The 144179-nt window shown below is 39.3% G+C and overlaps 2 protein-coding genes and 1 long non-coding RNA gene across 5 annotated transcripts in view; all 3 read right to left on the reverse strand.

Annotated features, from left to right (window-relative positions):
* Positions 1-13408: 13408 nt before the first annotated feature.
* LOC122497061 lies at positions 13409-18359 on the reverse strand. The gene is made up of 4 exons (XR_006301022.1): positions 18303-18359; positions 17298-17351; positions 16331-16384; positions 13409-13773 (listed from the first exon to the last, which is right to left on the reverse strand). It is a non-coding gene; the product is annotated as an uncharacterized LOC122497061 (long non-coding RNA).
* A 6476-nt stretch (positions 18360-24835) lies between these two features.
* On the reverse strand, positions 24836-68465 carry LOC122481818 (homeobox protein 2-like). Of its 2 annotated transcripts, XM_043577952.1 has the most exons (7): positions 68055-68465; positions 67132-67227; positions 63629-63667; positions 62673-62726; positions 34256-34312; positions 25908-25961; positions 24836-24907 (listed from the first exon to the last, which is right to left on the reverse strand). In XM_043577952.1, the coding sequence occupies exons 2-7, from the start codon at positions 67188-67190 to the stop codon at positions 24850-24852; spliced, it is 321 nt and encodes a 106-aa protein (XP_043433887.1). In that variant the 5' UTR covers positions 67191-67227; positions 68055-68465; the 3' UTR covers positions 24836-24849. The 2 variants fall into 2 exon arrangements, with proteins under 2 accessions (XP_043433887.1, XP_043433895.1); XM_043577960.1 differs by lacking the exon at positions 62673-62726.
* Positions 68466-143776: 75311 nt separating this feature from the next.
* Positions 143777-144179, reverse strand: part of THSD1 (thrombospondin type 1 domain containing 1) — a 28317-nt gene continuing 27914 nt past the window's right edge. For both annotated transcript variants that reach the window (XM_043577980.1, XM_043577971.1), the window contains one exon: positions 143777-144179. This exon is cut by the window's right edge and continues 1224 nt beyond it. In XM_043577980.1, the coding sequence (XP_043433915.1) occupies positions 144034-144179 (146 nt within the window). In that variant the 3' untranslated portion in view covers positions 143777-144033.

Consider the following 144179-nt stretch of genomic DNA (forward strand, 5'->3'; position numbering starts at 1 on the left):
TAAACAAAGAGACAAAGAGACATAATGATAAAGGGAACAAACTAATAAGAAAATATAATTGTATGCACCCAAATATAAATTATGCACTCAACTTGGGAGAACATAAATCCATAAAGCAACTATTAACATATATAAAGCAAGAAATTGAGAGTAATAGCATGATAGTAGGGGACTTTAATACCCCCATTTACATCAATGGACAGATTATCCAGACAGAAAATTAACAAGGAAACTGTGGTTTTTGAATGACTCATTGGATCAGATGGACCTAACACATATATTCAGAACACTCCATCCTAAAACAGCAGAATATACATTCTTTTTGAGTGCACATGGAACATTCTCCAGAATAGATAACATGTTAGGCCACAAATCAAATCTCAACAAATTCAAAAGGATTGAAATCATATCATACATCTTTTCCAACCACAATAAATTTTGGATGCAACAAAAGTTGTTCTGAGAGGAAAGATTATAACAATACAGGCCCACCTCAACTACCACAAAATATCTCAAATGAACAACCTAACCTTACACCTAAAGGAACTGGAAAAAGGACAAAGCCCAAAGCCAGTAGAAGGAAAGAAATAATAAAGATTAGAGCAGAAATAAGTGAAATGGAGACTAAAACAAAAACAAAAACAGTAGAACAGATAAATGAAAGCAGAAGCTGGTTCTTTGAAAAGATCAACAAAATTGGTAAACCTTTAGTCAGACTGAGAGAGAGAGAGGGAGGGAGAGGGAGAGAGGGAAAGCAAGAGCAAGAGAGCACACACAAGGGCGAGTGCATGCAAATAAATTCAGAAATGAAGGAGGGAAGAGAATGAACAACACACAAAAATACCATTATAAGAGAATATCATAAAAAATTATATGCAAACAAACTGGACAACCTACAAGAACTGGATAATTACTAGAAACATAACATCCCAAAACTGAATCAGGAAGACATCAAAAATTTGAACAGACCAATTACTAGCATGAAATTGATTCAGTAATCGAAACTACTCCTGATAAACAAAAGCCCAGGACCAGATGGATTTACAGGGGAATTCTATTAAACACTTTTTTTAAAAAAATTTAAATGTTTATTTATTTTTGAGACAGACAGAGACAGAATGTGAGCTGGTTAGGGGCAGAGAGAGAGGGAGACAGAATCTGAAGCAGGCTTCAGGCTCCAAGCTGTCAGCACAGAGCCCGACGTGTGACTCGAACTCACGAGCTGTGAGATCAAGACCTGAGCCGAAGTCAGTTGCTCAACCAACTGAGCCACTCAGGCGTCCCTCTGTTAAACATTTAAAGAAGAGTTAACACCTATTCTTCTCAAATTATTCTAAAAATAGAAGAGGAAGGAAAGCTTCCAAATTCATTCTATAAGGTCAGCATTATCCTGATACCAAAACCTGATAAATACACTACAAAAAAAAGAATTAGAGGCCAATATCTTGATGAACACAGATGCAAAATTCCTCAACAAAATGGTAACAAATCAAATCCAACAATGCATTAAAATTTTTTTCACCACAATCAAGTGGGATTTATTCCAGGGATGCAAGAGTGGGCCAATATTCACAAATCAATGTGATACAACATATCAACCAGAGAAAGGATCAAACATATATGGCTATTTCAATTGATGCAGAAAAAGCACCTGATAAAATACAACATACATTTATGATAAAAACTCAATAAAAGTAGCTTTAGAGGGAACATACCTCAATAAAATAGAGGCCATATATGACAAACCCACAATAACATCATAATCAGTGGTGAAAACTGAGAGCTTTTCCTCTAAGATATAGAACAAGACAAGGATGTCCACTCTCGCCATTTTTATTCAACATGGTACTGAAAGTCCTAGCCACAGCAATCAGACAAGAAAAAAGAAACAAAAGGAATTTAAATTGGTAAAGAGAATATTAGAGTCTCTGCTTACAGATGACCTAAAACTATATACAGAAAACCCTAAAGACTCCACCAAAACTACTATAACTGATAAAGTCAGTAAAGTCCCACAATACCAAATTAATATACAGAAATCTGTTGCACTTCTATACACTAATAAAGAAGTAGCAGAAAGACAAATTAAGAAAACAATCGCATTTGTAACTGCACCAAAAAGAGTAAACTACCTAGAAATAAACTTACCCAAGGAGATGGAAGACCTGTACTCTGAATACTATCAAACATCAATGAAAAAAGGAAAGCAAACAAATGGAAGCCATTCCATGGTCATGGACTGGGAAAACAAATATTGTTAAAATAGCCATACTACCCAAAGCAATCTACATATTTAATGTAATCCCTATCAGAGCACCAAAAGCACTTTTCACAGAACTAGAACAAATAATCCTAAAAATTTGTTTGGGACCACAAGAGACATCAAATAGCCTAATCAGTCTTGACAAACAACAACAAAGTTGGAAGTGTCATAATCCCAGATATCAAGATACACTACAAAGTTGTAGCAATCACAACAGTATAGTATTGGCACAAAAACAGACAGGCAAAGGGAACAGAACAGAGAGCCCAGAAATAAACCCATGCTTTTATGGTAAATTAATCTACAACAAAGGAGGCAAGCATATACAATGGGGAAAAGATTGTCTCTTTAACAAATGGTGTCAGGAAAACTGGACAGCTACATATAAAGGAGTGAAACTGGACCACTTTCTTACACCACACACATGAACAAACTCACAACAGATTAAGGGCCTAAATATGAGACCTCAAATTATAAAGTTCAATGAAGAAAACATAGGCAGTAATTTCTTTGAGATCAGCCATAGCAACATTTTTCTATATATGTCACCTAACATGAGGAAAACCAAAGCAAAATGAAACAACTTGGACAACATCAAAATTAAGAGCTCTTGTAGAGTCAAGGAAACAATCAACCAAATGAAAAGAAAACTGTCTGAATGTGAAAGGATATCTGCAAATTACATACATGAAAAACAGGGTTAGTATCCAAAATATATAAAGAACTTATACAATTCAACACCAAAAAACCCCAAACAATCCAATTAAAAAATGGGCAGAAGACATTTCTCCAACAAGACATACAGATAGCCAACAGATACATGAAAAGATGCTCAACATCACTTATTATTAGGGAAATGCAAATCAAAACCACAATGACCTATCTCCTCACACCTGTCAGAATTGCTAAAATCAAGCACACAAGAAACAGGTGTTGGTGAGGCTGTGGAGAAAAAGGAACCCTCAAGCACTGTAGGTGGCAATACCATCTGGTGCAGCCACTGTGGAAAACAGATGGATGTTCCTCAAAAAGCTAAAAATAGAATTACCATATGATCCATTAATTCTACAACTGAGTATTTACCCAAAAAATATGAATTTGAATGTTTACTGCAACATTATTCACAATAGCCAAATTGTGAAAGCAAGCCAAATTTCCATTGATAGATGAATGCCTAAAGAAGAGGTGGAATATATACAAAATGGAATATCATTCAGCCATAAAAAATGAAATTTTGCCATTTGCAACAACCTGGACAGATCTAGAGAGTATAATGCTAAGTAAAATAAGCCAGAGAAAAACAAATACCAAATGTGGAATTTAAGAAGCAAAACAAACAAACAGAGACAAGGGGTCCCTGGGTGGCTCAATCGGTTAAGCGTCTGACTTGGTTTTGGCTCAGGTCATGATCTCACAGTTTGTGGGTTCAAGCCCTGTACTGGGCTCTGCACTGGCAGTGCAGAGCCTGCTTGGGATTCTTTCTCTCTTTCCCTCTTCCTCTGCCTCTCCCTAGCTCGCTGTCTCTCTCTCTCTCTCTCTCTCTCTCTCTCTCTCAAAATAAATAAACCTAAAAAAATTTTTTTAAAGAAATAAAGAGACAAAAAAATCAGACACTTAAATATAGAGAACAAACTGATGGTATAGATGAGAGGTAGGTGGAGGATGGGTCAAATAGGTGAAGGGGATTAAAAAGTACATTTATCATAACGAGAGCTGAGGAATGTATAGACTTGTTGAATCACTATATTGTACACCTGAAACTAATATGACACTGTATGTTAATTATACTGGAATTAAAAAAAAAACTTGTTCCTGCAGCAGTTATTAGTAAAATATCCATGTCCCACCACCTCAAAACAGTTGCAAACTTCCCTAGGTTTCTTAGGGTATTCGTGTCCATTTATCCCTCACTTGGCTCAAGTGCTTCAGCCCCTTCACAGATTGGTAAAAACGGAATCCCAGTGGGACTGGTCCTCAAAGGAAAGAGAAGCATTCAAGCCAAGGTGGCTGTTAAACAGGTCCAAGCCTTAGGTGTTTGTGTATAGGGACAACCATTTGAATGGATGCAGCCGGTCACCCAGAAGGGGTTTAGATGGAACTTGTAGCGATGGCAAGGGCACAAATGCATACTGTTAGGTTTCCGGTCACAGTTACGGAAAGAAGCCGCAATGTGGTATTGCATTTTAGAACACCTGTGTGCTACTTACCAGGCCTTACAGCAAGTAGAAGACATGACTAAAAGAATCCCGGTGACCATTCGCACTCAGTACCCTATAGCAGGATGGCTAAAGGATACATTTCAAGAGTCCAAGTCAGGCATTGCCCCAAAATCCAGACTGTAGCCAAATGGCATGTCTTCTTGCAACAACATAGTACCTTGATAAACATCCCTCTTATTGTAGATCTGTACTCCATTCTTGGCCTTGTGACTCATGTCACCTCTGAAGGACAGCCATTAGCTAGCTGAGGCAGCAAAGCCGCCTCAGCTGCCACTCTTTATGCAGAAAGGAGGTGGACCGATCCCTGAGCATGCCTGTACACTGAAGAGTCAACAAGAGGTGACCCCTGCACCTTGACAGCTATTGCCATCCAACCCTCAACTGAAAGTATCTGGAAAGATTCTGGCACTGGACACAGTAGCCCACTGCAGTGGGCTGAATTGCAAACAGCATAGATGGTATTGTTCCATGAGCCTGATTCCACTGTTCTATGAATAGATAGCTGGGAAATCTACAAGGGACCAGCCATTGGCTTCTCCAATGGGAGGCACAGGACTAGATGGTGGCAGGGTGACCACTTTGGGAAACAACATGTAGAACTCCAATGCACATGAGGTCAACATTACTGTTTACCACGTAAATGCACACACGCCACCTGGTAACCGACAGGCTGATGAATTGGGCTGCATCCACCTCCTAGAAGACATTCCAATGGAAGACACTGCCACCTGGCTACACAATATGGGAAATCGAGGACAACAGACGTTGTGGGCCATTGCTAAGAACTGGGGCTTGCCGCTGCATGACAAAGACATTGCAACCATCTGCCAAGAAGGCCCAACCTGTGCCCAGGATTGACTATGACCTTTACTGAGAGACACCAGACAGATAGTGGAGAGGGGGGAACCCCATTCAGAGATGGCAGATTGACTATATTGGTCCCCTGCCTCTCTCTGATGGCTGCTGTTATGTTTTGACATGTGTGACACTTATTCAGGCACCTGCAAGCCAACCCCAGTAAATGTACCACACAGAGGGCCACCATCTGTGGCCTGGAACAGCTGTGTGCTGCATACAGGGTACCCACTGACCCTGACAGCAATCAAGGCTCCCACTTCAGAGGACATGAAGTGCAAGTGTGGGCAAAAGCTCAAGACGTCCATTGGCATTTCCATCTACCATACAATCCCACCCCAGCTGGGTTGATAGAATGCAGGAGTGGCCTGTTGAAACAACTAACTAGAAACCCATTCACTGGCCTTTTGGACACATCACCTGTCAATAGCTATATGGACATTAAACAAACATGTACATTCCAGTCGACCCAGTGCCTATACTCACGCAAGGGCCTGATGTCACCCTTAGAAATATAAGTAGACAGCATGCAGGAAAGATGTTCTATGCTGCAGGTAGGAACACAAGGGAACCTTTTACTGCCCTTGCCACAAGATCTATTTACAGGGGAACATGTAATTGCCTGTCCCTGGAAATGGCAAACAAGTCCACAGTGTTTTGGGTTTTTGGCCCTATAGGGATAGGGATAGAACAGGTCCTAACCATCACCCCATTTCTTCACCCCACTCCACTGAAAACAATGAAAACATCCCTAGGCCTCTCATAAAAAAGGGACACTATCATAATTGCCTTGTGGAGCATTGTTTTACCCCCATAACCTTTTCAGATTTGACCCACCTTGTAGCAGAAGGGGAACAAACAATTTGGTACTGCAAACCTGGAGCTAAACTGCAGCCAAGGGTGGGGTTATCTCAGAACACCACCACTTCCTGCATTCTATTAGACAACTGGGACTTTCCTTTTCTGGTGCCTACTCAACAGCTTACTTTTTGCCCTTAGATTCTGCATAAGAAACCAGTTTACCGAGTGGGCCCTGACTATAGCTTCTCTACAGAATAAGACCAACTGTTGGGTGTATAGTGAACTCCCCCTATCAGCGACCATGGGCCTCCTCTGGGGAATCCAAGCCGCCAACCTCAGCATTTGGGAAGGCTTCTACCCTTGGTGTAACACCTTTAGGGCCCCTACCCGGACTGACCCATATTCGCTAAGTGTTCAGGCTTCCCACCCAGGAAGACACAAAGGACAAAATTTTCCAATCGATATGGGAATAAATAAGACTCTGCCAATGGAATATGCCATTGGGATGGCTTGGGATGATTAACTGCAACCCAGGTGCAAATTATGGGAGTGGCCCCATGGTGCATAGTGAGGTGCAACAGGACCACAAATGCTATAGGTCATAACGTAGGATGGACATGCACACAACAATGCAATTAACACTGTACTCATCACTGCTGATACTTGGCTGTGGAAACAACATGCATCTGTTCCTGTGGGTGCCTTCCTCTCTCTGTGGGAATGGCTCTGGACATGTGGTACTCATGGCTGTCCCTACTTAACCTATAACTAGACTAGGTGCTGCACCTAGGGGTGGCCCTACCTGCCAGGCTGTATACTCACCCAGTTACAGGAGAAGCCTACCAACTGGGAGGTGGTCAGGGCCCGATATAGAACCAACAGATCATCTTGATGGTTCCATCCCCTGTCCACTCTCTCCCCTCTGTGGCCACAACTGACATAAAATGGTGGGTACAGACCTTAGCCAAATGCATGGTTGCCACCTTTAATTCCATGCATAAGGTAATCATCCTCCTTACCGGGGACGGTTTCCAAATGAGAAAAGTAGTTCTGCAAAGTAGGATGGTTTCTGACATATGTCATCATCAAGGCAGATTGCAGCACGTATATACCTGACTATTCCACATTTCTCAAGCCATGGCTAGTTTAAACACACATATTAAAGCTATTGATTCTCTGGACACTGATCTTGCTAGTGCTTGTTTAAATAAAGCACTTGCCTTCTTCCTGGAAAAATGTTTTTTGTAGTTTCTTAGCTATTTGTGTTCTATTATTTGGATGTTGTGGCTTATACTGTTACTGTGGGATTTGATTGCAGCGCACCTCAGCATACCTGTCCCAGGAACATCATGGAAGAGGAGCACGTAAAGAATGTACAGGCCATTCAGGGTGTGCTGGGATGGAGTATATGGTACATGCTGGATAGCTAGTTCATGCAAACATAACCCAAATGCCTGTTAATCACTATCTTGAGAATGTAGAGATCCCATCCTCCCTCCATATTCCTATCAAGCAGAATATGCAGAAAAAATGCTGTTCAGTGTTCAAAGTCAGGGGCTCTGGGGCACCTCCCTTGTAATGAAGGGTATCCTGGTGGCAGGCCTTGATCTCCTCAAAAACACTGGCCATGCAAGGAAGGGAAGGGCCACTGGTGGCTGCGGATACTTAACTGACTGACCCACCCAGGTGGTGATGCCCCAAGATTCAGCAATTCTATTCCTCAGTATTCACCAAAGATAAATGAAACTTATGTCTACACAAAGCTTTGCTCACAAATGTTCATACCACATTATTCGTAACAGGCCCAAACTGGAAATAATACAAATGGCCATTAATGACTGAATGGATAAGAAAATATGGTTATGTTCAAATAGTGGAATACAAGTCAGGAACAAAAAGAAACAGACTACTGACACATGTATTAATATGGTTAAATCTCCAATACATTATGCTACATGTAAGAGGCTACAATTCTGCTCAAATCCATTAAATAACATTCTGGAAAAGGTAACACTATAAGGACAGAAAACAGCAGTGATTGCCACAGGCTGGGTTGTAGGAGGAGCTGAACACAAAGGGACTTGAGAAATTTTAAGGGCATGTTAGAATCATTCTTATCATGATTATGGTGGTGGTTACATGAATGTATTAGTCAAAACTCACAGAATTGCCACAAAATGCATGAAATTCATCACATATAAGTTGTGTCTTAAGTTAAAAAAATGTCTTAGTGTGCTGTAAATTATACTTTAATGTGTGAAAACTGTAATGTTTTCAACAAGCTAGTAAAATCATGGAATAAAATAGATTCTGGAAGCAACAAGTATGCAAAGATTCATAATATAATAGAAAGGGACTTAAAAATCATTGAAAGAGATAAATTTTTTCAATAAAGGGTTAATTGATTCAACCAAACTCATTGAACGCCTACTATGTGCCATGGAACTGCTTTAGACACTATACAGATAGCAATTAAAATAGAAAAAATTTTATTCCTTTATTGTGCTTGCATTCTTGTTGTGAAGATAGACCATAAATACAGTAAATAAGCAAGTATCATCGTAAGTTATAGGGTGATAAGCACAGTAAAGATAATTAAAATGGGGCAAAGAAAATGGAGAGTGATGCAATTTTGACGTGGGAAAACTAGTAGTCACGTGGGAGAAAAATAGATTCCTACACTTTATACCTTAATGCAAAATAAATTCTGGGAAGATGTTTCATTTAAATGTAGAAAATAATTTCAAAATACAGTAGAAATTTTGGTGTATATATGAAAATCTTGAGTAGATACTTTCTAAGTATGACCCTAAAGGCATGAATCATAAAGTATAGATATATTCTATTGCATGAAAATTATAAGTTTCTGTATAGTGAAAAGCTAGAGAAACTGGGAAAAATTACTTGCCCTATATAGGATATAATAAAGATCGGTATATTTAAGTTTTCAACCCAACAACAGAGATACAAAACACAATTTTAAATGGGCAAAGGTATTTTGCCAATAAAGAAATTCAACTCTATGAAAAAAGTATGTCAAAGAGATGTACATTAGAACAAACATATTTACTAATATTGATAAGATCAAAGATGACTAGTGTGGGTAGGGAGGAAATGCATAGCTCTGTATCTTGGTGTAGGAGAGCTTATCAATATCAATAGCCTCATAAGCATTTCTTCTGACACAGAATTCCACTTCTAAGAACTTATCATAAGGAAATGATAACACACAGAGATTTGGTCTCAAATATTTGTCACTTTTTGCAACAGTAAAAGTTGTAAACCATGTCCAGCAATATCTATTTAAATAAATTATGGCACATCTATGCCATGACAAATTTATTACACAGCTGTTAAAAATGTTAAAGTAAATCAACTCAGCTATTGGCAGAACCTCAGTAAAAATTTTGAAATGTTAAAAATATATAATCAAATGTATATGTGTATTTTATTAACCTGGAAATATATTCATAATACATCACTAAGGAACAAATGTATTTTTAAACACATATAAGCATGGCAAAAATAAACTATTGGGACTACATGAAAATAAAAAGCCCTGCATAGCAAAGGAAACAATCAACAAAACTAAAAGGCAACCTATGGAATGGGAGAAGATGTTTGCAAGTGACATAGCTGATAAAGGGTTAGTATCCAAAATATGCAAAGAACTTCTACAACTCAACACTAAAAAAAACAAGTAATCCAATTTAAAATGGGCAGGAGATATGAACAGACATCTCTCAAAAGACGACACACAGATGGCCAACAGACACTTGAAAACATGTTCAACATCCCAAGGCATCAGGGAGATGCAAATCAATGAGATAATACCTCCCCACTGTCAGAATGGCTGGAATCAATAACACAAACAACAAGTGTTGGTGAGGATGTGGAGAAAAAGGAATGCTTATGCACTATTAATGGGAATGCAAACTGTACAACCACTCTGGAAAACAGTATGGAGTTTCCTCAAAATATTAAAAAAAAAGAACTACACTGTGATCCGGTAATCGCACTATGGGGTATTAGCCCAAAGAATATGGAACACCAATTTGAAAAGATATGTGCACCCCTATGTTTACTGCAGCATTATTTACAATAGCCAAGATATGGAAGCAGCCCAAGGGTCCACTGATAGATGAATGGATAAAGAAGATGTGTATATACATACAACAGAATATTATTCAGCCATAAAAAGAAATGAAATCTTCCCTTTTGCAATGACATGGATGGAGCTAGAGAGTATAATGCTAAGTGAAGTAAGTCACAGAAAGACAAATACCATATGATTTCACTCCTATGTGGAATTTAAGAAACAAACAAAGGGGAACAAAGAGACCAACCAAAAAACAGACTCTTAACTGGATTACCAGAGGACAGGTTGGTGGGAAAATGAATGACCTAGGTGAAGGGGATTAAGAATACACTTATCATGATGAGCACTGAGTAATATATAGAACTGTTCAATCACTATATTGTACACCCGAAATATAACACTGTATGTTAAGTACATTGAAATTAAAAAACTTAATAAAAAACGAATGTAAGCATGATACCTTATCCATAAACAAAACATGTATAAAGAACCTAAAATAACAGGTTTCAGAAATTAAGAATTACTATTTATGGGTAGATTTATTGCTTGCCTGTATTTTCTGATTTTCCTAATAGAACTTTTGTTGTGTTATTTTTGGCTTTTAGCATACAACTTATTCATGGTGCTTTAGTTTTAAAAACACTTTTACACCTATTATTTACTTTTATTATTAGTTTTTAATTATGTAACACCCAGTAGATAGGTACTGTAAATAAAAATGTACCAGTTTACAGATGGATGATCTAAAGTTTAAAGAGATTTAGTGAGTCCCCAAGTGCCAGGTGCATCTTAGATGCCAAAGCCGAGCATTAATTTCAGCTCCTACTCCAAATCTAATAACACCTCCCTGGCTGAAAACACCAGTGTATCTCACAGGGATTAATGCAAATACCAGTATCTATGCAATAAGTGTTTGCAATTTAAAAAACAAAACAAACAAAACCCCACTTTATTTTGTTTGGAGGAGGTAAGAAGGAAATGCTTGCCTTGCTCAGTCTATTCAAAATTTGCCCCTCTCTTTTTTTCCCCTTTGCGTGTTTTGTTTCTTAAATCCCACAAAGGAGTGAAATTGTATGGTATTTGTCTTTCTCTAACTGACTTACATTGCTTAGCATTATATTCTAGCTCCATCATTCAAATGGGAAGATTTCATTCAAATGGGAATGTCAAGATGTCATTCAAATGGGAAGATTTCATTCTTTTTTATGGCTGAATAATATGAATAATAATAATATGAATAATATTCATATTAGGTAGGGGTGTGTGTGTGTGTGTGTGTGTGTTTGTGTGTATCTTCCACATCTTCCTTATCTATTCATCAATCAATAGACACTTTGGTTACTTCCATAATTTGGCTATTGTAAATAACACTACTATAAACACAAGGGTGCATGTATCCATTTGAATGAGTGTTTTTGTATTCTTTGGGTAAATACCCAGTAGCGCAATTGCTGGGTCATAGGGTAATTCTATTTTTAACTTTTTGAGAAACTTCCATACTGTTTTCCACAGTGGCTGCAAACAGACTTTTAACTGAGGGGAGATGGGTTACCAGAGGGGAGGTGGGTAGGAGGATGAATTAAATAGGTGATGGGGATTAGGGGTGCATTTGTCATAATGAGCATAGAGAAATGTATGGAATTGATGGATCATTGTATTGTACACCTGAAACTAATATAACACCATATGTTAACTACAGTGGAATTAAAAACTTAAAAAACTTTGCCTCAGTCCTGGGCAGTCTTATTGCAGAAAATGTATAGCTAATATCAAGACCTAAAATTTAATTAAATAGCAGAGTTTACTCTTCAGTAATGGCCCATGATAAAAAGTCGTAGAAAATGGAAATGAATTCATGGGTAGCCTGGACTACTATTTGGATTCATTAGTTTCCCCCTTATTTTCCATGTAATCTTTGTCTAGATAGCAAACAAATTCCAGCAGTGACCAGTTAATTTCCTCTTCAGCACTACTCACTCTCCAACATATTGGCACAAGCTGCTAAATGGTCAAATAAGTGGCCAAGAGGAAAGCAGAAGAAAAATCTCATGAATATTTCTGCAGTTCCAACACATGTGATTCTAAGAACGTATTGTTACCTTGCCATGGGTACATAGTAAAAATGCCTTCAGGTCAAGTGCAATAGGAAGTACTTACTCTCAGGGAGATTACTCAGAAACAAGTCAAAATTAACAAAATTCCAGTGAGCATGAAGAGGCCTTTAATCAGAAAAATGTGTTCACTTGTGTTCTGGGTCCCATTTGCTCATAGACAAAATTAACAAAACTGGGAACCAGAATATATCCAGAAAAAAAATTAAGAAAGGAACACAACTAAGGAATAAGTAGAATTCTGCAATCCTCTGTTAAGAAGAAACTTTATAATAAAATTAGTGTCTATTCAGAATATTTTCACATTTTTTAACTAGATGAACATTTATTTGTGAATGTGTGAAAATAATTCTTTCAAGCATGGTACTTACCTGCAAACTGAAGTTGAGTCATTGTTGTGTACTTTCCCTCTCAAACATTTTGATACCTTTCCACAGTTCTTCTCTTTTGCCTCAACACAAGCTCTACCTTTGCAAAGATAAGAGATCCACTGATGACCCCCCTCCTCCAAACTTCAAACTGACTTACTCATATGAATTGAGAAAGCCAATGTCTTCATCATCATCATCATGGAACCTGGAGAGTCGTTCCATTATACTTTAACCACCAACAAATGCAAAAACATGTCATTAGAATTTTGCTACATGGACAAGCGATGTGAAAATGTATTTGAACAAGAATTCCTTGAATCTAAAGGATATAGCAAACATGACTTAGCTCACTGGATGGCCTAAATTTTTAGGAAGAATTTTAGACTTATTGTCCAGAAAACTGTATTCTCATGGATACTTCCAAATCTCTCTAGTTTTCTCTTCCCCTCCCCCATCCCGTCTCTCCCTCATCCCTACCCTCTACCCCTCTCCTTCCCCTTCCCTCCCCACCCCCCACTTTGTCTCCTTTCTGTCTTCTGCCTCTTTCACCCTCTTTGTCTGTCTTTCTTGGGTGTGCGCTCTCTCTCTCTCTCTCTATATATATATATATCACTGATCCAAATAAATGACATCAGTAGCCTTTAATGCACCATCGTTGAGAGGTAAAATATATCAAAGTAGTCAAATACTTCCGATGCCACTTTATTCAAGTCAGTGTGAAGGATTAAAAATGTACATAGAGCTAAGTGAGTTTATAGACTTACTTTTTTTGGTTGAAATTGATACATTTGCTATGGAATATATAAACTAATTGAACTCTTAAAAATATGTCAATTAGTTATTTGGAATCTGAGTCCCTCCCACCACCTTCTACTCTTCACATATCATGGATAACTTGGATAGGATGTACATAATTGTTAGAAACAAGGACTTCATAACTAATTTGACCTCATAGACTTTAGTATCCCCCTTCCTCTCTCTGTATATATTTATATCTCACCTTTCCTTGGGCGCTTTAACACAGGTTACTCTTTTCAACTCACTTGAGTCATAGCTAAGGGATTTAAAATGCACATTGTAAGACTCCATGTCTTTCTAGACTTATTTTTAAATGCAAATTAGTGTCAATGACTCTAGATTTATAATCTGGCTGACCTAAGAATATAACATCCTAATCAGTTCATTGAAACCAGGTATATAATATTTCCCTAGAAACTAACTTTACATGTTTGTAATGAAAATCTTAGTCCTGTAGAAAAAATTAATAAAATCAAGTTTATGTATACTTCTTTTAATCCCCAAATATAATACCATTTTGTGGTTAAATTTGCTTCAAATTCAACCTCAGTTTGTAGATACTAATCTTGCTTGCCCTTGTAATTTTCTGTCTTAATTCCCTACACCACCTATTAACCCTTCAAGAATCATAGAGGTCTTTCCTGCACCTCAGAAAGGATCAAATACCTCCTGACCTGAGTTAGGGGCTCCCTCCAGTGTGATAGTGGGTTTGGGGTACCACCCTCACATGGTGGCAGCACTCTGGAGGGTAAGAGGCATATCCAGGGTCTACAAGCTCCATTTTTTTCTGCTGAGGGTTCCTCTGCTCCCTGTCCACTGCTGATTCCTCCTTGCTCCAAATTCAATTCTGTCCTCTCTTGGCCCCATACACTCAGGGGGTATGTCATCTCATACCTGGGCAATTTCATAGTTTCCTAAGTGTTTTGGCTGCTACAAAAAGTAACAGACTATTTCCTTTTATGACCTGGTCTCCTTGCCCCAAATAGACCCAGAAAAGAAAGTTACATTCTGAAGCTTGCAAAGACTTGAGATAGTGTCAAAGAAACTGTGTATTGTCATTAGAGCACTTTCCTGAATGAACTTCACAAATCTCAGTATCTCCCTTCCTCTATCTCCATGTATTTATATCTCACCTTTCATCAAAGGGTCAACACCAGTTACTTTTTTCCCCTGACTTGGGTCATTGCTAAAGGATTAAAAATGCACATTTTAAGACTTCACGTGTCTCTCTAGATTTGTTTAATTTTTATATGAAAATTAGGTACAATTTGGCTACAATTTGTACTCAAGTGGATTAAAAACAATTTAATCAGCCTTTGATACCTGGCATTCAATGTTTCCCTACAAATGAGGCTTTATATGCTTAAAATGAGACTCTTACTCCTGTGGACAAAAACTTAATAAATCAAGTTTGTGTACATTTTCTTGACTCCTGAATCTTCTCCTTGCTCCAAAATGGGTTTATCTCCTCTCTTGTTCTGCTTTATTTTTTTAAGCTTATTTATTTATTTTGATAAAGAGAGCACGAGAGAGCATGAACAGGGGAGGAGAAGAGAGAAAGAGAGAAAGACAGAGAATCCCAAGCAAACTTCATGCTGTCAGTGCAGAGCCCAACACGGGGCTTAATCCCAGGAACCATGAGATCATGATCTGAGCAGAAATCAAGAGTCAGATGCTTAACTGACTGAGCCACCCAGGTGCCCCTTTGTTCCGCTTCCGTTAGAGTCTCATACATGGGGCATTTTGACAATTTCCTAGGGGTTTGGGTGGCCACTAGCTAAGGCTGACAAACAGGAGAGGAATAAGATGCATCCCCTCATGACCTGTTTCTCTTTTATCCAACTCTGTCTAAACTGGAGACAAAGTCACTTTCGTATGCCACAGTAATTTGGAAATGGTGTCAAAGACTCTCAGTGTCTTCTGGAAAATAGTATGGAGGTTCCTCAAGAAAATAAAAATAGAACTACCCTACAACCCAGTAGTTGTACTACTAGGTATTTATCCAAAGGATACAAACATGCTGATTCGTAGGGGCACATGTACCCTAATGTTTATAGCAGCACTATCAACAATAGCTAAAGCATGGAAAGAGCCCAAATGTCCACTGTTTGATGAATGGATAAAGAAGATGTGGTATATATATATATATATATATATATATATATATACACACACACACACACACACACACACACACACACACATATATGTATGTATGTGTATATATATATATATATTTTTTTTTTTTAATATTACTCAGTGACCAAAAAGAATGAAATCTTGCCATTTGCAACAACGTGGATGGAACTAGGGTGTATTATGCTCATTGAAATAAGTCAGAGAAAGACACGTATTATATGGTTTCACTCATGTGGAATTTAAGAAACAAAACGGATAAACATAGGGGAAGGGAAGCAAAAATTAGATAAAAACAGAGAGAGAGACACAAACCACAAAAGACTTAAATGCAGAGAACAAACTGAGGGTTGCTGGTGGGGTGTTGGGTGGGGGATGGGCTAAATGGATGATGAGCATTAAGGAGGGCACTTGTTGGAATGAGCACCGGATGTTATGTGTAAGTGATGAATCACTAAATTCTACTCTTGAAATCATTATTATACTATATGTTAACTAGGATTTAAATTTAAAAAAAGAAAAAACAAGGAAGACACAGAAGGAAAAAAAAAAGACACTGTAATGTCTTGAATGCTCCTGAAAATGAACCTCCAAATCTCAGACTCTCTCCCTCCCACCGTCTCCATATGTGTCTTTATACATGTATAGTTCTGTTTACATCTCTATTTATATCTCACATTTCGTTGATGATTTCACCAGAAGTTACTGTTGTCAGTTCACTCAAGGCAATGCTAGGGGATAAAAATAGGACAGAGTCAGACACTACATGATATTCTACATTAAATACTACAGGTCAGTTAGTTAAAATTACTCTCCAAATTACAAGATAGTTAACTCTTTTAAAATTTACATATAAATCAGTTATTTGAAACCTGGTATGTCGTTTCCCCCTAGAAATGAGGCTTTTTGTCTTTGTAATGAATACCTTGCACCTGTCAAAAAAATTAATGACTCAAGATTTAGGTATAGTTCTTTACTACTGAATCTGACTCAATGTGTAACATTCTTTTTGGGTGGGATTTATTTATTTACCTCAGCGTAGGAATACACCTCTCTTGACCAATCTAATTTCCTCATTTGCAAGTCTTTCCAACCCATCTGTGCTTTTTAGGAATCATGGATGTCTTTCCTGCCCCTCAGCTAATATCAGATCACTACAGGTCTGAGTCAATGGCTCTATCCAATATGATGGTAGGTCTGGGCTTGGGGCACCCCCCAGCTGCAAATGGTGGCAAACATACACAGATCCAAGTCTATAGGCTCAATTATTTTCTGCTGAGGCACCCTCTGCATCCTGTCCCCCCATATGTTTGCTGTTTATAATTTACTAGTATTCTCTTTCCTACCCTAGTACAGACTCAGACACAGGCAATCTGAAAATTTCCTATCAGTTTGGCTGCTCATAACCGAGGGTGAAGACTGGGGGTGAGAGAACTCCTTCTATGACCCGTTCATCTTTCTTCTACCTTGATTCAAAAACCCTTGATTCTATATTACATATAGAAGCTTACCATGAGAAGACTTTACAAACAATATCAAGAGAACTGTGTATCCCCACGGGGAGTGAACATCCCAAATCCCATCCCAAATCCCAATATGTGTGCGTACAGACACATATTTATGTATGTATTCATCATAGCTCACTTTGCATTGGAGAGTCCATTGGAGGATACTGCTGTCCATTCACTCATGGCAGTTCTAAAGGATTAAAAGTAGACATAGTTAGATACCACATGACTTCTAGACTTACTGATTTAGTTCAAATTGGTTACAATTACTCTTGAACTTATAAACTGGTTGATACTTAGAAAATTTGCCTGCAAATTAGTTATTTGAAACCCAATATCTCCTTTTTCCTAGAAATGAAGTTTGATATGTTTGCAATATGTATTTTAGACCTAGCAAAAACATGAGTGATTCAAGAGTTAAGTACAGATCTTTTCTACTGATGCTGGCTCAGTGTGTACCAGCCTTTCATGGTGGAAATTATTTCAATTCAACCTCAATTTGCAAGTATACATCCTTCTTCCCTCCCAAATGTTCTGTTTCTCAAGTCCCTCCTTCATCTCCTTTTACCACTCTTGCCTTCTCTGCCCTCAGATAGTGTCAAGTAACTGCAGGCCTGAGGCAGGGGCTCCCTCCATGTGACTGTAGGTTTGGATCTGGGACAGCAGCCTCATATGGTGGCAGAACTCTTGGAGGGCGAACGATCCAGGTTCAATTAGCACCTTTCTTTCTGCTGACGGCTCCTCTGTCCCCTGGCTACTGGCACCTCCTCTTTTGTCTTAGTAGGATTCTGTTCCCTCTTTACCCAGCCTAGTAAGACTCATACATAGGCACGCTGGAAATTTTCAAAGGTTTTGGCTTCTAGACACTACGAGGAGGAAGGATTCCTCTTAGGACCTGCTCCTCTTTGATCCAAACAGATCCAAAAAGATAGGAAGTTACCTACAGGTGCGACAGTGAGAAGATTCAGAAACAAAGACACCGTATTGTCATGGATGATCCTGAGAATGCATTTGGAAACCTTATCCCTTTCGCTCATAGTATTTGTTTTTGAACGTGTCTTTGTGTGTCTGTGTGCATATAAATGTATACATACATATGTGCATATAAATATATATTTATCTTTATTCATTTATATCTCACATTTCACTGGTGAATTCCTCATAGCCATCTGATTTCGATTCAGTCAGCGCCGTGCTAAAGGATTAAAGAGGTACATAATCAGACACCATGTGTAATACCAGACTGACTTTCCTTCATTTAAATAACTATAATTGCTCTATACTTATGAAATGGTCAGTCTTTAAAAATTCATGTATTTACCACCTAATTGAACCTGGTAGGTCATTTTTTTTAGTAGAAATGAGGCTTGGGTGCCCCTGGGTGACTCAGCTGGTTGAGCGTCTGACTTTGGCTCAGATCATGATCCCATGATTCCGTGAGTTCAAGCCCAGCAATGGGCTCTGTGCTGACAGCTCAGAGCGTGAAGCCTGCTTTGGATTCTGTGTCTCCCCCTCTCTCTCTGCCCCTCCCCTGCTCATCTCTATCTGTCTCTCAAAAATAAACATTAAAAAGATTTTAAAAAAGAAAGAAAGAAATGAGGCTTTATATGAGATGTTAATGACTACCTTAGGCCTATAAATAATGCATCAATCTGTAAGTTCTTTACTGCCACTCTAAACTGAGTGTGTAACAGCCTTTTGTAGTAGAATTTATTTCAAATTCAACTTCAGTTTGGAGGCAGTCATCCCTCTTATCCATTTAAATTCCTGGTTCTGAGGCCCTTCCCTCTTCTCCTGACTTTCATCTAAGGTTTGGCTGCTAGAAAGGGAAACAAATCCACTCAGGGTAAGAAGTACCCCTCTTATGTCTTCCCCTTTTATTCAACTAAATCTAAAAAAAAAAAAAAGATAGAAAATTACCTACATATACTACAGTGAGAGAACTTAGAAGCCGTATTGAAGACACTCCAGGGAGGAGTTAAGATGGGGAATGATTAGGGAGACCCCAAGCTTGTCTAGTCCCTTGAACACAGCTAGATATTTATCAAATCATTCTGAAATGAAAGAAATCAAACAGAGGTTTGAGAGAACAAAAATCGCGAGACTACAAGTGGAAAAGTGACCACCCTTTAGGAGGTAGGAGTCGTGGAGAATTTAATGGGGGAGCTGTTGTTCTGGGTACAGCTTGGGGAGGGATCCTGCTTGGAGAGGCTACTGCAAAGTAGTATAAGTAGCAGAACACAAAATCTCAACTTTTAGCAGTCTGCTACCATGGAGGAAGTGCCCGGCTTAAAGGTGCTCAAGTGGTGAAGTGGAGCAGAATCCCAGGAGTGACAGTGCGGTCTGAGAATCCCTTGGGGCACAAGAAAGACACGCCATGCCAACATACTGTGCTGTTTCCAGGCATAAGAGAGGGGACTCGCTCTGGCAGAGGGCAGCAAACAGGAGTGCTAGCTGTCTGCTCTGACATAAGCTCTGAAGAGCGGTATATTCATGCCACTGCTTTTTTGGCACAGGCTGGCAAAAACCTGGCGAGGCCCTCCCCCGGAGGAACACTGTGGGTCTGCCCCCACAGGGATCCCTAAAATTTGGGAGTTTTAAACTCAGTTGTAAGCCTGAATAAAAAAGCTTGGACATAGGTAGGGTGAATGCAGGGTTCTGATGAAAACCGGGGACACAAGAAGGGTGATTAATTGCTCTTCTGTGAGGTTTCCCTGAAGAGTAAGTGGCGCAAGCATTTAGCTCCAGAGCTATAGAGCAGGGAGCTGCCATTTTCAATCCACTTTTCAGAGCCAAAAGGCTTCAGGGAGCAAAACAGCACCACCTAGTGGAGGTCAGAGCCACTTACACCAAGCCCCTCCCCCTCGCACCCTAGAGGCGAATTTCCGCTCAAACAAGTCAGCCTGAGAATTAGTGCAGCAGGCTCCTCCTCCAGAAGACCAGCACCAACGACTCACTTGCACCAAGTCTACCGGGCAAACAGATCTAGGAAACATAGGATCTAAATTCCATTTTACTTTTATTCTTTATGTTTTTATTATTGCTTTTTTCATTCATTTTCTTATTTTTTTTTAATTCATCTTAAAATTTTTACTTTTTTTGGGTTGCCTGGGTGGCTCAGTAGGTTGAGCCTCCGACTTCAGCTCAGGTCAGGATCTCTCAGCTTGTGAGTTCTAGCCTCATGTCAGGCTCTCTGCTGACAGCTCAGAGCCTGGAGCCCGCTTCGGATTCTGTGTCTCCCTCTCTCTCTGCCCCTAACCCACTCACACTCCATCTCTGTCTCTCTCAAAAATAAATAAACATTAAAAAAAGAAAATTAAAAAAAAATCTGTTTTTTTTTACATTTTTATGTATACATTTTTATATATACATATCCTCTTACTTTTTATTTTATCGTTTGTTTTCATTTCATTTCATTTCATTATATTATGTTTTAATTTGGGTCTAGACTCCTAACAAGCCACCCAAAACACACCCAGGATCTAGGGTGGTTGTTGTTTTTAATTTTTTTTGTTTGTTTTCTTTATTTTTTCTTTTCTTTTATGGACAAAATGACAAGATGGAGAAACTCACCCCAAAAGAAGGAACAGGCAGTAGAACTCATGGTCAGAGATTTAATCAAAGCAGATATTAAGTAAGATGTCTCAACTAGAATTTAAAACCACAATTAAAAGGATGCCAGCTGGGGTTGAAGAAAGCATAGAAGACAGCAGAGAATTCCTAAACTAAAATCTTGTCAGCCCCAAATTAAAAATGCTGTAACCAAGGTGCAATTTCAAATGGATGCCATGATAACGAGGCTGGATAGAGCAGAGCAGCGAATCAGTGATATAGGAGATAAAATTATGGAAAATAATGAAGCTGAAAAGAAGAGGGAAACAAAGACAAAAGATCATAATACAAGACTTAGAGAACTCAGTGACTTATTAAAGAGGAATACCATTTGTATCATAAGAATCTCAGAAATGAAGAAAGAGAAAAGGGGGCAGAAGGTTTATGTGAGCAAATTATAGCTGAAAACTTCCCCAATATGGAGGACATACATCTAAATCCAAGAAGCACAGAGAATCCCCATTAAATTCAGCAAAAGCCAACCATCGCCAAGGAATACCATAGACAAATTCACAAAATACACAGACAAGGAAGGAATTATGAAAGCAGCAAAGGAAGAAAAGTCCTTAACCTACACGGGAAGACAAATCAGGTTTGCAGCATATCTGCCCACAGAAACTTGGCAGGTCAGAAAAGAGTGGCAGGATACATTAAACATGCTAAATGGGAAAAATATGCAGCCAAGAATACTTTATCCAGCAAGGCTGTCATTCAGAATAAAAGGAGAGATAAAGAGTTTCCCAAACAAACAAAATCTAAAGGAGTTCATGACCCCCAATCCAGCCCTACAAGAAATTTGAATGGGAACTCTTTGAGTGGAGAAAAACAAAACAAAACACCAAAAGCAACAAAGACTAAAAATGACCAGAAACACCAACTCCACAGGCAACACAATGGCACTAAATTCATATCTTTCAATAGTCACTCTGAATGTAAATGGACTAAATGCTCCAATAAACAGACATAGAGTATCAGAATGGATTAAAAAAAAAAAACCAGATACATCTCTATGCTGCCTACAAGACACCCATTTTAGATCTAAAGGCATCTTTAGGTCTAAAAGTGCCTTTTAAAAGTGAAAGTGAGGGGATGGAGAACCATAGATCAGGCTAATTGAGGTCAAAAGAAAGCTGGAGTAGCCCTACTTATATCAGACAAACTATATTTGAAACCAAAGGCTAAAATGAAATGAAGAATAGGTCTACCTTAATCATAATTAAGGGGTCTATCCATCAAGAAGATCTAACAATTATAAATATTTATGTCCCTAACTTGAAAGAACCCAAATATATAAATCAATTAATAACAAACATAAAGAAACTCATTGATAATAATACAATATTATTAGGGGACTTTAACACCCCACTTACAACAATGGACAGGTCATCTAAGCAGAAAATCAACAAGGAAACTACATCTTTGAATGACACACTGGAACAGATGGACTTAACAGATATATTCAGAATATTTCAACTTAAAGCAGGAGAATACACATTCTTTTCAAGAAAACATGGAACATTCTCCAGAATATATCATGTATTGGGTCACAAATCAGCTCTCAAAAAGTACAAAAAGATCAAGCCCATACCACACATTTTCAGACCACAGTGGTACAGAATTTGAAATCAACCACAAGAAAAAATATGGAAACAACATGAGTACTTGGAGATTAAAGAACATCCTATTAAAAAATGAATGGGCTAACTAAGAAATTAAAGAGGAAATTAAAAAGTACATGGAAGCCAATGAAAATGAAAATACGACAGTCCAAAATCTTTGTGGTGCAGGAAAGGCAGTCAGAAGAGGGAAGTATATAGCAATCTAGGCCTTCCTAAAGAAGAAATGAATGTCTCAAATACACAACCTAACATTACACCTAAAAGGGCTGGAAAAAGAAAAGCAAATAAAGCCCTAAATCAGCACAAGAAAGGAAATAAGGAAGATTAGAACAGAACTCAATGATATCGGAAAAAAACAAAAAATGTAGACCATAACAGTGAAACTAGGAGCTGGTTCTTTTAAAGAATTAACAAAATTGGTAAACCCCTAGCCAGATGTCTCAAGAAGAAAAAAGAAAAAAACAAAATAGATAAAAAATAAGAATTAAAGAGGAGAGACCACAACTAACACCACAGAAATACAAACAACTATAAGAGAATATTATGAGCAAGATATGCCAACAAATTGGGCAATGAGCAAGAAATGGATAAATTCCTAGAAACATATAAACTATCAAAACTGAAATAGGAAGAAATAGAAAACTTGAATAGATCCGTAAGTAGTAAAGAAATTGAATCGGTAATCAAAAATCTCCCAACAAACAGGGTCAGATAGCTTCCCAGGAGAATTTTACCAAACATTTAAAGAAGAATTAATACCTAATCTTCTCAAACTATTGAAAAAAATAGAAATAGAAGGAAAACTTCCAAGCTTATTCTACGAGGCCAGCATTACCTTGATTCCAAACTAGACAAAGACCCCACTAAAAAGGAGAATTACAGACCAATATCCCTGATGAACACTGATGCAACAATTCCCAACAAGACACTAACGAGATACTGGCACAAAAACAATCAATGGAATAGAATAGAGAACCCAGAAATGGACCCTCAAATGTCTGGTCAACTAATCTCAAAGCAGGAAAGAATATCCAATGGAAAAAAAGATGGTCTCTTCAACAAATAGTTGAAGAATGGGAAAACTGGACAGCAACAGGCAGAAGAATGAAAACGGACCACTTTCTTACACCACACAAAAATAAACTCAAAATGGATGAAATACCTAAAGGTAAGACCATAAAAAGTCCTAGAAGAGATAGCAGGCAGCAACCTCTTTGACCTCAGTGGCAGCAATTTCTTAGACATGTCTCCCGAGGCAATGGAAACAAAAGCAAAATGAACTATTAGAACCTCATCCAGATGAAAAGCTTCTGCACAATGGAAGGAAACAATTAACAAAACTATAAGGCAATTGATGGAATAGGAGAAGATTTTTGTAAATCTTCTGATAAAGTGTTAGTATCCACAATCTATAAAGAATATATCAAACTCAACATGAAAAAAACAAACAACCCAGTTCAGACGTAGGCATAAGACATGAGCAGACACTTTTCCAAAGAAGACATCCAGATGGCTAACAGACACATGATGCTCAACATCACTCATCATCAGGGAAATACAAATCAAAACCACAATGAGGTACCACCTTGCACCTGTCAGAATGCCTAAAATTAACGACTCAGGAAACAACAAATGTGGGCAAGGATGCAGAGAAAGGGGAAGACTTTTGGACTCCCGGTGGGAATGTAAACTGGTGCGGCCACTCTGGAAAACAGTATGGATGTTCCCCCCAAAATTAAAAATAGACTACCCTACAACCCAATAATTGTACTACTCAATATTTATTCAAGGATACAAAAATGCTGATTTGAAGGGGCACATGCACCCCAATGTTTATAGCAGCACTATCAACAATAGCCAAAGTATGGAAAGAGCCCAAATGTCTGATGAATGGCTAAAGAAGATGCGGTATACACACACACACACACTGGAATATTACTTAGTCACCAAAAAGAATGAAAGCTTCCATTTGCAATGACGTGGATGGAACTAGAGTGCACTATGCTAAGCGAAAGAAGTCAGTCAGCGAAAGACAAAAATCATATGATTTTACTCATATGTGGAATTTAAGAAACAAAACAGATGAACATAGGGGAAGGAGAGGCAAAATAAAATAAGATAAAAACAGAGAGGCAAACCTTAAGAGACAACTAAATATAGAGAAAAAAACAGGGTTGCTGGAGTGGAGCTGGTGGGGGGATGGATTAAATGGGTGACAGGCATTAAGGAGGACATTTGTTGGGATGAGTGCAAGGTGTTATATGTAAGGGATGAAGCACTAAATTCTACCCCTAAAACAAACACTACACTATATATTAACTAAATTGAATTTAAATAAATAAAAAAGACACCCCGTGGACGCACCTGTCATTTTAAAAATCTCATATCTCTCTTTGTTGTTTTATGTGTGTATGTGTCTAGATTATACATACAATTTTAAATTTACACATTCATATCTCACATTTCATTGGTGGATTCCTCATAGTTTTCTAATGTCAGTTCATTCTGGGCATGGCTAAAGAATCAAAAAGGTACATAGTCAGACACAATGTGTAATTCTAGATTTCCTTTTTTCCATTCAAATAGCTACAATTATTCTACAGTATGAGTTGGTTGAGTTTTAACAGTCCAAGTGCAAATCAATAATCTGGAACTTGGTGTGTCATTTCATATTAGAAATGAGGGTTTATATGGTGGCAATGATTATCTTAGGCCCATGAATAGTGAACACATCAAGACTTAGGTAAAGTGTTCTTAGTCATTACCCTAACACAATATGTAACTACCTTTGGTGGTAGAATTTATTTCCATTTGACCTCAGTTTATAGGTTTATAAGTACATATCCCTTTGACTCCAACTAATGGCATGATTGGCAATTTCCTCCATCCCCTGCTTACTCTTCATGCTTCATGGCTGTCTTTCCAGACCCCCAGACAGGGCTAAGTAACTAAACACTTGAGGTAGAGGCTTCCCCCCAGTATAACAGTAGGTTTAGGATGGAGTCTCAGCCTAATACAGTAGCAGAACTCTTGAGAGTCATGGACACATCAGTCTATTATCTCCATTGTTTCCTCCTGGCTTCAATGTGCCGCCCACTGTAGACTCTTCCTTGTTCCAAATACCAATCTATCCTCTCTTGGCTCACCCTAGTAGAGTCTCATATACAGGCCATCTGGTAATTTCCTCAGGGTTTGGCTGCTACCCACTAAGGCTAACAAACATGCTTAGAGGAAGAAGCATCCCTTTCATGACCTGCTCCTATTTTAAGTGAATCTGAAAATAATAGTTATCTACAATGTTAATATGAGAAGACTTAGAAAAAGTGTCAGACACTCTGTATTGCTTTGGATGTTTCTCAGGGTGAATTTCACAAATTCTATTTCTTTGTGTTACATATCTGTGTGTGTGCAGGTGTATGAGTGTTGTGTGTTCGTGTTGACAGGAGCATGTATGTGTGTGTGCATATATTATATACTTATATATATACACATATCTTTATGCCTTTTAAGCTCACATTTCATTGTCGTCTTCCTCATAGGTTTCTGATGTCAATTCATTAGGGTTTGGGCTAAAGGATTGAAAAGGTACATGATCAGATACCACATATAATTCTACACTTATTTTTTTTTGTTCAAATAACTGTAATTATTCTATTTTTATGAACTGTTTGATCTTTAAACATTCATGTAGATATCAGTAAATTGAACCTGGTATATAATTTTTTATTAGAAATAAGGTGTTAGACTTCTGCGCAAGATGGTGGAAAACAAGGATCCTGAGCTCACCTCATTCCATAGATACACCTAGATAACACCCATATCAGTATAAATAGCCCAAAAAATAACCCAAGACTGACAGAGGAGACTCTTCATTCATAAATGTAGGGAATAGGCCACATCAAAGAGGGTAAGAAGGGCAGAGACACAGTCAGGAGCTAAATGGACCCACAGGACTCCTCATGGGAGGGAGGGATGCTGTGGGCACATAGAAGGTAGAGAAGACTTCACACCATGCATCCAGGCATGGGAAACATGTACAGGAAAGTCAAATCACCAGAACATTAGGCTTTAAAAACCTGGTGGTGGGGGGGGGGGGCGGTGTATCAACCTTACTAGTTCTTAGAATCAGTAGGACTTAACACCTGGAACTTTAAAAATCAGTGGGCTTGGCTCTGGGAGAGCTGGAAGGCAATATGAAATAAGTACCTGCCCTTAAAGAGACAGCACAACCAACAGCTTCCCAAGGTAGAGTGCAAACATAGCAGTTTGTAAAACACTTGTGGTATACAGGAAGATTTACTTACTCATCTCAGAGCATGTGCTCAAGGGAGAGGGACCTTTGGGAAACTTGTCCAGGAACAAAAGTGCTGGCAGGTGCCATTTCCCTTCCCCACCTCTCAGCCAAGTTACATGGATACCTGCAGGAACCAGTACAGCACAAACACTCTCCACCTAGCTTGCTAACTGTGCCATGCACCATATTCTCCTGCTGATGCTCCCCCACCATCTCAGACTGGACAAGAGTTTTCTAGGAGCGGCTGCAGGTCCCTTCCCACACTGGACCATTGTGGACCCAGTACCCCTCTCCCGCATTCTCCTGCAGACCTATCCTCAGCAGGAGTCCCTCCAAAGCTGTGTCACAAGCAGTATGCAAGCAGCCCTGACACTGACCAGCACCACTACAAAGTGACTCCTGCCCTGGGGAGAGGGAAAGATAACCACACACACCAGTTCAAGTGCAGTGGCAGGGCAGGCCCTGCCCACCAACAAAAGCTTCTCGGGGAACAACAAGGCAGAGTGCTCTGCAGTTTGGTGCTACAGCAACTCTGGCAAATGCCTGGTCTGATCCCCTGAAGCCCATGGTGGCCACAGACTGGCCTACTAACAACACAAGTAATACACCCTGCCCACAATAGGCAAATAGAGCCATTGCAAATGACTAGGCTGAAGGCAAACACAGCTCAGTCACAACAGTAGGGCACATGTAACACACAGAAGACACCCCTGAAGTGCCAGGTTCTGGTGAACAGGGGACACCACTGCAGCACATGACAGGACCTCTTTTTTCAAGAGCAAGAGATGTAGCTACTTTCTCAACACATAGAAACAGACTCGGAGAGTTAAACAAATGAGGAGAGAGAAGAATATGTCCCAAATGAAAAAAAAAAAGGACAAAAATCACTGCAATAGAGCTAAATAAAATAGAGATAAGTCACATGCCTAAGAGGATTTAAAGTAATGGTAATAAAGATACTCATTGAACTTGAGAAAAGAGGTAGGACTTCAGAGAGACCTTCAAGAAAGAGAAAGAAACCATAAAAAGGAACCAATCAGGGGCATCTGGGTGGCTCAGTTGGTTAAGTGTCTGACTTCAGCTCAGGTCACAATCTCATGGTTTGTGAGTTTGAGCCCCGCATTGGGCTCACTGCTGTCAGCACAGAGCCCACTTGGGATCCCCTGTTCCCTCTCTCTCTGTCCCTCCCGTGCTCATTCTCTTTCTCTCAAAATAAATAAATTTTAAAAAAGAACCAATCGGAATGAAAAATTCAATAACTGAAGTTAAAAGTACACTAGAGGGAGGGGCACCTGAGTGGCTCAGTCAGTTAAGCATCTGATTCTTTATTTCAGCTCAGGTCATGATCCCAAGGTCATGGGATTGGGCCCTGCATTAGACTCCACACTGAGCATGGAGTCTGCTTGGGATTCTCTTTCTCTCTCCCTCTCTCCCCCACTCACACACTCACTAAAAAAAAAAAACAAAAACCAAAAAAAAAAAAAAAAAAACCCAAAAAACAAAAACAAAAAACCACTAGAGGAAATAAGTACTAGAAGAAGAAGAGTGGATCAGCAACCTGGATGAGAGAGTAATACAAAGCAATCAAGCTGAACATGAGAGAGGAAAAACAAACAATAAAAAAAGGAGAATATATTAAGGGAACCAGTGCCATCATCAAGCATAATAACATTTGCATTATAGGAATCCCAAAAGTAGAAGAGAGACAAAAGGGGGCAGAAAATCTATTTGAATAAATAATAGTAGGAAAATTTCCTAACCTGGAGAAGGAAACTAAAATCCAGATCCAGGAGGCAGAGAGAACCCCCAACCAAATCAACCCAAGGAGGTCCACACCAAGACACATAGTAATTAAAATGCCAAAAAGTAGTGATAAGGGAGAATTTATAAAGAAGCAAAAGAAAAATCAAACAGTTATATACGAAAGAAACCCCATAAGGCTATTAACTGATTTTTCAACAGAAATTTTGTAGGTTAGAAGGCGATGACTGATATATTAGTTCTGAAAGAAAAAAACTTGCAAGCAAAAATACTCTATCCGTTAAGGCCATCATTCAGAATGGAAGGAGAAATCAAGAGTCTCCCAAACCAAAGGTTAAACAAATTCTACATCACTAAACCAACCCTACAAGAAATTTAAAGGGGACTCTGAGTGAAAAAAAAAAGAGATCATAAGCAGGAATAAGACAAGTAGGAAGCACAAACGCAGTAAAATTAAGTACATCTATAAAAATCAGCTAAGGGATTCACAAAATAAAAGATGAAAAGTATGACACCATATACCTACAATGTGGGGGAAGAGTAAAAATTTAGTGCTTTTAGAATGGGTTCAAATTTAAGCAACCATCAACTTAATATAGACTGCTATATGTATAGGATGTTATATATAAACCTAATGGAGCCACAAACAAAAACCAGTAATAGATATGCAAAAAATAAAGAGAAAGGAATCCAGGTGTATCACTAAAGAAATCCAACTAACCATGAGAGAAAAAGGAAGAGAAGAAACGAATAGAACAATAAAACCACTATAAAGTAACAAAACGGTAGTTAAGTACATACGTATCAATAATTACTTTGAATGTAAACAGACTAAATGCTCCTGTCAAAAGACATAGGGTGATGGAATGGATAAAAAAAGCAAGGGGCGCCTGGGTGGCGCAGTCGGTTAAGCGTCCGACTTCAGCCAGGTCACGATCTCGCGGTCCGTGAGTTCGAGCCCTGCGTCGGGCTCTGGGCTGATGGCTCGGAGCCTGGAGCCTGTTTCCGATTCTGTGTCTCCCTCTCTCTCTGCCCCTCCCCCGTTCATGCTCTGTCTCTCTCTGTCCCAAAAATAAATAAAAGTTGAAAAAAAAAAAAAAAGCAAGACTCATTTATTGGCTGCCTACAAGAGACACATGTCAGAACTAAAGACACATGTAGATTCAAAGTATAGGGGTGGAAAGCATTTGTCACACAAATGAAAGTGGAAAGAAAGCTGGGGTGATAATACTTATATTAGACATAATAGATGTTAAAACAAAGACTGAAAAGAGACAAAGACATTACCATAATCATGAAGGGAACAATTCAACAAGAAGATATAACAATTGTAAATATGTATGCATTCAACATGGGAGTACCCAAATACATAAAGTAATTCATAACAAACACAAATTAATTGATAATAATTCAGTAAAAGTAGGGGACTTCACCACCCCACTTACATCAAAGGACAGATAATCTAAACAGAAAATCAAATAAGGAAACAGTCGGGCTTTAGTCCAGATGAATCTAAAAGATCTTTCAGAACATTTCATTTCATCCTAAAACAGCAGAATACACATTTTCCCCAATAACACATAGAACAGTCTCCAGAATCAATCCCAGGTTAGGCCACAAAATAAGTCTCAACAAATTAAAAAACACTGAATGCATACTATGCATTTTTGACCACAGCACTAAGAAACCAGCACATCAACCACAAGAAGAAATCTGGAAAGAACACAAATACATGGAGGTTAAATAACATGCTACTAAACAATAAACAGGTCAACCAAAATAAAATCAAAAAGGAAATTAAGAGGGGCACCTGGGTGGCTCAGTCAGTTAAGTGACCAGCTTCAGCTCAGGTCATGATCCCCAGGTTTGTGGGTTCAAAGACCCACAATGAGTTTTGTGCTGACAGCTCAGAGCCTGAGCATTCTGTATCTCCCTCTTTTTCTTTCCCTTCCCTGCTCATACTCTGTCTCTCCTTCTCTCAAAAATAAATAAAACCTGTAAAAAAGGAAATTAAGAAAGTAGCAGAAAGAGATATTAAGAAAACAGTCCCATTTACAACTGCACCAAAAATAATAAAATAAAATACCTGGGAATGAACTTAACCAAGGAGATAGAAGACCTGTACTCTGAAAACTATGAAACACCTGATGAAAGAGACTGAAAATGACAAAAACAAACAGAAAAATACTCCATGCTCATGGATTGGGAGAATATTGTTAAAATTTCTACCCAAAGCAACCCACAGATTCAGTGCAATCTCCATGAAATTACCAACATTCTTCACAGAACTAGAAAAAAAGAACCCTAAAATGTATATGGAATCACAAAAGACCCCTGAGTAGCCAAAGCAATCTTGAAAAGGAATGAAACTAAAGGTATCACAATCCCAGATTTCAAGATATACTACAAAGCTGTAGTAATCAAGAAAGTATGGTACTGGCATAAAGACAGATACATAGGTCAGTAGAACAGAATCAAGAGGGCAGAAATAAGCCCACGATAATACAGTCAAATTAATTTTCAACAAGGAGGCAAGAATATCCAATGAGAAAAGAGACAGTCTTTTTAAGAAATGGTGTTTGGAAAATTTGACAGTTACCTGCAAAAGAATGAAACTGAATAACTTTGTTATTCCATACACAAAAATAAGCTTAAAATAGATTGAAAACCTAAATGTGAGACCTGGAACCATAAAAATCCTAGAAAAGAGCACAGGCAGTAATTTCTGGTATTAGCTGTAGCCACATCTATTTAGATATTTCCCTGAGGCAAGGAAAACAAAAGAAGTATAAACTATTGGGATCACACCAAAATAAAAAGCTTCTGCACAGTGAAGGAAACAATCGACAAACTAAAAGACAACCTACTAAATGGGAGAAGATGTTTGCAAGTGACATATCTGATAAAGGGTTAGTATCAAATATGGTCAAGTAACTTCAGGCCTAGGGCAGGGGCTCCATCCAATATGTGAAGAACTTATACATCTCAACACCAAAAACCAAATAATCCAATTAAAATATGGGCAGAAGACATGAACAAACATTTCCCCAAAGAAGATATCCAAATGGCCAACAGACATGTGAAAAGATACTTAACATCATTAATCATTAGGGAAATGCAAATCAAAGCCACAATGAGATATCACCTCACACCTGTCAGAATGGCTAAAACCAAGTATCTATTGATAGTTGAATGAATGAAGAAGGTGTGGTATATATACACAATGGAATATTGCTCAGCGATAGAAAATAATGAAATCTCGCCATTTGCAACATGGATGGATCTAGATGGCATAGTGCTAAGCAAAACAAGTCAGAGAAAGACAAATACCCTATGATTTCACTCATATGTAAAATTCAAGAAACAAAACAAACCAACAAAGAAAAATGAGACAAAAAGAATAATCAGACTCCTAAACCAGATTCCTAACTAGGCCAGAAGGGAGGTAGGTGGGGGGTAAAGGGGATTAAGAGTACACTCATCATGAGGAGCACTGAATAATTTACAGAATTGTTGAATCACTATATTGTACACCTGAAACTAATATAACCCTGTATGTTAATTATACTGGAATTGAAAAATTGAAAAGAAAAAATGAGACTTTGTATGGTGGTAATTAATATCTTAGGACTATGAAAATAGTAAGCATCAAGGTTTAAGTAATGGTCTTTACTTTTCCCTAATCCCAATAACTAACAGCGTTTTGTGGTGGCATTTATTTCACTTTAACTTCAGTTTATTAAGTACACATCCCTCTTACTCCATCTAAATGCCTGATTCTCAAGTCCTTCCATCACCTCCTTACTTTCACCCATCATGGTCATCTCTCCTGCTTCTCAGACTGGGTGAAGCCCTACAGGCCTGAGGCAGTGGCTGTATCCACTATAGTAGTGGGTTTGAGTTTGAGGGTCACTTCACATAGTGGCAGAGCTCTGGAGGGTATGGGGCAGATTCCAGTCCACTGCCATCATTCTCCTTGCTCCAAATAGGAGTCTCTCCTCACTTGTCACATACTATAAGTTGGATATAGTCCCATCAAAACTGAAATGTTGAAATCCTATCTCCTGGAACTCAGAATGTGACTTTGTCGGAAATAGGGTTGCTGAAGATGTTATTAAGATATAGTCAAACTGGTTTGGGGGGCTCCTAATCCAGTCTGACTGGATAGCCAAAGGAAAAATTTAGACACAGACACACATACTTCACCCATGCAGAGATTAAGGTAGTAACTGGAGCAATGATGCTACATACCACAGAACAGCAAAGACTGACAGCAATCACCAGAAGCTAGGAGAGAGGTATGCACTAGATTCTTTCTCACAGCTCTCAGAAGGAAACAACCCTGCTGACATCCTGATATCAACTTCTAGCCTCTAAGACTGAGACAATAAACTTCTGTTGTTTAAACTATTCCGTTTTATGATATTTTATTACAGCATCCCTGGCAAATGAACACAGCCCAAGCTAGTAGAATCTCATATACAGCAATCTGACAGCTTTCCCAAGAGTTTTGGCTGCTGGTAACTCAAGACAGGAGGGCCTGTTCCTCCTCTATCCAATTATATAAAAAAAATGTTATATACAGAAGTTGATATTGCCAACACTTTAGAAAGAGTGTCCAAGAAATTCTGCACTGAATATCTTGTATTTTTACATATACATATACCGTACATATACATATACATGTACACACACACATACACACACACACACATACCACCTTTTACTGGTGACTTCCTTATCAGTTACTGATGTCAATTTATTTCGATCAGAACTAAAGGATAAAATGTATCTGATCAAACACCATGTGATCCCTTACTTACTTTTTTTCATTCAAATTAGCTACAATTTATCTACACTTGATAATGTGGTTGAAGCCTCAAAAATTCTTACGTAATTTGGTTATCTGGAAAGAAGTATTTCATTTTCCCCCAGAAATGCAGCTTTATATGGTAGAAATGAAATTCTTAAGCTTGTACAAGAATCATTCATGGATAAAGATTTAAAAACATTTCTTTACTACGGAACTGAACCCCAGTGTTTATGTGCCTTTTGTGCTTGTGTTTATTTCAAATTCAACTATATTTTCATGCTTCATGAAGTTTTTCTTGCTCTTCCACTATGGGCAAGTAACTTCAGGCCAGAGCAGGGGCTCCATCCAACATGATGGTGAATTTGGGTTTAGAACAACTAGCCTCACAAGTAGCAGAGCTCTGAAGGGTGATGGAAAGATCTTAGGTCTCTTAGCTCCTTTATTTTCTTCTGAGGGTGCCTCTGCTCCCTGTCCACTGCTTTTGCCTATTTGCTTCCCAGTAGTATTCTCTCCTCCCTTGTTCCACACAAGTAGAATGTCATATACAAACATTGTGATAATTTCCCAACTGTTTTAATTTTTTTTTTATCTTTTTTATTTTTGAGAGACAGAGTGCAAGCAGTGGAGGGGTGGAGAGGGAGAGGGAGACACAGAATCTGAAGGAAGCTCCAGGCTCCGAGCTGTCAACGCAGAGCCCGACGAGGGGCTTGAACTCAGGAACCGCAAGTTCGTGACCTGGGCCGAAGTCGGACACTCAACCGATTGAGCCACCCAGGTCCCCCAGTTTCCCAAGTGTTTTGACTGCTAATCCCCAACGCTCACAAACAGACCTATAATAAATGTTCTCCCTCTTTGATCTGTTCCTTCTTTTTCTATTTAGATCCAAAGCAGACAAAAAATTACATACAGAAGCTAACAAGCTATCATGAACAAGCCCTAATGCCACTGATGCTTCCAAGTGGTTTTCCCACCCAGATGACAGAACATCAACTCACCTATTGTTGATATTGTGGCCAGAGGACACCAAAGAGGACATTGGAGTGTTGTTATGTCTGCCAAAGGGAAAAAAATACACAAAAAATAAAGTCAGATGACGTGGAAGGAAATCACGCTCTTTCCTGAAAGGAATTTCAGATCCGAAAAGTAAATCACACATCACAAATCCTGAAGAGAGGTGACAGAAACTGAAGCAACAGCTTTGAGTTACCACAGTGTAACCTATAAGCCAGCCTCCAGTGTGTGTGTGTGTGTGTGTGTGTGTGTGTGTGTGTGTGTACACAGGTACATATTTACTGGAAATAGAAGCAGCAATGATGATTAATATCCTTGCTTCTTTCCCAATTTCTCTGCAATTCTGGAAACTGCTGAATAAATTTGGGAAGAGAGACAGACACACAGACAGACAGACATGAGAGTATATGGATGGGGAGGTGGATCCAGGTAACAGTTGATGAAAGGATACAGATTTAATGGAAAGAAATGCCCAATGAGAATTTCAATGGCAAGGCCAGTCCCTAGTTGCTATTTGGTAGGGTAGAAACAAGAATATTCCTAAATTATGTTCACAAACATTTCTTGAAAGTGGAGCACATCATCAGAATGACTTTTCTTGCTGTTAATCCTTTAACAACTTTTTTTAATTAAGGTGTAATTGACATACATTATATTAGTTTCAAGTGCACAACTAATAATTTGTTATTGTATATATTACAAAATGATCACCATAGTAAGTCTAGTTAACATGTGTCACCTTAGAGAATTTTTTCTTGTGATGAAGACTTTTAAGATTTACTCTCCTAGCAACTTTCAAACATGCAATACAGTATTATTAACTGGAGTCACCATGCTGTATAGTACATCTCTATAACCTGTTTATTTTATAGCTAGAAATTCGTAACTTTGGACCCCCACCACCCAAATAGAAGAAACAATCAATGAATTCAAATACAGGGCAGTGCAATTCATCTAATCAGAGAGAAAAAAAAAGAATGAAGAAGAGTTAAGATAAAACAATGATAAAAAAAATCTTAGGGGCACAGCAAAAGCAGTACTAAGAGGGAAAGGAGTAGCAATATAAATCTACCTCAAGAAACAAGAGAAGCTCAAATAAAAAAAATATATCCTTACACCTAAAAGAAACTAGGAAAAGATTTTAAAAAGCCCAAGGTGAGTAGAAAGTAGGAAATAAAAACTATCAGGGAAGAAATAAATGGCATAGAGACTAAAAAATATATATGTATATGTATATGTATATGTATATATGTGTAAATATATATATGTATATATGTGTATACATGTATATACATTGTGCCTGTGTTTATATATCAATAAAACCAAGAGTTGGTTCTTTGAAAAGATCAACAAAATTGACAAAACCTCAGCCACCCTCATTAAGATAAAAAAAAAAAGAAAGAGAGAGAGACTCAGTTAAAATCAAACAAAAGGGGAAAACTGACACCACTGAAAAAAACAGAATTATAAGAAAATACTATGAAAAATCACATGCCAACAAATTGGACCACTCAGAAGAAATGCATAAATTCCCAGAAACATACTATTTTCCAAAACTGAATTGGGAAGAAATAGAAATCTGAACAGGCTATTACTAGTAATGAAATTGAATTGGTAACCAAAAAATTTCCCCCAAATTAAAGTTCAGGCCAACATGAATTCACAGGTGTATTCTATCAAACATTTAAAGAAGAGCAAATTCCTATTCTTCTCAAATTATTCCAAAAATAGAAGAGGACAGAAAGTTTCCAAATTCATTCTATGAGACCAGCATTACTCTGATACCAAAATCAAAGACACCACAAATAAAGAAAACTACAGGCCAATATCACTGAGGAACACAGATGCAAAAGTCCTGAACAAAATGTTAGCAAAATCACATTCAATAATACATTAAAATGATCATTCACCACGATCAAGTGGACTTTATTCCAGAGATACAAGGACGGTGCAATATTCACAAATCAATCAATATGTTACATCATCTTAACAAAATGAAGGATAAAAACCATCTGATTTTCTCAACAGATGTAGTAAAAGCATTTAACAAAATTCAACATCGTTCATATGAAAAACTCCCAACAAAGTCGGATTAGAGGGAATATGCCTTAACATAATAAAGACCATATACGAAAAACCCACAGCTGACATCATATTTAATAGGTGAAAAATTGACATTTCCTCAGAGATTGGGAATAAGTCAAGCATGTCCACTCTCACCACTTCTACTCAACATAATAGTGGAAGTCCGAGCCACAGCAATCAGATAAAAGAAAGAAAGAAAGCAAGGAAATAAAGGAAACAAATAAGAGACATCCATATTAGGTAAGGAAGAATTTAAACCGTCACTATTCACAGATGACATAATACTATACATAGAACTCATAGAGACTCCACCAAAAAAAAAAAAAAAAAAAAAAAAAAAAAAGCTATTACAAGTAATAAATGAAGTCAATAAAGATCCAGGATACAGATTAACACCCAGAAAGTCCTTGTCTTTGTGCGTGTGCTCCCTAATCCATCCATTAAATACAAGTCAGAAAATTATAAATTTGATAACATATTTGATGGTACGAGGAGGATCTAGAGAGATGGGGAAAAAGGGTATGTTCCTTAACTTAACCAGAACTGATGATTAAATCACTTATGTTTGGGACCAGAATATTTGAAAAAATTTAAAATAGGCCCCATGATTTCTGTTTAGCATCTTGCTTTGGATGTGAAGTATGCACACATGGAGTAATTAGAGAGCAATTTGAAGCAGTGTGTGGACACAAGAAGGAGATAAATCTCTACGCTGGGCATAAATGGACTGTGGAGACAAGAAAGCAACAGAGGGAAAGACAATCAGTTGTGCAGGAAACACAGATTACTGAGGAGATTGAGAATATTGGAGAATGAAATATGAGCAAGAGCACAGAAATGGGAAATAGGTGATACATCAATGCGCCATTGGTAGGCATGTGTGCCATTAACATAGAAGGTCCAGAGAGGACCAGGCCTTGAGTTTTTTACCTCAAGATGCTCACAGCCAAGCAGGGGGAATAATATGCAAACCACTCATTATAGCATCAGTGGTTAGTGAGGATAGAAGGAAAGTAAAAACTTGTCTGGTGGAGGGAGTCTGGGAAGGCTTCTCGAGGGGGAGATAAAATTTGAAGAAGGAGACAGGAACTTTCAGGCTAAGAGAATACCAGATATAGTTGGATGGAAGGGAGATCTCTGGTGGGAAACAATCTTCCACGTACTTTGAAATCTAGTATCAATTATTTCTAAATTTATCAAAAGACCTACTACTTTATGAGACTGTTGCACAATAGCTTTGAGACTTCACATTTCAAGTATTTGTGAAAATTGCTAACAATTCATCAAGTATAATATAAAAATAATTTTGGGGCACCTAGGTGGCTCAGTCAGTTGAGTGTCTGACTTTAGCTCAGGTCATGATCTCATGGTTCGTGGGTTTGAGCCCCATGTTGGGCTCTGTGCTGACAGCTCAGAGCCTGGGGCCTGCTTCGGATTCTGGGTGTCTCTCTCTCTCTCTCTCTCTCTCTCTCTCTCTCTCTCTCAAACATGAATAATTTTTTTTAATGTCCATACTTACCAAAGTAATCAATAGATTCAATGCAATTCCTATGAAAATACCAACAACATTTTTCACAGAACTAGAGCAAACAATCCTAAAATTTGAATGGAACCACAAATGATCCTGAAGAGCCAAAGCAATCTTGAGAAAGAACAACAAAGCTGAAGATAGCACAATCTAAGATTTCAAAATATACTACAGAAGGAAACAATCAACAAAACTAAAAGGCAGCCTACAGAATGAGAGAAGATATTTGCAAAGAACATATCTGATAAAGGGCTGGTATCCAAAATCTATAAAGAATTTATCAAACTCAACATCCAAAAACAAACAACCCAGTGAAGAAATGGGCAGAAGACATGAATAGACACTAATCCAAAGATGACATCCAGATGGCTAACAGACACATGAAAAGATGTTCAACATCACTCATCATCAGGGAAATACAAATCAAAACCACAATGAGGTATCACCTCACACCTGTCAGAGTGACTAAAATTAATAACTCAAGGAAACACCAAATGTTGGCAAGGATGCAGAGAAAGGGGAACCTTCTTGCACTGCTGGTAGGAATGCAAAATGGTGCAGCCACTCTGGGGAACAGTATGGAAGTTCCTCAAAAAATAAAAAATAGAACAAGCCTATGATCCAGAAATTGCACTATTAGGTATTTACCCAAAGGATACAAAAATGGATTTGAAGGAGTACATACACCCCAATATTTATAGCAGCTTTATCAACAATAGCCAAACTATAGCAAGAGCCCAAATGTCCATCAACTGATGAAGGGAAAAAGAAGATGCGGTATATGTATATATATATATATATATATATATATATACACACACACACACACACACAATGGAATACTACTCAGCCATCAAAAAACAACAATGAGATCTTTCTATGTGCAATGATGTGGATGGAGCTAGAGTGTATTAGGCTAAGCAAATGAAGTCAGTCAGAAAAAGACAAATATCATATAATTTCACTCATATGTGGAATTTAAGAAACAAAATAGATGGACATATGGGAAGGGTGATAAAAAGGGAAGAGAAAGAAACTAAACCACACACTCAATGATAGAGAACAAACTGAGGGTCCATGGAGGGAGGTGGATGGGTGATGGGCATTAAGGAGGACACTTGTGATGAGCACTGGGTGTTGATGTAAGTGATGAATCACTGAATTCTACTTCTGAAACCAATATTGTACTGTAAGATAATTAAATAACTAAAGTAAATAAATAAGAAGATAAATAAATAAGAAAAAAGCCAAAATATACTACAAAGCTGTAGTAATCAAGACACTATGGTACTGGCACAAAAATAGACACATAAACCAATGTAGCACAATAGAGATCCCAGAAATAAATCCATACTTATAGGGTCAATTAATCTACAAGAAAGGAATAATATGCAATAAGGAAAAGACCATCTCTTCAACAAATGGTGCTAGGAAAACTGGACAGCTACATGCAAAAGAATGAAACTGGACCACTTTCTTACACCATTCACAAAAATAAACTCACAATGGGATTAAAGTCCTAAATTAAGACCTGAAACTACAAATATCCTAGAAGAGAACATAGACAATAATTTCTGTGACACTGGCCATAGCAACAATTTTCTATGTGCTCAGACAAGAGAAACAAAAGCAAAAATAAACTATTGGAACTGCACTAATGTAAAAGCCTTGTGCACAGCAAAGGAAACTATCAATAAGTCAAAAAGGCAACCTGTTGCATGGGAGAAACAAATGTTATGACTGATAAGGAGTTAATATCCAAAATATATAAAGAACTGATACAACTCAACACCCAAAATAATGAATAATCCAACTTAAAAAGGGGCAGAAGACGTGAATAGGTCTTCTTCAAAGAAGACATACAGGTGGCCAAAAACACAGGAAAAGACACTCAAGGTCACTAACCGTCAGGGAAGTACAAAATAAAACCACAATGAGCTATCACTTTATACCTGTCGGAATGCCTAAAATACAAATGCCAGGAAATAACATGTGTTGGTGAGAACATGGAGAAACAGGAACCCATGTGCACTGGTGGTAGTAATGCAAATTGGTGCAGCCACTGTGGAAAACAGTATGGAGTTCCCCCCAGAATTAAAAATAGAATTCCTATATGATCCAGTAATTCCACTATCAGTATTTACCCAAAGAAAATGAAAAGACTAATTTGAAAAGATATACATATTCCTATGTTTACTACAACATTATTTACAATATCCAAATTATGGAAGCAACACAGTGTCCACTGACAGATGCATGGATAAAGAAGATGTGGTGTATATATACAATAGAATATTATTCAGCCATTAAAAAAGAATGCCATCTTGTCATCTGCAACGACATGGAGGACCTGGAGGGTATAAATAAGTGGAAAAAGTCAGAGAGAAACAAACACCATATAATTTCCCTCTATGTGGAATTTAAGAAACAACACAAAGAAAAAAACAAACAAAAACCTGGACTCAAACACAAGAACTGGTGGTTGTCAGAGGGGAGGTTGGTGGGAATTTGAAACAGATAAAGGGAAGTAAGAGTACACTTATATTGATGAGCACTGAGAAATGTATAGAAGTATTGAATCGTTATATTGTACACCGGACACGAACACTGTATGTTAATTATACTTGAAATAAAAAAGTAAAGGGGCACCAAGGTGGCTCAGTTGGTTAAGTGCCCAGCTCAACTCAGGTCATGATCTCACAGTTCACAGGTTTGAACCCCATATCAGGCTCTGTGCTGACAGCTCAAAGCCTGGAGATACTTCAGATTTTGTGTGTGTCTCTCTCTGCCCCTCTCTCATTCGTGCTCTCTGTCTCTCAAAAATAAATAAATATTAATTTTTTTAAAAAAAATAAAGAATTAATAACAATCTCAAACTCTTCCAAAAATAGGAGGAAATACTTTCAAACTATTTTAAGAGGCCAGCATTATCCTGATACCAAAGCCAGATAAGGACATCATAAGAAAAGAACTCCACAGGCCAATATTCTTGATGAATGTGGATGCAAATTTCCTCAGTAAAACATTTGCAAACTGAATAAACCAATATATTAAAAAGGTCATATGCTGTGTCTAAATGGGATTTATTCCAGGGATGCAAATATGGTTCACTATCGGCAAATCAATAAATGCAATACATTACATTAATAAAATGAAGGATAAAAAACATGATCATCTCAAAAGATGTAGATAAGGCATTTCACAAAACCCAATACCCTTTCCATGATTAAAAACTCTCAACAAACTGGATGTAAAGGGAATGTACCTCAACATAATAAAGTCCATTAACACACAGCTAACATCATACTCAACAGTGAAATTATGAAAGCTTTTTTTTTTTTCTAAGATCAGAAACAGGACAAGGGTGCCCACTGTCCCCACTTTTATTCTACATTTCACCAAAAGTCCCAGTCAGAGAAATCAAGTAAGAAAAAGAAATAAGAGGCATCCAAACTGGAAAGGAAGAAGTCCAACAGTATGTATTTGCAGATGATATTATCTTATGTAGAGAAAACGCTAAAGAGTCCACCAAAAAACTGTTAGAACTAATGACCAATTTTATTGTTTGAATCAAAGTTGTAGGATACAAAATTAACATATAAAAATCAGTTGTGTTTCTATAATACCAACAACAAACTATGGGGAGTAGAAATCAAGAAAAAATCTTATTTACACAAGGGTTAAAAGGAATTAGATACTTAAGAATAAGCATAACCAATGAGGGGAAAGATCTGCACATTGAAAACTACAAGACGCTGATGAAAGATGTTCAAGAAGACATAATTAAATGGAAAGATATGCTGAACATGGTGGAGAAGTAGGGGGACCTGAAGCTCCCTCGTCCCTCAAACACAGCAGTATTGAGGTGAGAAGACTTGGAATTCTAGGAATCCTGGCTACAGACTGACAGAAACATCTCCAGGGGCCCACGGGGACAATGTGATGGGCCCTAGGTGCATGACTGAAAACCGGGAGAGATAAAATGGGCAGCATAGGAATGGAGGGGAGGGATCTCCTTCTGTGGAGACAACAGAAAGAGAAGGAGAGGCTGTGGAAGTGTAGGATTACATTTGGACAAGAGAAAAGCCACAGACTGGGAAATGGAGAAAGAGCTAATTTCTCATTGTGAGGCTTTTTCAGCCCTGTTCGTGTGCCTGGAGAGGAGGGGAGCCAACCCCAGGCATGGTGGCTAGCTCCCAGGAGCAGTAGAAGAGAGCAATTCTCTCCCATGAGTGCTGTGAGAAGAAGGCAAATAACCATTCCAAGGACAAAAGACCCTGCAGGCACCGGCCAGCCAGAGGCCCTTAGTCAGCTGGCTGGCAGAATGACAGTACCCTGGAACCAGGGTGCACAGAGCAGGATCCTTTAAGGCATCAGGATTTGAATCCCAGCAAAGCACCTGGGAGGCATGGGAGACTGTGGAGTGGAACAGAACTGGCCCACTCAGGCCACTGTGAAAATGGCCTGAACAGAGTGGTTTGGGACACCCAGGGTGGGGAGGAGAGACAGCGGTGTCGCCATTTTTTTTACCCATCACCAACAAGGTGGGGTTTCAGGGAATGGACAATGGGCCCGCCGTGGAGGTGGGACCACTTACCCCAAACCATGCCCCCCCCCTCCCCGTGCCTGGTAACTGCATATCTAACAGGCAAGACTGACACTGACAGAACCAGACAGCCCCTCCTCCAGACCAGCACAGCCACCAGTTCCAAGTCACCATCAGATATCAGCCCAGTGGTTTTGCATTCTCTGATTTGATTCTTGGTCAATTCTTGTTTTATGTGTGTATATACATATATATATGTGTGTATATACACACACACACACATTTTTTTTCTTCCTTTTCTTCCTCTTATTTCTTCCCTTCTCTAGTCTGGTTGTTCTGTTCTTTGGTTTGTTTAAGCAGACTTTTTAAATCTATTCTTTTTACACCTCTTCTGTATCTCCTTCTTTATTTTCCTCTCTCTCTCTCTCTCTCTCTCTCTCTTTCTCTGGACTAATCTATATAGTTTCTCTGATTTTCTGCCTGCTCAATTTTTTCTTCTTTTTCTTTTCCCTGCCTCTGTCATTTCTCTCTTTGTATGGGATAAGGCCTTTTCCATCACCTCCCCCATCTTATTTAAACTTTTCCAGATATACTTCAATGAAAAATCAAAGCACACCTGGTGGAAGGTTCAAACCACCACTACGAGTAGGGAGATAAAGCAACCAGAGTCATAACAACAGAGAGCATGAAACACACTCCAAAAACACCTCCTAAAGAGCCAAGCCCTGAACAGCATATGATCCCTTTTTAATATAGTAGTGATCACAGGTGCAGGACTCATAACAAGCTATTAAAACACATAAGGGACAGAAAATTAGCCAATATGATGAAATGGAAGAATTCTCAAAAGAAATTCCAGGGATAAATGACAGCTAGAGAATTGCTCAAAACAGATATAAAAATATAACTGAGTGAGAATTTAGAATAACAGTCATAAGATTAATAGATGGGCTTGAAAAAAGCACAGATGACAGCAGAGAATCTATTACTGCGGAGATCAAGGACCTAAGAAATAGTCACTACAAATTGAGAAATGTTGTAAATGAGGTGCAAGATAAACTAGATGCAGTGACAGTAGGATGGAGGAGGCAGAGGGGAGATTAAGTGAAATAGAAGATAAAATTATGGAAAATGAAGCCAAGAAAGAGATAAGTAAATACTAGACCATGAGGGGAGAATTAAAGAACTAAATGATTCAATGAAATGTAATAATATCTGTATCACAGGAGTTCCAGAAGAAGAGAGAGAGAAAGGGACAGAAGGTCTACTTGAACAAATTATAGCTGAGAACTTCCCTAACCTGGAGAAGGAAATGGATATCTAAAGCCAGGAGGCACAGAGAACTCCCTTCAGATTTAACAGGAATAGATCTTCTCCACGGGATATCATAGTGATACTGGCATAATACAGATGAAGAGAGAAATCTGAAAGCAGCTAGGGACAAGTGGGCCTTAACTTACAAAGGTAGACACATAAGGGTAGTGGCAGACCTATCCACTGAAACTTGGCAGGCCAGGAGGGAGTGGCAGAAAATATTCAATGTGCTGAATAGGAAAAATATGCAGCCAAGAATCCTTTATCCAGTAAGGATATCATTCAGAATAGAAGGAGAGATAAAGGCTTTCCCAGACAAACAAAAACTGAAGGAGTTCATGACCACTAACCCAGCCCTACAAAGAGATCCTAAGGGGAACTCTGTAAGTGGGATGCTACAAAGATTACAAAGGACCAGAAACATCACCACAAGCATGAAACCTACAGATAACACAATGACACTAAATCCATATATTTCAGTAATAACTCTGAATGTAAATGGACTAAATACCCCAAGCAAAAGACCTAGGTTATCAGAATGGATAAAAAACCAGATCCATCTATATGCTGTCAACAAGAGACCCATTTTAGACCTGAGGACACCTTCAGATTTAGTGAGGGGATGGAGAACCCTCTATTATGCTACTGGAAATCAAAATAAAGCTGGTGTAGCCATACTTATATCAGATAAACTAGATTTTAAACTAAAGGCTGGAACAAGAGATGGAGAAGGGAATTATATCATAATTATGGGATTGATCCATCAAGAAGAGCTAATAATTGTAAATTTTATGCTCCCAACTTGGAGGCACCCAAATACATAAGTCAATTAATCACAAATATAAGCAATCTTATCGATAAGAATAAATTAATTGCAGGGAACTTTAATACTCCACTTACAACAATGGACAGATCATCTAGGCAAAAATCAATAAAGAAACAATGGCCTTGAATGATACACTGGACCAGATGGACTTGACAGGTATTCAGAATTTTTCATCCAAAAGCAGAATACACATTCTTCTCAAGTGCACATGGAACATTCTCCAAGATAGATCACATGCTGAGTCACAAAAAGAGCCCTCAATTAATATAAAAGAATCGAGAGCATACCATGCATATTTTCTGATCACAACACTATGAAACTTGAAATCAACCACAAGAAAAAATTTGGAACTCCTCCAAATGCATGGAGGTTAAAGAACATCCAACTAAAGAATGAATGGGTAAACCAGGCAATTAAAGAAGAAATTAAAAAATATATGGAAGCAAATAAAAATGAAAACATGACAGTCTAAACCCTTTGGGATGCAGCAAAGGCAGTCCTAAGAGGAAAATACATTGCAATCCAGGCCTATCTCAAGAAACAAGAAAAATCCCAAATACAAAATCTAACAGCACACTTAAAGTACCTAGATGCAGAACAGCAAAGAAACCACAAAGTCAGTAGAAGAGCTATAATAGAGTAGAGCAGAAATAAACAATATAGAATCCAAAAAAACAGTTGAACAGATGAGTCTAAGAGCTGACTTTTTGAAAAAATAAAATTGATAAACCCCTAGCCAGACTTCTCAAAAAGAGAGAGGACCCAAATGATAAAATCACGAATGAAAGAAGACAGATCACAACCAACACCACAAAAATACAAACAATTATCAGAGAATACTATGAAAAATTACATGCTAACAAACTGGACAACTTGGAGGGAATGGACAAATTCCTAGACACCCACACACTACCAAAACTCAAACGGAAAGAAATAGAAAATTTTAACAGACCCATACCAAGCAAAAAAATGGAATCCGTTATCAATAATCCCCCAACAAATAAGAGTCCTTGGCAAGATGGCTTCCAGAGAGATTCTACCAGACATTTAAAGCAGAGTTAATATCTATCTTTCTCAAGCTGTTCTATAAAATAAAAATGGAAGGAAAGCTTCCGGACTCATTCTATGAAGCCAGCATTACCTTGATTCCCACACCAGACAGAGACCCCACTAAAAAGCAGAATAACAGACCAATATCCCTGATGAATATGGATGCAAACATTCTCAACAAGATACTAGCAAATCAAATTCAACAGTATATCAAAAGATTATTCACCACGATCAAGTGGGATTCATTCCTGGGCTGCAGGGCTGGTTCAATATTCGCAAATCAATCAATGTGATACATCACTTGAATGGAAGAAAAGGTAAGAACTGTATGATCCTGTCAATAGATGCAGAGAAAGTATTTGACAAAATACAGCATCCTTTCTTAATAAAGACCCTCAAGAAAGCTGGGATAGAAGGAACATACCTCAACATCATAAAAGCCGTATATGAAAAGCCCACAGCTAATATCATCCTCAACGGGGAAAAACTGAGAGCTTTCTGCCTGAGATCAGGAATACAGCTGGGATGTCCACTCTCACCACTGTTGTTTAACATAGTGTTGGAAGTCCTAGCATCAGCAATCAGACAACAAATGAAATAAAAGGCATTCCAATTGGCAAAGAAGTCAACTTTCACTTTTCACAGATGACATAATACTTTAGATGGTTAATCAAAAGACTCCACCAAAAAGCTACTAGAACTGATACATATAAATTCAGCAAAGTCACAGGATACAAAGTCGATGTACAGAAATCATTTGCATTTCTATATACCAATAATAAAACAACAGAAAGAGAAATAAAGAAATCAATCATATTTACAATTGCACTGAGAACCATAAAATACCTAGGAATAAACCTAACCAAAGATGTAAAGATCTACATGCTGAAAACTACAGAAAACTTATGAAGGAAATTGAAGAAGACACAAAGAAATATTAACAAATTCCATGCTCACGGATTGGAAGAACAAATATTGTTAAAATGTCAATGCTACCCAAAGCCATCTACATATTCAATGCAATCCCAATCAAAATTGCACTGGCTTTCTTCTCAAAGCTAGAACAAACAATCCTAAAATTTATATGGAACCACAAAAGACCCTGAATAGCCAAAGTTATGTTGAAAAAGAAAACCAAAGTGGGAGACATCACAATCCTGGACTTTAGCCTCTCTACAAGGCTCATCAGGACAGTATAATACTGGCACAAGAACAGACACAGACCAATGGAATAGAATAGAGAACCCAGAATTGGACCCACAAATGTATGGCCAACTAATCTTTGACAAAGCAGGAAGGAGTATACAATGGAAAGAAGAGGCTTTTTTTTTTTTAATGTTTATTCATTTTTGAGAAACAGAGAGAGACAGAGCATGAGCGGGAGAGGGGCAGAGAGAGAGGGAGTCACAGAATCCGAAGCAGGCTCCAGGCTCTGAGCTGTCAGCACAGAGCCCGATGCAGGGCTTGAACTCACAGACTGTGAGATCATGACCTGAGCTAAAGTCAGACACTCAACCAACTGAGCCACCCAGGTGCCCCGAAAAGAGTCTCTTTAGCAAATCGTGCTGGGAGAACTGGATAGCAACATGCAGAAGAATGAAACTAGACTGCTTTCCTACACCACACATAAAAATAACTCAAAATGGATGCAAGACCTAAATGTGAGACAGGAAGCCATCAAAACCTTAGAAGAGAAAACAGGCAACAGTCTCTTTGACCTCAGCCACAATAATTTCTTGCTCAACACATCTCTAAAGGCAAGGGAAATAAAAGCAAAAATAAACTATTGGGACCTCATCAAGATAAAAACCTTCTGCACTGCAAAGGAAACAATCAACAAAACTAAAAGGCAACCAACAGAATGGGAACAGATATTTGTAAATGACACATCAGATAAAAGTTAGTATCCAAAATCTATAACAAACTTACCAAACCCAACACCCAAAAAGCAAACGACCCAGTGAAGAAATGGGCAGAAGATATGAATAGACACTTTTCCAAATAGGATCACCAGATCCCACAGACACATGAAAAGATGTTCAACACCAGTCATCATCAGGGAAATACAAATCAAAACCACACTGAGATACCACCTCACACCAGTAAGAGTGGCTAAAATTAACAATTCAGGAAACAACAGATGTTGGCAAGGATGTGAAGGAAATGGGAACCCTCTTGCACTTTTGGTGGGAATGCAAACTGGTGTAGCCACTCTGGAAAGCAGTGTGGAGGTTCTTCAAAAAATTAAAAATAGAACTACCTTATGACCCAGCAATAACTCTACAAGAACTTATCCAAAGGATACAGCAGTGCTGATTCATAGGCATACATGTACCCCCATGTTTATAGCAGTGCTTTCAACAATAGCCAATTTATGGAAAAAGCCCAAATGTCTATCAATTGATGAATGGATAAAGAAGATATGGTTTATATATACAATGAAATACTACTTAGCAATGAGAAAGAATGAAATCCTGTCACTTGTAGCAACATAGATGGAACTGGAGGGTGTTATGCTAAATGAAATAAGTCAGTCAGAGAAAGACAGATATCATATCTTTTCACTCATAAGTGGAACTTGAGAAATTTAACAGAAGACCACGGGGGAAAGAAAGGGGAAAAAATAGTTTCAAACAGAGAGTGAGACAAACCATAAGAGACTTTTAAATACAGAGAACAAACTGAAGGTTGATGGTGGCAGGGAGGGAATCGGTGATGGGCATTGAGGAGTGCACTTGTTGGGATGAGCACTGGGCATTGTATGTAAGTGATGAATCATGGGAATATACCCCCAAACCAAGAGCACATGGTATACACCGTTAGCTAACTTGACAATAAATTATATATATTAAAAAAATTTTATTAAAACAAAAGATATCCCATGTCCATGGATTGGAATGATTAACACTGTTAAAAAGTCTACACTACTCAAAGCAATCTACAGATTCAATTCAATCTGTCAAAATTCTGACAGCATTTTTCACAGAAATAGAAAAAAAAATCCAAAAATTTGCACAGAACTAAAGACTCCAAACAGCGAAAATAATCTTGAGGGGAAAAGAACAAAGTTAAAGAAGTCATTCCTGATTTCAAACAATTTTACAAAGCTAGGGTAATCAAAACAGTATGGTGTTGGCATAAAAAACACATAGATCAATGGAACAGAATAGAGAGCCCAAAAATAAACTCATTATATATAGTCAAATTTCAGGAAAGGAGCCACAAAAACTTGTGTTGAGAAAACTCTATAGCCACATGTAAATGAATGAAACTGGACCCCCTATCTTATGCTATACACATAACTCAACTCAAAATAGATTAAAGACTTGAATACCTGAAACCATAAAACTTCTAGAAGAAAACATAGGAAGTAAGCACCTTGACATTGGTCCTGGCAGTAAGTTTTTGGACGACACTAAAAACAAAGACAACAAAAGCAAAACCAAACAAGTGGAACTACATCAAACTAAAAAACTTCTGTGCACCAAAGAAAACCATCAAGAAAATGAAAATGCAACCCATGCAATAGAAGAAAATACTTGTAAACCACATAACACATAAAAGGTTTATATCCAAAATATTCAAGGGACTCATTCAACTCAATAGGAAAAACCCAAATAACCTAATTAAAAAATAGGCAAGGGGTGCCTGGGTGGCTCAGTCGGTTAAGCATCTGACTTTGGCTCAGGTCATGATCTTGTAGTTCATGGGTTCTAGCCCCGCGTCAGGCTCTGTGCTGACAGCTCGGAGCCTGGAGCCTGCTTCAGATTCTGTGTCTCCCTCTCCCTCTGACCCTCCCCTGCTCACATTCTGTCTCTCTCTCAAAAATAAATATTAAAAAAAATTTTTAAATAGGCAAAAGACTGAAATAAACATTTATTCAAAGACCTACAAAAGGACAACAGGTACATAAAAAGGTGTTCAACATAATTAATCATCATAAAGGAAATGCAAATCAAAACCACAATGAGATCACATCATACCTGTTTATCAAGAAGACTAGAGATAACAAATGCTGGTGAGGATACAGAGAAGAAGAAACCTTTGTACTGTTGGAATGTAAACTGGTACAACCACTATGGAAAGCAGTATGGGGGTTCCTCAAAAAAATAAAAATAAAACTACAATATGATCCAGTAATCTCACTTCTGCGTATACCTCCAAAGGAAATGAAATTATTATCTCACACAATTATACGTACTTCCATGTTCATTGAAACATTATTCAAAATAGACAAGATATGAAAGCTTAACTCTTCACTGATACACAATGGACAAAGAAAATGTGGTATATACATAAATAAAAATGGAGCAATACTCAACCTTAAAGGAATTTTCACCATTTGTAATGACATGGATGAACCTGGAGTAACGAGGCAAAAAGAATTACAAAGCCATAGGATGCTCACACCCAAGTTTGAGTAAACAAGATCAGGTAAATAAGTATAGAGGGGGCAGGGCCAAGTCCCCCAGGATAGACAGGGAGGGGCAAAGGCCCCTGTGCAAAGGTATTAGGTATTCAGGGCAAAAATGTCTGGCAATTTACTACTGTAGCAGAAAGCTGCTTTTTCACTGGAAGGAAGGACCAAAATAGGGAAACAGGTAAATAGGGCTATAGACAGCTGTGGGTGAAGCTGCCCAGAGAGAGCTAATTAGCAAAAGAAAGGTGCCTTGTTAACCCTGAGGCAGCATGTTCTCTGTCTTATCCCCTGGGCTGGCTGAGATAAACAGACCTGGAGCCTCCTGTTTGCAGTTATCATCCAACTGCCCAGCGGGGCCAGGATTTTGGTTTATATTGACCCAAACCCCTAACACCAGCTCTCTTCAAAACCCCCTTTCCCTCCTGCCCATGAGTTAATGTTCACAGATTCATTGTCTCTTCGTGCACACCCATCACGTTTGCAAGTAAGATGAATTAGGGTGTGAGGACCCAATGTATAATTGGTGACTATAGTTGATAACACTATATTGTATAATTAAAATTTGCTAATAATAGAAGTTAAATGATCTCACACATAAAGTAAATATGTGAGGTGATGGCTAGGAATAATCCTTTCACAATGTATAGCAGATCATCATTTTGTACTTTTTAAATATCTTATATTTTTGTCAATTATACCTTCATAAAGGTGGAAAAAGGTTTTAAATGCATATGTAGTTTTATTAACTAGGAAATATATTCATGATATGTCATTAAGTAATAAAGTTATTTTTTTTTAAATGTGTGATTGGGGCACCTGGGTGACTCAGTTGAGAGTCCAAATTGGGCTCAGGTCATAATCTCACGGCTCGTGGGTTTGAGCCCTGTGTTAGGCTCTGTGCTGACAGCTCAGAGCCTGGAGCCTGTATCTCCTCTCTCTCTACTCCTCCACCCCCCCAAAATAAATAAAATGTTAAAAATATTTTAAAAGAATGTGTGATTTAGTACCTAGAAACAAAAAATGTATATACCTAAAAAACTAGAAGGGTATGTATCAGATTAAGAATGACTATTTGTGGATGGACTTATTGCTTATATTTTCTGATTTTGCTATAATGAACTTGTGTTCTTTTGGTTGTTTTATTTTTAAGAGCACCATTGCACTTATCTAAAACAGGCAAAAAGTAGCTTGCTGATAGGTATGGTATTGCCTGGTTCTCCTTTCAGAGAGACCTTAGAAGATAATGTTGCCTGGCAATTTTAAAATACAAAGTTGTAGCGCTTTATAGCACATTCATTCGACAGTTTTCTGAGTGCTTCATGGCTCCAGATATGCCAGAGCAAAGAAGAAACAACCCCTGTGATCCCAGTTCAGGACGCAGGTGGCACCCACATTAGGAGACAGTTGTGTTTTGTTAGTTTTTTAAGACTTTACTTTTAAAACATTTTTATCTTAACAGCAAAATTAAGATGATGGTACAGAGATTTCCAATATGCCCCATCCCCACATGTGCATTGCCTACTCTATTAGCAACATCGTCCACCAGAATAGTACATTTGTTATCCACCGACATATTATAATCAATGTCCATAATTTCTGGTTCACTTTTGAGGCTGTACATCCTATAGGTATGGACAAATGTATAATGACATGGATCCATCATTATAATATCATACAGAGTCTTTTCACTGCCCTCAAAATCCTGTGTGCTTCTCCTATTTATCCTTACCCCCCTTTTTGAATATTAGCATAAAACTTAATTACGGTGCTTCAGAGTTTTCGAAGCACCTTCACCAACATTTTTTCCACTTTTACTGTTAATTTATTATACAAATCTCAGTTAGACAGAAACCTCCAATAGTATTACCACCAGTTTACAGATGAAGAAACAAGTTTGAAGAGGTTTAGGGACTTTCCAAGCATCGATACCAGCTCTTATTACAAATCCAAGACCATCCCTTAAGTAGAAATCATCAGTGTTTCTCACAGGGAGTACTGCAAATACCTCCTTTCCCTATATAGTAAACTTTTGTAATATTAAAAAAACACAAAGAAAACCACCCTCAAATCTATTTTATTTGGAGTTGGGTGGGAAGAAGAAAATGCTTGCCTTGCTCAATCTATCTGAATTTTCAATCCCATTGCAGAATAAGTGTAGCTAATATGTAGACATGTAACACATCCACTGCCTATTCTCATATCATCAAAAAAAGGAATGCCAAGTTATTTTCTGGAAATACATTTTGGAGAAAATGGATAATTTGGTGATTAAGGAAACAGATAAAGACTAACCATGATACGGAGACCTATGTACCACCCAGGGTCCTATAATGAGGAATCTGAACTGAGACCAGGTCATCTGTAGGCTTCTTGTTGGCCAAACTATTCAGATGTCCCTAAGGGAGGGAGCAACTAGGCCAACTAAGGAGAGATTCCCAAGACTGAGATTCTGCCCATGGGAAACTAGATGAAGAAAAATTCAAACTGAATTCCACATCCCTACAGGTTTCGATCAGACACAGTTGCATCAGTTTAGCTCTGTACCTCTTACAATACACCAGAATACTTCCTGTGTTCTTGTAAAGTAGTCCCACTGTGTGCTGTGGTTACTGGCTTCCTTCCTTCCTTGATTTACTTAAAGTATGTACCAGTGTATCACTATGTGATGAGCTATACTTTTATTTTTGGCATCATTTTCCTAAATATTTTCATTAAGTACAATTTTGGCTATATTAAAAATTGGTTTAGAATACTTACTAATATTTTCTTAGAAATCCAGTTTCTGCATAAGGAGAACAGGTTTATAGATACTACCTAGCAAGAGACTTTGTTCCAGGGACATATCAAATATCTAAATAAATAGAGCTGGCTAGGCAAACTGCCTAACATAGAGTATATATTCAATAAATGCTCATTTCTGTCACTACCCCAGTCCATAAAATTCATGTGACATACTCCAGGACCCTTAAGTGGCAGAGTAAACTCTCCATTGAAGACCCATGATGAAAGAAGTCATGAAAATGAAAAATCATGGATTTCCAAGGAAGATGGTGGACTAGGGGGATTCTAGGCTCACCATGTCTCACAGATAAACCTAAATAACACCCACATCAGTATACATACCCCAGAAAACAACCTGAAGACTGGAAGAACAAACTCTTCACAGCTAAATGTAGAGAAGAGGCCATGTTGAAAAGGGCAGAAACATGGTTGGAAGTCAAAGTGACCTACAAGACTGTCCTTAGGAGGGAAGGACATCATGGTCACGAAGGGAGAGGAGCAGACCTCATACCAGGCACCCCCAGGCATGGGGGACCTGCACTGGGAAAACAAATCCCCATAACATTTGGCTTTGAAAACCAGAGGAGACTAACTTTTGAATTTTTATCATCAGTGGGGCTTAACACCTGAAACTTTAAAAACCAGCAGGCTTAGCCCTGAGAGAGGTGGAAGGCTATAGGAACCTGAGTCCTCACCCTTAAAGAGACAGTGTAACAAACAGCATGACTGAGGTACAGCATAGAAGCAGCAGTTTGAAAAACACCTAAGGAATACAGGAAGGACATTTGTTTGCTAATATCAGAGCTTGTGTTGGAGGGGGTGGGGATCTTTAGGAGAACAAAAGAATTGGCAGGTACCGTATCATCCTCTACTCCCCAACCTAGCTATATGGACAGCTGCAGAAACCAGCACAGTGCAAACACTCTATACCCAGCTGTGCACTCTACACCCACACTCTTGTGGACCTGCCCCCTCCACCCTAGCCTCGCCAAGAGTTTTCCAGAAGTTCCCCTACCACAGGTGAAAAACACATACCTTGCTGGCACTATATAACACACCCCTATATTTTCCTGCAGACCCACTTCATCCAACATGCCCTGGGCAGGCGTCCATCCAAAGATGTGAGAGTGAGAAAGCAGCCCCAGCAGGGGCCAACACCTTCCCAAAGCAACTAGTGCCCTGGAGAAAGGGGAAGAAAACCAAACACACATACAGTCAGACTGCGGCTACAGCGTTAGGCTGCAGGCAGACATCTGGTCTGACTTCAAGTTCTGCCCCCCAAAGAAAGCAGCTCAGGGAATAACACTGGGAGAGCATCCTGCAACTTGGTGCTACTGCATTTCTGGCAAATGCCTGGTCTGACTGAACTCAAGCCTAAGGTGGCCTCAGACTGGCCCACTAAGAACATAGGCAACAAACTCTGCCCGCAAAAGGCAAAGAGTCACTGCAGAAATCTGGACTGAAGTCACAATAGTAGAGTATACACAACACACCTAGGAGGTACCCCTGAAACAACATATTCTGATGAAAAGGGGACATTGCATTTCAGGGCACTAAAGGACCTCTTCATAGGGCCACTACTTTCAAGAGCAGGGGACACAGCTCAATTGCCAATCACATAGAAACAGACACAGACAGACAAAATGAGGAGACAAAGGAATAGGTCCCCAAACAAAGAAGAAGACAAAATCACAGCAAGAGAGATAAATGAAAAAGAGATAAGTAACATGCCTGATAGAGAATTTAAAGTCATGGTCATGAAGATATTCACTGGACTTGAGAAAGGAGTGAAAGACCTCAGTGAGACCCTCAATAAAGGGATAGAAAACATAAAACAGAACCAATCAGGGTTAAAGAACTCAACTGAAATTAAAAATACCCTAGAGGGAATAAATAGATTAGAGGAAGGAGAAGAATCGATCAGCAACCTGGAGGACAAAGTAATAGAAAATAGTCAAGCTGAACATGAGAGAGGGAAAAAAAAAAAACAATAAGAAACGAGAATATATTAAGAGAACCCAGAAACACCATCAAGCATAACAACATCCACATTATAGGGATCCCAGAAGGAAAAAGAAAGAGGGAGAAAATTTGAGTAAATAGCTGAATACTTCCCCAACCTGGGGAAGGAAACAAAATCCAGATAAAGACGACACAGAGAGCCCCCAACAAAATCAACCCAAGGAGGTACACACCAAGACACATAGTCATTTCATGGCAAAAAGTAGTGATAAAGAGAGAATTTTAAACGCAGCAAAAGAAGACAGTTACATACAAGGAAAATTCCATAAGGCTATCAGCTGATTTTTCAGCAGAAACTTTGCAGACCAGAAGAGATTGGCAGGATATATTCAAAGTCCTGAAAGGGAAAAATGTGCAGCCAAGAATTCTTTATCCAGCAAGGCTATCATTCAGGATAGAAGAAGAGATAAAGAGTTTCTCAGACAAAAACTAAAGGACCTCTCCAAGAAATATTAAAGGAGACACTTTGAAAGCAAAGGAAAGACTGTAAGTGAGAGTATAAAAAGTAGGAAACACAAAAGCAGTAAATATGAGCATATCTGTAAAAACCAGGTGAGGGATTCACAAAATAGAATGTAAAATAGGACACCATATTCCTAAAATGGTGGGGGGGGTATGGGAGGAATAAAGAATGGGTTCAAACTTGAGCAACCATCAACTTAATATTGATTACAATATTACAGAAGAGGATATATAGAAACCTAATGATAAACACACATACAAATGCTGATTCCAAGGGGCATGTGCATCCCAATGTTTATAGCAGCACTATCAACAATAGGCAAATTATGGAAAGAGCCCAAATGTCCATCAACTGATGAATGGATAAAGAAGACGTGGTGTGTGTGTGTGTGTGTGTGTGTGTGTGTGTGTATAATGGAATGCTACTCAGTGATCAAATAGAATGCAGTCTTGCCATTTGCAACAATGTGGTTGGAACTAGAGTGTATTATGCTAAGTGAAATAAGTCAGAGAGAACACAAGTATCATGATTTCACTCATATGTGGAATTTAAGAAACAAAACAGATTAACATAGGGGAAGGGAAGGAAAAAGAAGATAAAAACAGAGGTAAACCAACCAAGAGACTCTTAAATACAGAGAACAAACTGAGGGTTGCTAGAGGGGAGGTAGGTGGGAGGATGGGCTAAATGGGTGATGGGCATTAAGGAGGGCACTTGCTGGGATGAACACTGAGTGTTATATGGAAGTGATGAATCACTAAATTCTACTCCTGAAACCAATATTGCACTATGTTAACTAACTTGAATTTAAATAAGTTAAAAAATTAAAAAATTTAAAAACCAGTTATAGCTATGCAAAGAATAAAGAGAAAGTATTCTATCACTAAAGAAAGACACAAAAGCAGGAAAGAGAGCAGGGGAAGAAAAGATTTTTTTTAAAAAAATCACAAAAACAACCACAAAACAAGTAATAAAATGGCAATAAATACATATCAATAATTACTTTGAATGTAAATGGCCAAACACTCCAAAAGAGATAGGGTGACAGAGTAGATTAAAACAAGACCCATCTGCCTGTCAGACACCATTTCAGACCTAAAGACATCTGCAGATTGAATGTGAGTGGGGAGAAACATTTATCATGTAAATGGATGTCAAAAGAAAAGGGTAGCAATACTTAAAAAGAGTATTTTTTCCTATACAAGTTTTTATTTAAATTCCAGTTAGTTAACATGCAGTATAATACTAGACTCAGGAGTCCAATATAGTGATTCAGCACTTCCATACATCACCTGCTGTTCATCAAAACAATTGCACCCCTGGGATGCCTGGGTGGCTCTGTTGGTTAAGTGGCCGACTTTGGCTCAGGTCATGATCTCAAGATTCATGAGTTTGAGCCCCACACCTGCATCTGTGCTGACAGCTCAGAGCCTGGAGCCTGCTTCAGTCTGTGTCTCCCTCTCTCTCTGCCCCTACCCTGCTTATGCTCTGTCTCTCAAAAAAAATAAACATAAAAAATTTTTGTTTAAAAGTGCACTCCTTAACCCCCACTACCTATTTAACCCACCCACCCCCACCTCCCATCTGGTAACCATCAGTTTGTTCTGTAAAGAGTCTGTTTCTTGGCTTGCTTCTCTTTTTCCCCCCTTTGCTCGTTTGTTTTGTTTCTTAAATTCCATATATGAGTGAGATCATATGGTATTTATCTTTCTCTGACTTATCTCACTTAGCATAATACTCTCTAGCTCCTTCCATGTTGTTACAAATGGCAAGATTGCATTCTTTTTGATGGCCAAGTAATATTCCAACACCACACACACACACACACACACACACACACACACACTCTTTATCCATTCATCAATCTATGGATACTTGGGCTGCTTCCATATCTTGGCTATTATAAATAATGTTGCTATAAATATCAGGATGCATGTATCTCTTCGAATTGGTATTTTTGTATTCTTTGGGTAAATACCTAGTAGTGCAATTGCTGGATCATATGGTAGTTATACCTTTTGCAGAACCTCCATACTGTTTTCCAGAGTGGCTGCACTAGTATGCATTCCCATCTACCATGCAAGAAGGTTCCCCTTTCTCTACATCCTTACCAACACCTGATTGTTTCTTGTGTTGTTGATTTTAGCCACTCTGATAGGTGTGAGGTGGTATCTCATCATGGTGCTGATTTGCATTTTCCTGATGAATAATGTTGAGCATCTTTTCATATGTCTGCTGGCCATCTATACGTCTTTTTTGGAAAATTACCATTCATGTCTTCTACCTTTTTTATTTTTGTTTTTTAAATGTTTATTTATTTTGAGAGAGGGACAAAGGGCAAGAGCAAGCAGGGGAGAGGCAGAGAGAATCCCAAGCAGACTCCACCGTCAGCACAGAGCCCAACACAGAGCTCAATCTCACAAACCAGGAGATCATGACCTGAGCCAAAATCAAGAGTTGGATGCTTAACATACTGAGCCACTCAGGCACTCCTGCCATTTTCCAATTGGATTGTTTTTTGGGTGTTGAGTTGTATCAGTTATTTATATATTTTGGAGACTAACCCTTTATCACATATATCATTTGCAAATATCTTCTCCCATTCCATAGGCTGCCTTTTAGTTTTGTTGATTGTTTCCTTTGCTGTGCAGAAGCTTTCTATTTTGATGTATTCCCACAGTGAATTTTTGGTTTTGTTTCCCTTGCCTCAGGAGACATATCTAGAAAAATATTGCTATGGCTAATGTTAATTAAGTTACTACCTGTATTCTCTTCTAGGACTTTTATAGGTTATAGGTCTCACATCTAGGTTCTTAATCCATTTTGAATTTATTTTTTGTGAATGGTGTAAGAAAGTGGTCCATTTTCATTCTTTTGCATGATGCTGTCCAATTTTCTCAACACCATTTGTTGAAGAGACAGTCTTGGAAGAAATAGACTTTAAACCACAGACTGTAACAAGAGACAAAGAAGGACACTACATAATCATAACAGGAACAGTCTAAAGAGAAAATATAACAATTGTAAATATTTATGTACCAAACATGAAAGCATCCAAATATATAAAATAGTTAATAGCGAACATAAAGGAACCAATTGATACTAATACAACAATAGTAAGGGACTTTAACACCCACTTAGATCAATGGACAAATCATCCAATCAAAAAAATTAATGAGGAAACAGTGGCTTTGAACGACATACTGTACCAGATGGATTTAACAGATATATTCAGAATATCCCATCCTAAAACAGCAGAATACATATTCTTTTCAAGTGCACATGAAACATTCTCCAGGATAAACCACATATTAGGCCACAAAACTAGTCAACAAATTAGTAAATACCGAAGTCATGGTATGCATCTTTTCTGACCACAACACTATGAAACTAGAAGTCAACCACAAGAAAAAAATTAGAAAGAGCACAAATTCATGGAGGTTAAATAACATGCCACTCAATAATGAATGGGTCAACCAAGAAGTCAAAGAGGAAATCAAATTTAAAAAATACATGAAGACCAATGGAAGTGAAAATACAACGAGTCAAAATTTTCGGATGCAACAAAAGCAATTGTAAGAGGGATATTTATAGCAATATGGTTCTACCTCAAGAAGCAAGAAAAATCTCAAACAACTTAACATTACACCTAAAGGAGCTAGGAGAAAAAAGAGCAAATAAAACCCCAAACCAGGAGAAAATAATAAAGATAAAAGAGGAAATAAATGATATAGAAACTAAAAATTGAACAGATCAATGAAACCAGGAGCTGGTTCTTTGAAGAGATCGACAAAACTGATAAACCTCTAGCCAGACTAATCAAAAGAAAAAAAAAGAGGAAGTGCAAATAAACAAAATCACAAATGAAAGAGGAGAAATAACCACCATAGAAACACAAACAATTGTAAGAGATTATTATGAAAAATTATATGCTGACAAACTGGATAACCCCCAAAAGATTGATAAATTTCTAGAAACATATAACCTACCAAAACCGAAGCAGGAAAAATAGAAAACTTGAACAGACTGATTACCAACAATGAAATTGAATCAGCAATCAAAAAACTCCCAACAAACCAAAGTCCAGGACCAGAGAGCTTCACAGGAGAATTCTACCAGTTAAAGCAGACTGAATACCCCTTCTTCTCAAACTATTCCAAAAAACTGAAAACAAAGAAAAACTTCCAAATTCATTCTATGAGGCCAGTATTACCCTGATACCAAAAATCAGATAAAGACACCACAAAAAATGAGTACCACAGGTCAATATCTCTGATGAACATAGATGCAAAAATCCTTAACAAAATACTAGCAAATCAAATCCAACAATACATGAAAAAATCATTCAACAATCAAGTGGGATTCATTCCCACAATGAAAGGGCGGTTCAATATTTGCAAACCTATCAACGTGAAACATCACATTAGTAAAAGAAAGGATAACAACAATATGATCATTTCCATAGGTGCAGAAAACGCATTTGGCAAAGTACAGCATCTGTTCATGATTAAAAACCCTCAACAGGGTAGGTTTAGAGGCAACATACCTCAACATCATAAAGGCCATATATGAAAACCCACAGCAAACATCATACTCAATGGTAAAAAACAGACTTTTTCCCCTGAGGTTAAGAATAAGACAAGGATGTCCACTCTCACCACTTTTATTCAACACAGTGTTGCATGTCCTACCCACAGCCATCAGACAACAAAAAGAAATAAATGGCATCCAAATTGGTAAGGAAGAGGTAAAACTATTTGCAGATGACATGATACTATATAGAGAAAACCCTGAAGATTCCAACAAGAAAATACTAGAACTTATAAATTCAATAAAGTCACAGATACAAATCAATATATAGAAATCTGTTTCATATCTATATACTATTAATGAAGCAGCAGAAAGAAATTAAGAGAATAGTCCCATTTACAATTGCACCAGAAATCATAAGATACCTAGGAATAAACTTAAGAGATGACAGGTCTGTACTCTGAAAACTATAAAACACTGATAAAACAAATTGAAAAGGACACAAACAAATGAAAGATATTCTACACTCATGGTTTGGAGGAAAAACACATTGTTAAAAATGTCTATATATTTTTTAATAAATAAACTTTTAAAAATGTCTATATTATGCAAAGAAATTTACAGATTTAATACAATCTTTATTAAAATATCAATAACATTTTTCACAGAACTAGAACAAACAAACCTAAAATTTGTATGGAACTACAAATAACCCCCAATAGTCAAAGCAATCCTGAAAAACAAAACTTGAGATATCACAACTCCAGATTTCAGGTTATATTGCAAAGCTATATAGACACACAGATCAACAGACAAAAATGGACACACAGATCAACAGAACAGAGAGGCCAAAAATAAACCCACAATTATATAGTCAATTAATCTTTGACAAAGGGGAAAGAATATACAATGGGGAAAAGACAGTCTCTTCAACAAATGATGATGGGAAAACTGGACAGCTGCATGCAAAAGAATGAAACTGGACCACTTTCTTATACCATTCACAAAAATAAATTCACAAGGGATCAAAGTTCTAGAGGAGAACACAGACACTAATTTCTGTGACATTGGCCATAGCAACATTTTTCGAAATATGTGTCCTCAGGCAAGAGAAACAAAAGAAAAAAATAAACTACTGGAATTACACTACAATAAAAAAATAAAATAAAAATAAAATAAACTTTTGTACTGCAAAAAAAAAAAATCAACAAACCAAAAAGGCAATCTAGGATATATCCGATAGGGGGTTAATATCCAAAATGTGTAAGTAATGTATACAATTCAAGATGCCCAAACAAATAATCAAATTAAAAGTGGGGCAGAAAACTGCATCGGACTTCAACTCAGGTCGTGATCTCAGGGTTTGAGAGCTCAAGCCCTGCTTTTCTCTCTCCCCCTTCCCTTCTCCTCCCACCACTGGAATATTATTCAGCCATGTAAAAGGATGAAATCTTGTCATTTGTAACAATATGGATTGATCTAGAGGGTATAATGCAAAGTGAAATAGTCAGAGAAAGATAAATACCCTAGGATTTCATTCATGTGGGGGATTTAAGATGCAAAACAAGTGAACAAAGTAAAAAAGAGACAAACCAAAAAAGAAACCCTTAAATAGAGAATAAAATGATGGTTACCTGTGGCAGGAAGAGGGGGTCAGGTGAAATAGGTGAAAGGGATTAAAGAGTACACTTATCGGGATGGGCATTAAGTAATTATAGAATTATTGAATCACTATATTGTATACCTGAAACTAGTAACGCGGTATGTTCATACTGGAATTAAAAGAATTTAAAGGGAAAATTATGGATAATCTCAAGTATTTGTAGTCATTAGTTGGCCCTTTATGTTCCATGTAATCTTTGTCTAGACAGTAAAACAATTCCAACAGTGACCAGTTAATTTCCTCTTCAGCACTCCTCATTCTTCAACATTGACACAATATTAAATGGTTGAATAATATGGCCAGAAAAATCCCATGACTCTTTGTGCACTTCAGATATATGTGGTTTTAAATATGTCTTCTTTCCTTGGCTCGAGTACACAGTAAAAATGCCTTCAGATCACAGCAATAGCAAGTATTCTCAGATTACTTAGAAACAAGCCAAAACTAATTCCAATGAGCAAAAATTTAATCTGCAAAACATGTTCACATCTATTAGTCTCATTACTCATAGACAAAAATCCACAAAATGGGGAATCATAATACATCCAGCAAAAATGAGACAGGAATATAACTGAAGATTTACCAGTGGCCCTCATTTCTCTATTTTAAAAGACTGATAAAATTTCAAAAGATATATTCACATTTTCAACTAGAATATTTAAGTGTGGTAAATAGAAAAAAAATTTTAAACATGGTACTTTTCTATATAAATTATTGTATGCCTTTCCCTCCCACACATTTTGATACCTTTCCATAGTTCTCCATTTTCTTCCTAGCTCAGAACAAGCCATATCTCCCCCCAAATGAGAGATTCATCAAAAGCTCCCCTCCCCCAAGACTTCAATCTGATTTTCCTAATTCATCTGAAATTGATGTAAATCAATGTCTTCATCACCATCATTGTGCCTAGAAAGTTGGTCTAGCTTACTTTAAACACCAACGAATGAAAAAATATCATTAGAGATTTCCTACATGGAGCAGTGAGGTGATCAATTTATCTGAACAACAAAAACCCCTTGAATCTAAAATTTATAGTCAACATGACCTAACTCACAGAAAGCCCTAACTTTTTAGAACGAATTTTATTTTAGATCACTGTTCAGAAAATTCTATGTTGCCATGGATACCCCTGAGACTGAATTTCTCACCATCCCCCAATATATTATACCTTACCTTTCATTGGTGGCTTCATTAGAGATTCCTGATATGAATTCATCAAGATCATCTCTAAAGAATTAAAAATGTGTATGATCAGACCCCAGTGGCTTCATAGCCAAACTTCTGTTTTAACTTAGCTTTGTTGTTGTTGTTGTTGTTTGTTTTTAGAATTCAACCAGCTTACAAATTGAAGACTCCCTGTAACTATTTGTAAATTAGTTATTTGGAAACAGGCATTTCCATTTTCCTTAGAAATGGGTTTTTTTTTTAAATAGTAGTAATGAAAATCTCTGGCTTAACAAATCAAAAAAGCCTAACAAATCAAGGCAAGTACAATTCTTTACTGCTAAATTCAATTCTCCTGAAACTGCACTGAGGTGGAATTTACTTCAAAATATAGCTTCATTTTGTAGGTATACAGCCTTTCAGCTTATTTCCTGATTATCAAGTTTCTTCACTGTATCCTTACTCTTCGTGTGTCATGTAAGTCTCTTCTGTTCCTGAGTTTGGTTCAAATAACTGCAAGCTTGAGTCAGGGGCTTCCTCAAATATAATGATGGGTTTATATCTGAAACACCAGCTTCAGATGATTGTAAACCTCTGGAGGGAAAGGGGACAGCCCAAGGTCTATGAGCTCCATCCTTTTCTGCTGAGAGCTCCACAGTTACCTGTCCACTGCCACCTCTCGCTCAAATAATAGGATCCTCTCTTTACCTGGTCTACTCTAGCAGAGTCTCACACACATATATTATGAGAGTATCCTAAGAAACTCTGGCTTCTGGTTACTAAGGGTCATAAACTATGAGCAGGAAGTCTCCCTCTTCTGACATGTTCTTCCTTTTATCCCCCCGACTTAGACCCCAAAAGAAAGACAGTTATTTACAGAAGCTTACAGTCTCTTACGGAAACCTCTTATTGCCAACAATGCTCTCTAATACCTTTCGGCACTCAGATCAGTCAAGTCAACTCACCCATGGTCATCACTGTTGTCAGAGGAATCCATAATTCTGCTAAAGGGTAAAAACATACAAAAAAATAAATTCAGACATTCTGGAAAGCAATCAGTTTCTTCTTCCCAACAGAATTTTATGACATGAAAAGTAAAATCATGAGGAAACATGACAAAATGACAGAAACATTGTCAGGGTACAGCAATGAGACCTCGGAGATAGCCTCTTGGCTGTGTGTCTGCCCACTGGAAAGGGAAGGAAAGAATTAAGGGACATATAATTTTTGTGATTAAACCTCCTTTCTTCTCCATTTTGTCAACCATTCACATATTCTGGAATCCGTTTGGGAAATAGGAATGATCTGAGCAAAAGGATGGGGAGGGAGATCCAGATAATAACTAATGAAAAGATACAGAGATAAAGAAAATGCCACAACAATAAATATTCCGGTTTCAAGGACTAGTCCCTGATCACCATTTGGTAGAGAAGAAACTAGTAGGTAGGTCAAGAATTGGCTAAATAATGGGGCACCTGGGTGGCTTAGTTGGTTAAGTGACTCCTGATTTCAACTCAGGTCATAATCTCATGGTCCATGAGATTGAGCCTGCATTGGGATCTGTGCTGACAGTGCACGGCCTGCTTGGGATTCTCTCTCTCTCCCTCTCTCTCTCTCCCCCTTTCCCCCATGCTCTCTCTTTCTCTCTCTCTCTCACTCAAAACAAACAGACAAACAGGTATTCAGAATGGTTTCTTTTTCTCTCAATTCATTTTACGAAAAGGTATCTGGTTAAATTATTCAAAGTCAAGACTCCTCACCACCAAACCACTGGCTTGGATAACTTAATTTCTCTACAATTTAAATTTCTCATCTGTAAAATAAGACACATTGAAAATGCACTTTACATTTGTCCAGGTCATAAAATCATGCTGTATGTTCATCATATCACAAACATTACTGGTTTTTAGGCAGCCTTCCCTCTTCACCAAATGTTATACCAAAAATACCAATGTGACAAACAACATGGAAGAAAATCATAAATTTCAAAAACACTTCAATATTCTCAAAGTACTAAATTTCCATAATTTCCTAGGAAATCTTGGATTCCTATCCATAGGAGAGTCTTCCTCCCAAAACTATAGAAGTCAAACTGAAATATGGATTTAAAAAACTAACAATAACAGAAACCCTGGGAGAAGCCAGAAGACTGAGAGCTGTCTCCTGTGGTGGATAGACTGAGGAAAAAGTCTGATACAGGCAGTCTTGAGGGGCTTAGTGGGAGGGAAATTTTTAAGTTCTTTTCTTGCTTTTCCTCTGAGTTGCTTGGAGACAATAACTGCCATTCTCAGTAGAAGCCAGAAGCCACTACCCAGATGTAGTTAGGATAAAATTTGGGTAGCATTATGGCACCTGGGTAGTTCAGTCAGTTGAGCATCTAATTCTTGATTTTGTTCAGGTCATGATCCCAGGTTTGTGGGATCAAGCCCTTTGTTGGGCTCTGCACTGAGCATGGAAACTTCTTAAGATTTTCTCTCTCTCTGTCTCTCTCTCTCCCTCCCCCCCATCCCTCTCCCCCACTCACATGGTTTCTCTCACTCTAAGATAAAAAAAATTTTCATTGGCATTAGGTTAGCTGATGAAAACAGGGAAGGGCTAAAGAGCAATCCTTGGGCCTTCACTCTTCCATCCTTTTACCTCCAAAAGTCCCAGGTGAACAACCTAGAAGTCTGCCTTCTCCAATGCTGCTTTTGTCCAAGACCTTAAAAGTAGCATATCTTGACAAGAGAAATTACCTGGATCACAGTGTTTCACCATTATGCAGAGTCTCTGTCCCCAGGCTATCACCTCCCTTCATGTTAAATTTACTGAGAAAAACATACCTTAGGTCCTAGCTTTCAACAACAGTTACTATATAAAATGTCACCCAACCCAGGATACTTTTGAAAGTGAAAAGGATATGTTATTAATAATTTTGCTGAGACAACAGCCACAGATTGAGATTTTCCCAAGAAAATCTTCAGTCCTTCCCTAATACAATTTACCAGTCAGAGGGCTCAATGGCCACAAGGAATATGAGCTCACAAATCAAAATAGTTAGATACCTGATGAGTACGACTGAAAAAGAGACACAACAAACTGAACAACATATACCATCTGAAACAGAACTATTGGAATATACTGAACAAGATTTTTTTTAACATGAAATTTATTGTCAAGTTGGTTTCCATACAACACCCAGTACTCATCCCATCAAGTGCCCTCCTCAATACCCATCACCCACCCTCCCCTCCCTCCCACCCCCCATCAACCCTCAGATTGTTAAGAGTCTTTTATGGTTTTCCCTCCCTCTCTAACTTTTTTTCCTTCCCCTCCCCCATGGTCTTCTGTTAAGTTTCTCAGGATCCACATAAGAGTGAAAACATATGGTATATCTGTCTTTCTCTGTGTGACTTATTTCACTTAGTTATTTCTCCAGTTCCATCCACATTGCTACAAAAGGCCATATTTCATTCTTTCTCATGAACAAGATTTTTAAGTAAACATGAGAAACATGAGAAATACACTTAAAGATACAAGGGAAGATGTTAGTAACATGAAATAAGAATAAGAAATCGTATTGAAAAACCCAAGAGGATATCTTAAATGTAAAAGTCAAATTGTTGAAATAAAGAATCATTTCATGGCATAAACAGTAATTTGGATACATGTCGAAAGCAAGTTAATCCAGAGTTGGAAGAGGAGGTTGAGAAATCCCCAGAAAACAGAAGAGACCACAAAAGAAAAACCAGTTGATATAAAGGATAAAAACAGATCTCTAACACCTGGACTCTAGATAACAAAATATATATATATATATATATATATATATATATATATATATATATATATATATATTTTTTTTTTTTTAGTAAATTTCCCCAAATTAAAGAAAATATCAAAAGTGATGTTTCATCTAACAAACATTTAAATGGTATTTACTAAGTGCCAGGTATTGTCCTCATGCTTCACAAATATTTCAATTGGTCCTCAACCTTCAAGATAGTTACAATTATTATTTATTTTAACCAATTCACAGATCTTGAATAGTCATGTTTCTAATATCCACCATACTGATTTATAAGCCACTCATTGCTAATAAAAATTTGTGACCTTCCCTGTGGTAATTTACAGTGTTTCAGGTATTGATTGAAATGGGACAATGGAAGCCCTTGCAATGACCATCTCAAAATGATCATCCCCCACCAGCCATGGACAGAGCATCCCCCATAAGGGCATCCAGCTGTCCTAGAGGGAAAGCTTAAAGTGACTGTAACTGGCATGTGCATATTGTTAATGGCATACTGTCTAAGCAGTAGTAGTATAGGAAATTGTAAGCATAAAACAGTGTCTTTAAGTTGTGAGTTTGCCGAATTTCATTTATGTATAGTTTACGCTCATTATGAAAGAAGGTATATATATATATTCCCTATTCAATTAACCTTGAATTGTGCTTAAAATTTGGTAAAATTTGCATCTTATTACTTACTTATTATTTCTTTGATGCGTGAACCAGAGATATAAAGGGTTCCTCTTTAATCTCTGCATGGTATTGTCTTGTGGACAACCACAATCTACAATTAATCTGAAAAAAAAACAAAAGAAAAGCACATATGACTTTTATATTCAGGATTTTTAAAATACATAGAATACTTGCCCTGTTAGGAAGAAAGTCACACATAGAACCTACCAGGTATGCATTGGCCTTTCTAAAGTCTTGAATCTACAACTTATAAGATCTACAACACTGTACAATTTTATCATTCCTCTGAAATATGTATTCTGTATTTTATTTTAGTTCAAGAAATGGAAGAAAAAGTTTTTTGAATGTTCAGTAAAATTTAAGTTTAGTTCAAAGACAGAACACTTTAAAGACTGCTCTCTTGCTACATAGGACCCGGCAAGTGAAATAAAATGAATTTCAAACCAAATTTACATCATCATAGTGATTTATGATATTTCCATCTTGAAACATTCCATAGCATAAATCAAAGGAGTGGTAAAGCAAAGATATGTCCTTCAACATTTCACATAGCAGATTCGTGGCATGCAAGGGAACTGGAAGTCACTGGAGAATAAGACATTGCCAATTACATTTCCAAGTTACCAAATAGGCAGACTGAAATGTGCCACAAGGCCCTAAATTCTTGGCAAAGAGCAAAAAAATGAAAACAAACTGAAAAATACTTTTTTCATAAATAAATCAATTGGGGCATAAATTTTTATTTTGAGTTTTGGGCTTGAGAGCAAGCCACCTGTAAATGCTGTATCTTCAAGAGGTATCACCTCATGGACAGTGGGAGTAGGAATCCCAAAGTTCTTTTCCAGAGGTGGCCAGGAAAACCAATGTGGATCAAGACAGAGCCACGTATCTAAGGATCCTCTGTCCCTGCAAACCTCAGATCTGCTTACCTACAGGTAGGGCTGCTTTCAAGGGGCCACAGCAGAAGGGAGGTGGAGCACAGAAGGACTCAGATCTTGGGACTTGAATACAACTTTTCCTAAGTGGAAGCAAATATTACTCAAGATCCTATTATCAGTATTCTTTCCTGGATACTGCCTTTAACCTTTTTTTCTTTTAAAAAATTTTTAATTTCCCCAGACCAAGCCCATTAAGTCAAATCTTGTCCCAATTCCTGACCAGCAACAAGGTTACTGCTTTTTGGTCCTATATTGGCCTAGTACACCCCCATCCCTGCCCACACATCACCATCTCACATCCCTTCCACCTCTGGTTCCCTGGGGATGAGGAGGTTCTTTCTGGAAGGTCTCTGGGAAGAAGTGAACATTTATTAATCCCCCACTGCTGAGCACAAGGCAAAACTTGCCATCTATGGCCACAAAGACCCCCACCTGCCCCTTTCCCCCCACCTTCAGCCCTCCCTCTAAGACATTCTTCTGTCTTTGAGGATGAAAAACAACATTAGCCAACATAGAAGGCAGAGGATGGGATGCCTTTGTCCAGAGACACCCTCCCACCCTTAGGTGTTTACCTGGTGCTGGTAACAAGCTAGTACTGGAATAAGAACTTCGTGTCCATGGCAACCCCAGACAACAGATTCCAAGTGGTCCTGAGAGTGTAGAAGAGTGGGGAATACAATGAACTTGGTTCCACACTGATTCCAGGTAGTTCTGAGATTGTAGTAGTACGGTGGGGAATACAGTGAACTTGGTTCTAGGCTATAGGGTCTTAAAAACAGATGCTGTTCTCCTTAAAGATGGGGGTACCAAGATCAAAGATCCCAGGATAATAATCTCAGAGAAGATTGTCTCACCTTATACTTTTTATTTTGCAAGAAAGAGAATGATCAAAGAGCTAAATGTTTTCTAATATAAAATTTGACTAAAATATGCAAGGTTGACACAGGACCCAGGACAAAAATTATTTGCACAAACTATCATTTCATGGGATTCAGAAGAAACAATCAAATATTATTTGTGAATTTAAAATACACCCATTTTCCTGGTAAAGTAAATCTGAGAAGGTGGAAACAAATGCCAAAAACCAAAAACAAATATAGAAAGTTTTAAAACTCTAGATGAGGAGAGCCTGGGTGGCTCAGTCGGTTAAACAGCCGACTTTGGCTCAGGTCATGATCTCACGGTTTGTGAGTTTGAGCCCCGCATCATGCTCTGTGCTGACAGCTCAGAGCCTGGAGCCTGCTTCAGATTCTGTGTCTCTCTCTGTCTCTGTCTCTCTCTCTCTCTCTGCCCTCCCCCACTTGCTCTCTGTCTGTCTCTCTCTCAAAAATAAACAATAAAATTGTTTTAAAAAGCTAGATGAAACATTAGAATTTTCTATATGAAAATTATAATATAAAAATTACCACAAAAATAATTAAGAAAGATCTGTTTGACAGTTTGTGTTGGTACATGTTCTGATGCTGAATAAATAGTCACAGTAGAAGTCATGGAAATGAGATTAAGGTTGTATTTATTTAATATTTCTATAAGTAGTTTGCAAGATACAAAAATGAATAAAACATGGTCACTGACTTCAATGTCACATCGATGACCTCAAGGCTAGACCAGTTTGAAATATGCCCAGAGCATTCTGTTCTCTGCGAGAAAGACCCAGCCTAAAGAGAAACTACCAGAGCCTTGTCTGATCTAAGGAAAGGGCAAGAAGACAATCTTAGCCCCTTCTAGCCTTCCTGTCTCACATAGCAGGATGGAAAAGAGACAAACTCTTCTGAAGGTCACAGCCCTTGTTTCTTTTCATGTCTTAGTATTTTATTGAAGATTGGGCTTTTAAAATAATATAACAACTGCAAATCAGATTTTTCCCTTTCCCCAGGGTTTATTGTTGGTTTTTTTGGTGACTTTTCTGAATTTTAATTAGGAATTTCTAATTCAAAATTCTGTAAAGTCTCTATTCTTTGCAGAGTGTGGAAATCTTTCGATTCTTTGGAAAGTGTGGAAAGTCTCCATTCTTTGCAGAGTGTGGAATTCTCTGCACTCTATTTTGTGTAGTCAGCTTGATTAGCATAATGATCAGCTAATAAAAGGACAGAGATTCCCTCAGATGCCTGGAACCAGTAAGTCTCTTAGTAGAGACAAAGGAGATTCATGTACATGCTTGAGCATGTTTTTCACACAGCCAGGCAGATTACAACTCCACCATAACCTACGTTTCCTTCTATGTGCAGAGCCTCAAGTTTGGTCAGAGATGAGAGCTTTAGGTCTTTCCAGGTCTTTCTTAAGTTTACAAAATCCTAGACACGTGTACAGCCTTAGATATGCAGGTGGTCTTCTAGAGTCCCAGGAATAGGTTTCAACTTTTCAAAGCTCCCTATGGATAGCTCATAACACAGCTTTTTCTTTTGCCTCAACTATTATCTGTACCTCAGGCAGCCATGATGTTCAACAGCTGTCTTTGACTGACTATCTTCAACCAATGTCCCCAGGGCAAAGGCTGGGGGAGCTCCAAGTCAAGCAAAATGAAGACAGTCTTGTGACCCACTAGATAGATCAAATAAGGACATTATCTGGGAATAGACCTTTGAAGGAGTTCTAACCCCATTCTGTCCCCTCCATTGGCCCTCAGGTGGCTGGTTTATTCCATGATTGCAGGATGTTGGTCCTCAAGGCTGCCACAGAGCTGAGGAGAGTGTGACGGGAATGGCGCAAGTTAGAATACCACAAAGTTCATGATTCTTACCAAAATACAGCCTATGTTCTTAAATAAATGCTCCCCAGATTGCTGAAAGCCTTTGATTAATTTCTAGAGTTCTGAAAAAGGTGATTCTGATCATTTTTGCCAGTATTCTTGGTAATTTTATAAAGGAAGAATTTTTGGAGATCCCTATTTTGTCATTTTCACTGGCATTATTGCTAAACTTACTTGAAAAAAATTTTTTTAACGTTTATTTGTTTTTGAGACAGAGAGAGACAGAGCATGAATGCGGGAGGGTCGGAGAGAGGGAGACACAGAATCTGAAACAGGCTCCAGGCTCTGAGAGCCCGATGCGGGGCTCCAACTCCTGAACCGTGAGATCATGACCTGAGCCCAAGTTGGCCGCTCAACCGACTGAGCCACCCAGGCACCCCAAACTTACTTTTAAATACATCGCTAAATTCAAAAGAAAGCAAGGGAATTACTAAGTGATCACGGGCACATAAACATACACATACATACATGCATACATACACACTCTGCTACTGAATGTAAAGTGGTAAATGACAGAAGCTTGGAATGCTCTGGAAGTATGTCAAGCAAAACAAAAAATTCAGAGTTTTGTTGGTTAGCATTGTGGCTGCCTGAAGTGGCAAATAGGATGTGGGGCAAACAGTAGCCTAACCAAAATGGGGGTAGGAGGAAGGAGGGAGAGAGACGGGGTGGGGGTATGTGAGGGAGAGAGACGGGGTGAAGGTGTGTGTGTGTGGGGGGGGGTGATGGTGTGAGGGAGAGGGGAGGTGAGGGGGGGTGAGAGGGAGAGAGACGGGGGTGAGAGGGAGAGAGACGGGGGTGAGAGGGAGGGGGGGTGAGAGGGGGAGAGGGGGGTGAGAGGGGGAGAGGGGGGTGAGGGGGGTGAGAGGGGGAGAGGGGGGGTGAGAGGGAGAGGGGGGTGAGAGGGAGAGGGGGGTGAGAGGGAGAGGGGGGTGAGAGGGAGAGGGGGGTGAGAGGGAGAGGGGGGGTGAGAGGGAGAGGGGGGGTGAGAGGGAGAGGGGGGGTGAGAGGGAGAGGGGGGGTGAGAGGGAGAGGGGGGGTGAGAGGGAGAGGGGGGGTGAGAGGGAGGGGGGGGGTGAGAGGGAGGGGGGGGGTGAGAGGGAGAGGGGGGGGTGAGGGGGGGGTGAGGGGGGGGTAAGAGGGAGAGAGGGGGGTGAGACAGAGAGAGAGAGAGAAAGAGAGAGAGAGAGAGAGAGAGAGAGAGAAAGAGAGAGAAAGAGAGAGAGAAAGAGAGAGAGAGAAAGAGAGAGAGAAAGAGAGAGAGAAAGAGAGAGAGAAAGAGAGAGAGAGAGAGACAGAGAGAGAGACAGAGAGACAGAGAGAGAGAGAGAGAAAGAGAGAGAGAGAGAGAGAGAAAGAGAGAGAGAAAGAGAGAGAGAAAGAGAGAGAAAGAGAGAGAAAGAGAGAGAGAAAGAGAGAGAAAGAGAGAGAAAGAGAGAGAAAGAGAGAGAAAGAGAGAGAAAGAGAGAGAAAGAGAGAGAAAGAGAGAGAAAGCAAGAAAGTTATAAAATGACATGTGAAGAAAGGACTTTGAAAAACTCTAACATAATCCTGGGAATCTAGAGTTTTATTGTTTAGCTAAGTAATGAGATTTGACTTTGACAAAGTGGTAAGCTGAATCTAAGATCTGCACACAAATCCAGGCATCCCAACTGGCTATATATTTAGTTGAGAAGAAAAACTTGGAAAAAATCTATATGCTGACAGAGTGACCAACAAGCAAATCAGTTTGTCTCTATTGGCATTGGGTTTAAAAATATTAATAATTTTAATTTAATAGTCTTTCTTAAGAGAAAGACTCTCTTACTGGAATTTGAATTTATACCACAGTCTACCACCTCAATCCAATCAATTAAATTGAAATGGTTCTTGATTGGTAGTGATCCCTCCTAGCACTCAGCACAAACCAAGGCGAATCATCTCAATTTAGGTAGCTAAATTTAGGATTCTCAAAGCTAAAGTTTAGTCAAATAGGAGCTCTTTAAAAAAAAATTTTTTTTAATGTTTATGTATTTTTGAGAGATACAGAAAGAGCGTGAGAAAGGTAGAGGCAGAGAGAGAGGGACACAGAATCCAAAGCAGACTCCAGACTCTGAGTTGTCAGCACAGAGCCTGACATGGGGCTCAAACTCACAAACCATGGGATCATGACCTGAGCCGAAGTAGGACGCTTAACCAACTGAGCCACACAGGCACCCCATAGACAAATAGGAACTCTTAACACAATCTAGGAAACATGTGAGGAATCACACCCTCATGAACAGAAGTCAATAGAAATTATAAGAAGAAAAAAATCAAAAGACTATAGGTATTAAAGTAAGAAACTTTATGCTCAGGAAGTACGTTTAAAAGTGTGTTTGAAGTGAAAGACATCAACACTACCTGGAACAGGAAGAAGGGCTGTTGACCTGCTTTGGAACTTCAAGCTGATTTTTTGAAGGAGAGGATTCTTGGACTTGAAGGACAGTAAATAATAAGCCAGGAGGAAAGAAAGTGGTGAGAAAACTCCAGACAGAAAAATCATAAAAAAAACAATTACATGGAAACATTGAACAGCATGCAGACTTTAGGGAAAACGGTAAACATTATTACTCCCATAACATGCAGAACAGGGAAGAGCAGACATTTTAAAAATAGTCCCATACACCATATTAAGAAGTACAGACTTTATACACCAACAAATTAGACAACCTAGAAGAAATGGATAAATTCCTAGACACATACAATCTTGTAAACTAAATCAGGAAGAAATATAAAATCTGAACAGGCCAATTACTAGCAATGGAATTGAGTCAATAATCCAAAAATTCACAGCCAACAAAAGTCTAGGACCAGATGAATTCACAGGTGAATTCTACCAAACATTTAAACAAGAGTTAATACCTATTCTCAATATATCCAAAAAGAAATAGAAAGAAGGAAAGTATCCAAAAATAGTCTATGAGCATTCTCCAGATATCAAAACCATACTAAGACAGTATAAAAAAGTAAACTGCAGGCCAATATCTCTGATAGAGATACAAAAATCCCCAACAAAATATTAGCAAACCGCATTCAGCAATACATTAAAAAGATCATTCATCACCATTAGGTGGGGTTTATTCTGGGAATGCAAGGATAGTTCAATATTCACAAATCAATATGATATACATCAACAAAGGATAAAAATCATGTCTTCTCAATAGAATTTTGTCAAATGCTTTTTCTGTACCAACTTCTGTTTGTGATAAAAACTCAACAAAGTGGGTTTAGAGGAAACATACCTCAATATTATAAAGGCCATATATGAGGGGTACGTGGGTGGCTCAATCAGTTAAGTGTCTGACTTCAGCTCAGGTCATGATCTCACAGTTCATGAGTTTGAGCCCCTCGTTGGGCTCTGCACTGACAGCTCAGAGCCTGGAGCCTGCTTTGGATTCTGTATCTCCCTCTCTCTTCTCTTCATCCATTCACACTCTGTATCTCTCTCTCTCTCTCAAAAATAAATATTAAAAAAAATTTTAATAAAAAAAATGAAGGCCATATATGAAAAACGACAGCTAAAATCATACTCAGATGTGAAAAACAGCTTTTCCTCTAAGATCAAGAACAAGAGAAGGATGTTCATTCTTACCACTTTTATTCATAGGCATCCTAATAGGTAAGGAAGACATTAAACTGTCACTATTTGCAGATGACACAAATACTATACATAAAAAATCCTAGACTCCGCCAAAGAACTATTTGAATAAAGGAACGGTAAAGTACTAGGATACAAAAATAAATACATAGAAATTGGTTGTGCTTCTGTAAAATAATGAAGTATGAGGAAAATTAACAATTCCATTTACAATTGCACCAAAATAATAGATAGTAAAAAACTTCACCAAGGAGATGGAAGACATGTACTCTGAAAACTATAAAACATTGATTAAAAAAACTGATGATATAAATAAATGGAAAGATATTCTATGCTCACTGATTGAAAAAATTAATCTTGTTAAAATGTCCATACTGCCCAAAGCAATCAATAGATTCAATGCAATCCCTCTTAAAATATCAACAGCATTTTTCACAGAACTAGAACAAAGAATCCTAAAATGTGTATAGAACCCAAAAGACCTTGAATAGCAAGAGAATCTTGAGAAACAGCAACAAAGCTGGAGTTACCACAATCTCAGATTTTGAGATACACTACAAAGCTGCAGTAATCAAAACAGTATGGTACTGGCACAAAAATAGAACACAGATCAGTGGAACAGAATAGAGAAATGAGCCAACACTTAAAGGGTCAATTAAACTAGGGCAAAGGAAGCAAGAATATACACTGGAGAAAAGACAGTCTCCTCAACAAATGGTGTTGGCAAAACTGGACAGCCACATGCAAAAGAATGAAACTATGCCACTTTATTACACCATACACAAAAATAAACTCAAAATGGACTAAAGACCTAAATGTGAGACCTGAAACCATAAAACTCCTAGAAGAGAACACAGGCAGTAATTTCTTTGACACCAGCCATAGCAACATATAAACATATGTATGTGTGTGCATATATATATGTATGTATGTATACACACACACACACACATATATATGTACCATCTCTTCTTTATGCATTCATCTGTTGATGGACATTTAGATTGCTTCCATATTTGGGCCATGGTAAATAATGCTAATAATATACATATGCATAAAAAAGGATGAAATCTTGTCATTTATAACAACATGGATGAACCCAGAGAGTATTATGCTAAGTGAAATAAGTCAGACACAAATAGACAAATACCGTATGATTTCACTTATATGTGGAATCTTAAAAACAAATCTTAGAAACAGACCCATAAATACGGAGAACGAATTGATGGTTACCAGATGGGAGGTTACCAGAGTGGGGGGATGGGCAAAATGACTGAAGGGGAGTTGGGGGGACAGGCTTCCAGTTATGGAATGAATAAGTCATGGGGATAAAAGGTACAACATAGGGAATATAGTCGATGGTATTGTAATATTGTTGTATGAGGACAGATGGTAGCTACATTTTGGAGAATAGCACAAGGGATAGATTTGTTCAATCATATGTTGTACACCCAAAACTAAGGTAACATTGTATGTCAGCTATACTTCAATTAAAAAAAAAAGTACATTCTTTGACATAGGCCATAGCAACTTCTTTCTAGATATATTTCCTGAGGCAAGGGAAACAAAAGCAAAAATAAACTATTGGGCTACATCAAAATAAAAACCTCTGCACAGCAAAGGAAACAATCAACAAAACTAAAATGCAACCTACGGAATGGGAAAAGATATTTGCAAATTACATATGTGATAAAGGATTAGTATCCAAAATATGTAAAGAACTGACACAACTCAACATCCAAAAAAACGAATAATACAATTAAAAATAGGAAGAAGTCATGAGTAGACATTTTTCCAAAGACCACCTACAGAGGGCCAACAGACACATGAAAAGATGCTCAACATCACTTATCAGGAAAATGCAAATCAAAACTACAATGAGATGTCACCTCACACCTGTCAGAATGTCTACAATTAACAACTCAGGCAATAACAGGTGTTGGTGAGGATGTGGAGAAAGGAGAAGCCCCTGGCATTATTAGTGGGAATGCAAACTGGTGCAGTCACTCTGGAAAACGGTATGGAGATCCTCAAAATGTTAAAAATATAACTAGCATACAATCCAGCAATTGCACTACTAGGTATTTACTCAAAGAATACAAAAATACCAATTCAAAAGGATACATGCACCCTGATGTTTATAGCAGCATTATCTACAATAGCCAAATTATGGAAATAGCCCAAATGCCCACCGATTGATGAACGAATAAAGAAGATGTGCTATAGATATATATAGATATAGAGATATCTCTCCACAATAGCCTATTACTCGGCCATAAAAAAGAATGCAATCTTGCCCTTTGCCATGACATGGATGGAGCTAGAGAGTATTATGCTAAGTGAAATAAGTCCGAGAAAGACAAATACTGTATGATTTCACTTATATGTGTAATTTAAGAAACAAAGCAAATGAGTGAAAGGGGAAAAAAGAGAAAGTGGCAAACCAAGAAACAGACTCTTACTGTAGAGAACAAACTGATGGTTACCAGAAGGGAGGTGGGTGGTGGATGGGTTAAATAGGTGATGGGGCTTAAGGAGTGCACTTGTCGAGATGAGCACCAGGTGTTGTATGAAGTGTTGAATCACTATATTGTACACCTGGAACTAATATAAAACTCTCAACTAATGGGAATTTAAATAAAAACAAACAAAAAAGTAAAGACTTTAGTAGGCAATCCAGGGTCAGCTGAAGGATTTTAAGCAAGGGCATTTCATGATCATTTTGTTTTAGGTAGGCTGTCTAGCAATAGTGAGGGAAAGAATTTAAGAGGAACAACAGCTTAGGTGAGAGATGATGAATGCTGAAAAACCCAGAGTAGTAGTAAGAATTGAGAGGAGACACAGACTGGAGAAATAACAGCCAAAAACTCTGTAAAACTTGTGAATGACTAGTTATGTGGAAGATGAAGGGGGAAATGGCTCCCGGGCTTCCTCCTTAGGTGACTGGGCGCTCCTTACTGATACTGGAAATAAGAAAGGAGAACAAGTTGGTAGAGAAAGATAATGGGTTCAGCTGTGAAGGTTTTAGGCTTGGGGTACTTGTGGGAAACCAAGGGTGGGAATGTTTAGCAAGCACCTGAAGCTTGAAGCTCAGAGAAGTCAACACTGACAGCCAACGGCTTGAGTGGATGACTCACCTAAGGAGACTCTCCGAAGAAAAAGAAAGCAGCATCTATGGGTTGTACCTTGGGTTTTCCTGAAAGGCAGGAGAAGCTGGATTCTTTTTAGAATAAGACAGTTTTTAAGCAGACACAATTAGGTCAAAAAAATGTAAAGCAATTCTCATAATATCAAAATATTAAAAACTACCTAAATGTCAAAGAAAACTAGAATGGTTAATATGATATATTCACCTCCGAGAATATCAGTTCTTTTTTTTTAAATTTTTTTTTAACGTTTATTTATTTTTGAGACAGAGAGAGACAGAGCATGAACGGGGGAGGGTCAGAGAGAGGGAGACACAGAATCTGAAACAGGCTCCAGGCTCCGAGCTGAAATATCAGTTCTTTTAAGTAATGTGTAGGAAGAGTTCACATAAATGTGTTTAAAGGTAAAAAAAAAAAAAAAAAAAAAAAAAGTAACATTTAATCATACTTCAAAAACTATGTATCATATAAATAATGTAACAAGATGTATAGTAAAGTCTGGAAAGACACAAATATATTAGAAGTAATTTTTCCAAAAAAAGTAATTTTTTCAAATTATTCAAAATTCTCCCTGTAATATTCTTATAATGGGAAAATAACTCTTAAAAACACATTTTTCCACAAGGAGAAAACACCCCGCACAGTTGGATGGCTATCATAAAGATAGACTAACAAGTGTTGATAAGGACAGAAGTAACTGGAACCCTCATAGGTTGCTGGTGGGAATGCAAAATGGTGCAGCCACCTTGGAAAACAGTTTGGTCATTTCTCAAAAGGTTAAACAGAGAGCCACCATATGACCCAGCAATTCTTAGGTATATACCCAGAAGAAATGAAAACATATATCCACACAAAGACTTGTATGTGAATGTTCATAGCAAAATCCTAATAGCCAAAAAGTAGAAACAGTCCAAATATTGATCAACTGATGAATGATTATTTTAAGTATGGGATATCCAAACAATGTAATATTATTCAGCAATAAAAGGGAATGAAGTACTGACATGTGCTACAAGTTGGGTGAACCTTGAAAACATCATGCTACATGAAGGAAACCATACATAAAAGACAACAAGTTGTCAGATTCCACGTATAGGAAATGCCCAGAATAGGCATGTCTATAGAGACAGAAAGTATTTATTTTTAATTTTTTTTCAATGTTTATTTTTGAGAGAGAGAGAGAGAGAGAGAGCATGAGCAGGATAGGGGCAGAGAAAGAGTGAGACACAGAATCTGAAGCAGGCTCCAGGCTCTGAGCCATCAGCACAGAGCCCGACGCAGGGCTCGAACTCAACGAACCGAGATGATGACCTGAGCCAAAGTCAGACACTCAACTGACTGAGCCACCCAGGTGCCCCAATAGAGACAGAAAGTAGATTAGAGGTTGCCTAGGTCTGAGGTGGAGAGAGGGGAGGAGGATTAGGGAAGATAAGTAATAGTCATGGTGTTTCTGGAGTGATGATGGTGTGGAACTCTATACTAAAATCCATTGAACTGCATACTTTAAAAGGGTGGATCACAGGGTATGAGTTCTATCTCAATAAAAGCTTCTAAAAACAAAAAAACCACGTCATTTCCATCTACCCCCAGGAGAGACAAACACAGCAACACATCCTACCCAATACCATGTCTGATGCACGGTAGGCCCTCTGTAAGTGCGGAATGCATCCAATGAAGAATGAGGGCGCTGGCCTCTGATTTCCTGCCTTTGTACACGGTTGGTCCCCCAACCCCCAGTCCTGTCTGCTGCCAATGTCATCACAGCCACAGGAGACATAGTCCTGAAGTCTGCAGCGTTCATAGCCTTGTCTCTGGTCTTAAACCTGGGGCCTCACTGGGCACCAGGGAGATTCATGGAAGATCAGCTTTCCTGGAAGCAAGCCCCAGCAGGACTGTGCCCTGACATGGATCCTCCACATTCTGGTTATGCATCCTGCAAAGAAAGTTCGGGATAGGACCCCTCAAAGGGGGGCTGGGGCAAAGGCTGAGGTCCCAGCTTCCTTCTGACCAGTCCTGACTTCCCTCACGGTGGGAGGAGGCTGTTCCCCAACACCATGTGGCAACAGCAGCAAAGCCACAGGCCAAGCCCTCCACTCTGGTACTGTCTAAAGCACCTCTCCGGTTTGTTCTCTGTCTCACCACATTTGTATTAACCGACAGATGAAATCTTGGCCTTAGGTTCCCAGCTCACCCAAGCCCAGGAGGGTTCTACAAACAGTAGTCAATATTATTATTACCTTATTTCCCTATGTCCCTGGGATTCCAGCGTTGGGGGTCCACACCCAAGGGCTCCCGCCCCTGGGCAGGCTTTGGAGCATCTGCTGAGGCCTGGAAGAGCAAGAGCCCCCAAGGGCTCCAGTGACAACAAACACCTCCAGATGGTGAAGGCTAATAGGACCCTCAGGCATCCAGAAAGCCTGCCTGACTCTGATCTGGGAGGTTACGTGCCCAATTCTTGTGTCGTGGAAGTGACAGTGGTGCTGATCAGTACGCTCAAGGGAAGTCTGTGAAAACCTCCACCATGAAGCTAGAGGAGGGCGCCCATAAGGCAGGGATCCTGGCATTGGCCCCGCCCCAGGACGTGCTGGGCGAGGCCCTCCTTCCAGAGATCCCTCCTGTGGTTTACAAACTCTCCCGGTCATTGAGGGCCAGGCACGGCACGTGTGGAGCGCCAGGTGCAGGGGGCAGGCAGTGAGTGGGCAAGACAGAGAACCAAGCTGAAAGTTACAACAGTGTGATGGAGAAAGGAAGGGACAAGAAAGGTCTCCCAGAGGGCCACCACTTTCACAATATAAGGAAGTAAAGAGGAAAGGGCTGGCATGTGAGTCTCATTGATGGTTTGTTGATGAAAAGCTCCCATCTGATGGTTTATGATTCTTCTGTGAAGTGGGTGCTCCAGCCCATCTACTCGGGGAACAAAAATTTGAGGAAAGTGGAGAATATTTGAAATGGTCTTGAGTAGGATGGAGGAGGAAGTGACTAAGGAGAGGATGATGTGAGCTCCAGAGGCAGGAAGCTTTGTGCTGGGTTCACAGGGGCTAAAAACAGTGCCTAGCACCTTGAAGGTAGTTAACATCAATGTAGTAAATGAGGTAGTGGGTGAATGATTTTCACGTGGTGTTGGCACAGGTTACTAGTTGTGACCATGAGCTTATGGTAGCACCAGTGTCCTGGTGGGTGTGTTTTATCAAATAGAGCTGAACCACTTCTTAGAGGCCAGATCTGGAAGAATCGGAGTTGGGATTTTGCCAGGTGGGAATGATGAAAGGGGCATGATGGAGGTGATGTCTGGTAAGTGATAAACCTTGAAATATACCACAGACGGAGAAAATTAAGACAAGAAGTTGCTGATGATCAAAGGTGTCAGTGGAAAGTTTGATCAACTGAAGATCCTGACAAGCTTAACAACCCTGCTGTGTAAAGGCAGTCCTTATCCAGACTTTTCAGTGACACAAGTCAATATATTCTCTTTTGTATAGAGGCCACTGAATTGTATTTAAATCTCTTACACCCAGATTATCCCTCATAATACCAGAAGGGTCTCCATCCCTGGCTCCTGCTTCTGAACTAACTTGCTAAATGAATATTAACTTTTCTGTACCTCAGTTTCTTTTTCTGTCAAAGGGGATGAACAATACATAGAGTTGTAAGATTAAATGGATGATAATTTTTTTTAATTTTTTTTAATATTTATTTTTGAGGGCGTGAGTGGGGGAGAAGCAGAGAGAGAGAAGGAGACATGGGATCCAAAGCAGGCTCCAGGCTCTCAGCTGTCAGCACAGAGCCCAACGTGGGGCTCAAACCCACGAACTGTGAGATCATGACCCGAGCCGAAGCCAGACGCCCAACCGGCTGAGCCACCCGGGCACCCCTGGATGATAATTTTTTTTAAAAAACATACATTTGCTCCACAACATTGAGATGCAAAAATCATCCCATTAATTTTTTTTCCAAACGAAAATTAAATCTGGCTCCATACCTGCATTTCCTATAAGAAGACACCCAATATTATCATGCTTCAAGGCCCCTTTCCTTCTTCTACACTTGCCCTTGGAGTTCCCCAGTAGGGTTAAGCCCCAGTTGGCAAGAGTGACAACTTGCTTGATGATAGATCCTTTATCTGTTGCCCTGCTTTGCCTTCCTCCTCTCCTTTTCCCACTCCCCAACTGGTGTTTTAAATCCTGTTCCAGGGCTCACTTCTGTGAGAATCTAAACTAAAATAGTCTTTAAAAAAATTTTTTTAACATTTATTCATTTTTTAGAGACAGAGAGAGACAGAGTGTGAGTGAGGGAGGGGCAGAGAGAGAGGGAGACACAGAATCTGAAGAGGCTCCAGGCACTGAGCTGTCAGCACAGAGCCCGATGCAGGGCTTGACCCCACGAACCATGAGATCATGAGCTGAGCCAAAGTCTGAGGCTTAACCAACTGAGCCCCCCAGGCACCCCTAAAATAGTCTATTCTTTTTTATTTTGGCCACTGTGGGGAGGAATTAGGGAAGAAATATGTTTTAAAAGCCTTCTAAGGGGATGAGGTAATAATGAAAAAAGGTTGAGAAACATTGGCTTAGATACATGTACCATCTCAAATTTATTTATTTATGTATTTATTTATTTAGTTAGTTTGATTTTTAAAAAAATATTTGTATTTATTTTTGAGACAGAGAGAGACAGAGCATGAGCAGGGGAGGGGCAGAGAGAGAGGGAGACAAAGAATCCGAAGCAGGGTCCAGGCTCCGAGCTGTCAGCACAGAGCCCGACACGGGGCTTGAACTCACAAACTGTGAGATCATGACCTGAGCTGAAGTCGGACACTCAACCTACTGAGCCACCCAGGTGCCCCAAATTTATTTTTGTGTACAGTGTAAGGTAGGCCTCAAGTTTCATTTTTTTCCTTTTACATATGTTTATCCACTTTCAATAGCACCATTTGTTTTAAAGACTTTTTTCCCCCATTAAATTGCTTTAGCACCATTGGCAAAAATAATCTATCTATATCTATATATATGGGTCTCTTACTGGACTCTATTCTGTTCCATTGGCTTCTTTGTCTATTAATATGCCAATACCACACTGTCTTGATTATAGGAAGTCTTAAATAGTATAATCTTCTAGCTCTTTTCTTCTTTTTTGAGATTGTTTGGGCTAATCTTAGTACTTTGCATTTCCACATTAATTTTAGAACCAGCTTATGATTTTCTACAAAAAGTGCCACTTGGATATTATTGCAGTTGTGTTTAATACAGAGACCAATTTGGAGAGACTAACAAACTTGAATCTTCCACTCCATCAACATGACATACCTCAATTTATATAGGTTTATGTCTTAAATAAGTTTATGTATTTGATGATATTGCAAGTGGTAATTTTTATTTCATTTTTCAATAATTCTTTTTTTAAAGATTTTATTTTAAGTAATCTCTTCACCCAACATGGGGCTCGAGCCCACAACCCCAGGATCAAAAATCACATGTTTCCGTTGACTGAATCAGCCGGGCACCCCTCAATGGTTTCTTGCTAGCATATAGAAATACAACTGTTTTTCCTTTATAATTTAATGAGTCATGTAATTATTCATCTAGCTGCAAATATTAGATTCATGACCATAATACCGTTATTTATTTGTGTCACTATTAATAGAAACCAAACCCAAAAAACTGATGAATAGAAATACTCACATTTGATTTGGGACGTTCATTCTTTATATAAAATGTTGTCGGGGGAACAGTTACCAGTTCATACTAAAGTGATAGGCTGAAGGAAATACTATAGGACATTGCATTTTTAAAATATAGAGCAAGGATGATATTAAACTTTAAGTTTCTTGAATCCCCATATAAAAGCATTGTAACTCATTTACCTCTTTTGTTTGCTACCAGACTTTCTCCACTCTGTCATATTCAAGATTCTTTTAGCAATATAATACACATTATATTTATGTATATGTATCTATTCACATCAAACAATGTTTAAGTTATACCGTTGCTTGAAGTTAAAAAATTTTTAAACATAATTTTTATTGAAGTATATTGTATGATAATGCTCTTAATAGTTATCATTAAATTTTGCCTTTATGAAAAACCATTAAGTATCACACTTAGATAAGAGTACAGAAGTAGAGTATATACAGACCTTCCTTATGTAGTAACTGTATTCATTTCTTTGTTATTTTTTTCTTTCTGTTTTTAAATGTTTTTCATTTATTCATTTTTGAGAGAGAGCACGTGTGCACGCGCCCAAGTGGGGGAGCGGCAGAGAGAGAGCGGAAGACACAGGATCCAAAGCAGGCTCCGGGCTCTGAGCTGTCAGCGCACAAGCCCAACGTGGGGCTCAAACTCACAAACTGTGAGATCATGACACTTAACCGACTGAGCTACCCGGGTGCCCCTTAGCTTTTCTTTCTTCTTTCTCCCTTTTTAATGCATATCCTTATATGTTGGTGTTTCGTTTCCATAGGAGGTATTCTCAAAAGTAGTATTACTAAATCAATGAATACATTCATTTAAGTCAGGAAGCATAACAATACAATAAACATCCATAAACCCAGGACTTCACACAGAATGAAAACATTTCTCATCCTGGGGAAGCTACTGGAGGTTCCTCCTTGATCCATTCCTCTTGCCTTTTTATAGAGGGTACCACCTATCTGACCATTATGTTCATAACCCCCTTGCTTTTCTTTATAGTCTAGATAGATAGAAAGATAGCTAGGTGACAAAGATTATTTTGTTATGTTGAATTTTAGCTTTATAAAAATGGGTATCATTATGAAATAATATTTACCTTGAAGCACATCTTGATTACTCAAAAACACACAATAAATACTAGTTGACTTAACCGTTAACTGTTTGCATAATTTATACAAATGTTATTCTATAAAATATCTAAATAACATTCCATGTTAATAAATATCAATGGCTCTTTGATTTAAAAATGGTGAAAAATAGGTGCCTGGGTGGCTTAGTCTGTTAAGCGGCCAGCTCTTGATTTGGCTCAGGTTGTGATCTCATGTTTCGTGAGCTTGAGCCCCGTGTAAGATTCTGTGCTGATGGTGCAGAGCCTGCTTGGGATTCTCTCTCTCCCTCTCTCTCTCTCTCTGCCCCTCCCCTGATCAGACACTCTCTCTCTCCCTCTCTAAACAAACAAACATAAAAAAAATAAAGATGGTGAAAGGCTAATTGTAAATGTTTTTCATACATCCACCTTATTTTTCAGCGGCATTAATGCCGTCCAGATATTTAGAAATAGGTCATTTGGGCAAGAAAAACTTGCTGAACTCTGGAAAATACAAAGGAGTCACAATGGGAGATTTTTGCACCTGGAGAAGGAAGGATAATATTCCCTAAATGATTTTTCATAGTTGTGGTTCTTACACTGAGAGACATTTTAATTGCTGTATTACCAATTTGCTTCACTAGATGGAGATATGAGGCATATTGCAAACACTTCAGAAAGGAAAAATAACTCCTGATATCAATATTTGTAAATTTTTTTAATGTTTATTATTTTTGAGAGAGAGAGAGACCAAGCAGGAAAGGGGCAGAGAGAGGGAAGCACAGAATCGGAAGCAGGCCCCAGGCTCTGAGCTGTCAGCACAGAGCCCAATGCGGGGCTTGAACTCACAGACCACGAGATCATGACCTGAGCCGTAGTCAGCCGCCCAACCGACTGAGCCACCCAGGCGCCCCAAGAAAATATTTGTAGACGAGAAACTATCACTTATAAGGTGTCATCTTAAAGGGTTTAATCTTCTAAAGAATGAATTATCAGCCCCAAAGAGAAACATTTGCTGGGATTTGACAATGAATAGTTTACTGGTTAATAATAGCTCATCAGGGAACTGAGTAGACTCCTTCGTTTATTCACCCATCCATTTGTTCGTGACTTTCATTCACTGGCCAAGCACTTACCAAGCATCTACTGTGCCCAACATTGCTAGGCATTGAGGATATAGACACAAGAAGGAGACCATCCCAGCCCGCATGGAGTTCACAGGCTTGGTCAAGTAGGGCAGATTAAGTATACAAACTACCAAATAGAATACACCTGGGGCGGATTCACTGACTGGGTTAACACGAGTTTCAGAGGTGAAATAAAGAACAAATGGCTCTTACTGCCTCAGAAGAGAGGCCTGGGATGTGTGCTAAGGAACGAATGATTCAGAGACAATGGAAGATGAAAAGAAGATGAAAGCCATAGTCCAGACAAAACTTGGTGAAGGCCTGAATCACGTGGGTACCCATGGGGATAAAGGAGGAGAAAAATGGATAAATCTGGGGGAGGCAGAAGAGGTTGGACTTCATGCCTATATGATTGTGAGGCTCAGAGCGGGGGGGGGGGGAGGGGGGAGGAGTTTCCTGGACAGTTGAAGACAAGTGCTCCGGAGGTCAGGATAAAAATTCAACATGAGTGTGAGAAATGGAAAATAATTTTAATAGAGCACCTTTACTCATATCTTAAATTGTAAGCTGCCTCCCCCCACCCTTTCCCTCTCCTGGAGATCTCCGTTCTGTTTGCTCTGGCGTGTGAACCTATTCTTCCTGCCAAGTGAGTCAGTCTCAGAGTTGTGCTGACATGTATTAAATTTCCTGTAAAAGTAAGAAACTAGTATGTCACATCTCTCTCTTTCACACACACACACACCCACACACACCCACATACACCATACACATTCAAACCCACAGAGACACAGGGACATGTACATAGAAAAAGTATAGTGTCATTTGTAGAAAATTACAAAAACAAACACACGAAATGATTGTTCCTACAGCAGAAGAGCCATCTTGCACAGATAACAAACCCCAAGAAATTCTGCTTGTTACCCTTAAGTGTTCTTCCATCCTGGAACAGAAGGTGAGCTTTCCTGCAGGTATTTAAATCTTGATGCATACTGACCTGTTTGGAATGATTTTCTAAGTGTTTTTTTCAGTTCTATTATTTTATACAAAAGATTAGAAATCTGGAATGTCTGTTTTCAGTAGTTTCTGTTTTCAGTCTTTTAATTTCCACTGTGAACCCAGCTCTGTTTTCATTTCACATCCATATGTTTAACTGCAATCACCCCTAACACAGAGGATAATGATACATACCCAGTGAGGGTGTGACTGCGAGAAGCAGATTGCCATGACCCCATAAATCAGCTCAGACATCTGCTGGGGGCACCTCGAGAGGGAGAGAAAGGGAGGAGAGCTGAACTCACGAGGAGCACCTTCCCTACGGACACAGTGGATCAAAGGCCGGAGAAAAATGAAACTTTCTAAATTCTGACTCGCTGATGAAACTTGTGTGATTTCTAATTTTCATAGTGGTAAGCAGAAAGAATTCAGATGTGTATATTCGAGTCCTATTGAGATTCTCCCAGCCTCCTTCTCCATATCTTCATCTGTATCCACAGCATCTCTGCCTAAGCTGCCTACCCTTATTCACACTCAAATCCGCTCCTGTATCTTCTCATCTGCCTGCTGCCTCATCCCAGCACTACGAGTAGAGCGGACAAAGAAAGATTGGGACTCACCGCAGGCAATGCAGGCTGACTAGGACAAGCTCAGCAAGGACACACTCCACCTACCTTTACACTATATTTCCAGGAACGCTTATAAAGGGCTCAAGTCACATTGTTTAAGAAGGCACTTGCTGGGAGGAGCCCTGGGTGTTATATGCAAGTGATGAATCACTGGGTTCTACTCCTGAAACCAATACTACACTGTTTTTTAAAAAATGCTTATTTACTTTTGAGAGGGAGAACCCAAGCTGGGGAGGGACAGAGAGAGAGGGGGAGACAGAGGATGTGGAGCAGGCTCTGAGCTGTCAGCACAGAGCCCGATATGGGACTCGAACTCATGAGCCGTGAGATCATGACCTGAGCCAAAGTCGGATGCCTAACCGACTGAGCCACCCAGGCGCCCCTAGGTAAATAAACGCTTTAAAATAGACATAACCTAAGAGGTTTATATCAAAAGGTCTTGGTTCATGAGTGTCCTTGGAGGAGTGCCTGATTCTAGGGCTGGGGTGGGAGAAATCTAATTGAGCCTGGAAAACCTTGTGTCTGAAAATAAGGAAAGACTGAAAACAGCAACCCCACGATGATAAGGCATGACAAAGGATGCAGGAGCCAACCTAAAGGAGTTTCCAATGGCCAAAGGTGGAGCGATTTGGGCAACAAAATAATGACAGTATAACCTACAGAATAAAATAAATATCCACAAGTTCATACATATCAATATAACTACTCTACAAAGTTACTAGTAGGTGAGCATCACAAGAATATTTGTTGCAGGCGAGATCTATCCACCGATAGATATACGAAAATCTGTGAGTGGAAGTCTGAGGAAAAACAAGATATGAGCATAGTCTCCATGCATCTCCTCCAGGTTATTTATCAATTACAAAGGGAAAAAATTATAAGCCGACAGTGGAGACACCGCCTCGACCAAGTGACCAAGGTTAACATCACCAGTAAGAAGACATAACAACAGTGTGTGCTTTCTGAAAAGATGCACTGAGAAGGACATTTCAACTCTGTGGTAGTCTTACCAAAAACATATAGCCTCAGTCTAATTGTAGGAAAACATCAGACAGACCCCAATGAGGGGTATTCTACAAAATACTTGACCAGTACTCTCCAAAAGTGTCAAGGTCATGGAAGGCAAAGACCGAGAAACTCTCCCAGATTGGAAGAAACTGAGGAGACATAACAACTAAATGCAGTATGAGATTCTGGATTCAATCCCAGAATGGTAGACAAAAAGACACCAGAGGGAAAACTGATGAAATTCAAATAAGGTTTGAGTTTAATTAATAGTACTATAACAATGCTACTTTTCTGGTTTCGATAATCAAACTGTGGTTGTATAATTGTTACCATTAAGGGAAGCTGGATGAAGGGTCTACTTGAACTCCAGGTACTACTTTTAAAACTTTTCTATAAATCTAAAGTTATTTAACATTAGAAGTTCTAATTTTTAAGAGCTTAGTTCAAATATCTGCTCCAAACCTTTATTAGTTCCATGACCTTCCTGGGCCTCATTGTCCTTACTAAACAGGAACTTAGGATGGATGGTCCCCAAGCCCGTTCTAGAGAACTATAGAGTTGCGGTCTGCCTTCCCTTCCTTCTGCAGACCAAATGACCATTGATGATCAGTTGCTGAAAGGAAGAATCCTGAAAACAGTCACGAAATGATCATTGTAGGTCACCTATCTCTTTAGTTCAAGCTTCCAATTTAAGGCAAAATTATACAGCACTGGAGAATTGTTCCCAGCTTGTTAGGGGTAGGGAGCTGCTTTCCTAGTAACTTACTGGCCCAAAAGAATTACTAAGAAAGAGAATTCTGGTCTAGAAGAAAACCTAAACCAGTTAGAGGTTTGTTTTGTTTTGTTTTGTTTTCAGTTATTAAAGAGTAGTGGAATCATGAGGAGTCATTTTGTTTCAAAGGTTCTTTAACGTCATCATTGTCTTTTTAGAATTAACAATACATCTGGGAAAAAAAAAAATGCTTGTACTTGTAATGGAGAAGCATATTGTTGAAACTCGCCACCTCTCTAATCCTAGCATCTAGGGAGAATGTCCCAGGAATGCTTTGGCAGTTAAAAAATAAATCAGCTTGGCAGAGTTCATTTCCCTCGACACCCTCCCACACACCCACAGATGCATTTCTCTTGACCACTACGGACATTCCATGCTCTCTTTTTCCAACAGTATCCGCCTCCCTGTTCTCATTCTCCTGTGGGCCCTTTATCCCTGCAGATACACGGCTTCTAATTCAGGCATGAATCTGAGCTCAAGGATACAATGCCTCAAACTAGCAGAGATCGCCTTTTCATGGTGATTTCCAGGTCCGGCGAAGTTTTCTTTAGCTGCTGACAATCAGAAATTTTCATCCTCTTTATTTATCCACTTTTTGCTCTCATTTCGAAGTTCCACTCATCAAGTTTCTCCTTCAATGCAACAAACAAGTATTTTGTTGTTGTTGTTTGTTTGTTTAAGATTTTATTTTAAATAGTCTCTACACTCAACATGAGGCTGGAACTTACAACCCCAAGATCAAGAGTTGCATGCTCTACTGACCGAGACAGCCAGGTGCCCCCAACGAGCGATTTTAATACTCCATCCCACGTGGTACAGTTTCTAACTGTCATAGGAAGTTGAGTTTGTTTTTAAAATTTCCTGGAAAATTTTTGCAGTCAAATCTCTGGAGAGTAGAAATCACCCAGAAAACTCGCTAGAAGCCCATTTAGAATGATTCACTTTCAGAAAAACTAGCAAGACTTTTCATGGGCCTTACCCTATGGAGTGCTCACAACCATATGCCCCAAGGAAAGCACATGTTTTCAGAATTACTCAGCATTGTTACAGCAGTAATGAAATTACATGTTGGTGGTAATCGTGTTAAGTCAGTACTTGTTGGGATTACATGACCCCTTTTCGTGTAGAACTCCACTCACCTATTTCACAGTAGTCATCTACTCAAAGGTGGCTCCTCTGCCACCAGTCCTGGCTCTACCAGGGAGTGGCTTTAATCCCTGACCGGGTTAGTCCACATATCTGAAAGATTTATCCTTTCAAGCACCAAAACAAAAATATTAAAGTATTCTCTATAGAATGTTCATGTATTTACCCATCCTTGCACTTAAAGTAGAGTATACTGGGGCGCCTGGGTGGCTCAGCTGGTTAAGCATTCGACTTGGGCTCAGGTCATGATCTCACAGTTGGTGAGTTTGAGCCCCACATTGGGCTCTGTGCAGACAGCTCGGAGCCTGGAGCCTGCTTCGGATTCTGTGTCTTCCTCTCTCTCTGCCCAACCCCAGCTTGCACTCTGTCTTTCTCTCTCTCTCTCTCTCTCTCTCTCTCTCAAAAATAAACAAACATTTGGGGCACCTGGGTGGCGCAGTCGGTTGAGCGTCCGACTTCAGCCAGGTCACGATCTCGCGGTCCGGGAGTTCGAGCCCCACGTTGGGCTCTGGGCTGATGGCTCAGAGCCTGGAGCCTGTTTCTGATTCTGTGTCTCCCTCTCTCTCTGCCCTCCCCCGTTCATGCTCTGTCTCTCTCTGTCCCAAAAATAAATAAACGTTGAAAAAAAATAAAAAAAAAAATAAACAAACATTTAAAAATTTTTAAAAATAATAGAGTATACGGCATGTAAATTAATATTTCTGGATGAGCCCTATTTTAATGGGACATGTATAGCATGTCTGGTTTTGTTTCAATTATTCCAAGCCCACACTCTTTTGAATTTCTAGTTTATGCTTTTCATTTTTCTTTTTCTCCTTCACTGTCAAGGTGTTAGCCTACTCATTGTTACCAATGTGCTGGCCTATGTACTTTTCAGCTACTTCTAATCTGGTGTAAGCTTAAGAAGGAAATATCTGGGATCATAATGTTGCATATAAAATATAGAGCCAGAGGGAGACATAACTTCTTACGTTATTAACATACATGAGCTTTGAGTATGGTTTGGAAGAAGTGAAAGAAGCTAGAAAGAAACTAAAATGATGCACTGGACTTGATTATTGAAAAAGTCTCCTTTGAATGGCCTACAAAAATATGAGATTTTAACATTCTTTCATTGAGGCATATTTCATATACAATAAAATGCATAGATCTTCAGTGTATACTTCTGTAAGTATTCGACACATGAATATACCCATGTGACCCCGTTATTCAAAGCAAGATGTAGAGCATTTTCGTCACCCTGGAAGCTCCCTTGTATCCTTTCAAGCCAATGTCCCTCTTCCTGTTAACACACACACACACACACACACACACACACACACACACGCAGAGGCAGCAGGTGTTCTGATTTCTATTGCTATAGATTCATTTGCCTACCCTTGAACTTCTTGTGAATGGAATCATACAACATATACTTTTCTATATTTGGCATCTTTAGTTCATTATAATGTTTTCGAGGTTCAGTTTGTTGCATATAGTCATGGTTCATTTGTTTTTATTGTTGAATATTAATCCATTGCACAGATATAGTACAATTTGTCCATTCTTCTGTTGATGGAATTTGGAATTCTAATTTGGAGTTCTAATAAGTAAAGCCTTATGAATATTTAAGTATAAGTGTTTTTGAAGGCTTATATTTCTATTTGTCTTGGGTAAATACTTAAGAGTGGAGGGTTTGTTTTTGTTTTTGCTGTTGGGGGGGGGGGTTGTTTTTTTTTTCCCCAACACAATTTATTGTTAAATTGGCTTCCATACAACACCCAGTGCTCATCCCAACAAGTACCCTCCTCAGTGCCCATCACCCATTTTTTCCCCTCTCCCCCACTCCTCCATCCACCCTCAGTCTGTTCTCTGTATTTAAGAGTCTCTTGTGGTTTGCCTCCCTCCCTCTCTGTCACTAATTTTCCCCCTTCCCTTCCCCCATGGACTTCTGTTAAGTGTCTCCAGATTAAGAGTGGACTCTTTTTAATAGGCCTAATCTTACCACTTATTTTTGTGTTTATATATATACATGTTCATCCCTTAAATGTTATTGCTTGGCTTTTAAGTTTTAGAATTAACCTACAGAGAAAGCAAGTGAAACATAACTATAGTTCTAGAGAAAAGAGTGGAGAAATGAGCAGGTGGGTAAAAGGAACAGCACACGTGAGGGCCCCAGGGAGGAAACTATTTGATGTACTTGAGGATCTGACTGAAGGGCATGTGGCTGGGGCCTAACGTTGGAAGGAACAGTGGTAGATGAAGCTGATGAGGAATGACTTGGGTTAGATCATGCAGTTTAGCAGTCTGCATTTAAGCATGCTGGATTGTATCTTAAGTGCGCCCAACCAATGATTTTAGGAAGCCAAGTAATATGGTCCATTGTTCTCCATGGAAGAGATGGAAGTGTAAAGGGAAAAGAAGACAGATTTCCAGCAGTAAAGTTCTGGGGAGATGGGCATGGCCTTCGTTAGCTATAGATGGAGAAATATGGGCATATGTGAGACATAATTTGGAGGTAGAATTTGAGCTCATGGCACCCACCCAATGAATTTCCAAGTAAAAAATAGAATAAAGTTAAACAGATTTCCAAGGACTACTTTTGAAATCTTAAATTTATCACCTTTTTGGTATGGGCTTATTTTCTGTGAGTCATTAAAAGGTATTTCCAGGACAGCTAAAAGAAATGAGACTAAAGAGAAAAGCTAAATGAAAAGCCCTCTCTCCATATTAATAAGCGTTTCCCAATCTTCCAATGGTTAAGCATTTTTCAAAGTCAGTCAGCTGTTCACTTGTATCAGAGGCAGTTGGGGGTTATTAAGCATGCATTCCCGGGTTCTACCCTAGACCTATTGAATCTCAGTCTCAAGGAGGCTAGGGATGGGGATTTGCATTTTAAGCTAATTCCCAAGAAGATTATGATTCCCAGACATTTTGAGAAGTACTGCTCTATGCTTCCCCAAAGCAGTAACAGCCACCATTCCGTACTAGCCTGAATCCCTTTTGCTGTTGGATGAGTGGGATACAGGTAGGTCTTGATGAGTCCAAACTCTTACACAGTAATATTGGAGAAGAGCATCTCAGATAAATGAAGGGAACTATTGACAGAAGCAAACATTTAGAATCACTTTTCCCAGCATAGAATATCTAAAAAATGCTACTGGAAAAAAAAAATCTAAATATGCTACCGCAAAAGGCATATTTTTAAACGTTACATTGGGATAAAAATGAAACAACTAGTAAGAGGACCAGAAAGTACTAGAAAACAAATCCAAAGGAAAGGCTAACATTTGTGCTGATCCTGGTGGCTGGAACATCCCAGGGAGCCAGGAAACAAAGCCTAAAAACTGAGCAGGTAAAAGGCAAACTGTATCCCCACATAAAGTCAGGTGGAAGAGGACAGCTCAGTGAATGAATCATATCATCCACCACACTACGGTTAGATGTGAGTCTTTTAGAAGGGAATATCGTGAGCCCTTCCGGGGGCAAGACTCCTTAGACACCACTCCAGAAGTCACACATCAGGGAGGCAGGTATAACACAGTGGCTAAGAGTGTGAACTGTGGAGGAAATTGCCAGGGGTATGAGCTTGACTCCACATTTTCTTTTTTTTTTTAATTTTTTTTTTAACGTTTATTTATTTTTGAGACAGAGAGAGACAGAGCATGAATGGGGGAGGGTCAGAGAGAGGGAGACACAGAATCTGAAACAGGCTCCAGGCTCTGAGCCCTCCAGGCTCTCAGCACAGAGCCCGACGTGGGGCTCAAACTCACGGACCGCAAAATCATGACCTGAGCCTAAGTCGGCCGCTTAACCGACTGAGGCACCCAGAGGCCCCAACTCCACATTTTCTTAATGTGACTTTGCACAAGCTCTTTAACCTCACCGGGTCTCAGTGTCCTTGTCTGGAGACACGTAGCTCACAAAATTGGCATAAAATTAAATTATTTAATACATGTCAAGTGCCTTGACCTGTGCCTCACACATAGCAAACTCTCCACAGATGTTAGCTGGGATTACATGCACCGGTGCCCTCACAGCAAATGCCAAGCAGACTAGTTACTCTTTGGACTTACTTAACCTTTTAATGCCCACATCACACACATTTAGCTCTAGTATTTGGAAATCCAAACAGTGGTCCCTATTTCCCATAGAAACATTGACGAGTTATTTCTTTAACATTCTAGAACACTATAATAAGTATAAATAATATATGGCCTCACAGCTACTTCTCCATAGATGTGTGATTCCACATGTTAATTTCAGGACCTAGCTTATTCCAACTGGATCCAGCTCCTCCCTCTTGTGTTCCACTCTCATCTCCTGCCTTTGGCCCATCACTGCCAACTCCAGACTCTGCCTCAGCATGGCTTCCAGCCCGTCCAAAACGCAATCATTCCCCAGTTTTGCTGCTGCTGTTTCTTACCAAAGATTGGCTTCTTCAATGCTTCCCGACGTTTTGCTTTGCCAAAGCCTCTATTACTTCAACACAGAGACAACAAACAGCTGTTGATTTTTATAGTCACCACACCCTCTTGAACGCTAGAAAACAAATTCCCTGAAAGCAAACTTTGTATTTTAAAATTGTTCTTAAATGAAAAAAACCTTCTTTCACTTGCGTTGAGTCTTACTGAGTGGGTCATAAATTTTAAACTAAGTAGTAGGACTTTGGATAGGTTTTGCTAACACTATCAGTACATCCTGCGTTACATGTATCTATTGATTACTCACCAATGTCATAGGCTGGAAATGAACGTTGAAAAATGAAAAGTGGTGTTACAGATCTGTGACAGCCCTTTTCTTCTTCAAAAGTGCCTTTAGTCTTAAACTAGATTTGAAATATATGGAAATTAAGTTAAAATTCCTCATTAACAAATTTCCTCTTTTGACTCAAATAACTTTCAAACAATTATTATTTATTACTTTTGAATATCGCCTCACGGAGCCTCAGAATCAATTGGTCTTTACAGTTAGGTCGAGCAAACTTCCTTTTCATAATGTTACATTTTACAACTGTGATCAAGGAACCCATAGCAAGTTCTGCTACCTCTTGTATTTTGGCACGAATTTTTCCTGTAAAATGTCAGACTTGAAATTTAAATCTTTTTCCTAACTCGCAATAACCAAAGTTTAATCTAATGAATAAGGGTGACAAGTTACTGACTGACAACACAACACAGGAGCAATAGAACTGTCTCCTAATAACAAATGGCTCAAAACAAAGTCCAACCTACATAAAACATTGCTCTGCCTTGATCTTCTTGAACAAGAAGTTCTCGTTGGAAAGCCTTCACTATAAAGACTGTGCTAGAAGGACATCTGGACTCACAGTGGCAGAGTAGAAACAGATGATGACTGTGCAGAAGGAGAGCTGTGGCACTTTGACAGCCCAGAGCTGCTCACTCCACGTTTTCTCCCCCTTGTTCTCCTAATCTAACAGGAAATAATAAATAATTAGGAAAACAAGGATAGTGTTTTAAATGTCTCCATCTAATTAGCTTCAAAAATATTTTCTTGTTCTAGAACTCTCCACAGAAATTGTACATTTGTATCACGGGGTGTCATAGTAATAAAGCATTGAATGTCAATCAAAATATCAATAAAGATCATGTTCTCGTCTTTATCCTATGAATATTTTGTTAGATTTTGAATGCAGGCTAGTGCTTACTTTGCTACATCCCACCACCCTTACCCCACCTTAGATAAAAGGCAAATAGCTACAACATAGTTTATTGTGCATATGTGAACTTTGGAGCCTGACAGCCTGGGTTCAAATCCTGACTCAGCCACTCACTAATTGTGCTCTTGAGCAAACAAGTTATTTAACTTCTTTGTACCTCACTCTCTTCATCTGTAAGCTGAGAAGAATGCCTTCTAGGGTCGATGTATGAATTAAATAATACACGTAAGCACCTACACATGGTGTCAGCACATAGTAGGCACTCACTAAATGTTAGCTGTCTTTAGTTTAAGACCTTACACAGACCTTTCTTAATGCTGATGATTTCTAGATTATGAAATTCCTATCCTTGTCAGTGCCCAGTGTGATGGGAAATCATGTGCTGCCTCAGGGACCTGTGGAATGGACTGGCCAACAGTGAATCTTCCTCAGCCATAGTGATGGTTGTGTGACCTTGAGCAAGTCCTTTCTCTGGGAGTCTCCCACGGCCATGCAAATTCAATGAATTGCCTTATACCTATGCACCCAGGCTGCTACACAGAGCTCACACAGTAAGCAGTTCTTGACTGGAAAGATGCATATCTGTGAGATCCTCTGGAAATTACTCATAGCAAGCCCTTCTTTTCTAAGTTCCCACAAGTTACCGCCATCAAAAAAGCTCTTCAGATAAATTAGATAAACAGTACCCAATGGTTCTGAAAGCTTGGTTAAACCAATTTTGAACACTAAATTCACAGTAGGCAAGTTTGGCACCCAAAGGATGTCTCCCTCTGGTTTCTGCTTCCTGTAAACCAGGGGTTCCTGCCTGGAGGGAGTCTCACCAGTTATGTAAATGAGTGAAGCAAGATAAAAGAGAGTGTTAGAACTGTGAAAACGTGGATTGTAGAGGCACCAATGAAAGCATTCTATTTAAAAGTTTGTGTCTAAAAATTATCTGTAGGCCAAAGTTAATCCTCAGGCAACCAGACATCAACTTTTGTGGTTGTTTTTGAATTTGTATCTCTAGCCAAATTGTAGCAAGATTCTCACAGAGACGGGACACTGAGGCTCTTCTTTCCAGAAAGCAGCTTTATCCATGGCAGCATGGGCTCAGCCGGCTAAGACCCCAAAAAGGCTGAGCCCCGAGTGCAAGGGGGTGTAGCCTTTTATCCAATTTCTACTTCTTTGTCTCCTGTATCTGGTGACACATATAGTCTGATTGGACACACTCCAAGTTACAGAGTCGTGTCAGGGTTCTGCTTACGTGTATAGGAGTTGACTGGGCCACGTTGCAGGTTGCCTTCCTTTGTTCTGAGAAAGCCTCCATCACATTCCTTAGGAAGGGGCTCTACCACATTCCCCCCTTTGATGCTCAGACCTCGCATTTTGGGTCAAAGAGCATCATCTTGGTTTAGAGGTTTCTATTTCCATAACATCATCACACATACGGCCGTCTTCCATTTTGAGTCTCCTGGGTTAAGGATGGCAAAATTAACGGGGTTACAGGATCCTGACTGGCAGTTTGACTCAGCCACACACTTCTGGAGGGCTGTTTTGTCTTCAGTCTGCCAGGTGGTCCAGGTGACACAGCTTCCATAAGGACAGAAAGACTGAGGTGGATGGGGTCAGTGACCACATAAACCAGACTCCTCGCACATGTGCTCATCATTGCTCTGGTAGTCTCGATCCCATGCCAGACCTCCACGTGGCACACCACATGGCAATATGTCACCTAGGCTGTGCATGCGTCAAAGCATATAGACACCGGCTGGCTTGGATTGGGAATTTGAGCTTTGTTAATTAGTCGGCCCACACTGGTGGTGCCTGTCTTGAAGGCACCAGCCTTCAATGGCTGGGGTGACTCCAGACCTCTAGCCATTCCTCCTTTGGGGAGCACTGTGGGTCAAAACAAGTGTATTGACTCTCCCGTTGGTAGATAGAATAGGTGGTCTTATCGCGTATGCAGGTCCCCAGGATCTTTCCCTGGCATGAGAAGTGCGTATGGTATAGTAAGGTCCAAGTGACTCCTTGGCCTGACCTGGTTATGCAAATACGTGGGTCACATGATGAGGAATCTAGGTCTACAGAAGGGGTCCAGATTAGAAGCAACAGTACCAACGAAGCATCCTATCCACAAAGGGAAGGTGAGTGCTAATAGAAACCTCTCACCACACTCCCAGCTGGTCTGGGTGGCTTCTGCCAATCCTATGGTGAAAAGTGGAGCAGGGATCACAGTAACAGCGAGACACAAGGGGTGACAGCGCATCACAGTAAGGAAACATATAGAAGATAAGGACGGTCTATTTGTTCCACCAGACTGTGGACTCCTCAAGCTTCTGCCGTGCGTGGTCAGCTTCCAGAGTGACTAAAGCAGGGCTGCAGTCTCCCGGAGCCCCTGGAGTTGCAGATTGCTTCTTTCGTATGGTCAGCTTGCGCGGCGTTGATGAATCAGGAACGCACCTCCGCTACCTTTACTGTAGTAAGGCTGGACAAGGGGACAACGAATGGGTCTCTCCAGAGGGGCTTTAGGGGTTGGACATTCCATTCCTTTACCCACACAGCATCTCCTGGTTTAAAGGGGTGAGTGTCTGTGGTCAGACACAGGTAATCGCTCCCTAACCCAGTGGTGTAAGGTGGTTAAGGTGAAGACAAGGGCCCGCATCTGTTGCCTCAGGGTTAGATTGCCTATCTCGTTTAGATCCCCCCCTTATGCCCTTGATAATGGGGGGGGCACCCATAAAGGATTTTAGAAGAGGAGAACCTCATCTGCTTCTTCAGCCTTTCACTTGCAGCTATAGTCTGCCTCCTGAAGGTCACTTATGCCTAATGTTAACCCTTCCCCTACTCATTCCTCCCCCTGGAATAGGGCCCCGAACTGCCTTTAGGGAACAGGGATGATGACCATTCTGGCTTCTTCAAGCTGATAAGGCACTGTGTCAGGGTACAGCAGTTAGAGCCTACCCAAGGGTCCGTCAAGTGGCCCATCGTAGGGTTCTGCAGAAAGGCTGACAGGCACGAGGCGGCACAAACATTGGCGGACACAAAGAGAAAAACACAAAGTAAAGATTATACTGACCAACAAGATGGCATCTTAAGATACTGTCCCCAGTTCCCAAATCAGTCAAAGAATCCAGGAGAGACCCTGACTTTGACCAATTATGGCCAAATGTCATCTATCAGTTCAAAGACTATGTGAGAATTATCAGTTATATTGGAACAACACACGTCAGGGAATCTCTCATAACCCAGGTGATGGAGAAGCAGTAATTAACGGTGGCTCTATTCTCCAAGAGTGGGGCCCTAACTTGATTTAATTTTTTTTTATTTAAAGCATCTAAAGCTTGTGAGGTGTTATTTAGAGTTTTGCTGAGTATAAGCAGATAGTTTGCTTTATTTTGAGGTATAAGACTTTTTCAAGAGCTGGGGGTCCTACCAGAGAAAGAGTCAAGGTAGCCATTTACCATTACTAATTCACAAACATTTAGGTAAGCTGAACCCGGGTATTATTTCATAAGGCAGAGCTTTTATTACCTCTTGTGCCTTTTCAGTTTTTTTGTTTTGTTTTGTTTTTTAGAGGAAGGCCTCTACCCAATTAGTAAAAGTATCAACCCATCCCAACAGATGTTGGCATTCCTTCGACCTTGGCATATGAGTGAAACCTAATTGTCAGTCTTCCCTAAGCCTCCAGTTCCTTGATGGCCTGGGAGAGCCAGTTTGTAGTCGAGAGGATCGTTTCTAAGGCATACTTCACAGGCTGATACTACTTGCTGAACTGTCCTTGACAAATTTTTCCCAGTAAACATCCTTTGGGCCATTTGATAAGTTTTATTCCTCCCTAAATGAAAGGCCTGATGCAGTGCTTTAATGATCTTTTAGCTCTGTGAGCTCATTAAGAGTTACTGCCCCTGCTCTGTTTGTAACCATCCCGAGGGCTAGAGACAGGGTCCATGAGTCAGACCCCAGTTTATTTCCTTGGGAGAGTAGGTGGGATTGAGTCCCCTTTAAAAATTGATACAGCAGGCAACCTATTTTCTGAACTCAGGATCCACAGCCTACCAAATCCAGTAATTCCCAGAAACTCACACAATTGTTGATCGGTCCTGGAATTAGCAGCACTATAGTCTGATTTTGTTATAATGTCCCTTCCTAGTAACGCTCTCTGGTAGTATCAAGAAAGAAGCAGAAAAAATTAGTTTTCCCCGTATGCATCCCAGGGGCTGAAAGAAAAATTTAGTTAAAAGTTTTCCGGAGACGCCTCTGATCATTATCCTACATTTGGATAGTTGCCCCGGAGTGGAAAGGAGGGCAGAAAAGGTGGCTCCGATATCTAGAAGGAAATGAACCAGCCTTTTAGTCACCTGAGTTTTCCAGAGTTCCCCCAGGCTCCGAGGCTCCCAGGGCTTCCAAAAGACTGTGGGTTCCCAGGAGCCGCCTCCAAGAGCCCCAGGCCCCATCAGTCCTTTTCAGGGACACTGGTTATCTGAGCCCTTACAGAGAGAGGTCCCTGAGGGCATTTAGACTTCCAGTGACTCCAGATAAGGGGTATGGCTAGGAGGGCTTTGACTTCTGTGGTCCCTTCAGAGGACAGCCTCAGTTTCCAGTGCCCTGACTGGCCATGTAAGCGGCGTTTGGTCCCCAGACCTCGGGAAGTCTGGTCTTAATGCGTAATGCATAAGGCCACAATTAAGGTCTCAGATTTTTCTTAAGCCCTTTTCCTGTTGTTGTTGTTGTTGTTGTTTGTTTTGATCTCAGTTGTAATAACCCACTTGTAAAAGCTCCTCCATGGTCCCTTCAAGGCCAACAGCCAATTTTTGCATTTTCTCTATCTAGGGTTGATTGAGTGACAAATTTGTCCTTTAAAATCATCTCAGCCTTAAGGGTGTCGGGGGGATAGCCATATATTTAATGAGAGCCTCCCTCAACCTCTCCAGGAAGGCCATTGGGCTCTCATTCTGTGTAAAATAGTGGCTAATTTAGCATAATTTAAGGGCTTAACCTTAGACCTGCTTAATTTCTCCACAGCACAAGTTTGGAAGTGGTAGCAACACCATTTCTTAATGGGATGGTCATAGTCCCAGTTAGAATCTTGGGATGGAACCACCTGGGCCCTGGTGGAAAGCTGCAAGTTCCCTATAGTACCTCCAGTCCCATGATGATTAATGAGTTGTTTTTTTATTGTTTGTTTGTGTTTGCTTGTTTTTGTTTTCTTGGGGTTTATGTATCAAAATCATCCCAATTTTTCAGAATGCATCCCAAAGGAGTATTGGCCTCGGTTGGGGAATTGCCCATCTATAGGAAAAAGGAGGAAGAGGCATCCCTTAATTTTCATAGTTGGCCAGGAGGAGCCTCATCTCCTGGCCCTGCGTTTTGGCTGGCTATTCCACTGGCAGCCAAAAGCTTTGTCAGTCTCACGAGGTGCTGGGAGCAGTCGCTCTTATCCAGGCTTGACCCTACCTCCGAGAATTGACCTCGGCTTTCTCCTATCCCTTTGTTTTCTGCCTGCGGGAATTTGGGGATATCGACTATGGCCAAGCAAGACTTCCCTGGTTGTAGAGGATGCACTAATTTTATTTTGGCCCAACAGTAATCCTCTTTACAAATACATTTTAAAAGGCTGGGGAAAACCATTTTTGTAAGGATAAAATTGGTCATCAAGGGGGCTAAAAGGGCCAAAGTCGAGGTCTATTTCCTTGCCTTTTTCAGCAGTGCTCACATAAATATGTTCTAGCCACATGGATATCCACTTTAGAGTATCTAGGGTTACAAATTGGCACACCCTGGGCTAAATGTAGCAAAATGACTATGTATTCCAGTACAAGCCCTTTATATATTATAGTCATCTATCTCTTATATGGCACAGGCATCCCTTTCTTTGCTAGACAGAAACAACACAAATAGGGAGCATTTGGAGGCTGGCAGCAAGGACGCTGTCACCTTCTCCCCAGCCTTTGGATCAAAGGAGGGGCAATTTCAATCAAGCCTTGAATAAAACAACTCAAAAGGACATGCTGTCCTGCCCTTCTGGTTAAAAATCATATTTTTTTTCCATCTTTTTGGGCAGACAAAAAGGGAAAACTTTGCTTACCTCTTTTTTTTTTTATTAAAAGCATACCAACCATCTAAGAAAACTTTGCCTTTTTAACAAAGAGTAAAGCAGAATTTTCATCTTATACCAGCGTACTTTTAAAACCCATTTATTTTAACCTTAGTCCATCCTGACCACATATAAAATTTCTTTCCAAAGAATTCCCTTCACAAACCTTCTACAACTCTTCTTTGCTTTCAGATTTTGACCTAAGCCCTTTGTCTCCAAACAACCAGTCTCATTTAGGACAAAATAACTTTCTTTTACCTTCAACAAAAAATGTGTTCCCATTTTTTATACCTTTCTTACATATCTCCTACTTTTCTACATACGGAGTTACTTTTCTTATTTTTCTCAGTCTTAATTACATTTAGCAGAATTTTAACTCTTAGAAACCTTAGTCTCCAGTGAAAACTAAGTAGTAACCAGTTGTGAACTGTTACATCAGAATTTTTTTTTTTTTTTTTTTTTTTGCCATAAGCTTTAGCATTCCATTCGATTTGGAAAAGGCCTAAATGTCCAATGGATTTAATTTAGTTTATTATATAAGCAAACCTTTAAGGCTTTAGGTTACCAAAGACCCTGAAAGTTATCTGAATAATTACCCATGAAAACTTTGAGCCAGACAAAATGAACCATCAATTTAAGCCATGGGGTTTTTTTTGGTGGACAAATTGTAACAGAGATATCTTAATTGTTTCACCTGTGTTTACTTAAAAGTCCACCATTGTCAATTTATACTTAGGGTACCAGTGAGGAAATCTGAGGTGGGTGGTGTAAGTCTAAGGGGCTGTTCTTTGCTCTTTGACAGCAAGGGAAGGAGGCACCCAGATGGTCTAGGAGTCAGATATGGAAGCTGCGCCCAAGGTAGGGCAGAAACAGGATGGGGAGAGAAAGGCAGAGGAGGTAGGTGCCACCAAGAGGCCTGGAGGCAGATAAAAGGCCAGAGGGCAGAGAAAGAGGTCTCCTGGTCCTAAAGCCTGTCAGCTCAGACAGAAAAGCGGATGCAGATTTTTTCCACCGCCAAGGGGAATTAGGCAGATCACATAGATCTAGAGAAGACAGGGAATTTCCCCGAAACAAAAGGAGTTTTGGCAGCTGCTTGGGAATATTCCTTCATGTCTCCATCCTGAGGTAGACTAACGAGAGTCAGTTGGCTCTAATTATCCTAGTCATTGACCCAGGAAACGAATGAGGGAGAAGCCCCCACCTACGGTTAGAGTCACGGGAATGTATGAGGAGAAACAGTGAGAGAGAGTGTCAGTCTCCTTTGTTAGGGATGGCCTGTGTTTTGTTTTGTTTTGTTTGGTTTTTTTAGCAATCTGGGTTAGGTGTTGGAACACTTCTATATATTGATAAGGGTTGTCTGAAAATTTGCCCAGGTGCTTTTTATTTGCTTAGAATCTTGCAAGGGAAATGGAACCTTTGTGGGGCCAAATCCACCATAACGCATTGTAGTCAATAGATGCATTGAACATGCCTTGATTTTAGGGGGAGAATTTTTTATCCCTGGCAATCCTGGATAAGGAGGTCATGAGGGTCTAACAAGTGGCTTTTCCTGAGGAGAGGCCTCAGGGGATGAGTCTGCAAGTACTTGCCTTTCTTGGCCCCTTTAAGGCAAAGAAGACGTGCAACATAAGGAACTTCTGACCATTTACCCTCTCTTCTACAATATGGATCTAACTGTAACATAGCACTACACTGAATACTTCCCTCGGGAGGCCAGGACTCTCCATCCTCCAGGAGATACTTCAGGCGCGTCTTAGCATTGGCAGGTTCAGTATCAAGCCCTGACCCGGGTCAGACACCAGAGGAAGGTCTGACACCGCCTTAAGCCATATGAGGTTGCCAGGGAACCGCACATCAGCACTCAACACCAGCTTTGGCCCCTTGATCAGGTTGGAAACTTTCTGCTCTCCTTCTCATTCACACACAGTCACACAGCAACTCCAACCCATCGCCGAACGCCCGGCGCCTTAGAGTTGTGGTTTTGTTCCTTATTCCTTATGGGACTACTCAGGCAACTCTGGGAGGTGATCAGGCCCCCCGTTCTGCCTCTTAGGGGCAGGTCTACCAAAAGGAACCCGGGGTCCTACCAGTCTGACATGTGGCGCTCCCTGAGCTGGTTGCTGGGCCTCACCGGTTCCATTGTGCGTCCCAGGTCCTCGCCCTGGCACACCCGGAGGGGCTAGTCTTCTACAGATCAAGCCGTCCGCTGGCACCAGGAAAGGTGGCTTCTCCCAGCGCTCTGAGGTTTGCACCCCAGTGACAAAGGAGGAGGAAACGCACCGTCTCCGAATCCTGGACGCAAGACCCCAAGAAATGTAGCAGGGTTCTTACACAGACGGGACACTGAGGCTCTTCTTTCCAGGAAACAGCTTTATCTGTGCCAGCACGGGCTCAGCCAGCTAAGACCCCAAAACGGCTGAGCTCCGAGTGCAGCGGGGTGTAGCCTTTTATGCAATTTCTACTTCTTTGTCTCCTGTTTCTGGTGACACATATAGTCTGATTGGACACAGTCCAAGTCACAGAATTGTGTCAGGGTTATGCTTACGTGTATAGGAGTTGACTGGGCCACGTTGCAGGTTGCCTTCCTTTGTTCTGAGAAAGCCTCCATCACATTCCTTAGGAAGGGGCTCTACCACAGAATGAGGTTTACATTAGTCCTTTGTTAAACTACTATTACTAAATTCTATATGCAATACACAGAATTATTCAGTACCCAGGGTTACATCCCACTGGTTGTAAAAACTCAAGAAATTAAGCCCCACTGGTTTTCAAAGCCAAATCTTATGGAGACTCATCTTCCCAGTGCAGCCCCCCCTGTGTCTGGGGTACCCCCTGTGGGGTCCGCTCCTCTCCCTTCTCGTGGCTTGTGGGGGGCCCCTCCTGTTTGTGGTTAGTCTTGCCAGGAGTTTTGTTCCCCACTGAATCTCCTCCCCACCTACCCTTTTCGACGTGGCCTCCTCTCTACAAAGAACTGTGGAAAGTCTGTTCCGCCAGTCTTCGGGTTGCTTTCAGAGTTAGCGGCTCTGATGTGGCTGTTATCTCCTTGTGTCGGTGGGACAAGGTGAGCTCAGGATCCTTCTGTTAGGTAGAAGCTAGATATGAGCAGTGGAAGGAACGACAGGAGGCAGAGTCCCAAATTTTTGAAGGGGAATGACAGACCTGAGCTGGTAGACCTAGCAAGGATGGTAAGAAATCAGCTACGCATGAGAAGCCTGGGGCACGATAGCCTGACCTTGGGGCTGAAAGTTCAAGCGCCACAGGTGTGGAGCATGCGCTCTCCTCTTCCACCGCTGCCCCAGGGTAACCCCTACACTCATTATAATACATTTGCATAGCGGGACAGCCCTGCCCGCTGACGCTGACGAAAGTCTGCTCTGCTGGTTCTGGTACTATCTCCTAGGGTCAAAAGCTCCCCCCCTCCCAACCTGTGGGAGGAGTCCCCCATAGGTTTGGAATCAGCCTCCATTAGAGACCACCCAGCAGAGGAGCGTCACGCTCCTCCCAGCCCAGAGACTTGCAACAAATATCCAATCCCAAAACAGCCTAGGGCCGGTTCCACCTTGAGGAACTTGTCTGCTCTCCCACCTTGAGAGTGTATTTTCACTTTAATAAATTTTTGCTTGCTACTTTCCTTCTGCCCCTCTTTATTCGAGCACGGATCCTCATGGAAATCTTCTCATGGGGATTCCAAGGGCCAAAATCTCCATTCATACAGCACAGACTCTCCCACCAGTAACACTCCTAACTCCATCTTCCCAGAAGTCCCCAAGATGTGCATTCAGGATTGGCCTTCCTCCTCCTGCACCATCTAACAACGAGCTAACACCACGTATCTTGCAGCTGCCGTCAATAAGGCCCTATTCAGCGATGTGGCTAGCACCTCCTAGGAGCTCACGGAAGCTCTACCCAGTGGAGTAACAACATTCGTTCAAGGAGTGCCTACCCTGCGCGTTACCAAACATCACAAGGGCAGCCAGGCAGGTTTTTCTATTTTTCAGCCCCTGTTTTACTAAAAGGGTTTGGATTTAGCAAATCATGCCATCACTTTCCTTTCTTATTTCTTTAGATACACTGCTGCCTTCCCATTTAGCAGAAGCACAACATTTTTTCCTTGTTATTTACAATCACAGCAAATCTGTGTCTAATCTTGCCATTTCCAAGTCTGCTCTCTAAAGTTGTTCTGAACTCTGGTCAAGTAGCCTCGGCCAGTGTATACGAAGGCCCAGATACCCTGTTCCGCCCTAGGCAGAGGATTATAAGGCTTTTCTTCCTTATGGAGTTTGCAATCTAAAATGACCACCTGTGACTCGGGTAGACATACAACAGATAAGAGAATTGTAATTGCGACACAAACACATGAAATACACGGAACTGAATTTGGAATGGTAAATTGGTTGTCACAACAGAGCTGTGACTGTTACTTTAGTTCCACTTACCTTTTTTGTTCGAACCCCTTGTTCCTTTCCTCATTTTGGAGGTGAGGCAACTGAAGCCTACCCAGTTAAATGCTCTGCAAAGTCCACACAGAGCCAAGAGAGAACTCAGGCTCTTGACCGATAGGCTGTTCTCTGCAGTGCGCATGGATGGCTTCCTTCTTTCTGCATATAATAACAACCGCCTAACTCTGGGCCATCCAGAGAGTGTCTTAGGAATCTCTGTTAAGCGTGAGATGGTGATGAGTGTTCTTTTTGTTCAGTCTAATAAATTTGAGCGAAACCTGTGTGCCGGCCACTATTAGTTGATTTTCTTAAGGAAGGCAAACATGTGAAAAACAAATGCGACTATGTAATCATCGCTGTAAGGGAGGTACTTAAAGGTGGGAGGGGACCCAGAGGAAGCTCCTCATCTCTGCTCAGAAATATCAGGGAGGCCCTAAGTAGGAGTTCACCAGATGGACAAAGCATGGAAGGGCACCCGTACTTCAGGAGATAGCATTGCAAAGCCTAGGAAATGAGAGTGTGGCTTCTTTAAGGAACTGCACATAATGTATAGGATATTTGTGTCAACGTAGGAAATCTGTGCCAGATCTTGGAGGGTCTTCCAAAGCATGCCAAGAAGTTTGGATGATTTCTGCAGGCAACTGGAAATCACTACAGAGGTTTCCCTAAGGGGACTGTCACGGTCAGATGTGCACTTTAAAAAGAATGCTCTGGCTGCCATGGGTCACATGAATTAGAGGAGGGCAAGACAGAGGCAGGGGAATTTTGGAAAATTAATGAAACAGTACAAGCAAGCAACTATAAGGCAGTGCCATAGGGCTGAAACAAGCAGGGGTAACATTGATACAGTTTTGATGACCTTCATCAAATCCTCGGATTGGAGGTGAAGGAGCACAGCCAAGAGCTATAAATACATGTTTGAGAATTTTCATGGATGGTGGTTGGAGCCCTGAGTGCGGATAAGCCTGTCTGGAAAAGTACGGAGAGTGAAAGGAGAAAAATAACAAGGATGATACCAGGAGGACCAATATTTAAGAGTAAGGAGAAGAGAAGAAGCTGACAAAGGGAAGTAAGAAGTGGTCTGAAAATAGGAGGACACCCAGGAGAGACTGTGGTCCTGGAAACACAGGGTGGCAAGTGTCAAATGTCACCGGGAGGCCAAGTAGGTCACAGTCTGAAAGGGAGACAATGAGTTTGGAAACAAGAAAGTCATGTATTTGTTCAAGTCAGCGAATATGCGTTAAGCACCTATTAGGTACACACACTATTCAAGGCGCTGAGGATAAATCCGTGAACGAATTAGAAAATAAAAATCCCGGGGCGCCTGGGTGGCGCAGTCGGTTAAGCGTCCGACTTCAGCCAGGTCACGATCTCGCGGTCCGTGAGTTCGAGCCCCGCGTCGGGCTCTGGGCTGATGGCTCGGAGCCTGGAGCCTGTTTCCGATTCTGTGTCTCCCTCTCTCTCTGCCCCTCCCCCGTTCATGCTCTGTCTCTCTCTGTCCCAAAAATAAATAAACGTTGAAAAAAAAATTTAAAAAAAAGAAAATAAAAATCCCTGCCTCTAGTCTTATTTCTAGTGAGGGACACAGACCATAAACATGGAAATACGTGAAATTTTAATATGTTGTATAAGTACTCTGCAGAGAAGTAAAACAGGTAAGGAGGTCTGGAATTAGGTGTGGGAGAGGTGTGGGTGCAGTGTGAATAAGGAGGTTGGAATGGTTTTGTGAGCAAGTGCGAAGTCCTTGACAGGAGAGTGCTTTTCGTTGTAATTGGTTTCAATCCCATGAAAGTAAAAGCTGGACTCGGATGAACTGAAGAGTGAATGGGAAGAAAAGCAGGAAGGAGGTGATGCAAGAGAAGGAAGTAGAATAAACAGCTCCTTCCTGCTGCTACAAGGCAGGGATGAGAGGCTAAGCACAGGTACAAGGAAGAGGGGAAAGGTAGACAAAGAAAGGCCTGGAAATGGAGGGTGTTGTAGGGTGGAGGCGAGGAAGCGGGGCTGCAAAGTTGCACAACTTCACTTCGTGGGACTGTCTGTGGGACTGTTGCTCCCCGGGGGTTGTGAAAGGGGGTGTTCCAACTCATTCCCTCCGTTAATTCCAATGTTCTACGTAGATTCTACGTTAATTCATAGAATTAGGAAGAACATCTATTTTCTTTTTTTTTCTTAATGTTTATTTTTGACAGAGAGAGACAGAGCATGAGTGGGGGAGGGGCAGAGAGAGAGGGAGACACAGAATCGGAAACAGGCTCCAGGCTCCGAGCTGTCAGCACAGAGCCCGATGCCGGGCTTGAACTCACGAACCACGAGATCATGATCTGAGCCGCTCAACCAACTGAGCCACCCAGGCGCCCCAGGAAGAACATCTATTTTCAAAAGACAGAGCACAGGGATGTCCTGGAAGGTTTCAACTGGCTGGGACACAGGCTATAAAGAAATAAATATGTAAAATGTATCAAAAGAGCTGAAGTCAGATATGGAAATGGAAGTTGAATCTAGGTGGCCAAGTGGCACTGAGAGCTTGGAGGACAGTTGGGCCACACACTGGGCCTTTCACTCACACCATCTCGCTTAACGTTATCACCAGTCTGGCAAGAAGAGACTATTCTTACTGGATGGTAAGAAAACACAAGCCCACGGTGCTGAGGCACCGTGCACGAGTTCATGCAGCTGGGAGGTAGCAATGCCAAGGTTCCAGACAGAGTGAGCTTTCCCCTACAACACGCTGCTTGAGATACAAACAGGAATGGGATACAATCCCTGCTCTCAGCTCTCACACTCTATTGGGAATAAAAACATATAAACAACTATAGAACAATGAGATGAATGCAAAACTGGTTTATGAGCAACGTGCTGTGGGAATACAGGCTTGTAAATTCTCCCAGGCAGTTGTGTGTTTGTGGTCAGCCAGGAGGGAGAACAGGAATGACAGAGGCAAAATATGAATAAATTCTCATGATGACACAGTGAGTATCCTTCAATGCCACTTTCTTTTTAAAATGTGTATCCAACACTTATCATTTAAAATCAGCAATTTCTTAAGGTTATATGTGGTTGGTTACTATGAGCCTTATATGCAGATTTTAAAAACAGACAGTTTAAGATGCATACTTTGAAAGTGAACTTCTTCAATATATCAAAACCTTCACATTCTGTATAAAGAATGAGGGAAATAAGAACATAAATGCATAGATATGAACATAGATCTTACTTCTGCATGAAGAAACATTGCAAGGACAAATCAGAAACCTCTCAGGTAGGTGTATGGGGAATGGGTTAGAAGGGATAGGGATGCAAGTGAGACTTTTCTGAGTATATATTTTTATAGTTTTTATTTATGATCCATATAAATGCTTTATTTATTTAAAAAAGAAACAAGAAGGTTGTAAAATTAAAAACAGAGTGAAACAAATCAACCAAACTGTGTATCAAACTGATAAGATAACCACACAGAGATAAGAATTTTGAATGTATTTTTGAATGTTTATTTTTGAGAGAGAGAGAGAGAGAGCTAGCACAAGTAGGGGAGGGGTAGAGAGAGAGACACACACAGAAATCAAAGCAGGCTCCAGGCTCTGAGCTGTCAGCACAGAGCCCAACGCAGGGCTCAAACTCAAGAACCGTGAGATCATGACCTGAGTCAAAGTCGGATGCTTAACTGACTGAACCACCCAGGTGCCCCTGAATGAACTTTTGAACACAATGCTCTAATTATATACCTTATTACAATATAGTCTAAGGGCAAAAGAAATTTTGAAGATATCCTAAACTTCATCCTCTACTTTGAGTTATAATTATAGAACTTTTTGAGACTATTTTGTGTATATTCGGGATAAAGCAAATTAATATTTTGATATTTTTAGGAACCAAGAGGTTTAGCAAGAGAAAATGGTGTAAAAAAGTCTAAGAGTTTTAAAAAATGTAATAATGTTAAAATCTGAATTGATTTATGCATCTGCAATCAAAGGACATGATCAGAGGTCAAAAGGCAACCTATAGAATGGAAGAAAATATTTATAAATTTTGTCTCTGATAAGGGATTAATATACAGAATATACAAAGAACTCCTACAACTTAACAACAAAAAAGCAAGATAATCTTACTTAAAAATGGGCAAAGTTCTTGAATAGATGTGTCTCTAAAGAAGATATACAAATGACCGATAAGTATATTGGTTCAACATCACTAGTCATTAGGGGAATGCAAATCAAAACTACACGGAGGTATCACCTCACACCCATTAGGATGGCTACTGTTTAAAAAAAGAGAAAGAAAATAACAAGTGTTGGTGAAGATGTAAAGAAAATGGAACCTTTGTGCACACTATCCACAGACACGTAAAATAGTGCAGCCACTATGAAAAACAGTATGGTGGTTCCCCAGAAAGTTAAACACAAAATTATCATATAATCCAGCAATTCTGCCTCTGGGTATATACTCAGAGGAATAAAAAGCAGGATCTTGAAGGGATATTTGCACATCCTTGTTCATAGCAGTATTACTCACAATAGTCAGACAATTTATTTATTTTATTTTATTTTTTATTTTTTTATTTTTATTTTTTCAATATATAAAATTTATTGTCAAATTGGTTTCCATACAACACCCAGTGCTCATCCCAACAGGTGCCCTCCTCAATACCCATCACCCACCCTCCCCTCCCTCCCACCCGCCATCAACCCTCAGTTTGTTCTCAGTTTTTAAGAGTCTCTTATGCTTTGGCTGTCTCCCACTCTAACCTCTTTTTTTTTTTTTTCCTTCCCCTACCCCATGGGTTTCTGTTAAGTTTCTCAGGATCCACATAAGAGTGAAAACATATGGTATCTGTCTTTCTCTGTATGGCTTATTTCACTTAGCATAACACTCTCCAGTTCCATCCATGTTGCTACAAAGGGCCATATTTCATTCTTTCTCATTGCCACGTAGTACTCCATTGTGTATAGAAACCACAATTTCTTTATCCATTCATCAGTTGATGGACATTTAGGCTCTTTCCATAATTTGGCTATTGTTGAGAGTGCTGCTATGAACATTGGGGTACAAGTGGCCCTATGCATCAGTACTCCTGTATCCCTTGGGTAAATTCCTAGCAGTGCTATTGCTGGGTCATAGGGTAGGTCTATTTTTAATTTTTTGAGGAACCTCCACACTGTTTTCCAGAGTGGCTGCAGCAATTTGCATTCCCACCAACAGTGCAAGAGGGTTCCCGTTTCTCCACATCCTCTCCAGCATCTATAGTCTCCTGATTTGTTCATTTTGGCCACTCTGAATAGTCAGACAATTTAAATGACCATCAGTTGATGAATGGATAAACAAAATGTGGTGTATGCATACAATGGAATATTATTCAGCCTTAAAAAGAAGGATAATTCTGACACAGGCTGCAACACGGATGAACCTTGAAGACATTATGTTAAGTAAAATAAGCCAGTTACAAAAGGACAAATACCGTATGATTCCCCTTATATGAGGTACGAGAGTAGGTAAATTCATAAAGACAGGAAATAGAATGGTAGTTGCTAGTGCCTTCGGGGAAATAGGAGGGACAAGGAGTTGTTTAACAGGTATAGAGTTTCAGTTTTACAAGATGAAAAAGTTCTGGGGATTAAGTATAATAATGTGAATATACTTAACAGTATTGAACTGCACAGTTAACAATTAAGATGGTAAATTTTATAAGTATTTTACCACAGTTTTTACAAGTCTGAATCAAAATAGCATTATGGCCTCATGATTTTTAAAAATATGTTTCCCAGTACTATCCTTTGAAAAGGCCAGAAGCAAAGGCACCCTTGATCTTGGTTTCTAAACACTATTTCCTACCAAAAGAAAGCAGAACTCTTTAAAGACATGGCTGATTTCAGCCCTGGGCAGAGAAACGCAAGTTGAACCCAGGACATCTTAATGTGCCAAAAAGCAAGAAAGCTCTAAGTTAGAAAGACTAACAGGGATCTGCCAAGAGGACACAGTAGCCAGTCTGAAAAGGCCCCCAGTGGATAGATTCAAACAGTTTGGACATCAAAAGGAATAACTGATTATAAACTATTACTTTGTTTTAAAACTCCATGAGTTAGTTCGTGTATACAGAAATGATTATACTAGTGACTTACTTTAAAATTTAATAATTAGGGTGCCTGGCTGGCAGTGGGAATGCAAACTGGTGCAGCCACTCTGGAAAACAGTGTGGAGGTTCCTCAAAAAATTAAAATTAGAACTACCCTACAACCCAGCAATAGCCCTGCTAGGAATTTATCCAAAAGACACAGGAGTGCTGATGCATCGAGGCACTTGTACCCCAATGTTTATAGCAGCACTTTCAACAACAGCCAAATTATGGAAAGAGCCTAAATGTCCATCAACTGACAAATGGAGAAAGAAGATGTGGTTTGTATATACAATGGAATACTACTTGGCAATGAGAGAGAATGAAATCTGGCCATTTGCAGCAACGTGGATGGAACTGGAAAGTATTATGCTGAGTGAAATAAGTCAGTCAAAGACAGATATCATGTTTTCACTCATATGTGGACCTTGAGACACTCAACAGAAAACCATGGGAGAGGGGAAGGGGAAAAAATAGTTACAAACAGAGGGGGAGGGAGGCAAACCATAAGAGACTTAAATACAGAGAACAAACTGAGGGTGAATGGGAGGTGGGGAAGAGGGAAAACGGGTGATGGCATTGAGGAGGGCACTTATTGGGATGAGCACTGGGTGTTGTATGGAAGCGATGAACCACAGGAATCTACCCCAAAAGCCAAGGGCACACTTCACACACTGTATGTTAGCCAATTGGACAATAAATTATATTTAAAAATAATAATAATTAGGGTGCCCGGGTGACTCAGTCAGTTGAGCATTCAACTTTGGCTCAGGTCGTGATCTCAGGGTTTATGGGTTTGAGCCCCACATCAGGCTCTGTACTGGCAGTGCAGAGCCTGCTGGTGATTCTCTCTCTCCCTCTTTCTCTGCCCCTCCCCACTTGTATTCCCTCTCTCTCTCTCTCTCTCTCTCTCTCTCTCTCTGTCTCTCCTTCTCAAACAGATTGATAATTCATGGGGGGAAAGTAGGTTTTTATCCTACCTTTTTGTAAGGAACTGTAGTTCATTGCCAGTGGATGAAGGGAAACTCAACCAAAAACACAGTTAATAAATGTGGAAAGAATAATAGAAACACAAAATCACTATTTTGCTATCTCCAACAAATTGGTTGATTTAAGCAATTATAAATGGAATCTAAAACCATTAGGTAAAATGTTTTGGGGGAACAGGATGTGGACACAGCGCCCATGTACACCCTATCACCCACAGATTACTTAAGTAATTGCCAAGGGAAACATCAATAATTGTGAAGGGTCTGAGAAAACCCTACTTGCAAATAGACAAATTAGTCTGCCAGTTTTTGGATACCTTAGTGAGGGTTCATTCCTTAAAATGTATCAGTATTTTTGTGCTGGTTTCCCCAAATCCACAGGGCAAAGTGAAGAGGGCCAGATGATACTGGCACACAGTAAACTGTATAACAATAAAAGAACCCTGAGCTTAAGGAACCCTAACTTTTTATACCAGACAGTAAGCATGCCTTCCCTTGGCTGTAGACGGAGAAAGGATCTGTATCTTCCAAGGCTGCTTGCTATTCAAGGAAGTTTTTCCTTGAAAAGAAGTGGGGAGGGGGGAGGAGTTGTGGGAGGAGGCAGTCAGTGCCTTGCTTATAAGTTGTACAGAAAAGTGAGAGACCATGGAGAGTTGTTTCCCATTCATATTTACAGTGGAGAGATCTGGCCACTGCCTCCTTAATCAAGAGTTCAAACCTAGCGTCATTAAGAATAGAATACTTGTGCCTCCTGATGTGATGCAACCCAAAATACAGAAACTCCTACGAATCTTCAGTTGAATTTGGTTAAGTCTTTAGACATAATTTCCAAGTTACAAAAAATACAGGGAATAGAGGAACAAGTTACCACCACCAGGAAGCAGTCAGACAAATCTGCACTGGACAAGTGACCCAATTTAAAAAGCCAATGTCATTTTTTAGTTTTTAAATTCTTTTAAAAATTTATTTATTTATTTTAAGAGAGAGAGAGGCAGAAGAGGAAGAGAGAGAATCCCAAGCAGGCTCCCACTGCTAGTATGGAGCCTGACATGGGGCTTGGTGTCATGAACCGTGAGATCATGACCTGAGCCAAAATTAAGAGTAGGGCACTTGGGGCGCCTGGGTGGCGCAGTCGGTTAAGCGTCTGACTTCAGCCAGGTCACGATCTCGCGGTCTGTGAGTTCGAGCCCCGCGTCGGGCTCTGGGCTGATGGCTCAGAGCCTGGAACCTGTTTCCGATTCTGTGTCTCCCTCTCTCTCTGCCCCTCCCCCATTCATGCTCTGTCTCTCTCTGTCCCAAAAATAAATAAACGTTGAAAAAAAAAATTAAAAAAAAAAAAAAAAGAGTAGGGCACTTAACCGACTGAGCAACCCAGGTGCTCCTCAATATCATTTTATAAAAAGAGTATGTGGAGGGATGATCTAGTGTAAAAGAAGACATAAGCAAATGCAATGCATAAATCTTGATTGCATCCTGAATCAGAAATAGACTCCTTGGGGGCAATTGGAGAAAATTGAATATGGATTGAATATCAGATTATTTTAGAGAATCATTTTCTTACGGGTGATAATAATATGGGTTTTGTAGAATGTCGTTCTTGGAAGATACATTTTGAAGGCTCATGTAAACCTGCAACATATTTTCAAATTGCTCCACAACACACACACCCAAGATTGAACTCCAGGAAATTGTTTCTATTCAACTGTTTCCTATTACAATTTCATAAGGTTCAACCTAACAGATCAATGAAACAAATATACCAAATGTTAACAGTTATTGAAGTCTGGTGGTGGATAGGTGAGTGTGACTGTACATGCCTTCAACTCTTCTGATTATTTGAACGTTTTATTCATAAAATTTGGGGGAAAAAATAAGAAAAAAGATGAGAGTTTGACATGAAAATGCACCAAGGCAGTGAATCCTGTCTTTGCCACTTAGTAGCGGTAGGAGGGCAATGATGCCAAGAGAAGGTTCTTGGAAAGGGAAGTGGAGGGGAATTGGGAGAGGCTTTATTCCATTCACATCTTCTGTGGGGCCCCCACCCACACCGCCCCACTAAGCACAAGCCTACCAAAGAGCAGTGTGCTTTAACCTAAGCCTCCTAAATACTAGATTTTGACCCCGAGGGCCCACCCACAAGAAGCTATGTGACCTGGGCAGGGTATTTAATTTCCCCAAGGCCTTAATACTGAGTAGATCTGAAGAATGAAGAGGAGGGAGAAGTTTAGGATGACTTCCAGATTTCTGGCCAGAGTGACAGCTCAGAAAGAGGAGATGTAAGCCTCCCTGGGGGTTTGGGAAGGATTTCAGGCCAAAGGATTCAAGGAGGAAAAAGAGGCTCTTCTTCAGTAGGGCTCAGGGTTACCTAATTTTAACACAATGGGATTTCTTTTTGTGCCCCAAGCTGATGACGATGAATGGAACAAGTACATCTATTTTTCAAATCTTCTATAACGAGCATACAAAATGAACTTTGTTTTTAAAGCAGTTCTGCAGGGGCGCCTGGGTGGCGCAGTCGGTTGAGCGTCCGACTTCAGCCAGGTCAGGATCTCCCGGTCCGGGAGTTTGAGCCCCGCGTTGGGCTCTGGGCTGATGGCTCAGAGCCTGGAGCCTGTTTCCGATTCTGTGTCTCCCTCCCTCTCTGCCCCTCCCCCGTTCATGCTCTGTCTCTCTCTGTCCCAAAAATAAAGAAACGTTGAAAAAAAAAATGAAAAAAAAAAAATAATAAAGCAGTTCTGCAGTGTAAAGCTCAGAAACACCAAAAAACAGATACAAGGTTTTGTATATTTTGAGCTGTTTTTTTAATTGAGTAGTTAGCTATATGATTGTGACCTAAATATTAAATTTTCAGTGCATGCATTTGAACTTCTAAATTTATGTCCATCAATTAAGAAAATAAAATGCTGCTTGATTGTTTTGGCAACAGCTGAGGGAGAAACTGACAACAGCAGTAACTTCAGGCAGGATCCTGCGGGGGTGGCATCCGGGGCAGAGGTGGGCAGTGAGAGACAAGTCTCACAGTTGATGCTGGGAGAAAGAGTAGACAGGACAGGGCAGCTGGAGGTTGGAGCCATCCAGTTTCCCCAAGGAAGGGAAAGCAACAACAACAACAACAAAACACACAAACAACAACAACAACAAAAAACAAAACAAAACAAAAAACAAAAAACAGGGTGGGGAGGGCCGAGGTCCAGCAACAACACCAGGAGCTAATTGTGGGATTAGATTTCCAGGCATTAGTAATAGGTTATCCTGACCCTCACCATAACCCTGTAAGGTAGGATTGTTATGTTTGGGTTTTGTGTTAACAAGTGGGGAGGGGAAAATAGTACAGGAAGATTTACAACAAAAAGTTCCTTGCTTGTTAGTTCCAGCCTCTGTCTTACTTTGTACATGCAAACCTCTTTTAACTCCCTGGCTTCAAATTCTCTTGCTGGTGCTCTCCAACCATGCAAATATGACGGAGCCACATTTTTCAGACATTACTTATGGACTCTTGCAATGAATGACAGGTAAAGATGCAGCTCATTTAATATCACCCCCCCACACACACACACACACGTTTCATCACTATTTTTAGTTCTATTTTTATTTTTGCAACTTTAATTTCCTTAAACTTTTGCTTTCAGTTCTTTTAAATAGAAACAGCATCTCTGGTGCTGTGGAGGAGGATTTTTGTGAGAGGATATTTGAGCTCGGTGACTCTTACAACTCCCACCTCCACTTCTATCTTTTTTAAGTTTGTTTATGTAAGTAATCTCTATGTCCAGGTGGGGCTCAAACTTACAACCCAAGATCAGGAGTCACGTGTTCTTCTGATTGGCCCAGCCAAGCGCCCCCCCATCTCCACTTCCATCTCCAAGCATTTCGTAAAGCTGTGCTCTGAGCCTTAGATTTCCACGACTGAGAACATTTACATTCCATTCTGTAACCATTATTGTCTTCTAAAGTTTGTGCTTAGGGTAGAGTCAGAGCAGTCTATAGACTATAGTCTAATAGACTTACTGTAATAAATGGCATTAACACAATTATATTTATGAACACTTTCCTTCACAGCAGAGACAAGAAATGTGACTCCTTGGCTGTACTCAGTGTCACAACCCTGTACTACTCAACTGTTCAAAGTTGCTTAGTTTCCTTCTTTTTCTTTTCCTAGTGTTTTTTTAATCAAAGAGAAAATCTGTGCCATCTTGCCCATGCTATACTTGGAATCCTCCAGCTCTATGCTCTATGAAATACCTTTATTTCCTAGAGCCCTATTCTTCAAATATGAGACACCACACAGCTAATATTCTTGGTAACATGTATTTCCTGATCCCATGAGCCTTTACTTGGCTATTTTACTAGATGACAGGCTCAAATAACTTCCTAAGAAAGATGTATGGCCAGTAAGCTTTCTGAGTTTCTACGTGCCTAACGACGTGTGTGTGTGTGTGTGTGTGTGTGTGTGTGTGTGTTTTAATGTTTATTTAGTTTTGAGAGAAAGACAGAGACAGAGACAGTGTGAGCAGGGGAGGGGCAGAGAGAGAAAGAGGGAGACACAGAATCTGAAGCAGGCTCCAGGCTCTGAGCTGTCAGCACAGAGCCTGATGTGGGACTCCATCTCATGAACCTTGAGATCATGACCTGAGCTAAAGTCGGATGCTTAACCCACTGAGCTACCCAGGTGTCCCTGCATGCCTAACAAAGTTTTTATTTTGCCCTCACAACTAATTTGACTGGGTATAGGTTTCCAAAGTTGAAAATCATTACTCCCCTAAATGTTGAGGCTATTATGCCACTGTTTCTAGTGGGGCTACTGAGAAATCTAATGCCACTGTGATTCTTGTTTCTTGTAGGAGCTGCAGTTCCCTCACCCCAGGAGAATTCTTGGGATCTTCTCTGTATAGCTTGTTCTAAAACTTCCAAATGATGTGTGGCCTTTTCCACTCCCCCTAATCAAAACTCAGGAGGCCCTTTTTTTCAAACATTGTTTTTTAAGTGTATTTATTTTGAGAGAGAGAGAGCACAAGTGGGCAAGGAACAGAGAGAAAGGGAGAGAAAGAGAATCCCAATGTGGGGCTTGAACTCACAAACTGTGAGATCATGACCAGAGCCAAAATCAAGAGTCAGCAGCTTAACTGACTGACTCACTCAGGCGCCCCTCAGGCAGTTATCTTTGATTGAAAACTCATATCTTTAGTAGTGGAATTTTCATTGTATTACTTCTTTGGGATCTTTTCCCCCTCAGTTTCTCTGTTCTTGCTGGAATTCCTTTTAGTCTCTTATTGGATCCCCTCTGGATCTACCCTTTGTGTTTTTGTGTGTTCATGCTGTCATATTTTACATATTTTTTGCTCCAGGTTTTGAGAGATTTCCTTTAATCTATCTTACAATCCTCTCTTGAATTTTCATTTCCAAGGGTTCTGTCCCATTTTCTTTTTTTAAGATTTTATTTTTAAGTGATCTCTACACCCAATGTGGTGCTTGAACTCACAACCCCAAGATCAAGGGTCGCATGCTCCACCAACAAAGTCAGCCAGGCACCCCATCTATCCCATTTTCTGATTTTTCCTTTTTATGGCATCATTGTTTTGTTTAATAGAATATCATTTCACATCTCCTTAGGGACAAATAATTAATTTTATAGGGTTTTTATTTGACTCTTGTTATATTCCCTGAATTCTGTTTTCCTCTGGGGTTGGTTTTTCTATGTTTATCTTTTTTTCATCATATTGTAGGCTTTTCTCAGGTGATTCTCAGTTATCAGGCTGTTCCTAAAGATGAGACAGGGGTAAGGCCTCCTGTGGACCTTGCTGAGTGGCAGACATCAATCTAGGGTGACTAGAGGCCTGATCCTTATGCTGAAGTCTCTCAAAGGCCAGAATGTAGATGGCTTTGTGCTAGACACCAACCACAACTCCACTGCCCACGTTTTCTCAGACAGATCCTTCAGTGTCTTTCGGAAGGTCCCCTCTGGTTATTTATTGGTTGGTTTCTGTGTGTAGTTGGGCACCAAGTTCCTGGGCGTTCTTGGCACCAGACTTGAGTAGTGTGGAGGATGACTGTTTCACATACAGATTTTCACTGTCCTCTGTCTTCTCTGCACTCTACTAACTTCTCCGAGTCCCCAACCTCTGCCAGGTCCTAACACATACAGAGGCTTTCTCGTCTTCTGCAAGACCCTCCAAGCATATCCTGGGCTACAGCTTCTTGCACTCAGTCTTGTCCCATTTGTCTTCCAGAAATTCACAGATAGTACTTATCCTTTGTTCTCCAAACCATTTTTGGTATTGTAACTTTTATATTCCTTTGTATAATTATAATTGAGTCCTAAGAGGAAGAGGGAATAAATATGTGTGCTCAAGTCCCCATCTTGAGCCAGTTAGAAAAGGTAGGGATTATTCCCATTTTACAGTTGGAAAACAGAGGCTCATGTGATTAGGTGACTGGCCTCAGATCACACAGAAAGGGCCAGAATTAAACTTACATGCTTTTGACTATGTCAAACTACTTCTTTTTGTCCAAACCATGATTCAGCTGGTATGACCTGGAGAATAAGGCCTTTACATCATACTATGAATTTTAAATACAATGTTATTTATGTATAAAAGTAATTCAGAAACTGTCCAGACTAAAAACTGTGAAATATCATTTTATAAGTTACATGTCTAGAATAAAAGGGGAAATCATTAAAATCATAGAACAGTTTTGTATTTTGGGGGTGAGCTTGGAGCAGAATACAGCTTGAGGAGACAAAATTGGTAGGTAGGGCAGGATTAATTAATACTTGGGTAGTTATGGCAAAGGCATAGCACACTCAGGCTATCTCACATCCATAAAATCCACTTTGTCTGTTTGTTTAATTGAGGTAAAATTGACATATTAGTTTCAGGTATACAACATAATAATTTGATATTTGTATAAACTACAAGGTGATCACCACAATAAGTCTGGTTATCATTCACCACCATAAGACTGACCCCTTCACACCTTTTGTCCACATTCCAACCCCTTTCCCTTCTGATAACCACCAATCTGTTCTCTGTATCTGTGAGTTTTGTTTTGTTTGTTCATTTGTTTTGTTTTTTAGGTTACACATGGAAGTGAAATCATAAAGTATTTGTCTTTATCTGTTTAACTTATTTTACTTAGCACAGTACCCTTTAGGCCATCCATGTTGTCACAAATGATAAGATTTCCTTCTTTTTTGTGGCTGACTAGTATTCTGTGTGTATATATGCCACACCTTTATCCATTCATCCATCGATGAGCACTTAGGTTGTGTCTATGGCTTTGCTATTATAAATAATGTTGCAGTGAACATATGGAGTGCATATATCTTTTCAAATTAGTGTGTTCCTATTCTGCAGATAAATACCCAGAATTGGAATTGTTGGATCATATGGTATTTCTATTTTTAATTTTTTGAGGACCCTCCATGTGGCTTTACATTCTGGCTGCACTAATTCACAATCCCACCAACAATGTAGGAGGGTTCTCTCCTCTCCACAACCTCTCCAACACTTGTTATTTCTTGTCTTTTTGTTAATAGCTATTCTGACAGGTATGAAATGATATGTCATTGTGGTTTTGATCTGCATTTCCCTGATGATTAGTGATGTTGAGCATCTTTTTATGTGCCTCTTATCCATTTATATGTCTTCTTTGAAAAAAATCTATTCAGATCATCTTCCCACTTTTTAATCAGATTGTTTTGTTATTAATTTGCATAAATTCTTCATATATTTTGGATATTAGCTCTTTGTCAGATATATTTTCTCCCTTTCAGTAGGTTCTCTTTTTACTTATTTATTTATTTTTTAATGATATCCCTCACTGTGTAGAAGCTTTTTAGTTTGATGTAGTCACACTTATTTATTTTTGCTTTTGTTGCCACTGCCTTTGGAGTCAGATGCAAAAAAAAAAAAAAAATGTTGCCAAGACCAATGTCAAGGAGCTTAATGTCTTTGTTTTCTTCAAGGAGTTTTGTAGTTTATGTTCTTATTTTAAGTCTTTAATCAATTTTGAGTTAATTTTTATGTGTAATGTGAGATAGCCATTTAGTTTCATTCTTTTGCATGTAGCTGTCCAGTTTTCCTAACACCATTAATTGAAGAAATTGCCCCTTCTCCATTGCATATTCTTGCCTTCTTTGCCATAAATTAATTGACCATATATACATGGGTTTATTTCTGGGCTGTATTCCATTCTAATGATCTATGTGTCTGTTTTCATGCCAATACTATATTGTTTTGAACACTACAGCTTTGTAGTATAGTTTGAAATCAGGGAGCATGATATGTCCAGCTTTATTCTTATTTCCCAAGATTGTTTGGGCTATTGAGGTCCCATGCAAATTTTAGACTTATTTGTTCTACTTCTGTAAAAAAAAAATGCCATTGGAATTTTTACAGGGTTTGCATTGGGTAGTATGGACCTTTTAACAATATTAATTCTTTCCACCTATGAGCATGGAATATCTTTCCATTTATTTGTGCCTTCTTCAATTTCTTTCATCGGCGTCTTAGAGTTTTCAGTGTACAGGTCTTTTACTTCTCTGTCTAAATTGTATCTAAGTGCTTATTCTTTCTGATGCTACTGGAAGCAAGATTGTTTTCTTAATTTCTCTTCCTGATAGTTTATTATTAGTGTATAGAAACAACCAATTTTTGTATATTTATTTTGTGTCCTGCAACTTCTACTGAATTCATTTATTATTCTAACAAATTTTTGGTGAAGTTTTTAGAATTTGTCATCTGCAAATAGTGGCAGTTTTACTTCTTCCTTTCCTATTTGGTTGCCTTTTATTTCTTCTTGCCTAATTCTCTGGCTAGGATTTCCAAAGCTATGTTGAATAAAAGTGGTGAGAATGAGCATCCATGTCTTCTTCCTCATCTTAGAGGAAAAACTTTCAGCTTTTCACTGTTGGGTAAGACGTTTGCTGTGGGTTTGTCATATACGACCTCTATTATGCTGAGGTATGTTCCCTCTATATTCACCTTATTGAGAGTTTTTATTATAATGTTAAATTTTGTCAAAAAAAATTTTGCATACATTGAGATGATCATATGCTTTTTATCCTTCATTTTGTTAATGTAGTGTATCACATTGATTGATTTGCAAATGGTGAACCATCTCTGCATTCCTAGAGTAAATCTCACTTGACCATGATGTATGATCCTTTTAATGTATTCGGGAATTAGGTATGCTAATAGTTTGTTGAGGATGTTTACATCTATATTCATCAGGAATATTGACTTGTAATTTTATTTTCTTGTAGTGTCCTTGTTTGGGTATCAAGGTAATGCTGGTCTCATAAAATGAGTATAGAACCATTCCATCCTCTTCAATTTTTTGGAAAATTTTGAAGATAGCTATTAAATCTTTCTGAATATTTGATAGTATTCATCAGTGAAGCTATCTATGCCTGAGCTGTTGTTTGTTGGGAGGTTTTTGTTTATTGATTCAATCCCTTTACTAGTAATTAACCTATTCATATTTTTTATTTCTTCATGATTCAGTCTTCATGATTCAGATTGTATGTTTCTAGGCATTTATTCAGTTCTTCTAAGTTGTCCAGTTTGTTGGCATATAACTGTTCAAGTAGTGTCTCATTATCTGTTGTATTTCTGTGGTATCAATTGTAACTCCTCTTTATTCTCTGACTTATTTGAGCCTTTATTTTCTTCTCAGATTTTATTTAAATTCGAATTGGTTAATATATAGTGTAGTATTGGTTTCAGGAGTAGAACCTAGTGATTCATTGCTTACATATAACACCCAGTGCTCATCCCAACAAGTGCCCTCCTCAGTGCCCATCACCCATTTTCCCCGCCCTCCCAACCCCCCACCTCCATCAACCCTCAGTTTGTTCTCTGTATTTAAGAGTCTCTTATGGTTTGCCTCCCTCTTTGTTTGTATCTTATTTTATTTTTCCTTCCCTTCCCCTATGTTCATTTGTTTTGTTTCTTAAATTCCACATATGAGTGAAATCACATGGTATTTTTCTGTCTCTGAATGACTTATGGCTTCCCAGGGGAATTCTACAAATGTTTAAAGAAGAATTAATACCTATTCTTCTGAAACTGTTCCAAAAAAATAGAAATGGAAGGAAAACTTCCAAATTCATTCTATGAGGCCAGCATTACCTTGATTCCAAAACCAGACAAAGACCCCACTAAAAAGGAGAATTACTGACCAATACCCCTGATGAACATTGATGCAAAAATTCTCAACAAGATACTAGCAAATTGAATCCAACAGTACATTAAAAGAAGTATTCGCCATGATCAAGTGAGATTCATTCCTGCGCTATACAGGTGGTTCAATATCCACAAATCAATCAATGTGATACACCACATTAATAAAAGAAAGGATAAGAACCATATGCTTCTCTCAATGCAGAAAAGGCATTTAACAAAATACAGCATGATAAAAACCCTTAAGAAAGTAGAGATGGAAGGAACATATCTCAATATCATAAAGGCCATGTATGAAAGACCCACAGCTAATATCATCCTCAATGGGGAAAAACTGAGAGTTTTTCCCCAAAGGTTAGGAACAACAGAGATGTCCACTGTCATCACTGTTGTTCAACATAGTACTGGAAGTCCTGACCTTGGCAATCAGACAAAAACAAAAAATAAAAAATAAAAGACATCCAAATCAGCAAGGAAGAAGTCAAACTTTCATTCTTCATGGATGATACTCTACATGGAAAACCTTGAAGTCTCCACCAAAAATGTGCTAGAACTGATACATGAATTCAGCAAAGTTGCAAGATGTAAAATCAACATACAGACATCTGTTGCATTTCTATATGCCAATAATGAAGCAGCAGAAAGAGAATCAAGGAATCAATCCTATTTACAATTGCACCAAAAACATATCTAGGAATAAACTTAACCAAAGAGGTAAAATATCTGTACTCCAAAAACTGTAAATACTTATGAAAGAAATTGAAGAAGACACAAAGAAATGGTAAAACATTCCATGCTCGTGGATTGGAAGAACAAACATTGTTAAACTGTCTATACTACCCAAAGCAATCTACACATTCAATGCAATCCCTATTAAAATACTACCAGAATTTTTTCACAGATAGAACAAATACTCCCAAAATGTGTATGGAACCAGAAAAGACCCCAAATAGCCAAAGTAATGTTGAAAACGAAAAGCAAAGTGGAAGGCATCACAACTGCACACTTTGAGCTGTATTAGGAAGCTATAATAATCAAGACAAGATGGTACTACCACAGAAACAGACACAGAGATCAATAGAACAGAATAGAGAACCCAGAAATGGACTCACAACTGTATGGTGAACTCAATTTTGACAAAGCATGAAAGACTATCCAATGGAAAAAAGACAGTTTCTTCAACAAATGGTGTTGGGAAAACTGGACAGCGACATGCAGAAGAATGAAACCAGACCCCTTTCGTACACCATACACAAAAATAAATTCAAAATGGATGAAAGACCTAAATGTGAGACAGGAAAGCTTCAAAGTCCTAGAGAACAACACAGGCAGCAACCTCTTTGAGCGCAGCCACACTAACCTCTTACTAGACACATCTCCAGATGCAAGGGAAATAAAAGCAAAAATGAACTATTGGGACCTCATCAAGATAAAAAGCTTCTCCACAGCAAAGGAAACAATCAACAAAACTAAAAGGTAGCCTACAGAATGAAAGAAGATATTTACAAATGGCATATCTGATAAAAGGCTAGTATCCAAAATCTATAAAACACTCATGAAACTCAACACCCAAAAAATAAACAATCCAGTTAAGAAATGGGCAGAAGACATGAATAGATACTTTTCCAAAGAAGACATCCAGATTCATGAAAAGATGCTCAACATCACTCATCATCAGAGAAATACAAATCAAAACTGCAATGAGATGCCACCTCACACCTGTCAGAATGGATACAATTAACAACTCAGGAAACAATAGATATTGGCAAGGATGTGGAGAAAGGGGAACCCTCTTACACAGTTGGCAGGAATGCAAACTGGTGCAGTCACTCTGGAAAACAGTGTGGAGGTTCCTCAAAAACTTAAAGATGGAGGGGCTCCTGGGTGGCTCAGTCGGTTAAATGTAGGATTCTTGGTTTCAGCCCAGGTGATGATCTCACAGTTTCTGAGTTTGAGCCCCCACTCAGGCTCTATGCTGACAGTGCAGCACCTGCTTGGGATTCTCTTTCTCTCCCTCTCTCTGCCCTTCTCCTGCTCATGCCATCTCTGTCTCTCTCAAAATAAATAATTGAACTTAAAAAAAAAAGTTAAAGATAGAAATACCTACGATCCATTATTTGTACCACTACGTATTTATCCAAAGGATAAAAAATACTGATTCGAACAGGGCACATGCACCCCAGTGTTTATAGCAGCACTATCAACAATAGTCAAATTATGGGAAGAGCCCAAGTGTCTATTGACTGATGAATGGATAAAAAGGATGTGGTATATATCTACATATAGATATATACACACACATATCCATACAATGGAATATTACTCAAGCCACCAAAAAGAATGAAATCTTTTCACATTCTGAAAACTCTACATTTCTTCCTATTTTATGTTTTGATGTCACATTTTACATCTTTTTATTTTGTGTATCCCTTAAGTAATTATTGTAGTTGTAGGTAGTTTTACTGTTCTTGTCTTTTAATTTTTATACTAGCTTTATAAGTGGTTAATTCACTAACCTTGCTATATTTTTGCGTTTACCAGTGAGATTTCTACTTTCATATGTTTTCTTGTTACTTAGTGCACTTTATTTTCTGCTAAAGAAGACACTTTAACATTTTTTGTAAGACCAGTTTAGTGGTGATGACTTTTTGCTTTCACTTGTCTGCAAAACTCTTTATCTCATATTCAATTCTGAACAACAACCTTGCCAGGTAAAGTATTCTTGGTTGTAATTTTTTTTTTTGCTTTTAGCACTTTGAATGTATTGTGCCACTCTATTCTGGCCTGAGAAACTTCTGATGAAATATCAGCTGGTTATCTTATACATAATAAGTTGTTATTCTCTTGCCATTTAAAAAATTATTTCTTTGGGGCGCCTGGGTGGCGCAGTCGGTTAAGCGTCCGACTTCAGCCAGGTCACGATCTCGCGGTCCGTGAGTTCGAGCCCCGCGTCAGGCTCTGGGCTGATGGCTCAGAGCCTGGAGCCTGTTTCCGATTCTGTGTCTCCCTCTCTCTCTGCCCCTCCCCAGTTCATGCTCTGTCTCTCTCTGTCCCAAAAATAAATAAACGTTGAAAAAAAATTTTTTAATTATTTCTTTAAATTTAATATTTTAATTATAATGCACCTGGTGTGGATCTCTTTGCGTTCGTCTTATTTGGAATTTTGTACATCTTGCACATGAATATCTGTTTCCTTCCACAAGTTAGGGAACATTTCAACCACTATTTCTTCAAGTAAATTTTCTGCTCCTTTCTTCCTCCCTTCTCCCTCTAAGATCCTATATTGCAAATGCTATTCTGCTTGATGTTGTCTCACATTTTCCTTAAGTTATATTCACATTTTAAATTTCCTTTTTCTTTTTGTTGCTCTTTTTTGGATGTTCCACTGACCTATCTTCCAGTCACTGATTTGTTCTACTTCATTAGTCTGCTGTTAAACCCCTCTAGTGCATTTTTCAGTTCAGTTATTGTACTTTTTAGCTCTATGAATTGTCTAGTATCTTCACTTAAAAAAATCAAGTATAGGGGCGCCTGGGTGGCGCAGTCGGTTAAGCGTCCGACTTCAGCCAGGTCACGATCTCGCGGTCCGTGAGTTCGAGCCCCGCGTCAGGCTCTGGGCTGATGGCTCAGAGCCTGGAGCCTGTTTCCGATTCTGTGTCTCCCTCTCTCTCTGCCCCTCCCCCGTTCATGCTCTGTCTCTCTCTGTCCCAAAAATAAATAAGCGTTGAAAAAAAAAAATTTAAAAAAATCAAGTATAATTAACTTACAGTGTTATAGTACTTTCAGGTGTACTGAAATTCATTCAATTCGATGATTCAACAATTCTGTACATTGCTCAATGCTCATCAGGATAAGTGTACTTTAATGCCCTTTATTATTTCACCAGTTTCCCCACCCACCTCTCTCTGGCAACCACCAGTTTGCTCTCTGTATTTAATAATATGCTTTTCTGTTTGTCTCTTTTTCTCTTTGCTCATTTATTTTTTCTTAAATTCCACATATGAGTGAAATCATATGGTTATTTGTTTTTCTCTGACTGACTCAATTCACTTAGCATTATAATCTCCAGGTCCATCCATATAGCTGCAAATGACAAGATTTCATTTTTTAAATAGCTGAATAATATTCCATTGTATATATATGCCACCTATTCTTTAGCCATTCATCTTTAATGGATACGTGGGTTGTTCCCATATTTCGGTATTGTAAATAATGCTACAATAAACATAGGGGTGCAGATATCTTTTAAAATTAGTGTTTGTGTTTTCTTTGGGTAAGTACCCAGTTGTGGAATTACTGGATCATATGGTAAAACTATTTTTAATTTTTTGAGAGACCTCCAGACTGTTTTCCACAGTGGCTTTACCAATTTGCATTATGACTAGCAGTGCATGAAGATTTTTTTTTCCCTCCTCATCCTCACCAACACTTGTTATTTCTTGTCTTCTTGATTTTAGACATTCTGACAAGTGTAAAGGAATATCTCATTGCTTTCATTACATTTCCCTCACGATTAGTGATGAAGAGTATCTTTTTGTGTGTCTGTTGGCCATCTGTATGTATTCTTTGGGAAAATGTCTATTCAGGTCCTCTTCCCATTTTTCATTGGATTATTATGGGTGGAGAAGGGTTAGTGTTGATTTGTAGAAGTTCTTTATATATTTGGAATATTAACCCCCTATCAGATATGTCTTTGCAGATATCTTCTCTAATTTAGTAGGTTGCCTTTTTGTTTTGTTGATGGTTTCCTTCACTGTGCAAAATGTTTCGGTGTACTCCCAAGAGTTTAATTTTGCTTTTGTTTCCCTTGCCAGAGATGTATCTAGTAAAATGTTTCTCCAACCAATGTCAAAGAAATTACTGCCTGTGTTTTCTTCTAGGAATTTTAAGGTTTCAGGTCTCACATTAGGTCTTCAGTCCATTGTGATTTTATTTGTGTGTAAGGTAAGAAAGTGGTCTAGTGCCATTCTTTTGCATGTAACTGTCCATTTTTCCCAGCATTTGTTGAAAAGACTATCTTTTTCCCATTGGATATTCATGCCTCCTTTATTGTAGACTAATTGACCATACAAGTATAGGTTTATTCCTGAACTCTTTATTTTGTTCCATTGATCTATGTGTTCATTTTTGTTCCTATACCATACAATTTTGATGAGTGCGACTTTGAGGTATGTCTCAAATTCTGGGATAGTGATAACTCCAGCTTTATTCTTCTTTCTCCAGACTGCTTTGGCTATTTGAAGTCTTTTGTGGTTCCATACAAATTTTAGGAATATCTGTTCTAGTTCTGTGAAAACTGCTGTTGGGTATTTCATTTAATCTGTTGATTGTTTGGGATACTATGGACTTTTTCACAAGATTAGTTCTTCCAATTCGTGAGCATGTTATATCTTCCCATCTGTGTGATCTTCAATTTCTCTGATCAGTGTTTTATAGTTTTTGAGTAGAAGTCTTTCACCTCTTTGGATAAGTTTAGTCTTTTGTAGTTTTTATTTTTGGTACAATTGTAAATGGGACTATTTTCTTAATTTCTCTGATACTTCATCATTTTTATGTATTTTTATTAAACAAAATAAATATTTTTATTAAAATAAATATTAAAATATTTAATTATTAAAAATTATTTATTATTAAAAATAAATGTTTTTCTTAAAATGTCTTTATTTATTAGTTTTTATTATTGTGCAGAAGACAGATTTCTGTATATTAATTTTGTAGCCTGCAACATTGCTGAATTTATTTATCAGTTCTAGTAATTTTTTTAAGTAGGCTTCATTCCCAGCATGGGATTTGAACTCACAACCCTGAGATTACGAGTTTGCATGCTCTATCAAATGAGCCAGCCAGGCCTCCCCAGTTCTAGTAATTTTTTGGAGGGGTCCTAAGGGATTTATATATATAATATTATGGCCTCTGCAAATAGTGAAAGTTTCACTTCTGCCTTGAAAATTTGGATGCCAAGGGTGAGTCAAGGTGGCAGAGAAGTAGGGGGATCAGAATTTCCCTCCTCCCTCAAATGCAGCAGTATTGAGGTCAGAACACTTGGAATACCAGGAATCCCAGATACAGGGTGACAGAAAAATATCCATAGATGGAAAAAAATTGGCGGGACAGAGGTGTGTGTGTTTGCAAATTGGGAGAGATAAAACGGGTGGCATAGGCACTGGAGGGGGATCTTTTTTGGTGGAAAAGCAAAGGAAAAAGAGAGGCTGTGGAAGTGTGGGATTGTAGTTGGACGAGAGAAAAACCTCTCTAGACTATGGATTGGGGGAAAAAATATGGACAGAGCCAGTTCCTACTTTGCAAATAGCCTTAGGAGTGAAGATCGGAGTTTTCAGGGTTGCACAACTTTCTCCCACCAGAGCAGCTGGCCATGTGCATGCCCCTGGGGGAAGGGGAGCCAGCCCAGGGCTCAGTATCAATTTCCTGCCGTGCACTGGGAAACAGCAGTCCCCTCCCTTGAATACTGTGGGAAGAGGATATATTGCCCCTCCAAGGACAAAAGACTTGCAGGCGCCAGCCAGAGGCCCTTTGTCACCTGGGCAGAGTGGCACTATTCCTGAATCGGGTCCATAGGGAACAGGATTCTTTAAGACATCGGGTTTTAAATCCCAGCTGAGCACCTAGGAGGTGTGGGAGACTGGAACAGGACAAGTCAGCCGGTCAGTGTTACTCAGTGAGGGCTGCCTGGACTGCATGATTTGAGACACCAGGTGGGGAGAGGAGAGATTGGGGTGTCACCATTGTTCTCCCCATCACCAGCACGGTGGGACTTCAGGGAACAGGACAGAGGCCCCCAGTGGAGGCAGGACTGCTTACACCAAACCCAGCCCCTCCGGTGCCTTGTAAATGCTTATGTACGAGAGTGAGATTGACACTGACTGAACCAGATGGCCTCTCCTCCAGAACAGCACAGCCACCGGTCCCAAGCACCAAGAGACAACTGTCCTGCAGTTTTGCATGTTAGTCTGGGGTTTTTTGTTTGTTTGTTTCCTCTTGTCTTTCTTTCCTGTTCTGGATGTTTCTTTGTTTAATCAAGCATTTTTACTCTATTCTTTTTATACCTTTCCTGTATCTCCTTTATTTTCCTTTCTCTCCCTCTCTCTCGATTAAGCCTTATAGTTTCTTTGATTCTCTGCCTGGTCTCATTTTTTTCTGCCCTTGTCATTTCTGTCTTTGTATAGGATAAGGCTTCTTCCCTCCCCTTACCCCTGTTTTTTTCCAGGGTTACTTCAATGAACAAATCAAAACACACCTGGTCCAACCCAACACTACAACCAGTGAGATAAAGCAACCAAAGACACAACAGAGTGTACCAACACACTCCAAAAACACTTCTTGAATTGCCAGGTCCTGGACAGTGTATGATCCCCTTTTAATATAGTAGTACTCTCAGGTTCAGGACACATAACAAGCTATTAAAATACATAAAAGACAGAAAACTAGCCAAAGTGTTCAAAAGGAAGAATTCTGCTCAAAAGAAATTCTAGGAAGAAATAATAGCCAGCAAATTGCTCAAAACAGATATAAACAATATATCTGATCATGAATTCAGAATAATAGTCATAAGACTAATAGCTGGGCTTGAAAAAAGCATAGAATATGGCAGAGAATCTATTATTGCATAGATCAAGGACCTAGGAAATAGTCATGACAAATTAAGAAATGCTGTAATTGAGATGCAAATGCACAATAAGCTAGATGCAGTGACAGCAAGGATGGAAGAAGCAGAGGTGAGAATAGGTGAAATAGAAGATAAAATTATGGAAAATGATGAAGCTGAGAAAAAGAGGGATAGGAAATTACTAGACCACAAGGGGAGAATTAGAGACCTATGTGATTCAACAAAATGAAGTAATGTCCATATCATAGGAGTTCCAGAAGAAGAAGAGAGAGAGAAAGGAGCAGAAGGCTTATTTGAACAATTTACAGCTGAGAACTTCCCTGATCTGGGGAAGGAAGCAGACACCCAAGTCCAGGATGCACAGAGAACTCCCTTCAAAATCAACAAAAACAGGTAACACCAAGACATATCATAGTGAAACTGGCAAAATACAAAGATAAAGAGAGAATTCTGAAAGCAGCTCGGGACAAATGGGCTTTAACCTACAAGGGTAAATACAGAAGGGTTGTAGCAGACCTGTCCACTGAAACTTGGCAGGCCAGAAGGAAATATTCAATGTGCTGAATAGGAAAAATACACAGCCAAGAATCTATCCAGCAAGACTGTCATTCAGAATAAAGTCTTTCTCAGACAAACAAAAAACTAAAGGAGTTCATGACTACTAAACCAACCCTGCAAGAGATCCTAAAGGGGACCCTGTGAGTGGAAAGCAGCAAAGACTAAAAAGTACCAGAGACATCACCACAACCATGAAACCTACAGATAACACAATGACACTAAATTCATATCTTTCAATAATAACTCTGAATGTAAATGGACTAAATGCCCTAATCAAAAGACACAGGATATCAGGTTGGATTAAAAAAAAAAACAAAAAACAAAAACAAGATCCATATATATACTGCCCACAAGAGACTCATTTTAGACCTAAAAACATCTGCAGATTGAAAGTGAGGAGATAGAAAACCATCTATCATGCTACTAGATGTCAAAAGAAAGCTGGAGTAGCCATACTTATATCAGACAGACTAGATTTTAAACCAAAACTGTAACAAGAGATGAAGAAGGGCATTATATCAAAATTAAGGGGTCAATCCATCAAGAAGAGGTAATAATTGTAAATATTTATGCCCCAAATGCGAGAAACCCAACTATATTAATCAATTAATCACAAACATAAGCAAACTTATTGATAATTATGCTGTATAATTCTACTGTAATTGTAAGTGACTTTAATACTCCACTTAAAGCAATGGAAAGATCATCTACACAGAAAATCAATAAGGAAACAATGGCCTTGAATGATACACTGAACCAGATGGACTTGACAGGTATATTCAGAACTTTTCATCCCAAAGCAGCAGAATACACATTCTTCTCGAGTGCACATGGAACTTTCTCCAAAATAGATCATATATGGGGTCACATAGCAGCCCTCAACAAATATAAAAGAACTGAGTTCATACCATGCATATTTTCAGATCACAATGTTATAAAACTTGAAATCAACCAAAAGAAAAAATTTAGAAAGCCTCCAAATACATGGACGTTAAAGAACATTCTACTAGGGGCGCCTGGGTGGCGCAGTCGGTTAAGCGTCCGACTTCAGCCAGGCCACGATCTCGCGGTCCGTGAGTTCGAGCCCCGCGTCAGGCTCTGGGCTGATGGCTCAGAGCCTGGAGCCTGCTTCCGATTCTGTGTCTCCATCTCTCTCTGCCCCTCCCCCGTTCATGCTCTGTCTCTCTCTGTCCCAAAAATAAATAAACGTTGAAAACAAAAAAAAAATTAAAAATAAATAAATAAATAAAGAACATTCTACTAAAGAATAAATGGGTCAACCAGGAAATTAAAGAAATAAAAAAAATATATGGAAGCAAATGAAAATGAAAACATGGCAGTCCAAACCCTTTGGGATGCAGCAAAGGCAGTCCTAAGAGGAAAATATATTGCAATCCCAGCCTATCTCATGAAACAAGAAAGATCCCAACAACAGAACCTAATCTCACACCTAAAGGAACTAGAAACAGAGCAGCAAAGAAAGCCCAAAGCCAGCAGAAGATGAGAAATAATAAAAATTAGAACAGAAATAAACAATATAGAATGACCAAAAAATGGTGGAACAGATCAATGAATCTAAGAGCTGGTTTCTTGAAAGAATAAACAAAATTGATAACCCCCTAGCCAGACTTCTTAAAAATAAAAGAGAGAGGACCCAAATCGATAAAATCATGAATGAAAGAGGAGAGATCACAACCAATACCACAGAAATAAAGCAATTATCAGAGAATACAATGAAAAATTATACTCCAAAAAACTGGACAATCTAGAAGAAATGGACAAATTCTTATATACCCACACACTACCAACCCAAATGGGAAGCAGTAGAAAATTTGAACAGACCAATAACCAGCAAAGAAATGGAATCAGTAATCAAAAATCTCCCAACAAATAAGAGTCCTGGGTCAGATAGCTTCCCAGGAGGATTCTATCAGATATTTAAAGCAGAGTTAATACCTATCCTTCTCAAGCTGTTCAAAATAGAAATGGAAGGAAAGCTTCCAGACTCATTCTATGAAGCCAGCATTAACTTGATTCCCAAACCAGAGACCCCACTAAAAAGCAGGCCAATATCCCTGATGAATATAGATGCAAAATTCTCAACAAGATACTAGCAAATCAAATTCAACAGTATATTAAAAGAATTATTCACCATGATCAAGTGAGATTCATTCCTGCAGGGCTGGTTCAATATTTCTTCAAATCAATCAATGTGATCATCACATTAATAGAAGAAAAGAACCATATGATCCTGTCAATAGATGCAGAGAAAGCATTTGACAAAATACAACATTGTTTCATAATAAAAACCCTCAAGAAAGTTGGGATGGAAGGAACATACTTTAATATCATAAAAGCCATATATGAAAGGCCCACAGCTAATATCATCCTCAATGGGAAAAAACTGAGAGTTTCCCTCTGAGATCAGGAACATGACAGGGATGTCTACTTTCACCACTGTTGTTTAATATAGCATTGGAAGTCCTAGCCTCAGCAATCAGACAATAAAACAAAAGGCATCCAAATTGGCAAAGAAGTAGTCAAACTTTCACTTTTCATGGATGACATTATACTGTAGATGGAAAACCCAAAAATTCCACCAAAAGACTGCTAGAACTGATACATGAATTCAGCAAAGTTGCAGGATATAAAATCAATGTACAGAAATCGGTTGCATTTCTATACACCAATAATGAAGCAACAGAAAAAGAAATAAAGGAATAGATCCCATTTACAGTTCCACCAAGAACCATAAAATACCTAGGAATAAACCTAACCAAAGAGGTAAAAGATCTGTACACTGAAAACTATAGAAAGCTTATGAAAGAAATTGAAGAAGACACAAAGAAATGGAAAAACATTCCATGCTCATGGATTGGAAGAACAAATATTGTTAAAATGTCAATTATTACCCAAAGCAATCTACACATTCAATGCAGTCCCAATCAAAATAGCACCGATACTCTTCACAGAGCTAGAACAAACAATCCTAAAATTTGTATTGAACCACAAAAAAACCCACATAGCCAAAGTAATGTTGAAAAAGAAACCCACAGCTGGAGGCATCATAATCCCAGACTTCAAGCTGTATTACAAAACTGTAATCATCAAGACAGTATGGTATTGGCACAAAAACAGACACATAGACCAATGGAATAGAATAGAGAACCCAGAAATGGACCCACAAATACATGTCCAACTGATATTTGACAAAGCAGGAAACAGTATCCAATGGGGAAAAAAAGTCTTTTTAGCAAATTGTTCTTGGAGAACTGAACAGCAACATGCAGAAGAATCAAACTGGACCACTTTCTTACACCATACACAAAAATAAATTCAAAATGGATAAAAGACCTGAATGTGAGACAGGAAACCATCAAAATCCTAGAGGAGAAAACCTCTTTGACCTCAGCCTCAGAAACTTATTTTTTTTTAATTTTTTTAAATGTTTATTTATTTTTGAGAGAAAGACAGAGCGCAACCTGGGAAGGGGCAAAGAGAGAGAGACAGAGACAGAGGGAGACACGGAATCTGAAACAAGCTCCAGGCTCTGAGCTGTCAGCACAGAGCCCAACGTGGGGCTAGAACTCATGAACCATGAGACTGTGAGCTGAGCCGAAGTTGGACACTTAACCAACTGAGCCACCCAGGCACCCCTACTGCAGCAACTTCTTACTTGACATGTCTTTGAAAGGAAGGGAAATAAAGGTAAAAGTGAACTATTGGGACCTCATCAAGATAAAAAGATTCTGCACAGCAAAGGGAATAATCAACAAAACTAAAAGGCAACCAACAGAATGGGAAAAGATATTTGTAAATGACATATTGGATAAAGTGTTAGTATCCAAAATATAAAGAATTTACCAAACTGAACACCTGAAAAACAAATAATCCAGTGAAGAAATAGGCAGAAGGCATGATTAGACACTTTTCCAAAGAAGACATCTAGATGGCCAACAGACACCTGAAAAGATGCTCAACATCATTCATCATCAGGGAAATACAAATTGAAACCACATTGAGATATCACCTGACACCAGTCAGAATGGCTAAAATGAACAACTCAGGAAACAACAGATGTTGGCAAGGATGTGGAAAAGGGGAACCCTCTTGCACTGTTGGTGGGAATGCAAACAAGTGCAGCCACTCTGGAAAACAGTACGGAGGTTCCTCAAAAAATTAAAAATTGAACTACCTTATGACCCAGCAATTGCACTACTAGAAATTTATCCAAAGGATATAGGAGTACTGAATCGTAGGGGCACATGTATCACAATGTTTATAGCAGTGTTATCGACAATATCCAGATTATGGAAAAAGCCCAAATGCCCATCAACTGATGAATGGATAAAGAAGATATAGTGTGTGTGTGTGTGTGTGTGTGTGTGTGTGTGTGTGTGCCTTGTATACACACACACACACACACACACACACACATACAATAGCATACTGCTCAGTGATGAAAAAGAATGAAATCTTACCATTTGCAACAACGTGGATGGAACTGGAGGGTATTATACTAAGTGAAATAAATCAGTCAGAAAAAAAGACAGATACCATATGTTTTCATTCATATGCGGAATTTGAAAAACTTAACAGAATACCATAGGGAAAAGGAAGGAAAAATGTTATAAACAGAGAGGGAGGCAAACCATAAGAGACTCTTAAATACAGAGAACAAACTGAGGGTTGATGGAGGTGGGGGGATGGGAGGGCGGAGAAAATGGGTGATGGACATTGAGGAGGGTACTTGTTGGGATGAGCACTGGGTGTTGTATGTAAGTGATGAATCACGGGAATCCACTCCCAAACCAAGACTACGCTGTATACACTGTATGTTAGCTAAATTGACAATCAATTATTTAAAAAAAAGAAGAAAAGAAATACAAGAGGTCTTGTATTTCTTTTTCTTGCCTGAGTGCTGTGGCTAGGACTTTCAATATTATTTTGTATAAATGTAGTCAGAGTAGACATCTTTGTTTTGTTCCTGATCTTAGAGGAAAACCTCTCATTTTTTCACTAGTAAGAAGTTAGTTGTGGATTTATCCACAAATGGATCATATATGGCCATTATTATGTTGAGGTATGTTCTCTCTAAACCTACTTTGTTGAGAGTTTTTATCATGAATGAATGTTTTACTTTGTCTAATGTTTTTTCTGCATCTATTGAGATGGTCATATAGTTTTTATCCTTTCTCTTATTAAGGTGATATAAAATATTGATGGATTTATGAATATTGAACTATCCTTGCATCCGTGGAATAAATCCCACTTGATCATGGTTAGTGAATTTTTTAATGTATTATTGGATTTGATTTACAAATATTTTATTGAGGCTTTTTGCATCTGAGTTTATCAGAGTTATTGGCTATAGTTCTCTTTTCTGCAGTGTCTTTATCTAGTTTTTGTATCAGGGTAATGGTGGTCTTGTAGAATGAATTTGGATGCTTCCTTTTTTCTATTTTTTTTCTTTTTTTTTTGGAATAGATTGATAAGAATAGGGATTAACTCTTCTTTAAATGTTTGGGAGAATTCACCTGTGAATACTTCGGGTCCTAGACTTCTGTATTTTTGGAATTTTTTTGATTACTGATTGAATTTTGCTGCTAGTAATCAATCTGTTCAAATTTCCTATTTTTTCCTAATTCGGTTTTAGGAGGTTGTTTCCAGGTGTTTATCCATTTTTCTAGGTTGTCCAACTTGTTGGCATATAATTTTTCATAATATTCTTTAAAAACCTTTGTATTTCTGTGGTATCTGTTATTTCTCCTCCTTCATTTCTAATTTTATTTATTTCTCACTCTTCTTTTTTTGATGTGTTTGCCTAAAGGTTTATGAATTCTGTTGATCTTTTCCAAGAAGCAGCTGCTGGTCTCATTGATCTGTTCTATTGTTTTTGTTTGTTCATTTTTGTTTTATTTTGTTTTGGTTGTTAGTCTCTATTTCATTTATTTTTGCTCTTTGTTATTTCCTTCCTTCTTCTGGCTTTGGCCTTTGTTTTTCTTTTCTAGCACCTTTAGATATGAAGTTAGGTTGTTTATTTGCAATTTTTCTTGCATCTTGAAGTAGGCCCTTGTTGGTATAATCTTTCCTCTTACGACAGTTTTGCTGCATCCCAAAGATGTTGGACCCTTGTGTTCACATTTTCATTTGTCTCCATTTTTTAAAATTTCCTCTTTGATTTCTTGGCTGATCCATTCATTTTCTAGTAGCATGTTATTTAACCTCCATGTATTTGTGTGTTTCCAGATCTTTTCTTGTGATTGATAACTAGTTTCAAACCATTGTGGTCAGAAAAGACACATGATATGATTCAAATTTTTTAAATTTATTGAGTCTTGTTTTGTGGCCTAACATATGAACTATTCTGGAGAATTTTTCATGTGCCCTTGAGAAGATTATGTATTCTGCTGTTTTTTGATGGAATGTTCTGAAGATATCTCTTAGGTCCATCTGGTCTAATGTGTTATTCAAAGCCACTATTTTGTTGTTGATTCTCTATCCAGATGATCTATCTATTGATGTAAGTGGGTGCTAAAGTCCCCTACTATTATTGTATTGGTGTCAATTTCTTCCCTTATATCTGTTAATAGCTGCTTTATGTATTTAGGTTGTTTCCAGGTTGGGTTCATAAATATTTACAATTGTTATATCTTCTTGTTGGATTGTTCTCTTTATCACTATGTAGCGTCCATTGTCTTATTATAGTCTTTTTAAAAAAAGTCTATTTTCTCCAATATGAGTATTGCTACCCCTGTTACCTTTTCACTTCCATTTGCATGGTAAATGTTTTTTTCTCTCTTCACTTTTGGTGTGTATTTAGGCCTGGCAGTAGTCTCTTGTAGGCAGCATAGAGATTGGTCTTGCTTTTTTTCCATTCCATCATTCTATATATTTTGAATCAAGTGTTTAATTCACTTACATCCAAAGTAATTAATGATAGGGATGTACTTACTGCCATTTTGTTATTGGATTCATGGTTGTTTTTATAGTTTTTCTCTGTTCATTTCTTCTCTTTCTCTTTTGCCCTGTGGTTTGGTGGCTTATTTAATGGTATGCTTAGATTCTTTTTTCCTTATTTTTTGCATATCTATTACAGGTTTTTGATTTGTGGTTACCAGTATGCTCATGTATAACATTTTACGTATACAGCAGTCTATATGTTAAGTTGATGGTCACTTAAATTTGAACCCTTTCTAGAAACACTACTCTTTTTTCAACTCCCACCATTTTATGTATATGATGTCATACTTTATATCCTTTTATTTTGTGAAATCCTTGACTAATTTTTATAGATTTAATTGACTTTACTGCTTTGTGCTTTAACCTCTGTACTGGCTTTATAAGTGTCAATCTACTACTTTTATTATGTTTGTATTTGCCTGTGGAATTGTTTTCCTTTCATAATTCTCTTATTCTTGATAATGGCCTTTTATTTTCGCTTAAAGAACTCTCTTAATGTGTCTTGTAAGTCTGGTTCACTTTTGTTTGTCTGGGAGACTCTTGATGTCTCCTTTTCTGAATGACAGCCTTGGTGGGTAGAATATTCTCGATTGCAGGCTTAGTAATTTCAGCACTTAGAATATATCATTCTACTCCCTTCTGCCTGAAGAGTTTCTTCTGAAAAATCAGCTGATAGCCTTATGGGGTTTCCCTTGTACATAACTGTTTTCTTTTGCTGCTTTTAAATTTTTGTCTTTATGACTACATTTTGTAATTTTAGTTACTATGTGTCTTGGTATGGACCTTCTTGGGTTGATTTTGTTGGGGCCTTTTGTGCTTTCTGGATCTGGATGTCTGTTTCCATCTCCAGTTTCAGGAAGTTTTCAGCTATTATTTTTTTCAAGTAAGTTTTCTGCCCCCTTTTCTCTCTCTTGTCCTTCTGGGATTCCTGTAATGCAAATGTTATTTTGCATGATGATGTCACAGAATTCCCATAACCTATTCTTTTTTTATTCTTCTTTTTACCTCTTGCTGTTCAGTTTGGTTGTTTTCTATTACTCTTTCAGCTCACTGATCCATTCTTCTGCCTTCTCTAATCTGCTATTGATTCCCTTTAGTGTATTTTTCATGTCAGTTATTCATTTCTTCATCTCTGGTTGGTTCTTTTTAATATTTTATATCTCTTTCTTGAAGGTCCCCCTGAGGTCCTCCACTCTTTTCTCAAGTCCAGTAAGTATATTTATGACCATTATTTTGAATTCTGTATCAGGAATATTGCTTGTCTTTCATTTAGCTCTTTTGTTGTGGTTTTGTCCTATTCTTTCATTTGCGACACAGTTCTCAGTCTCATTTTGTCTAACTCATTGTGTCTATGTATTAGAAAAGTCAGCTATGTCTCTTTATCTTCAAAGTAGTAACCTTATGAAAGAGAAGTCCTGTGGTGCCCTGTAGTGCAATGTCCCGTTTACCAGAACCAGGCACTTCTGGTTTCCTGTATGGGTTGTGTGCACCTTATTGTCGTGGCTGAGCCTAGGTTGCCCTCAGTCTAGTCATCTGCAATGGCCCATTTTGTTGTAGGCAGGGTTTGGACCCTGTACTGTTAAGGAGCCAGTTTGGAGTTGCTATGGGCTTCTAGTTAGGCGGTGTCAGTAGCCAGACCAGATGCCTGCCCTCAGCCCATTTGCTGTCACTGCTGTCACTCCAAACTGCAGGGCATTCTCCCCACCTTGTCCCCTGTGAAGCTTTCATTGGTGATGGGGCCTGCAGTCAAACCGGATGCCTGTCCGCCGTCTGTCTTTTGGGGTTATGGTAGCACCAACCTGTGGGGTGTTCTGTCTCTTCCCCAAAAGGATTTTGTTGGTAGATGGGGCCAGCAGTTAGACCAGATGCCTGTCCCCAATCTACTAGGGCTGCAGCCTCCCAAACTGCAGGGCTTTCCCTGTGTACTGCACCTTGAGAGGTTTTTGCTGGTGGGTGGGGCCAGCAGTCAGATCAGACGCCTGTCCCCAGTCCACCTGCTGGGGCTACAGACACACTGATTGGCAGGGCACTCTCTCTGCACTGCCAGTTATAGGGTTTGGCTGCTGGCACTGCAAGTGTACTGGTGTGTGTGTTTATCTTTCCCTCTCCCCAAGGCAGGAGCCACTTTAGAGTGGCACCAATTCCTGCCAGAGCTGCTTGCAGGATGAGAGGAGGCAGGAGGAACTTTGGAGGAACCTCTGCTGAGTGGGGCAGGTTAGAGGGATCCTCAGGAGAAGGTGGGGATGGGGCACGTGGTGTTAGCAAGGTAGGTGGAGTGTCCATGCTGGAATCCGCAGGTGTCCAGGTGTCTACGCTGGGAGGGCAGGGGAGAGAAATGGTTCTCTACTAGATATCTGTTCTTGGAGAAGTTGCCTAAAGATCCCTGCTCTCCAGCACACACTCTGAGATTAGTAAATAAATCTCCTTCAGAAAAATCCCAGACACTTTTGAACTGCTGCTTCTATGCTTATCTTGGTGGGATTGTCATTCTGTTTCTTCAAGGGTAGGGACTCCGCTTCTGATTGTCCTCTTGCTCTCAAAGAGCTAAGCCTGCTGGTTTTTGAAGAACTTGGAATTAAGCTCCACCGTTTAAAAAAGCCCAGCTGGTTTTCAAAGCCAAATGTTATGGGGATTCATCTTCCCAGTGCAGGTCTGCTGTGCCTGTGGTGCCTGTTGTGGGGTCTGCTCCTCTCTCTTCTTCCTCCCATTTGTGGTTAAGTCTCACTGGGAGTGTGGTTCTTGACCACATCTCCACCTCTCCCACTCTTTTCAGTGTGGTCTCCTCCCTATGATTAACTGTGGAAAGTCTGTTCTGCCAGACTTTGGGTTGTTTTCTGGGTTAGTTGCACTGATGGGGCTGTTACCTAGGTGTGCCCGTGGGATGAGGTAAACTCAGAATCATCATACTGCTCCTTCTACACCATCTGCCCAGAAGTCTGGTTGGTATTTTCTTATGTTTTCTATCTACTTAAGTTCTCACTGGGCTCATCCATTTTTGTTCCATTTTCAGTTAGCACCTTTACGACTATTACTTTGAACTCTTTATCACATAACTACTTGTACCCATTTCATTAAGGTCTTTTTCTGAGGTTTTATCTTATTCTTTCATTTGGAACATATTCTCCTATAGGAGATTATTTCTGATGAAGTTTATCACTTACCCGCCAAAGACAAATATCTACTTTTCTCTTTCTCTGAGACAAGGGCCAAATTAGCTTAACTCTGAACGGTAAAGTTGGCTTTTGATTAGAGCCACAGAAAACTGTGCTAGGTAGATGGTGAACAGGTTACCCACTGATATTATTTCACTGTTACATTAATTTAGATGCATGATATACTGGGAAAGAACATCACTGGAACACAAATCTTTCTGTTCATAGTGTTTTTCTCTAATTTTCACCTTCTTTTTGTCTGTTTTGGTTTTAGTCTGACACTGTAGGGAAATTCACTGTGAAGTAAGGAACAAGTGAGCATGTGCCCTCTGTCCTCAAAAGTTGGCATGCAAGCCTGTGAACCTGGAAAGAGAACAAAGCTTTCTAATATGGTAAACCAAGAAAATGTAGATTAAGAAGCCTGGTTTCCTCTTCTTTGCATCAGCACATAACAGCTGTCAGATACCACTGGATAATCTACTCCTCCTGTTCCTGAAAGGTAGATGTCATTATGAAAGCATTTCCAAAAGGAAGTATGTTTTAATTTGGGACAATGGCACAAATTAAGTGGTAATGCAACAATAAAAGAGAAAATTTAAAAAGTACAGTATTTGCATTTGTGATTTTTTTTTTTTGTCCCACCTCATTCCATTCTCTCCGGTGGTCCTTGAACCTTCACCAGCAGGCTGATATCCTGATAAATTCTACAAGGAAGAAGTAAAACAATGTAAAAGGCAAGGTGGGTGTGGCCGAGAAAGAGGTCATGGTGAACCAGAAGTGCAGCTACTCAAATGTATGCAGATAAGGCATTAGGTTCTAGGGCTGAAAGGAAGTACACCAGATTGAAGACTGCCCACATGATACCTGATGACAGACTTCCAGGGAAAGAGCCCAACCTTGAGGTTTTTCTGCTTAGCCCTCGCTTCCAAACAAAGCAAGCTGCAAGACCAGTCGTAACATCAAGCAGTAGAAAGTTTTCCTTCCTTTGGGAAAAGCTAGTAAAAGCATCTCTCTATGCCCTCTTTTTGCCGAAAGGGCCAGCTTTCTCCTGAGGTCCCTGCTGTCAGAGAAGAGTTGCAAAGGCTGTGATGGCATTGTGCATAATGGCCATTAGAATAAAAATAGGAGTCTCTGTCCATCTAATCCTGCAAGAGTTAATTCCCTTCCCTGAGCCTCCCATTCTTCACCTGAAAAGGGTGGTAGGCAGATTGAACCAGAAAACAAAAGATTTATTTCTAAAAGACTTATTTTTTCTACTTCCTTTACTTCGTTCTTCCAATTAAAAAACTTAAGCACTAAAAACAGTCTAGTCTACCTGCTTTCCATATACCTGAGATTAATTCACATACTTTCTGAGTAACATGATAAAGTCATCTTTAGAAACATACACACTGGTTTCAGAAGGACACCCTCTGGGGTCTTGGCTGCCAGTCTGGTCCAGGCACACACGGTCAGAACCTTAATGCCAGTCGGCGTCCTTATCAGCATTCACTACCCATGTTCTAGATGATACTCTCTCAGGAGACAATACTTTCCTTTCTAAAATGTATACTCTTTGCTCTGAACAATGAGTATATGAATAGGTCTTCATTTGACTACCTGAACAATCAGCTTCTTATATTATTTATCCAAAGCAGAATCAACTCACCTAATTTGTGTCAAGTCACCAGGACTCTTTGTTGCATAAAAAACATTAAGATATCACCCAAGTCTAGCATGAAAGGTTCTTCTGAAATCTCTTGTGGCATCAGCATTTTCTAGGTAGTCTAGTACATACCAGTCAAAATTGACTTGATCTGCCAAACATGAAACTCATTCAGTACTGCCCCTGTAGGAGTCAAATTCTTATTTACAACTTAATAAACAAAGTTAGCTTTGTTCCAGCCCTTATTATAGTTGAGACTTCCAAATTTACTTCATGTCCGACACTGCCAACCAAGTGTTCAAAGCACTTAATACTTACAAGCCACATCTTGTCCTTTCACATCCACATGAGAGACCAAGCCCTATTTCACTCTTGTTTAAATTTTATTATTGTGGTTATTAGTAATAAACCAATAGAACTAGGATAACAAAGGGAAACGTTCAAGATAAGTAACTTCTTCCTTATGAATTAAAACACATGCACACACTTGAGTTACTCCCTCCCCACCCAATCCTGATGTACAGACAGCTATACAAAACAGTCCGTAGAGCTCTGTGAGCAGCTGATACCAGGAGCTGGGCAAAGGACCCCAGCTGTATGAAGTCTCAGGCTGATGTGGGTCTAGATGACTAACTTCTCCACACTGAGAGTACTCGTGGTTTCATCCTCTTCATTTGACCCAAAATAGCCCGGGAGGTCCAGCATCCTCTGCTCAGCCTCAGTGAGGCCAAATGACGTATTGTCATAGAAGGCAAACTCAGGGTGGG

Source organism: Prionailurus bengalensis, chromosome A1 (genome assembly GCF_016509475.1).
Source record: "Prionailurus bengalensis isolate Pbe53 chromosome A1, Fcat_Pben_1.1_paternal_pri, whole genome shotgun sequence".
Lineage (NCBI taxonomy): Eukaryota > Metazoa > Chordata > Mammalia > Carnivora > Felidae > Prionailurus > Prionailurus bengalensis.

Bases quoted from the DNA above. Each gene is read 5' to 3' on its own strand.
- LOC122481818 (XM_043577952.1), bottom strand. From the start codon at position 67,190: ATGCAGAGATTAAAGAGGAACCCTTTATATCTCTGGTTCACGCATCAA. The intron at 63,668-67,131 runs GTAAGTAATAAG...TTTACCCTTTAG, and splicing joins ACGCATCAAAGAAATAATAA to CAGAATTATGGATTCCTCTG. The intron at 34,313-62,672 runs GTAAGGTATAAT...TCCCTTTGGCAG, and splicing joins AATGAAGCCACCAATGAAAG to ACATAACAACACTCCAATGT.